At 45.1% G+C, this 144,179-nt stretch overlaps 3 protein-coding genes and 1 pseudogene across 10 annotated transcripts; all 4 read right to left on the bottom strand.

The window, feature by feature from the left end:
• Nucleotides 1-27,180: 27,180 nt before the first annotated feature.
• Nucleotides 27,181-35,879, bottom strand: SCGB2A1 (secretoglobin family 2A member 1). The gene is made up of 3 exons (XM_003828475.6): nucleotides 32,538-35,879; nucleotides 30,746-30,933; nucleotides 27,181-27,398 (listed from the first exon to the last, which is right to left on the bottom strand). Exons 1-3 carry the CDS (start codon nucleotides 32,590-32,592, stop codon nucleotides 27,354-27,356), a joined length of 288 nt encoding a protein of 95 aa, XP_003828523.4. The 5' UTR covers nucleotides 32,593-35,879; the 3' UTR covers nucleotides 27,181-27,353.
• An 11,924-nt stretch (nucleotides 35,880-47,803) lies between these two features.
• SCGB1D1 (secretoglobin family 1D member 1) lies at nucleotides 47,804-51,727 on the bottom strand. The gene is made up of 3 exons (XM_003828474.4): nucleotides 51,007-51,727; nucleotides 49,101-49,288; nucleotides 47,804-47,944 (listed from the first exon to the last, which is right to left on the bottom strand). The coding sequence occupies exons 1-3, from the start codon at nucleotides 51,059-51,061 to the stop codon at nucleotides 47,915-47,917; spliced, it is 273 nt and encodes a 90-aa protein (XP_003828522.1). The 5' UTR covers nucleotides 51,062-51,727; the 3' UTR covers nucleotides 47,804-47,914.
• Nucleotides 51,728-70,568: 18,841 nt separating this feature from the next.
• LOC100980016 (elongation factor 1-delta-like) lies at nucleotides 70,569-72,763 on the bottom strand (annotated as a pseudogene).
• A 14,522-nt stretch (nucleotides 72,764-87,285) lies between these two features.
• On the bottom strand, nucleotides 87,286-117,999 carry INCENP (inner centromere protein). 8 transcript variants are annotated; one of them, XM_008953887.5, is made up of 19 exons: nucleotides 117,839-117,999; nucleotides 113,731-113,881; nucleotides 113,147-113,260; nucleotides 111,440-112,248; nucleotides 104,119-104,170; nucleotides 103,232-103,289; nucleotides 102,997-103,114; nucleotides 101,717-101,768; nucleotides 101,179-101,296; nucleotides 100,956-101,087; nucleotides 100,489-100,500; nucleotides 96,905-97,014; nucleotides 96,707-96,827; nucleotides 96,234-96,368; nucleotides 95,110-95,339; nucleotides 93,462-93,540; nucleotides 93,170-93,277; nucleotides 91,807-91,957; nucleotides 87,286-90,252 (listed from the first exon to the last, which is right to left on the bottom strand). In XM_008953887.5, exons 2-19 carry the CDS (start codon nucleotides 113,868-113,870, stop codon nucleotides 90,038-90,040), a joined length of 2,754 nt encoding a protein of 917 aa, XP_008952135.1. In that variant the 5' UTR covers nucleotides 113,871-113,881; nucleotides 117,839-117,999; the 3' UTR covers nucleotides 87,286-90,037. The 8 variants fall into 8 exon arrangements, with proteins under 8 accessions (XP_008952135.1, XP_057155145.1, XP_034788673.1 ...); XM_057299162.2 differs by having other exon boundaries at nucleotides 96,246-96,368; XM_034932782.3 differs by lacking the exon at nucleotides 117,839-117,999 and adding an exon at nucleotides 116,940-117,338.
• Between the last annotated feature and the right edge of the window lie 26,180 nt (nucleotides 118,000-144,179).

The raw sequence follows: 144,179 nt of genomic DNA, 5'->3' as shown, positions 1-144,179 counted from the left end.
GGGTACGTGTGCACAACGTGCAGGTTAGCTACATATGTATACATGTGCCATGTTGGTGTGCTGCACCAATTAACTCATCATTTAACATTAGGTATATCTCCTAATGCTATCCCTCCCCCCTCCCCCCACCCCACAACAGTCCCTGGTGTGTGCTGTTCCCCTTCCTGTGTCCATGTGTTCTCATTGTTCAATTCCCACCTATGAGTGAGAACACGCGGTGTTTGTTTTTTTGTCCTTGCGATAGTTTGCTGAGAATGATGGTTTCCAGCTTCATCCATGTCCCTACAAAGGACATGAACTCATCATTTTTTATGGCTGCATAGTATTCCATGGTGTATATGTGCCACATTTTTTTAATCCAGTCTATCATTGTTGGACATTTGGGTTGGTTCCAAGACTTTGCTATTGTGAATAGTGCTGCAATAAACATACGTGTGCATGCGTCTTTATAGCAGCATGATTTATAATCCTTTGGGTATATACCCAGTAATGGGATTGCTGGGTCAAATGGTATTTCTAGTTCAAGGTCCCTGAGGAATCGCCACACTGACTTCCACAATGGTTGAACTAGTTTACATAATCATGTGATTTTTTCGTTGGTTCTGTTTATATGCTGGATTACATTTATTGATTCGCATATGTTGAACCAACTTTGCATCCCAGGGATGAAGCCCAATTGATCATGGTGGATAAGTTTAATGCCCACAAGAGAAAGCAGGAAAAATCTAAAATTGACACCCTAACATCACAATTAAAAGAACTAGAGAAGCAAGAGCAAACACATTCAAAAGCTAGCAGAAGGCATTGAATAACTAAGATCGGAGCAGAACTGAAGGAAATAGAGACACAAAAAACCCTTCAAAAAATCAACGAATCCAGGAGCTGGTTTTTTGAAAAGAGCAACAAAATTGATAGACCACTAGCAAGACTAATAAAGAAGAAAAGAGAGAAGAATCAAATAGACACAATAAAAAATGATAAAGGGGATATCACCACCGATCCCATAGAAATACAAACTACCGTCAGAGAATACTATAAACACCTCTATGCAAATAAACTAGAAAATCTAGAAGAAATGGATACATTCCTCGACACATACACGCTCCCAAGACTAAACCAGGAAGAAGTTGAATCTCTGAATAGACCAATAACAGGCTCTGAAATTGAGGCAATAATTAATAGCCTACCAACCAAAAAAAGTCCAGGACCAGATGGATTCACAGCCGAATTCTACCAGCGGTCCAAGGAGGAGCTGGTACCATTCCTTCTGAAACTATTCTAATCAATAGAAAAAGAGGGAATCCTCCCTAACTCAATTTATGAGGCCAGCACCATCCTGATACCAAAGCCTGGCAGAGACACAACAAAAAAAGAGAATTATAGACCAATATCCCTGATGAACATCGATGCAAAAATCCTCAATAAAATACTGGCAAACCGAATCCAGCAGCACATCGAGAAATTTCTCTCTTAAATGAACTTACATTTGAGAGGATTCACAGCCTAAGCCCGAGCTTTCCATTCGCAGCTGCGCAATCGAATCACTTGGAGCTTTTAAAATATACTGATTCCCCAGATTTCTCTCTCTGGGGATTTTGATTCAGTAGCGTTGGGTTGACTCCCTGATTCCCATACTGTTTAAACTGCTCTGGCATTTCTGATGGGCAGGAGGGCTGAAAACCACACAGAAAGACATGTATGTAAAGAGGGGACCTTATGGGCTGTGTCATCAGAGACAACTTGGCAGGTTTGTTTGAGCCCCAGCTGAGGGCAACAGTGGCTCTCACTTCCATCACACAGGATCATGAGGAAATCCCTGAGCCAGCTCTTCCGCCACCACCAAGGAGTGGGAGGGCCAGTGGTGAGGCTCACAGATACAAGGCTCACAGATACATCCTCATTTGTGGGCTCTTGGACCTTAAGAAAATTATTCGGCTTATGTAACCTCAGTTTTCCTATTTGTCAAAGTAGGCTAGTAATTGTGCCTACCTCATTGGGTTCATAGATGATCAAATGAGTGTGTTCATGGGGGTGTGTGTGTTTAAAATTTACTAAGTTCTGGTACATAGTAGTTCTCAATAAATTCTAACTCCCATTATCTTGTCCCACTTGTCATATATGTCATGGTTTGCCAGTAGTTCCTAGTTTAGAGCACAGCCAAAATCCACTAAATCACCTACTTTCAGAACTACATGGACACCTAGATACACCATTTCTCTCTGACATAAATGGAAAAAGAAATCCAGTTCATGATCTCTGAGTCTACAGACCTATGGACATGGGCTTCAGGACTGAGACCTCTTTCACAGCAGACAGGTCTGTGAGGCATTCATCCTAACTGTGGATCAGAGCTTGTCCTGGCACAGGCTTGGCATTTACCTTGTCAGCTCTATGGTCCACTGGGGAGGATGTGTATCTCTGAGAGAGGACTGTTTGCTTGTACTTTTATCATTCCTATTGCCCTTAACACCTGCACAGGGTTTTTTAGTTTTCATCATTGATATTTTTAATGGGTCCCTCCTCCTTACCTAGTTCATGCAATATTTCAGTTCATTCTTTCCACCCGCGGGCATTGTTGCCTGACCCCGATGCTTTGGTCAGTGTTGTCCTTTACAGACACTGCTGGAACCATGCACCTCTCATTTGCAGCAATTCCAAGGCTGTCATTTTACAAATGTGTAATCAGTTCATGGATACAAGTTTTCCTGGACTGTTAGCTCCATAGTCACAGGGCCAGTATCTGCTTTTGCTCATCTTGGCTCAGCACAGCGGCTGGCGTGGAGAAGGAGATCAGCAAATAATCTTTTAACAAATACATCAAAAAATTATGAATCAACAAACTGCTAAATGGGTGACATTCATGTTCAGTGTAAAAGAATGCTCATGGTGCCAGGCTTCCCTGTGGGCAGTTGAGGGTGAAAGATGAGTAGTGTGGTGGTGACTGTGAAAGAAACTCATAGGTTTTCCACATCCCTAGAGAGAACAGTGAAACGAGGATTTTGCCGCATCAACCACTCCAACTCCTAATCTTCTAGTGGAAGCCAAGACTTCTAAAACAATTTCAGGGAAATTTAATATCAACTCACCAAGCTCTATATTGACTAATAGGAGCTCCTGTTTAGTTTCTCTTCTAATTAGGAGGTTCAGAGCTTCTGAGTTCCCAGGGTCCCAGCAGCAAAGCTGCCCATGGGGACGACTCCTCTGCCCTTCCCCAGCCATGAGCAGAGTGCTCCAGGGAAACAGAGGGAGGCATGGAACGTTCTGGGTGAAGGCACTGAGACGTGTTGTTGGGAATATAAAGGAGCATATCTGAGTGCCGCTCAGGGACACATCAGATTTGATTCACACACACACATACACACACACATACACCCACACACAACACACACACACAGAGACACACACATATGCACACATACACACACAGACACACACATACACGCAAATACACACATACACACAGATACACATACACACACATACACACAGGCACACACACACACACAAACATACACACATACACACACATATGCACACAGACACACACATACATGCAAATGCACACATACACACATACACATACACACACACACACACAAAGTGTGGAAGAAGCCCAGGGAACAACATGAGAGAAATCGACAATGTATAAACCAAGTGGCTTGTGAGGGACACCAGGTAGCCAGGTGAACCTGAAACAGACAGGTGCACATGGTAAAACAGGGACGGGTTTGTGGCTGGAGAACAGGATGGGCCAAATGGAGGGGAGCTTCCACTTTCCTCTATGGCTTATGACAGCAGAATGGGTGTGAGAGGTGAGACACCTTCAGATTTTGCTACCCCACTGATTTTTTTGGTTTTCAAATCTCAGGTCAAAATAACATAGACTTTTCATACCCCTTAGGGTGCTATTATAAAACAGACCAACAAGCAAACTAATAAATTAGAATATAATATTGTAACAAGGATGTACAGAGGTAGCAATTCTTGTGCACACTTGGTGGGAATGTAAAATCTGCAGCTGCCATGGAAGAGTAGGGGGCCTCTCAAATTAAAATAGAAAATATCATAGGATCAAGGAATTTCTCCTTTGAGGATACATCCACAAAAACTGAAATCAGGATCTTGTAGAGATATTGCATACGCATGTCTTTAAGGACACTATTCACATCCATCAGGAAGGGGATCCAATCCATTGTTCATCCCCAGATAAATGGATGAAGCAAATCTGTGCATTCATGGAATAGAATCTTATTCAGACTCAAAAGGGAAGAAGATTCAGACACAGGCTGTAGAATTCTATATAGATGAACTAGAGTACATTATGCTATATGAAATAATCCAGTCACAAAAACAAACATAGTATGATTCCACTTATGCATGGTATTTACAGTAGCCAGATTCATAGAAACAGAAATTAGAATAGTGGTTTCCAGGGAAAAAGATATTGAGAGTTATCATTTAGTGATAGAGAGTTTCAGGTTTTTAAGAGAAAGTTTCTAGAGATTGGTTGCACAACAAATCTCTCTCATGAATGTACTTAATACCACTAAGGCGCACACTAAGAAATGCTTAAAATGGCACTTTTTACATTTTCATACCACAATGAAAAAAAATTAAATCACCTAAGCTTGAAATCAAAATTACACTTTCCAAGCACCTCAATTCTGAGCTACCTGCTTCTGTAAAGCCAAAGATTTACAGAAGGCCAAAAGAGCCTTGAGCACATTCTTTCCTAAGCCCTTTCTTTTTCTTGGCTCATTCATTCAGCAAACAAACCACTTTTTATTATTGATCACACAAACATTCACTTAACTTCGTAGAATAGAATGTTCCATGAAAATCCAGCCACCAAACCAACAGTGAGTTCACTCTATTTAGAAACAGGGAGGTCCTGCAAGTTGCAAAATCTTCTGTAGCTAATGAGAATAGTGGTAACAAAAAACGGTAGCAATAGTTTTCGGTTTGTATGTCCAAACCTGCAAAACACAATTTATCATAATCACGTCCTTGTCACAAAATTATAAGATATAAGCTATTACATTTCCAAAATTATAGTTGAGGCAACTTACTTGCAGAAAAAAGAAACCTGTCCACAGTTGCACAGTTTGAAAGCCTGAAGGTCTGGCTCTGGCATTGATGGTGTGTGAGTTGTCAAGTAACCAAGTGCTTCTCTCAGTCGTACATCTGGCAATGGTGACATGTGAGGTGGGATGAAGTTGGATACAGATTAATTTCAATCTCAGCTCCTCCTTGCATTTCACTTTTGGACTCAAATGAATTCTTCTAATGATGACTCATCCTAGCTCCTTCATTTAGTTGATTTCTTTTTTTATACTTTATTTTTTTTCCTTTTAAGCAAACATCCTATACTGACAACACCAAATGCTGGCGAGATGATGAGCAACAGGAACTCTCATTCATTGACTGGTGGGAATGCAAAATGGTACAACCATTTGGAAGACAACGTGGCAGTTTCTTACTAAAGTGAGCATATTCTCACCATAAATTCCAGTGAGTTTGCTCCTTGATATTGACCTAAATTAATTGCAATGTTATTTCTACACAAAAATGTGGACACAGATACTCATAGCAGCCTGATTGAAAATTGTCAAAACTGGGAAGCAACTGAGAAGTCCTTTAAGAGGTACAGGGATTATTAACCTTTGGAAGATGATTCGCCACCAAGAAGAAATGAGCTATTATGCCATGAAAAAACAAAGAGGACTCTCAAATGCATATGACTAAGTGAAAGAAGCCAATCTGAAAGGGTTACCTACTGTAGGATTCCAACAGTATGACATTCTGAAAAGCACATATGGAGACAAAGATCAGTGATTGGCAGAGGTTAGTGAGGAGGGGGCACAAAAAGGGAATGCACAGAGGATTTTTTAGGGCAAGGAAATGATTCTGAATTTTTAAAAAAATTTTTATTTCCACAGGTTTTTGGGGAACAGGTGGTATTTGGATACATGAGTAAGTTCTTTAGTGGTGATCTATGAGATAATGGTGCACCCATCATCCAAATAGTATACACTGAACCGAATTTGTAGTCTTTTATCCCTCACCCCCTTCCACTCTTTCTGCCAAGTCCCCAATGTCCATTGTATCTTTCTTATGCCTTTGCATCCCCATGGCTTAGCTCCCAATCATGAGTGAGAGCATACGATGTTTGGTCTTCCATTCCTGAGTGACTTCGCTTGGAATAATAGTCTCCGGTTCCATCCAGGTTGCTGCAAATGCCATTAATTCATTCCTTTTTATGGCTATTGTGTATATATATATATATATATATATATATATACCATAATTTCTTTGTCCACTCATTGACTTATGGGCATTTGGGCTGGTTCCACATTTTTGCAATAACAAATTGTGCTGCTATAAACATGTGTGTGCAAGTATCTTTTGCATATAATGTCTTCTTTTCCCCTGGGCAGATAACAAGTAGTGGGATTGCTGGAAGTTTTACTCTTAGTTATTTAAGGAACCTCCACACTCTTTTCCATAGTGGTTGTCCTAGCTTACATTCCCACCAACAGCGTAGACGTGTTTTCGTTTCACCACATCCATGCCAATATCTATTATTTTTTATTTTTTGATAATGGCCATTTTTGTGGGAGTAAGGAAGTATTTTATTGTGGTTTTGATTTGTGTTTCCCTGATTATTAGTGATGTTGAGCATTTTTTCATGTTTGTTGTCCATTTGTATATCTTCTTTTGAGAATTGTCTATTCATGTCCTTAGCCCACTTTTTGATGGGATTGTTTGTATTTTTCTTGTTAATTTGCTTGAGTTCCTGGTAGATTCTGCATAATAGTCTTTTGTTGGATGTATAGATTGTGAAGATTTTCTCCTACTCTGTGGGCTATTTACTCTGCTGTTTCTTTTGCTGTGCAGAAGCTTATTAGTTTAATTAAGTCCTGTCTATTTATGTTTGTTTTTGTTGCATTTGCTTTTGGGTTCTTGGTCATGAAGTCTTCGCCTAAGCTAATGTCTAGAAGGGGTTTTCCAATGTTATCTTTTAGAATTTTTATAGTTTCAGGTCTTAGATTTAAGTCCTTGATCCATCTTGAGTTGGTTTTTGTGAGAGATGAGGATACAGTTTAATTCTCCTAAAGGTGGCTTGCCAATCATACCAGCACCATTTATTGAATAGGGTGTCCATCCTATCATTTCATTTTAGTCACTTTGAGATTTGCATCTGGTTATGAAAGTTAAGGCCTCCCCCTAGTGACTGGTGGCATATTGCAAATGTTCAAGGAGACTCCAGATTTTACACAAATGTCACCACACTGAGGTTAACAGTTTACACTCACGGTCAATTTAAGGAAAGCTCATTATTCCAGTTCTGGTGCTAGACTTGGTGATTTAAAGATTAAAAAGACACTTTTTTGTAACCAAAGATTTCAAGCTCCTGGGATAGGCAGACCCACAAAGATATCCCTTGGTCACTATTGTACTGAATGCAACTGAACATCTGCAAAGGTCTTCTACGTAGGTGAGCTCAGTGCTTGGATGAAGCTGTGATCCAAGAATTACAAGAACATGGAAAACGGTTACCTAAACCAGGGGGGCACTCAGAGGAGGTCTTTGGAGGGTGTGAATGAAAAGAAATGAAGAAAGGATGTAGGCTGGAATAACAGTCAGCCTTCAGCAACTTCACACACAATGAAAACAGGAAGACTTGATCTCAGTGCATTCTCAGTACTGAGCAACATGGACTTCTGGGGTAGGAGAGAAACTATAGATTGGCACAAAAGTAATTGCAGTTTTTGCCACTAAAGGTAATTGCAAAACTGCAATTACTTTTGCACCAATCTAATACAAGTGGTTGAAACTAAGGTTGGTGAAACTGCCATTCCTTTAGTCTATGGAGCAGGATGCAGCCTCTGTGTGTGTGTGTAGGTAGGTGTGGTGAGGGGATTGACAATAACCAGGCATGAGGGAAATACTCCATGGATCCTAAGTTCCAGGGAGGAGTGAAGTTCTTGTGAAATCTCTGGATCTATTTGGAGAGGCAGACAGGACCTATCTTGTGAGTTAGGACAACATAGCAGTGATTTGAGGAGAAGTTTTTGGGGTGTGCTACAAGCTCATTGTGGACTAGAAATCTTGAGTGGTTTGGCATCTGGTTAATAAGAAGTCATCAGAAATTCCTGGAAGTCTGGCATCTGTGGTTTGCTCACCAGTGATAAAGGAGGGTGTTGTGAATCAGGAATCAATCACTGATTTTTCAGCTGACAGTGATTCACCAAGGAAGGGCATAGAATCTACTTTCCCCATCTCCACTGAGGAACAAAACAACCACTTGTCCTGTGTTTGTCAAAGTCCTGATGTCTCCTTCTGGCCATCATCAGCATATTCACCTTCTACCCACATGCAAACATAGCATTAGTGCCTGTCCTAGATTGCGGTAAAAGCAGGCCAAGGCCAGTTTTCGTGTCCTCAACTCCTGAGCACCTCCCACGCTAGGGACTGTGGATGGTGCCAGGGACTCCAGTGGATTGGGGAACAAAAACACCTCGCCCAAGACAGAGATAGACTTTCCTCTAAAGATTGAGGGCAAAGGAAAAAGGGTGAAAAAAATATACAGGAAATAGGGGGAAAAAAGAAAATGATAATTCTTCTCCACAATTTGGAGCAACTTTACACTTGTGAAAACAAAGGACAACAAACAATTTTTAAAAACCTCAAAACACCCACAGAAAAGACTTTTTAAATTTCTGTGGGAAATGGCAACTGTCACCCAATTTCAGGGATAACAGTGACAATGGTGAGGATATTCAATACCCAAAGAATAATGGATTCTGAGACAGGGACTGGCAGCATCGTATCTGCTGGTCCATAATCCCTATGAACCAAATCCTCATTCAGAGAGGTGGACTTCATCAGCGACTCAACTCTGCAGCCAACAAAGGACCCAATGTTATGCTTGCACACAGCAGGTGCGCACTAAATGCGAGATAAACATATTAATATGATTGGAGTTCATTTCAGTCTGTTTTGCTGGAGTCTAGATTCTAGTTTCTGAACTTAATTTGGGCTTCTAAGTTAGTTTCCCTACAAAGCTGTCCCAGTTTAATGAAGATCCATTTGTGAATTTTAATTTTTGTTGCAACTCCCTTTGAGGACTTATTCATAAATTATTTCCCAAGGCTGATGTCCAGAATGGTGTGTCTTAGGTTTTCTTCTAGGATTATCATAGTTGGAGGTATTACATTTAAATCTTTAATCCATCTTGATTTAACTTTTGTATATGGTGAAATGTAGGGGTCCAGTTTTAATCTGCATATAGCTAGACAGCTATCCCAGCACTATTTATTGACTATGGAGTCCTTTCCCCATTGCTTATTTTTTTGTTGACTTTGTCAAAGATCAGATGGCTGAAGGTGGATGGCTTTATTCCTGGGATGCATTGGTCTATGTGTCTATTTCAGTACATAACTCACAGACCCTATAAAACAACAACACAGTAGAAAATACAAAGGAACCAGCTAACAACTTCATGATAGGATCAAAACTACACATATCAATATCAACCTTGAATGTAAATGGTCTAAACATCCCACTTAAAATGCACAGAGTTGCAAGTTGGATTAAAAAAAAAGACCCATTCATCTGCTCTCTTCAAGAGCCCCATTTCACACATAAAGACACCCATAGCTTAAAGGGTTGTACAGAGATCTAGCATGGAAATGAACTCTTAACTTTGGATGGAAAGAAACCTAGGAATAAAAATGAAATAGAAGACAGGCCCTTCTGGCAGGGTGTGGTGATTCATGCCTCTAATCCTAGCACTTTGGGAGGCTGAGGCAGGTGGATCACCTGAGATCAGGAGTTCGAGACCAGCCTGGCCAACATGGTGAAACCCCGTGTCTACTAAAAATACAAAATTAGCCAGGTGTGGTGATGCATGCCTGTAATCCCAGCTACTTGGGAGGCTGAGGCAGGAGAATCACTTGAACTCGGGAGGCGGAGGTTGCAGTGAGCCAAGATCGTGCCATTGCACTCCATCCTGGGCAACTGAGCAAGACTATGTCACAAAAAAAAAAAAAAAAAAAAAAAAGAAAAGAAAAGAAAAGAAAAAGAAGACAGGCCCTTGTAAGAGAGTATAGCTCAATGCAAATGGGATGAGGAGATCACAGAGTGTAATGATTCCAGGCATCACAATGCAGCCACAGTTGCTTGTAAGAAGAAAATGTAAATAGAGGATGATGACGCTCTCTCAGGCCTCATAGTATGAGATTAATGCTGTGCTTCACAGTTTCTGGTCCTCTCAAAAAACCAGAGGCCCTCTAGGAAATGAAAGAGCATTGTCCCCAACCATCCCAGCAGGAGGCCAGAGTAGAGAAGGGCTTATCCACTGTTCTTGCCCGCCTATACCTGTCATCTCAGTGTTAGACAAAGATACTTAATACAAATTTCAGAAAGTATTTAATGACTCATTGATTGTTTAGTAGTCGGATGTTTAATTTCCAAGTTATTGGAGGATTTCTTGTTATCCTGTTCTTGATTTTAATTTGACTCAATTATGGTCACAGAACATGGTTTATATGATCTCAATTATTTTATTTGCTTTTATTTGTTTGTTTCTTTTGAGACAGGGTCTCACTCCATTGTCCATTCTGGAGCACAATGGCATGATTTCAGCTTACTGCAGCCTCAACCTCCCTGGCTCAGGTGATCCTCTTGCTTCAGCCTTCTGAGTAGCTGAGACTACAAACATGCACCACCATGCCCAGCTAATTTTTGTACTTTTTGTAGAGATGGGGTTTGCCATGTTGTCCAGGCTGGTCTGGAACTCCTGGGCTCACACGATCCACTCACCTCAGCCTCCCAAAGTGCTGGTATTACAGGCATTGTTAATGGTGGAGGGTGTCCAGGTTCTTGGCATCTTGAATGAAGAATTGGACAAAACGCACAAATAAAGGAAGCAAGGAATGAAGGGATTTATTGAAAATGAAAGTACGTTCCACAGCGTGGGAGTGGGCCCGAGCATAGGGGCTCAAAGGCCCCACTACAGAATTTTTGGGAGTTTAAATACCTGCTAGAGGATTCCATTGGTTACTTGGGGTAAGCCCTATGTAAATGGAGAGGATGAAGTAAAATGACAAAGTCATTGAGTTGGCCTACGCCCTATGGAGAGGATATTTCCTCTCATAGCTGAAGTGTGAATTGGCCTTATGTTCTCTGCCTCCAGAACCTATTTTTCTGCATCATTTCCCCCGTGAGGGATGTGATCTCCATAAGTCTTTATGGGAGGCAGAGGGACTGATGGTCTTTTTTCTGTAACTGCTTCATGTTGACTTGGGGACCATGGAACTCTCACCCTGTTCTGTCTAGTGGAGGTGGAGTAGCTTCTTGATGGCATTGGGGTGGTGTCTTCACCTGGAATTGGCTGGAACCTTTGTTGCGTGATCATCTGAAGCTTGAAGGTCTCTAGGCAAGAGGAAATGAATTTGGTTAAAAGATCTAATGGGAACTTCAGGGGGCAGATACCTCTGCTCTTAGAAATTTTCATTATAGAGATTTGCAGGAGAAAAAACAAAACCTGGTCTGTTCTAGAATCTATGTGTTTCCTTAAAGTCTTAGCACAAGCAACTCCATTTTGGTTTGGTTTGGTTTGTTGGGGCCTAGTGCATGACCTTAGTCCAAAACAATGACTGCCCCAGAATTTTGTTTTTAAAATTCCCCCTTTATGGACAAATTCTCACTTAGGTGAGAGTGTGACACAAACTTAGGGGCTTAACGCCACTCTCAGTTACCATTATTTTGGGTTTCTGGTCTCAGCACATCATTTATAGGTTACAGGGTCCTCATGGTTGCACATTTCTTTTAGCCCCTGTTATTCCAGTTGAAGGGAGACCATATGACATTCTAGAGATGGCTGAGTAAAAGTATTTAAAACCTTTGAGAGAATACAGTGCACCAGAGAGACTACTGGGAGGATAATACCAAGAGTTTGCACTATGCTCCTCACCCAAGTTCTCCATAAATAGATCAAAGAATGAGCTAGATAAAGTTTACTCTCTTGACTAAGCAATTTCTTCATCAATCCCCTACCACTGAATTTCTCTAATCTTCATTTGATGTAATTCCCCATAGGCCACAAGTGCCAGCAGCTGCACAGGTACTTTTCTGGTTAGCTAATTCTATTATTTAGCATAGCTTTCAGAAGAGAATTTAAAGTCTGTTGTGTAAGTGTGGACTATACAGTAAAGTTTGCTATGGAACCTATCATGAGGGATACATTTCTAATCATTGTCTCTTTTACTTTAAACCACATAAAAAGGACCAAACAAATGATACCCTTCTGGAAATGTGAAGGCCTCCTGGCAATGTTCTCTTTAACCCATGATATGGGTTAAGAGGAGTGAACCAAGGTTTTGTTTTTGATGATTGTGAGGCAACGTGTGTACCATTAAAGTTTCTTACCTACCTTGGCCATTCACCTTTTATCTATCAAAGTATAAGGTTACCCAGGTATAAGGCTGGCTGCAAACTCCTTCACAAATAAGAGTATACCCCATAAGGGTGCATAACAGACCCCTTTTCCATTTCTATTGTTCATAGAGGCATAAGCAAGAAAAAAAATTCAAAGATAAGAGTTTCATGATAGTAGAAGTCTCGATCTGTGAACTTGGGAAAAGCTGTTCACATCAAGGATGTCATCTTCTTCTTGGGAGAAGTTTCCGTGGTTAGTTTTTCCTCAAGGGTTCCAATGAATGCACAGTTCCAAAAGCGGGGAGGGACCCCTTCTCAGCTGTGAGACCATGAACCCAAATCCCAAGGCCCCAAAATTTTGTTGTAGTGTGGATGGCAAGGACAGTCTTTCTCTGACGTTTCCAGGAGATTCAAACCATAAAAAACTTTCTTTACCTGGTGAAAATACACTGTAGCATAATAATCTACTGTTAAAACATCATCCCTCTTGCATGGGAAAGCTTTTATACAACCAGAAAACATGCATTGAAAATTAAAATGGGATGAAATCCCTTTATAAAGTGTTTAAGTTGCCCACCAGGCGACCAAATGTACCTGAAGCTTTAATTGTTTTCCCAGGAATATGGGATCAAGCATCGGTTATAAATTATTTTAGTAATTTGTAAGCCACTTCACCAATGTATTCAATTGGGATCATTATATCTTTTCCATGATGAGTCATGGAATGCAGAAGTTTTAATAATAAAAGCTTTAAGGACTCAGGAAGGACAAGATGGCCATCCTGTTTCTCCATGAGTCCATGCTTAGTTAACATTAGACTTATATCCTCTTGGATACCAGTTGTTTATCCAAATTAGGCACATAACACTGGCAAGAAAATTTCATTATTTTTGTGGTTTACAATAACTTAACATAATAACCGTAATTATAATTGATAGCATATACTTAGACATTAGAATTTTAGAAATCCCATACAATTTAGGAATATATATTAGTATTATTCACAAAAATATAACCTAAAGAAGATTGAACATCATTTTGGCCCATGTACCTAAACATATCAAATAATCCTGTTTACCTCTTTTCTAGATGTTTTCAGGGGCCCTCTGATTCATCTAGAAAGCCAGGAATTAGGAAAGACAATTTTGAAACTGAAGTTTGATTTTGGAATTCCAGATTACCATAAATTATTTATTTTGCCAAAATGATGACTCAGAAATCTTTAAGATGTAAAAACCTTTTATAGCCTTTTACAAGGAAAAAAAAACACATTCTACTTACATATCTTGCATGTAAAACTGTTTCTAGTGGTCTTAATTTCATGTTATAATGAAGAATTTTAAGGTAAAACCTGGTCAATTACATTCTGATAAATTTTGACTATTTGCAGCATAACTAGGCTGTGGCCAGCTCCACATGTTCCCAAACCTTACCTAGCTGGAAAGCAGGTAAGTTAAACAATTTTCAAAAGCCAAAGAAACAGTTTATGACCTTACAGCATTTAGCAAACCTAATATTTGAACATAATTTAGACTACATGTTTACATTTTGAAGACATTTGTATTTTACCCATAATCTTTTTCTTTTTTTCTTTCTTTTTTTTTTTTTTTTGAGATGGAGTCTTGCTCTGTTGCCAGGCTGGAGCGCAGTAGTGCAATCTTGGCTCACTGCAACCTCCACCTCCCAGGTTCAAGTGATTCTCCTGCCTCAGCCTCCCGAGTAGCTGGGACTACAGGCATGCGCCACCATGCCTAGCTAATTTTTGTATTTTTAGTAGAGATGGGGTTTCAGCATGTTGGCAAGGATGGTCTCGATCTCTTGACCTCATGATCTGCCCACCTCGGCCTCCCAAAATGCTGGCATTCCAGGCATGACCCACCACTCCCAGCCACCCATAATCTTGAAAAAATCTTTATTTCTCAAAGATTGCTAAAGTCGCGTGAACTAAAAGGCATTACACCTTCTACTTTTCTGACAAAATATTTAATTTAAGGTTTTATTATTATTAAACCAACTAATTTAAAACTTCACAGAGGAGATTAACCAGTTTGCACAGAGAGAAAGAGGCCAGAGACTGCCTGGTAAGAAATTCTTACCCTTTGGCTGGCATGCCAGGTTTCTGGGTTCTCCCTCCCTGAGCGGCCCTGGCAGCCCTGCTTGACTGTATGCAAACAAACACATTGCCATGAATTAAAAATATTCATAGACAGTTTACAAATTTTGGAGAAACTAGGCAGAGAGGGAAATATGACTTAAATTCTATTTCTAAGTGTATACTCAACACACTTAAAGTATCAGGAAGCCTAAAATCCAAAAAGTTAGCTTAAGGATGAAAAGCTGGTGTGCTCCAGTAATTCCTGCACCCCAAAAAAGTTTGCTTAGGAATTCCAGATAAATGGAATGAATGATGCCTTGCTAGAAATGCATAGGAAACAAAATAACTATTGACAGAACCAAATAAAAGCCTTCCACTGGAAACTAAAAAGCATCATGGTTTTATATACATGCATACACAAGCAAAACCAGAGAAGAATAAAAAGCAAATGAATGAAAATAGAAGCCAAAACAAGTAAACAGGACACCAACCCTAAATTTTCCTACTTAATTTACTCTAGAGGCTACAGTGTAACCTAGGGCCCCCAAAAAACCAACATAATGAATACTTTCTTTCTTTCTTTCTTCTTCTTCTTTTTTTTTTTTTTTTGAGACAGGGTCTCACACCGTCACACAGGCTGGAATGCAATGGCACAATCTCGGCTCACTGCAACCTCCACCTCCACCTCCCAGGTTCAAGTGATTCTCCTGCCTCAGCCTCCCCCGTAGCTGGGATTACAGGTGCCCACCACCACACCTGGCTAATTTTTTGTATTGTTAGTAGAGACAGGGTTTCACTATGTTGACCAGCCTGATCCTTGAACTCCTGACCTCGTGATCCACCCACCTCGGCCTCCCAAAGTGCTGGGATTACAGGTGTGAGCCACTATGCCCAGCCTTGAATATTTTATTTCTGATATACAATTCAATATCTTAAGTTCACCAATATTATCATACATTCTGAGCAATCAAGAAATCCACTTTTAGCACATGGCCAATAAGTACTCCAACACTATCCATGCAAAACAGTAGACATAGTGTGAAGCAATGCAAGCATGTATGTGAAATTTGGCTCCACACTAAGTCCAGCTTCATGTTTAACTATATCAAAAAGAGAATTGCCAAACTGCTGATGCATTTTTGCAATACTTTTTATTTAACTTTAATTAAGACTAAGAGCTTTACTTATGAAAATGTTAATTAGCAAAATGTCTCCAATTCCCTATCAGGATTTGAAGAATGTTTTATTATTTAAACTTATTTCACATCTTTCTCCTCCACTTAATGATTTCTCACTACATTGTTTCATAAATAACCTTTTCAGTCTGTAATTTGAACTAACTTTTAGATAATTTCTGAATTGCACAAAATTACTCTTTTTTCCACTAATAACATAACCCTTTCTGGGCACATTTTGTATACACAATTACATGTTAACTAAAATGTTTATCCTTAGTAACCTAAAACTTTAGTGAAACCCTAAAAAGCAAGAAATCCTGAACTATCAGATATGGGCATTTATAGATAAGAATAATTCCACAACTTTAGAAACATATTTTCCCTATCACAACCCTTTCCTAATTGGAAAGACCCAGATATTAAATGAGCATCAGAAATAACTTTAAGATTTTAATTTACACAAAAAGTTTACCTAAAAAATTTATCCCAATCATTGTACTTAAATTTTACTTTTAACAAGAGAGACAGGAGATATTAATCAACATAGGTAAAATACATTGGTTTGGTCCAGAAAGGCAGGACAACTTGAGGCAGAGAAGGGGATTGGGGCCTTTCAGATCACAGGTGTGAGACAAATGGTTGCATTCTTTTGAGTTTCTGATTAGACTTTCCAAAGGAAGCAATTAGATATGCATTTATCTCAGTGAGACTTTGAATAGAATAGGAGGCAGGCTCTCCCCAAGCAGCTCCTAGCTTGAATTAACATTGACATTTAAAAATATCTAGCCAAGACAAACATAAAATTTAGACAGAATGTATGCTGACAACCCTGAAGGCATTTCTATTTTTATTCCACCAATAATTTTAAAGCTAGCTTGTTTAGTAAAGTCATACTTAGGTCATGTGAGCTTGAAAATTACTTAGACTTATTTACTCAATTTATGATGCCCTTATAAGCCAATTGGTAGACACAACATGTAACAATAAGTGTACATACAAATAAACACATCTGGACATGTATACACACACATAAATGAAGATTCAGTAGCTTGGAACCTTAGCCATGAGATAGCAATACAAGCTTGCCTGTTTTACTTTGCCCCAATAGATAATCCAAGGAAGGCTGTGAACCAAAATTTCAGGTAATGCAGTCTCCATGGCAGTTTGATTTTTAAATGCTAAATGTCCCAAGACTCCAAGAAGCACTGGGGCCAGACAGTACTGCTGGAAGTAAATGTTCAGTGTCACAAAGTGAAACTAGTACTCAGGAAAAAGTTTTTTCAGCAAGTCAATTTACTTCTGTAGAAGGGTGCTGTCTGTGTCAATTACAATCCCAAGAGCCCACTGAACAAAGGAGGGAAGAGGTTTTTATTTTTAACATGTGGTCCCTACCTCTGTGTCACTCTCCCATGGGCTAGGGTCCAACCGTACAATTTGAGCTGACCTGATTGGCTACGTGTGAATATTTTTCTCAAATAAGGAAGAGGGAAGGGGAAGGTGAGTTAAAGTGGTGGGATGTGTGGTTTTGGCAGGAGGAATGGGTGTAGAGTGAGTAACCAAGGAAACAGATGTGATGTATTGGTTAGCACTGATGGGAAGGTTGTTTACAGTAACTAGGGGCAAGGAGGCATGGAGAACGAGAAAGTTAGGTTCGAGAATAAAGAACAAGGAAGTTAACAGGCTGAAACTTTGAGGAGGAATTTTATTGTATCTTACAATTCCCCCCTTTTAATTTTTTACAGTCCTTCCTCTTTAAACCTTTTTAGCACATCTTGGCTTTGTTGTTTAACTTGATGTTTTAAAAGGAAAAGCTTATCTGAATAAGGTGGAGGAGCACTAAGGGAGGTTTTAGTAAGTGTTGTTTTTATAAGTCTTTGTACTAGTTCACAGATGTATGGTATGACACAACACCCAACAAGAATGAGTACACTTATTACGACTGTAAGAGAAGTGAGAATTGAGGCCATGATTCCTTTTTATTTACCAAACCATCTTTCTAGTCATTCTTGTTAGAAATCAGTTTTCAGTGTCACAAAGGAAATAGCACTTGAATATGAATTTTCCCAGTAAGGCAATTTTAATTTCTGCAGAAAGGGTGCTTCTTGGAAGCCTGATTGTCATGAGAGCACCCTGAACAAAGAAAAGCAGAGGTTTTTATCCCTGACACATTGGTTCCTTACTGCTGTGTCCTATCTCCATTGGCTGGAGCTGGACTGCACAATGTAGACTGATTCTGATTGGCTAAAAACTTACAACTTTCCTAAATAGGTAAATGTGAGATGGAGAACAAAGAAAGGAAGGAGGTTGCTTATGGGAAACTAGGAGAATAATAACATTTCCAAATAAGGAAGGGATGTAGGCTGTAAGCCAGGAAATGCCTGAGCATGTTGGGACATGTCTAAGCAGGATACATGCCAGAAAAAATAACTTAGTTAAAGTACAAGGACATAAAGTGTACTTATTCCCTCACTATATTTAACAGCTACATAGGGCTTAACAAAGAGTTATTAGCAAAAAGCAAGGAAGCTTGAAGAAAGTTAGCTTTTAAAAGAAACTGTTATTTCTAACACTTATTATTTACTCTTAACAAAAAGGGAAACTTTGAAGAGGAACTTTTTACTTTTCACATTCTGAGAAAGGGTTACTGACTCTAGAATTTTTAGCTAGTTTATTGGATAAAGCGGTAAGTCCTTGTAAGGCCTTTGTTATGTTTTCACCAGGGCCAGTATTGTTTGGGATGAAGATATAACATTGAGTTTTAATCATAAAACAAACTCCACCTTTTTCAGCTAACATCATGTCTAGGGCCATTTTGTTTTCTCAAGTCATTTTGCTAGTAGGCCCTAATCGTTTGGCTATTTTTTTGACAGTATCTCTAATGTAATTAATAAATTGCTGTTGGTTATAATAGATGTAACTTATCTAATCTACATTTTTATTAATAGTTACCTGTGGAAATAATGATTTAAATCCTGTAGTTATTTGGTCTCGGGATTTGAATTTATCAGGTACTCCCTGTGGGACTCCAGTTGCATCTAAATAAACTTCAGAGTCAAAAGATCCATAAGATGCTTCTCTTATTTTATGGCGTTGTGATTTTTCTTTCTCTGGCTGATGAAATGTTAGGGTGAAAAAGGGATAGCCAATTGGACAAGAGCGCAAGAGTCGCTCTAGTTACCTGGCAGCGTGTCTAGTAAGGGTCCGTCAGAATACCACCATACATCCACTCGAGGATGGCTGAGGGCAGACTCATGGGGAAGCTCCTGGAAGGGCTTAAGCTCACTGTATCCCATTAAGCTTTTAAGGAACGCCAAGTTTTCCCTTTGTCATGAGAGACACGAGGTGAAATTGACATTGGGAGATGGAAGTTGGATGGCCCTTGAGGGCTGACCCACAGGGTGTTGGACTTTGGGCTATCGCAGAGAGCTTGGCATGATTTATTGTCTCAAGTCATAGAATTCTAGAAGAGACCTACCATGTAACCCATGTCTGGTTGACTGGGAGACCATCCGAGTGGAAAGGGGACAATCTGGGCCTCTGGCCGGCCGTGTGCACAAGCATAACAATTGTTTTTGTTTAATGTGTGGACAGAATATTTGATCCATTTCAACCAGGCATTTATAGCTTGATATTCTATTTTAATTGTTAAAGTTCGTCTTAGATCATTTACTTTTACAATATTTTATATTGTAATATAATATAATATATAATACTTTAGTATTATCATTGTTTATTATTATATATTATTTATAATTGTTTATTATTATATATTACATATATAGTAATATAATGTATAATACTTTAGTATTATTGGGTATAGAAGAGATGGCAGTCTGATTAGAAGAAGCCTTAGAAGGAGAAGAGAGGCAATGGGGTGAAGAGGATGAGGGATTAATGAAATGCATTTTCAAAGACCCTATGAAGTCTGTGCCAGCTAAGTTGGCTTTTATGTCATAGAAGTGACTCAAAGTAGATCTAGGGTTGGTAGAGGTGGTGTCAATGAGACCTATTCTTGATATTTGGTTGTCCACAGGACATCATTTCAGCTATGGCAGATCTGTTTTTCTATATTTGTTAAGGGGCAAGAGTCTTGGTAGGGGGATCCTCTTATTTTAAAGGGGCAGAGATACTTTTCTGAGGCTGAGAGTTGTCTTTGACTTTGGAGATCTCTACAGGGTATGACTAAACAAGTATCAAAAGTAATAACTTGGGGTGAGTTTGATTTAGTTACATTGGTAACAAGGTGGTCAGTAACAGAATGGGAAAAGAAGAAGGATTAATAGAATAAATGGAAGAGAGTTAAACTTAACTTTGCTTTAGTTTGAGGGAGTTTTCTCCTGGGATAATGGCCCATGACTCTGGAGGTGGTGGTGTTTTCTTGACTTGGGTGAGATGGGTCTTTTTTCTGTTGTCAGGACTGTGGTTTCAGTGATTAGAAGCACCAGGTAAGTTCCTTCCCAGGCCAGCTGAAGTTTTTCTTTTTTTAAGTTTCTGACGAGGACATGATCTCCAACCTGATGTTGATGTACTGGGAACTCCAGGGGTGGCGTCTGTGTTAGGAGACTTTTGGTTTTAAGAAAAGAGAAAGTTGAGAAGAGACCAAGTATATAATTCTTGAAGAATTGGTCTTTTGTTTTAAATGTAGGAATGTCAGTAGTGCAGTTTAAATAAGGCAATCTGTAAAGCATTTCATAAGGATGAAGGCCTATATCTTTTAGAGGAGGAGTTCAGATTTTTTAACAAGGCAATAGGAAGATATTTTGTCCATGGCCACTGAGTCTCTAGAACCAATTTGGTTAAGTGGTTTTTTAAGATCTGATTTATCCTTTTTACTCTCTCTGATGAAGGTGGGTGTCAAGGAGTATGATATTTTCATTTAATGTCTAGGGCTTGGGATAGCTTTTTAATGATATGTGCTGTGAAATCGGTTTTATTGTCTGTCAATGTTTTTTATTAGTCTGAACCTGGGCACAATATTTTTAAATAATGTCTTAACTACATTATTGGCCATTGCATTTGAAAAGGAAATAGCTTTGACCCAGTGAATGAGATGATCTACTATTACTAATAAGTACTTTAGGCGACCAACTGGGGGCATTCCAGTGTAGTCAATTTCAACACCTTGGAATGGTCTTAGTCCTGGATCTCTCCCCACCAGGGGTGATTTTTTTTTTTATAACTTGTTTGTTGAGGTTTTTTTTACATGTTGAGCAATTGTCCACAACCTGTTTGGCTAGGGTATAAATTCTTATACACTTACAAAACCTGAGAACTGTATTACACATGGCTTGGGGTCTCCAACGAGTCTCTTGTTGTAGATGAGACAAGATATTTTTCATGAGGGGTTTGGATAGTATTTCTCTTTGATGTGGTAACACCCATTTTCTTTTTGAATTTTCTTTGGCTCCTATTTTTATTAATTTTTTCTCTCCTGCAGCAGAGAAGATAGGGGTTGTAACAGGTGGAGAAAGACAAGGAGTTAAGTGAAAGATAGGTGTTTTAGGTGAAACAGCAGTCTGTTTGGCTACTTTATCTGTAAGGTTATTTTCCTGACTTGTAAAGGAAAAGTCTTTCTGGTGTCCAGGGACATGTACAATGACTATTTCTTTTGGCAACTGGAGATTGTTTAAAACATGGACGATTAGCACTTTGTGGGCAAGATTTTGGCCTTTACTATTAATAGGAACTCGCTCAGCTCAAATTTTTGTAAATGTATGTGCTACTCCAGGTGTACTTAGAATCAGTATAAATAGCCCCTTCCTTGTTTCATAAGCATTTTAAAGTCTGGCTGAGTGTAAATAATTCACAAGCTTGAGTAGACCAACTGCTGGGCAACTTCTCTGACTCTAGTTCTTCAAGAGATTTTCCATCAATTACTGAATATCTATTATGTCTTTCTCCTTTAATTACTTGGGAGGAGCCATTTATAAATAAGTGTTGTCCTGTTGTGAAAGGAGTTTTTTCTAGATCTGGCCTGACCTTTCTTTGGTAGTCAATTAAATCTAGACGTAAGTGATCTCTTTTTAGATTTGGGTATTTTGTCAAGAAACCTGCCGGATTGAGTGACTTATCAGTAGTCAAGGTTAAATCATCTTTTTTTAGTAAAATGGCCTCATATTTTAAGATTCTGGAGTCAGCGAGTCACCTTCCTGCTTTTTGATTTAAAATTGTTTTAACTTGGTGGGGTGTGTTTACAGTCAATTTTTTTCTAAAAGTTAATTTTCTACTTTCTTTAACTAATATTGTTGTAGTTGTAACAGATTGAATGTATTGAGGCCATCTACAGGTAACTGGGTCTAAAACTTTTGATAGGAAGGCTACAGGCTGCTGGCAGCCACCGTGTTTTTAGGTAAGCACCCCCAAAGTTACTTCATTATTTACATTAACAAAAAGGTGGAATGGTTTTTCTAGGGAAGGTAAGGCTAGAGCAGGGGCGGTTATGAGCCTTTCTTTTAGCTCTTTAACCTGATCGACTTTCTCAGACGTCCACAGGAGATGATCATGTTTTTTTCTGGACAATTTTTTGTTATAGAAGTTTACTGTTTAGTGAGTCAATCCATAGGCCACAATATCCAACTAACCCTAAAAAATTGCTGAGTTCCTGTTTAGTTTAAGGTGAGGATAAGGACATGATGCCTTTAACTCGTTCAGGCCCTATCCATTGTTTACCTGTACTTATTAAGTGGCCTAAATATTTAACTTTGGGCTCTACATACTGAAGCTTTCCCTTTGAAACCCATAACCCCTTGAACTCCAGATGGTCAAGAATATGTGTGGAGAAGCCAGCTGTTTTCTCTATATTCTCACCAGATATGAAGAATATTATCCATGTACTGGAGTAGGCATATTTGCTTTGGGACAACCACTTTTTTCAACACTTGTTCTAAAATTTGACCAAAAATGTTTGGGGAATCTGTAAACCCTTGAGACAAAACTGCCCACTGATGCTGTTGTTTTTGTTCTGAATGGGGATCCTCTCACTCGAAAGTAAATATGTCTCGACTGTCTTCAGCCAAGGGGCATGTCCAGAAGTCATCTTTAAAATCTATTATTGTAAACCACTGATGATTATATGGAATTTTGTTGAGAATGGTGTATGGGTTGGGGACAACAGGATGGGTAGTCTGGAATATTTGATTGATGGCCCTAAGATCTTGTACCAGTCGGTATGACCCATCTGATTTCTTGGCAATATTGGAGTGTTATAAGGGGACATACAGGGTTCAAGAAGCCCAACCTTGATAAGACTTTCAATTATGGGCTTTAACCCTATTCTATCCTCTAGGGTAATGGGGTATTTTTTTTTACTACTTTCCTGGGGGTCTTTAGTTTGATGTGGATTGGAGGGATTTTGAGTTTCTCTCAGTTTTCTTTCCTTGACCAGACATAGGGGTTAATATATTTTTTATCTGCAGTGGTGAGTAGGTTTAATGAAGTAAGGACTCTTTTAAGGCTAACTTGTAGACCTATACCTAATTTTAGCATTAAGTCTCTTTTTAGTAGATTAGTTTCTGTTTCAGGGATTAAAAAATATTGGATGTTAGTCAATGAATCTTGGTATTTAACTTTTGTACTTTCTAAGATTTTTGTTTTAAATCCTTTTCTTTTTACCCCAGAGACTAAAAGTTCTTCCGAAGAGCAGGCAATGTTGGACGGAGGGAAACAAACAGAGGAGCGAGTCGTCCCTGAATTGACTGAAAATGTGATAAGCTCATGTTTGGGTCTCACCTCCAAATTTATCAAGGGCTCTTGGTGGGACTTGAGGTAAAAGAAACAGAGTCCCTGACCCCCCTTATTCTTCCTCAAAAGTCATGAGTGGAAGGGTTTTTTCCTCTTTTTTTAGTTTGGGACATTCTCTGTTGAAGTGGCCTGTCCTTTCACGTTTGTAGCACCTATCCTGTCTTTTTTTTCTCTCAGTTTTGGGATTTTGTCACTTTGTCCCCCCATATTTTTTGAGGTTCTGGTAGAAGAGGGCCTGAGTCCTCTAGGTGGAAGCTTGGGTCCTTTAATTGGGGATCTGAACCTTTTCTAGTTTTTGGCCCCGCGGAAGCTTTCTTTAGAAGCATGTGGGTTTGGAGCCACCTGTTGGAAAGTGGATGCCATACGTTTTGTCTTTTGTTTTTGTTTTTCTTTGTCTCTTCTCACATACACTTTTTGAGCTTTTCTGAGAAGTTCATTTAGAGGTCGGTTCTCCCAATTTTCTAATTTTTGTAACTTTCTGAAATATCTGGGCAACTTTTAGTGACAAAGTGGAGTTTTAACATTCCCTGTCCGAGGGGATCTTTTAAATTTAGGCCTGTATATTGTCTCATTTGATCCTTTAGTCTGTCTAGAAATTTCATAGGCCCTTCATCTTTTTCTTGTTGTATATCAAGTGTTTTAGAGAGGTTTTGGGTTTGGGGTACTGATTCTCTAATTTTATTTACTTTCATTTTTCTTAGGTCTTGTATATTTTCCCTGTGAGCTGTGCTATTATTGTCTTACCGGGCTGAAGGGGGCCAAACCCTCCACACCTGTGGGTATTTCTCATAGGTGGGATGAGAGACTGAGAAAAGAAATAAGACACGGAGACAAAGTATAGAGAAAGAACAGTGGGCCCAGGGGACTGGCACTCAGCATACGGAGGACCTGCACCAGCACCGTTCTCTGAGTTCCCTCATTATTTATTGATTACCATTTTCACTATCTCAGCAAGAGGAATGCGGTAGGAGAGCAGGGTGATAGTGGGGAGGTCAGCAAGAAAACATATGAGCAAAGGAATCTGTGTTACAAATAAGTTCAAGGGAAGGTACTATGCCTGGATGTGCACGTAGGCCAGATTTATGTTTCTCTCCACCCAAACATCTCAGTGGAGTAAAGAATAATAAAGCAGCACTGCTGCCAGCATGTCTCACCTCCCGCCACAGGGCGGTTTTTCCCTTTTTCTCCTATCTCAGAATTGAACAAATGTACAATCGGGTTTTATACTGAGACATTCAGTTCCGGGGCAGGCAGGAGACAGTGGCCTTTCTCTATCTCAACTGCAAAGGCTTTCCTCTTTTACTAATCCTCCTCAGAACAGACCCTTCCTGGGTGTCGGGCTGGGGGACAGTCAGGTCTTTGCCATCCCACGAGGCCATATTTCAGACTATCACGTGGGGAGAAACCTTGGATATACCTGGCTTTCCAGGACAGAGGTCCCTGTGGCTTTCCACAGTGCATTGTGCCCCTGGTTTATCAAGACTGGAGAATGGTGATGACTTCTACCAAGCATACTGCCTGCAAACATTTTGTTAACAAGGCACATCTTGCACAGCCCTAGATCCCTTAAACCTTGATTCCATACAACACATGTTTTTGTGAGCTCAAGGTTGGGGAAAATTACAGATTAACAGCATCTCAGGGCAAAGCAATTGTTCTGGGTACAGGTCAAAATGGAGTTTCTTATGTCTTCCCTTTCTACATAGACACAGTAACAGTCTGATCTCTTTCTTTTCCCTACCCCTGGGGTCTTGGGTGGAAAACTTTCGATCTGCATTAGGAATGTTTGACCGGGAGGATATTTACATTTTTAAATTGCCATAGCAGCCCTAGGGATCATGTTTTTTTCCTTCCCTGAAAAGAGGATGTCTAGGATGGACATTAACTCGACCCAAGTGTGTAACTGAGGTCTCAAAAACTGATCAACCTGATCTGTCACTCCGTAAGTGTCATATAACAATGGCTTAAGTTTCTTCTTCAAACTTTAGACCTCCGAACTGGTTAAGGGAGTATTTACAAAGTCAGTAGTACCATCTCCTTGTGGCACCTCTTTTAAGGGGAAGAGAGTTGGGGCTGACTCCTTAGGTGTGGAGGGAAATGGGAAATTTTGAATATCCTTTTTATATTGTTTTATCTAATGCTGGAGTCTTTTTAGGGAAGGATACATGGGCTGAGAAGAAATAGGCTACATGGGATGATGATTCCCAGGAATCTGGATTGTAAGGAGGAGGAATAATGTGAGCAAGGGAGGGATCTGGGGCAGGATCTGGGACAGAAGGGCTGTCTGAGGGGAAGGGTTAAGAGCATTCAGCAGGGGAAGATGGTCTAGGGGATCCCATGTGCTGGAGTCTTTAGGCATGAGAACTGGCTTTTCTGACTCTTTATTTTGGGGTTTTTGATTGAGTTTTTTCCTAATTGTCTTTCAGGGAAAAAGGAGAATAGGTCTCTGTCTCTAAAAAAGAATATAGTCCAGCTCTTCTTGAGAAACTAGATTTTTGTCATTTACATATTGAATTACAAGTTGACACATCACATCCTTATTTGACCTAAACTTTGGCCAGAAGATTGAGGGTTTGAGGATAGGTCTCTGAGTCCAAATAAAACAGCAATATTTTATCATCTGTTGCATGGCTTTTGTAGGTCACAGGTGTTACATTGCCTTCATAGGCCACTTCTTCATAAGAACATTTTAAACATACTTTACAACTGTATTGGTAAGATGAAGTATAGAATTCAGGCTAGATTCATTGGTATATGTTCATTAATATTACAATCACTTCAGGAAATTATTCTTTAAATTATAACATTTTCATACATCCCTATGTATATTGTGGGCCTGGATCCCTGCCCCTGCCTTGCCTGATGGAAGAGTCGGCCCTGGTGAAGTTGAGTTGTCCAGACACATAGACAGGGTCTTCCTGGGTGAGGGGATAGCCCCAGAAGGAAAAGGGACAGGCAATAACCTAACCCTGGTGACAGGAGTGCTGGGGACAGGACACGATGGAGACCCCGGTTCCATTTAAACATCCCCTTCTGTGCTGGGTCCCTGCATAGCACACTCACTCCCCTCAACCCTCATTGCCTTTGCAGCTCACTGTGGGGCAGGGGAGGATGAACCCACTGGCAGAGACCGGACTGAGAAAAGTTGCACAATTTAAGGTGTCGCTATGCTAGCAAACTCAGTCATCAGGGTAAGTAATATTTTCATGCAATATTTTAAAAGTTCAAAATTAATGCCAACATCCATGAACGACAAATAAAACTCAAAATTTAAAATCCAGACAGGATCCACCTTGCTTTGCAGGCCTCCCCTCCCTGGCTGGCTCTGGTCTGGGCCCTGCACACGTGGGGGAGGCCCAAAGACAACCCAGAGGAGCCTGGCATAACCAGCAGGGCTCAGCATGGATGGGACTGGGGTAAAATCAGGGCTTCTGAGCATGACTCCAAGAGTGTGAGGTCCCCAGAGAAAGTGGCTTAGGGAGGTAGTGGGATGTGGAGAGTGAAACACTCTTCAGAGAAAAATTAGCTAAGCAACAAGAGCTAATACTTTGTTCTGCAGAGAGAGAGAAGTCCAACTCTTGGGCTCGAGATGATGAGAAATAAAGTATTTCCCAGAAACCTCGGACCCTCACTCAACTCCTTCGAGGCTTGTCTCTGTCTGCAACCTACAGCCTGACTGTGCAGCCTGGAAAGCTTCTTTTTTTATAGAAGAACAAGAAAGAATTTTAGTGATTTGCAGTTAGTTTATTGAAATGGAAATGAATTTGAGGTTTCAACAGGTGTCTAGCAGTTTCCACATAAAAAGACAACACAAGAAAGAAAAGTGGTTTCTAGCAATCAACAGATGAGTTCTGGCCATAGTCTGTAATCCTCTGAGCCAAACGCCTTGGGTAAAGTTAATTATTCTTCATATTACACCAAATGCTGTCGTACACTGTATGCTGGAAAACAAAAGCAGGTCACTTAGGTTTGCAAATTTCACTTACTAAATCAAATATTAAAACTTGTCTTCTTGTTTTCTTGCATTTGTCCACAAACAGCTAACTCTCAGGAGGATTTGCAGTGGAAGCAAAGCCAGCATCCCCTCTCCATTTATTCTGTTATCTAGGAGACACTTCATAATGCCAAACAGGGGCCAGGGTTGTAGGATCTCTTCCCTACCAATGATCCATGTAATACTTTTTTTCTCCAAAAATTCTATCCTTAGAAATAACTTATCCAATAAATATGCTGCATATACTATTTGTTGAAGACCTGATCATTTGGACTGTTTCTGATACCGCTTTTACAACACAGAATTATTAAAAAATCTCAGCTCAGAGAGAAGAATGTGATGGTTTTGAGTTGCTGCACAGGCATAAAAGGTAGAAATGTTGTAACAGTCTGAGACTCTTCACCATTACCTTTGAGGCCTATGAAATATTGGAGCTTGGCTGGGTGGGATGGCTCATGCCCGTAATCCCAGCACTTTGGGAAGCCAAGGAGGGCAGATTGCTTGACCCCAGGAGTTTAAACCAGCCTGGACAATATGACAAAATGCCATCTCTACCAAAAAAAAATATATATATATATATGTGTATATATGTATATATGTGTATATATGTATATATATGTGTGCATATATGTATATATGTATATATATGTGTGCATATATGTATATATGTATATATGTGTGCATATATGTATATATGCATATATATGTCTGCATATATGTATACATGTATATATGTGCATATATGTAAATGTGTATATGTGTATATATGTGTACATATATGTGTATATATGTATATGTGTACATATGTGTATATATGTGTACGTATATGTGTACATATATGTATATATGTGTACGTATATGTGTACATATATGTGTATATATGTGTACATATATATGTGTATGCATACATATGTGTATATATGTACATATATGTGTATATATGTGTACATATGTGTATATATGTGTGTATATATGTATGTGTATATATATATGCCAGATGTGTTAGTGTGCACCTGTAGTCGCAGCTACTCAGGAGGCTGAAGCGGGAGGATCACTTGAGCCCAGGAGATGGAGGCTGCAGTGAGCTGTGATTGTACCACTGCACTCCAGCCTGGGCAAAAGAGCAAGACTCTGTCTCAAAAACAAAAACAAAAACAAAAAAACGGAAACAAGAAACATTGGAGTTTTACAATATGAATGATTAATCTGAGGGGTTTTTTTGGTTTGTTTAGGATTTTTGTTTGTTTGTTTGTTTTTGAGATGGAGTCTTACTCTGTTGCCCAGGCTGGAGTGCGGTGGCACTATCTTGGCTCACTGCAATCTCTGCCTCCTGGTTTCAAGTAATTCTTCTACCTCAGCCACCCAAGCAGCTGGAATTACAGGTGTGCGCCACCACGCCTAGCTAATTTTTGTATTTTTAGTAGAGACAGGGTTTCAGCATGTTGGCCAGGCTGGTCTTGAACTCCTGACCTCAAGTGATCTGCCCGCCTTGGCCTCCTAAAGTGCTGGGATTACAGGTATGAGGGATGCACCTGGCTAATCTGAGTTTTTAAAGAAAAAAATGATTCAACCATCCCAAATTGCAGTTAATATTTATTTTTATCCTTGAGCATTTGATATATCTTTACATTTTTTATTATGGAATGTTTTAAATAAAATTTTGGGGTATTAAATAAATTCTTAAAAAAAAAAAACGTAATCCCAGCACTTTGGGAGGCTGAAGCGGGCAGATCACCTGAGGTCAGGAGTTTGAGACCAGCCTGGCCAACATGGTGAAACCCCATCTCTACTTAAAATACAAAAATTAGCAGGCTGTGGTGTTGTGTGCCAGTAATTCCAGCTACTCCGAAGACTGAGGCAGGAGAATCACTTGAACTCAGGAGCCGGAGATTGTAGTGAGCCGAGATCGTGCCATTGCACTCCAGCCTGAGCAACAAGAGCTAAACTCCATCTCAAAAAAAACGAAAAACAAAAAACAAAACTCGTAACCAACACATCTTTATAAACAGACAGAAATACTCATTGTTATAACCATTGACTTTTGTTTTAAACAATTCTAGCACTCGTGCTGTTTCACACCCATAATCTGCACTTACCACTTCATGAGGCACTTAATTAAGTGGTGCATGATTTCCAGTCATGTATGCTAACAAATCTTGGTTGCTTGGACTTGCATTTTAAATTCTTTATTTTAGGCCGGGAGCAGTGGCTCACACCTGTAATCCCAGCACTTTGGGAGGCCGAGGCGGGCAGATCACCTGAGGTCAGGAGTTCAAGACCAGCCTGGCCAACATGGTAAAATCTCATCTCTACTAAAAATACAAAAATTAGCTGGGCATGGTGGTACATGCCTGTAGTCCCAGCTACCTGAGAGTCTGAGGCACAAGAATTGCTTGATCCCAGGAGGCAGAGGTTGCAGTGAACGAAGATCATGCCACTGCACTCCAGCCTGGGCAACAGAGTGAAACTCCATCTCAAAAAAATTTTTTTCTTTATTTTAGAAAATGCAGAATTTGCACAAATTGTATTTTCTGAGCTAGATAAAAAAAATAAGAATGTTTTGAATATTTGTTTTTGTGAAAGTAGGAAATTTCTTAGTAGATTGCTCCTACAAGTGTGTGATCTCTTGAGAACCAGATATTTTCTCTTGATAAAAATGTGCATGTTCTGGCTGGGTGCAGGGGCTCAGACCTGTAATCCCAGAACCTTAAGAGGCCAAGGGAGGCAGATCACTTGAGGTTAGGAGTTTGAGACCAGCCTGGCCAACATGGTGAAACTCCTTCTCTAGTTAAAATACAAAAATTAGCCCGGCATGGTGGCGCACACCTGTAATCCCAACTACTCGGGAGGTGGAGGCAGGCAAATCTCTTGAACCCGGGAGGTGGAGGTTGCAGTGAGCCGAGATTCACGCCACTACACTCCAGCCTGAGTGACAGAGCGAAACTCCGTCTCAAAAAAAAAAAAAAAAAAATGCCGATGCCTGTCCCCGTGTGTCTGTGTGTGTCTATACTTGTGTGCTTATGTGTGTCTGTGTCTGTGTGAGAAGGGACTGGTGAGGTCAGAGGTAGACGGGTGATCTCTAAGGCTTTCTTTTCTCCTTTTTGCCTTTTCCATTTATCACTCCCTAAAGATTCTCAGTGTGAAGTGGCAAAGCAGCCTGGAGACAAAGTTTAATGAATTGATATATAAAGAAAGTTTGTTCACCAGTTGCTTGGCATTCTTGGTGCCAAATTTAGAGCCCGCTGGTTCTGATCAGTGATTTTCAAAGGGTACATAAGAAGAAACCCAAATTACCATCATCAGTCCAAAGTTTTTCAGAGTTCTATGTGACTGGTTGAGGAAACACTGCTTGAATTTCCCCATAGCCTCTGCAGCGGCATCACTGTCTATGAACTCTTGAAGAAGCTCTTTGTATTCAGGTATAGATACGTCGGAATTGATGGTCTTTTCAACCATGTCCTCCAGGAGTTTGCAGCCAGAATCTGGAAAAAAAAAAAAAAAAGACACAAGAACATGGGCCATTACTAGAGGTGTGATTCATTCTACAGATGAATTGGGAAGCTGGCTATCTTCGTACCTCCAGGGACAGACCGAGGTTCAGAAAGATTTTGGTGCAGTATGCAGAGTTCTCAATTCTGGGAGTGTAAACTCAGGCTCTGCAAATTCTCTCTGACCTTCCAAACCCAGAGAAGCCCAACCCTGTGTATTCTTGGTGAAGAGGACCCTCGAGAAATGAGGTGCTCTGACTGGGGGGACATAGCAAACACTGCTTGGACTTTCTTGGTTCAAAGTCATGCAATGCTTCCCTGTTATCATGCCCAGCATCAGGTAGGGTTTCCAAGGATTTCAGATGAATGGGTCTAGGACATTGTCCATTAGTTCTGTTGACTCTACTGCAATAAAAGGGAATGTGTGGCCAGGTACGGTGGCTCACGCCTGCAATCCCAGCACTTAGGGAGGCCAAGGCAGGCGAATTGCTTGAGCTCAGGAGTTCAAGACCAGCCTGGACAACACAGGGAGACCTCATCTCTACAAAAAATTTAAAAATTAGCCAGGCATAGTGGTGTCCACCTGTAGTCCCAGCTACTCGGGAGGCTGAGGCAGGAGCATTACTTGAGCCTTCGAGGAAGAGGTTGCAGTGAGCTGAGACTGTGCCATTGCACACCAGTCCCAGTCCCAGCCTGGGTGACAGAGCAAGACCTTGTCTCAAACACACACACACACACACACACACACACACGAATGTGAAATAGAGCTTGTTCATGAGGGGATCTGAGGTCACCCCCAACTGTAAGGGAGAGGAACGAGCTCAGGACGTGGCTTCATGTGAGCTGGTTGTGCTCTGGACTTTGTGATTTTCCAGTTAGTTGACTGTGAGCTTGTCACCCTTCTACACATCTGCACCTACCTTGGATGCCAATACGGTAGTTTGGAATCCACCTTTGTGAACTGCACAAGGCAGGCTACCTATGGAAATATTAGCGCTGATTCCAGCAGCTGGGGCTTTTTCCTCCCACTGAAACTTTAGTGCTGGAAGGAGACTCCAGGGGTTGTGAGTTCTCACCTGTCTGCCTTGAGCCTGAAGCAACTGGGAGGGTAAGGGCATCCCAGAAGGACCCAGATCAACTCTGAGAACACAGAGTGAGCCACACAGGGTGAGAGACACTGGGTCACACTCTGCAGCCTGGGCCTTCTGTCCTGGGAGGTTTCCTATTTTGTTCCACGTTCAAGGAGACCCATGATTATTTCCTGATTTCTAGGTGTAGATGCCATCTCTCCCTTGCCCCACTGAAATAGTTCATTTCAATATTTAATCCTGAGACTCATCCTGGTTTCTATGGTCACCGTGACCATGGTGAGACGCTGAGTGCCATGATACACTGTGTACACCTCCAATGCAGGGGACAGCCCATGAGGACACTGCATGCTTGATTGTCGGGAACTCATGGGGATCCTAAGGCCTATCGCACCCAGGCCCTTCACACTGGGGCTCGTCTGTGCTGGGGATTAGAGGTTGGGAGTTCTTCTACAGGGGCCCAGGTGACAATTCCTAGCCCAGAAGCAGCCCTCTCTGCCCAGAACTCACCTGCATAGCAGTGCAGGAGGAGGGCCGCCAGCATGAGGACCATCAGCAGCTTCATGGTGAGGCGGCTGCTGTCTGTGTTCAGTCGTGCGTGGCAGGGATCAAGGAAGCTGCTGTGGAGGTGAGTACCCAGCCCTGCTCTATTTATTCCCCAGGGAGGCACCTTAGTCCCTCCCAGGAATGAGGCAATGTGTCAACCTGGCATGGGACCAGGACACAATAGTGTACACCAAGGGGAACACAGCCAGCCTGTGCTCTGCTTGTAGAAACCAAGAAGGCAGTAATATTTGGATCCCTGACAATCTGGGGACTACAATAATGATACATGGCTTTTAGTAAAATGGATGTGACAGTGTTTTCCAAAATATAAAGCAAAACCCAGTGGCGTGATCTTGTGGTCTCAACAATGTTGTTATTATTGTAGTTTTCTTCTAGTCCTCCTTCCCTTCTTCCTTCTCCTCCTTCTATTCTTTTTCTTCTACTCCTCTTGGTCTCCTCCTCTTCTCCTTATTCTTCAAGGTACAAACAGTTTCATAACTTGTGTATCTGCCGGTCCTGGAATCATCAAATATTTGGGCTACGTGCAATACCTGCATCTTCCTCTGGGAGGCAGACCTTCCTAATCCATAGACATTTCTTTTTCAGAAAAGCGGGTTTTTTTGTTTTTGTTTTTTGGGGTTTTGTTGCTGTTGTTGTTGTTGTTTTGAGACAGAGTCTCACTCTATTGCCCAGGCTGGAGTGCAGTGGTGCGATCTTGGCTCACTGCAGCCTCCGCCTCCCGGGTTCCAGAAATTCTCCTGCCTCAGCCTCCTGGGTAGCTGGGATTACAGGCATGCGCCAGGACACCTGGCTAATTTTTGTATTTTTAGTAGAGACAGGGTTTCACCATTTTGGCCAGGCTGGTCTCGAACTTCTGACCTCAGGAGATCCACCTCACTCAGCCTCCCAAAGTGCTGGGATTACAGGCGTGAGCCACCATGCCCAGCCCAGAAAAGTGCTTTAAGTTTTGGGGAAAACATTAATATCTAACCTCTACTGAAAGCTTCTTGTTATTCTTGTTAAGAATTACAACACTAAGTTAATTCAACTTTACAAATTTATTTTACAATATATTTATAATTTAATTTGTGCTTAGTTCTTTGTTAGCCTTTTACGGTTTTCTGTCCACTGACTGAGAGGAGGCTGTGAGTGAGTGGAGTAACTGACTGCTTGGGCAGGCAGTGCTAGGCAGTGGGTGGCAATGGGGTTGGGTGATGATGAGATTTAGGTGATAAGATTTGGGCAGGTGTGGGTGTGGATCCTGGAGGCCACACGTACTCATGCTGTGTCTTTGGGCAAATTACAATGCTGGTCCCTCTGGGCTTCCTTTCTGTCTTTGTGAAACGGGTATAAGTGATGCTGAATTTTTTTTTTTTTCGAGACAGAGTCTTGCCCTGTGGCCCAGGCTGGAGTTCAGTGGCACGATCTTGGCTCACTGCAACCTCCGCCTCCCGAGTTCAAGCGATTCTCCTGCCTCAACCTTCTGAGTAGCTGGGATTACAGGCATGTGGCACGACGCCCGGCTAATTTTCGTATTTTTAGTAGAGACGGGGTTTCTCCAAGTTGGCCAGGCTGGTCTCGAACTCCTGACCTCAGGTGATCCACCCACCTCGGCCTCCCAAAGTGCTGAGATTACAGGTGTGAGCCACCGTGCCCGCCTAGCCGTGAATTTTTGTAAAGATGAGAGATACTCTGTAAATTTTTTTTTTTTGAGATGGAGTCTCACTCTTATTGCCCAGGCTGGAGTGCAGTGGCGTGATCTCAACTCACTGCAACCTCAGCCTTCCCGGGTTCAAGCGATTATCCTGCCTCAGTCTCCTGAGTAGCTGGGATTACAGGTGTGCACCACCACGCCCAGCTAATTTTTATTTATTTATTTATTTATTTATTTTGTATTTTTAGTAGAGATGGGGGTTTCACCATGTTGGCCAGGCTGGTCTCAAACTCCTGACCTCGTGATCCACCCACCTTGGTCTCCCAAAGTGCTGGGATTATAGGTTTGAGCCACCGCTCCCGGCCGACGCTCTGTAAATTTTTATTCACGCAGCCAAGCATGAGATAATTCTGAATAAATGGCAGTTGCATTCATGCGTGGATCCCTTGTTGTACGCATCACTGTTTTGCTTCTCCTGTGAGCTGGGCCTTGTGCTAGATTCAGTTATAGAAACAGGTTAGACCAGGTGCTTGCTCCTGTGGACCTTATTTTCTAATGATGGGCACAAAGAACAAGACTAAAGATATATCAGAGGTATGAGAAAGTGGTCATTGCTGCAAAGAACAACAAAATATTCACAACAGCTGAATGCTGTCATAGATGGCCTGCCCAGGGGCAGTGGCCTGTAAGCCCCCCAAGGCAGCCTGTAGGAGCAGGTGCTGTTTCAGCTGAGACTTGGATGGGTGGATGGTGATGTCCAAGGACACATCTGGGGAAGAGAATTCCAGGGAGAGGGAACTGCAAGTACAGAAGCTTGAGGACAGATGGCACTGGCAAGGTAAGGAAGGGAAGGAACGTGGCCACATAGAATCAGGAAAAGGACGGGACAGCCTCACATGATAGAAAACCCATCCCTGTTTAATTAGGGGCACAGTGAAGGTCATAGGAACAAGAAAAACAAAGTTGGCTCAGGTAAAAAAAGAAAAAAGAAAAAAAAAGAAGTCGATGAAACAGCCAGAGGGATGAATCCATTGTTAATTCCCTGTGAATGCATTGTTTGCTCTCTGGATTACTTGTGACATGTTTCTTTCCACCATTCAGGTGGAGCCTCAGTGGCCAAGAACAAACCTAATTTTGGGGAGGACAGAAAGGAGAAATGTTGTTTACTTACCACTGTACACAGCTGACCCTGGCTGGTGGCCTTGTTTCCCAAGGGTAGTGAAGGACCTCGATCATGAAATGTGAGACTGTCTCCTTGGCCAGTACTTATTGGGGCTCTGCCTGGTGTCCCAGTCCTTATGGCCCTGCCCTGTCAGTCACCTGCTTACACAGAACAGAACTTCAGGAAAGGCCTCTGGTCTTGGAGCCATCTTGGTTGGTGGCAATATGCCTGTTGTTCAAGTCACCAAGGCCTCATCTGGACCCGGTGCCTCCCTCGCGCCCAAGCCTCATGCTGGGATTCCAAGTCTGAGTTGCTCAGTGTTCAATCCACCCCAGCACCCCCATATTCCAGCTCAGTGTCCCAAAATGTGTCAGAAGCTTGCAAAGACTGACCTCCCCCTGCGTGGGGGTGAATACATCTGGTGACACGGGGTTGGGATTGAGTGAAGGGAACAGGGTGAATCCTCTAAAGAGACCGCAAGCATCAGAAACGCTTTCTGGCCTCTCCTTTCTGAAATGGGGCTGAGGAAAGGAGAGGCTGTAGCTTCCATGGGGAGTCTACGGCAACCAAGGAAGAACCCCCTTCCCCTTACACACACACCCAAGATGCACGTGACAGTGGTGCGTTTTTCATACTCACTCAATTGTCAGAAGAGACCTGTGACCCTCTGTACCTCTGAGAGGCCTGGGGAGACACACACAGGAGACTATAAGCCCGCACGGGAAAGGAGAGGTGCAGAGAGAGATGGATGAAGGGCTCTGGAAGGCCAAAGGAGGGAGAGGGTGCTTTCCCTTAAGTGGGAGAAACATCCTCTGGCTCAGAGGATGAGGGGAGGCTGTGGGTAGGGAGAAGTAGGTTAAAGATGGATAAATTCAGAAGATGCCGGAGGTGACTTCCAGAGGAGTCAGATGATTGAAAGGTAAGGAAAGGATAAAATCCCTTATTCCATGGGGCAGTCCCATCCCAGCTGGACATTCCCAAGATTCCCAGGAAGGACCTGGGAAGGGAGGGCCTGAGAAGCTGCAGCTCTGCTGAGCGCCGCTGTGTTGCACTGCTGGGTCCCGTCTCTGCAGGTTCTGCAGCCCTTTCTCGTAAGGGTTGGATGGCAGGTGGGTGGTGAGTGAGGACTCGGAGCCTGACCACCACTTGTGTTCACATCACAGCTCCTCCATTTGCTGACTGCCACATTGGACAGGAGACTTAATGCTGTGTGTTCCCTTTAAAATGGGAACAGTCATAGAATTGCTGTGAGTCACAAGTAAAAAGTGGAAAGTCCTGAGAACAGTGCTTGGCACAAAGCAGGTGCTATCCAGATGTCAGCTGGCAGCCATTATTTTTGAATAATAAAAAAATGTATTTATGGTAAACTCCAAGGACCACTAGGACTGTTCGACACTATTGAAACTCGGCTTCCACATAACATTCTCTAAAATATTTGAGTAACTATTCAGATATAAGCTAAAACTTTTAAGTTTGAAAACAAAGTTCTGTGTTTTGATCCATGTGTATTCGATTTTTTTTCAGCGTTCCCCTTTCCTCAGAGTTTTTTTGGCTTTATGATTTTTTTTTTTTGGAACAGGGTCTTGCTCTGTCGCCCCAGCTGGAGTGCAGTGGTGCCATCTTGGCTCACTGCACCCTCTGCCTCCTGAGTTCAAGCGATCCTCCTGCCTCAGCCTTTCCAGTAGCCGAGATTACAGGCGCACACCACCATGCCAAGCTATATTTTTGTATTTTTGGTAGAGACAGAGTTTCGCCATGTTGCTCAGGCTGGTCTCGAACTCCTGGGCTCAAGTGATCCGCCCACCTTGGCCTCCCAAAGTGCTGGGATTACAGGCATGAACTACCACAACTGGCCTCAGAGTTTTATTGAAATAATTTACAAATAACTTCTCACCCAAGCATCTTCTACTTAGTATTACCATATTAATCTTCCCAGAAACCAGTTCCAATTTATTGAACATGTTTACATACATTTTTTAATTTTTTACCCAGCTTTACTAAGGCAAATTGACAAATAAAAATTATATTTATTTATGGTTTATATGTTTTGATGTATATATACATTCTGAAATGATTAATTCAAGCTAATTAACACATCATCATCTCACACACTTTTTTTTGTGATAAGAACATTTAAGATCTCATTGTTTAGCAACTTTCAGGAAATGTTCAATAAAATATGAATGAAAAACAATTCTATACCAGTTCCTAAATGACGGGCACTGTTGTAAGCCCCTTTGAATCTCACAGCCATCATCCTATGAGCAGGGTGACCATGCTATTGATTGTAAATGAGGGGCACTTTGGAGAATAAAAGGGAACCCTAAATGGGTGGGATGCCAGGATAACAATGTAAACCAGGCCTGTCCTGAGCAAACTGGATGTGTGATCACCACCCTGTGAAGTGGGCAGATCATTTCACCCCAGCTACCGGAGAAAGGACACAGAGATTCCATAGAACCTTTTGGGACACAGCTGGGAAGTGGCAGAAACAGGAAATGAAGCCAGGTGTTCTGCCTCCACAAGCTGCTGTCAACACTATTTCCCTCCTTGGCCGGACACTGAGAAGCCTGCACACCGTGGTTCAGGTGGATCCTGGTGACTCTGACACCCACTGCTGCCCTGTGGGAACTCCGTGTGGATTTCTGCACAAGACCCGCAGTTTTCTGCTTGAGAAATTATTGAAATAATTTACGTTTACTTTGCAATTTTACCTTACAGTAATTGAACAATTTTACTCTGCTCCCTGTGGTCTCCACTGCCTTGCCTTAGTCACTCTGGGTTGAAACGCTTCATTCATTCTGGAAGCCACATCAAAGCAGCTCACACCTTGTGTTCTTTGCTGGCCCCTCCAACTCCCTGGATCTCCCCCTTCCCAGGGACCTGTGGCTCTCCGTGGGCAGCTCCGACCTGACATCCCCTGAAGCTGACCTGTCCTCTCTGTTCATGCTCCTGGAGAACATGGCCTCTCTGCATGTCCTGCTTCTGTATGACAACATCACACAATAAGTGCTTAATCAATAATTTTGTAATTTATTTTCTGGGCCAAAATTTGGTGCTTTACAAGAGTTCACTGATGATATCTCTCATGTTTTAGTACCAGGTCTATCTAAAAAGAGGCACTCATTGACATTTGAATCTTTAGTAAAGGCAGGGATTACACACAACACTAACCACACATCTGGGAGACATCCTGGGCACTAACACTAATGTTGTACTTTCTTGGATGAGGGCTTTGGGGTCAGGGTGGGAGGAGACAGGTAAGGGAAGGAGGTAGTTGGAGGCTGTGCCAGCTTGGGGTGGGGCCACCTCAGTGTTCCTTTTTTTTTGAGACAGAGTCTCACTCTGTCACCCAGGCTGGAGTTCAGTGGCTCAATCTCCATCTCAGCTCACTGCAACCTCCGCCTCCTGGATTCAAGCGATTCTCATGCCTCAGCCAAGTAGCTGGGAATACAGGTGTGCACCACCACGGCCAGCTAATTTTTGTATTCTTAGTAGAGATGGGGTTTTGCCATGTTGGTCAGTCTGGTCTCGAACTCCTGACCTCAAGTGATCCACCCACCTCGGCCTCCCAAACTGCTGGGATTACAGGCATGAGCCACCACACCAGCCCAGTGATCTGTTTCTCAAAAAATGACGATTACCACGATATGATCTGACCTGGGTTCATCTAATGAGTTGGGAGATGGAGCTGGATTAGGAAGCAGAGCCGAGGTCAGGTGTCAGCCCCTGGCTAATTCTTCTTGGCTCCTTAACCAAAACTATGAACTTTACTTAACTTGACATTTCCCTATAATGTGTGGTGAAAAGCTTAATCCTGTACCCATGTAACAACTGATTTGGTTCATTAGATATTTACACTAACATCTTCTCCATTAAGTTCATGACTTTTTTTCTTTTCAATGCCCCATTCGTTTTTCTGGTAACTGTGGTGATCCCAAAGTTGTGAACCCCTGCCTTAGGGCCATTGCAAGAGTCACATAGGAGAACCGACATAAAGTTTTCCACTGTAGAGCAGCGATTGTCAACTAGGGCACACCTACTCCCATCTCCTCCCTATTCCCAAAGACATCAGTCTGGACAGTTTTGGGTGTCACAGCTGGATGGTGGTAAGGTACTATCAGCACCCAGGGGGCAGAGGCCAGGGGTACTGCTGAACCTCCTACAATGCAAAGGACAGATCCCACAGAAAAAGGATTACTTACCTTTGATGTCAGTACTGCCAAGTGCTAAAGAAATACCTGCACACATTTGCTCTTGTGATGAATGACCAGTAGCATTCGTGAGCCTCATACTCAGCAAACAGGGAGTGTAGCCCCAGCCTGGCAAGGTGCCAGCAGGAATGTGGGCACCTTTGTCCTCCAGGTGGCTGAGTCAGCCTCATGTCCATGCCTTTGCCCAGGCTGCTCCATGCACCTGGAGGCCCTGCTTCCCCTGCCTGTCATCCTTGTCTTCTAGGTGCTTCATGGTCCAACTCAGCCATCGCCTCTTCCACAAGCTTTCCTTTCTATATCCTTGGATTTCTATAGGTTTTTGATTTGCATAATAAGATCTCATCTCAGTGATATACATTGTAACTTTCTTCAGTTCTATATCGTGTCTTCCCATTCAACTTGCTGATTAATTCCTTAAGGAAATTTATGAATCCTTTCAACAAAATGTATCACCCTCCCCCATTTGGTGTGGTGTCGATTCTGCATTGACCTGAGACCTTCTTTCTCTACAGAAGGATTTCCATGTTCCAAATAATCTTTTATTACTGTTCTCTTGATTTATCCACTAACTCCTATTTTAATCGCTGTTTACCGAGTCCCATGTCTTTCTCTTTCTTGTTATACTTCTTTTTGCTGGGGTCTGTCCTCCAGTACCTTTTGGAGAAAAAGTTTATTGGTCATAAAATGTTTGAGGATCTTTATTTTATCTTTGTGTTTGAATGAGTAGGCTGATTACAGATTCATATTTGTATAGAATTAGAGGTTGACAATCCTCTGATTTTTTAGTATTTGTCCTCCATCCACCAGTTCTTGTGTTGGTTCCATTATTATTCCCCATCACTGTATGTGCCTCACTGTTTCTTTCTGGGAAAGAAAGACCTTTTCTTAAAGACAATGTTCCAGAATGTTAGCAAAATATTTTTTGGTATGGAAAACAGATGGATGTCTATGGATTTTTCAATACCGTATTTTTTTCTGGGAAATTTTTTGGTATTATTTCCTTGGTGACTTTTTTTTTCTGAGACAGAGTCTTGCTCTGTCACCCCAACTAGAGTGCAGTGACATGATCTCGGTTCACTGCAACTTCTGCCCCCTGGGCTCAAGTGATCCTCCCACTTCAGCCTCCCCAGTAGCTGGGACTACAGACACGTGCCATCATACCCGGCTAATTTTTGCAGAGATGGGCTTTCACTATGTTGCCCAGGCTGGTCTCAAACTCCTGGGCTCAAGTGGTCTGCCTGCCTTGGCCTCCCAAAGTGCTGGGATTACAAGCATGAGCCACCACAATTGGCCTTTTCGGTGACTTTCTTTCCACCATGATCTCTGTCATTCTGGAATTCTTTCAGTTGGACATAATGGATTCATCCTCCAACCTTCTTTTCTTTTCTCTCATATTTTTTATTTCTTTATCTTTTCCACTACATACATACTGCTTTTCATGACACTATTTTAATTTTTTCTTTCAATTCTATTAATTATTCCAGCTATCATGTTTTAATTTCTCTAAAGTTCTTTGTTGTTGTCTGAATACTTGTTAAACCATAAAACGAAGGAGAGATCTTACTAATCTGGACTTTATAAAGCACTCATGAAACTTACCCATGACATAAAACATCTGTCAGACCCAGAGAAACTGAATGAATTACAAAATAGTGTGTAAATTAAGAACTTTCTTATTTCCTTTTCTCTTCTCTTTTTCTAGCCCCTAAGCTGTTAGAAAACAGCTGAGAGAAAAAAAGTGAAAGAATAAGGATAGAAAGGAAAACACATATTTTTTAACAATGTGAAGCTTAGATTATTATACAGACTTGAATATTCCAATTTCTGAATTGAAATATTGAGCTTTATTTCATAAAAAAATGGAGATTCATTGAAGGTTCACTTTAATGAAGCTTATGACAAAATGAGAGCTTTGTGTTCAGAATATTGAGCTTGTCATAAAGTGTCAGATGGATCACAGGGAGAAGATATTTGAGGAAAAGAGCCTAGGCAGAGATTGATAATATTTGTGCAGGAGGCAAATTATGAGACTTTACTTAGCTCAGAGGTCATGGGAGAGGCTTTAAGGGATAAAGTCAACAGACCCTGCATGAGTGAACTCTATGTCCCTGGCAAACCTCAATCTCAGCTTTTTGAATGAGAGTTTCTTAAAAATTAGCAATATCTTCAACAAAGAAGACATCCAGCAGGTGAATCAATGAGAGCATGGACACCTAGAGAAGTGCTGACTTTGGAATGCTGACAGGTACAGGGGGTAAAACACAGGCCTAGCTCCCTTTTGCAGGTATCTTCCTGCTGCCCCTCAGGCAATGGCAGCCCTTGCAGTATTTTTTTGTATTGTGGTAAAATAAGCAAAAAATGTTTCAATTCAGCTATTTTTAAGTGTACAGTTCAGCAGCCTTAGGAGCATTTATGATGCCTTTGAAATATTCATTTTCATTGTCGTTATCCCAAACAGAAACTCTGTACCCCTTAAATAATGACTCTCAATACCCTCCCTCCCTGCCCCAGCCTGAGCAGTCTTGCTGGATCTCACTTCACACTCTTTTGTTTTTTGTGATTGTTATTGTTGTTGTTGAGACGGAGTCTCGCTCTGTCGCCAGGCTGGACTGCAATGGTGATCTCGGCTTACTGCAACCTCTGCCTCCCAGGTTCAAGCAATTCTCCTGCCTCAGCCTCCTGAGTAGCTGGGACTACAGGCGTGCGCCACCATGCCCAGCTAATTTTTGTAATTTTGGTAGAGACAGGGTTTCACCATGTTGGCCAGGATGGCCTCTTGACCTCGTGATCTGCCTGCCTCGGCCTCCCAAAGTGCTGGGATTACAAGCGTGAGCCACCGTGCCCGGCCTTCACACTCTTTTAACAGCAGCTCAGGAAGGAAACTTAACCTTACGTGACCCCCATGTGATTAGAGTGAGCACCTTGAAATCCCCAGGCTTTAAAGACTATGGAAGTAGCTAAGGGAAAGACCTCAAGGTAACAGCCGGGTGATGTCCGGAGTCCTGTGACTATCATGGGGGACTCCTGTCCCAGCTACTCCCTCCCCAGTTCACTGGATGCCTGCATCTATAAGAGCGGGAGGTCCAAGACCAGGGACTGCATGGACCCTATTTGCACACAAATAGACACGTGCACCCCGGATGGAGCCTGGACACTGATTGCTTTTGACAGCTTCCCAGTGAATTCTAAAACAGAGCCAGTGTTGAGGGGCACTGGGTAGAGCATTTGTCATTCTCAGGTTCATTAGTGGGAACAATCTCAGACCTTCTTGGGAACTAGTGAGGACTAAGTCATACAGAACTTGGAAGGCTTCTGGCAAAATGCATATAGATGCACCCTAATATTGCATCTATATAATTTCAATATATATGCATCTATATAATTTCAATAAATAGAAAGGTATTAATTGTAAGCATTATAGTAAAGATTGCTAAGATTTGTTGAATGCTTTCTAGTATTCAAGTAATATGTTCTTATCACAATGCTATGATATGTGTCCTGTATCACAGGAAGGAAAAGTGATCATAAAACAGGGATATCCATCAGAGTGAACAGGCAAATTTTTGCAATCTGGCCATCTGACGAAGGGCTAATATCCAGAATCTACAAAGAACTTAAACAAATTTACAAGAAAAAAAATCAAAAAGTGGGCAAAGAATATGAACAGACGCTTCGCAAAAGAAGACATTTATGCAGCCAACAAACATACGAAAAAAGCTCATCATCACTGGTTATTAGAGAAATGCAAATCAAAACCACAGTGAGATACCATCTCACGCCAGTTAGAATGGCAATCATTAAAAAGTCAGGAAACAACAGATGCTGGAGAGGATACAGAGAAAGAGGAATGCTTTTACACTGTTGATAGGAGTGTAAATTAGTTCAACTATTGTGGAAGACAGTGTGGTGATTCCTCAAGGATCTAGAACCAGAAATACCATTTGACCCAGCAATTGCATTACTGGGTATATACCCAAAGGATTATAAATCATTCTACTATAAAAGCACATGCACATGTATGTTTACTATGGCACTGTTCACAATAGCAAAGATTTGGAACCAACCCAAATGTCCATCAATAATAGACTGGATAAAGAAAATGTGGCACACATGCACCATGGAATACTATGCAGCCATAAAAAGGATGAGTTCATGTCCTTTGCAGGGACATGGATGAAGCTGGAAACCATCTTTCTCAGCAAACCAACACAAGAACAGAAAGCCGAACACCGCATGTTCTCACTCATAATTGGGAGTTGAACAATGAGAACACATGGACACAGAGAGGGGAACATCACACACCAGGGCCTGTCAGGGGTTGGGGGGCTACTGCAGGGATAACATTAGGAGAAATACCTAATGTAGATGACGGGTTGATGGGTGCAACAAACCACCATGGCACATGTATACCTACGTAACAAACCTGCACGTTATGCCATGTATCCCAGAACTTAAAGTATAATTTAAAAAAAAACAGATATCTATGCATGTGAATGCACTTGTGTGTAAAGATTTGATGTAATATGTGAGTATCCAAGAAAGCTTTACAGAGGAGAAGTGGATTCTAAAGATGGGGTTGTCAGATGTCATAGGAACAAAAAGCTAGAGAGGGAAAGGGAAACCCATATACCGTGGTGCAAGGGTGTGACTCACGTGAGGCCTAAGAAATGAAATATAAACAACAATGGCTGAGCATGGAGCACCTGGGAGAAAGGAGAGGAAGGGACAGGGGCTGGCAGGAAAAGGGCCTTGGAAGTCCTTGTGTGCAACATAAGGGTGTGGACTTGCTCCCCCGGCAGTGGTTCCTTCTAGGTGTCTCTGAGTGCTGGAAGAACTCCATGAATCCTTGTTTCCAGCACACATAGTGTGTAGTAGGCTGAATTGGTCATGAGTTTCACACATTATGTTCTACTTGTAAGTGTACATATTTCCTGATGTGATTAAAAATACAAATTTCCCTTAAGATCAATGCTTACCTAATAATAACTGTTATCGACCAGGCACAGTGGCTCATGCCTGTAATCCCAGCACTTTGGGAGGCCGAGATGGGCGGATCACCTAAGGTTGGGAGTTTGAGACCAGCCTGACCAACATGGAGAAACCCCGTCTCTACTAAAAAAACCCAAAAAATTAGCTGGTCGTGGTGGTGCATGGCTGTAATCCCAGCTACTTGGGGGGCTGAAGCAGGAGAATTGCTTGAACCTGGGAACCAGAGGTTACAGTGAGCTGAGATCGTGCCATTGCACTCCAGCCTGGGCGGCAAGAGCGAAACTCTGTCTCAAATAATAATAATAATAATAATAATTGTCATCTACTATTTTCTCCACTGTATAAAAATAACCACTATTTATGAAGGTATGTTTTCAGTATTGTGTTCCCTTACTTGAAACCCTTGAGAACAAGTGCCTTCTGGTCATGTAGGGTTGTTGAACAGATGATAGTGTCACATTTCAGTTTTAGGGGGCTCACTTTGGCGTGAATGAGGATGTATTACAGGAAGCGTTCTCGGAGGCTGCAAGACAATTTAGGGACTTAGTCTGAGCTGGGAAGGATGTGGACTGGGCTGTGATGTGACGTGTGATGGGAATGGAGCGACTCCTAGAGGTGATGCTGTGGCCATGGAGGGAATAGAATGTAGAGCACTGTTAGGGCGCAGGAGGGAGGGGAGCTGTGGTTGGCTGATTCTTGCCCCCATTCCCCCAAAGATATCTACTTCCTAATCCCTGGAATCTGTGAATGTTCCGTTACATGATCCAAAAACAGCACTTTGCAGATGTGATGAAGGTAAGGGTCATAAGATGGGAGGATTATTTTGAATATTCTGGTGGTGCCTAAACTCAAACCCTATATTTTGTAATTATAAGTCGCAGCGGGGAGCGTTAACCTGGAAGAAAAAGGAGATGGGAATGTATCATGGAGGCAGAGGTTGGAGTGATGTGGCCACAGGACCAGGACGGTCAGCAGCCCAGAAGCCAGAAGCAGCCCTTAGTGAACTCTCCCCGAGAGCCCCCAGCGCAAGTGGAGCCCTCCTGCCTCCAACCTCCTGAGCGTGATACTAATGTTGGGCTTCTGACCCCCAGACATGCAAGAGAATCAGTTGGTGTTTTGTTTTTTGAAGGGGTGGGTTGCCCCTCCACACCTGTGGGTGTTTCTCGTAAGGTGGAACGAGAGACTTAGGACAGAAAAAGACACAGAGACAAAGTATAGAGAAAGAAATAAGGGGACCCGGGGAACCAGCGTTCAGCATATGGAGGATCCCGCCAGCCTCTGAGTTCCCTTAGTATTTATTGATCATTCGTGGGTGTTTCTCCGAGAGGGGGATGTGTCAGGGTCACAAGACAATAGTGGGGAGAGGGTCAGCAGACAAACACGTGAACAAAGGTCTTTGCATCATAGACAAGGTAAAGGATTAAGTGCTGTGCTGTTAGATGTGCATTCACATAAACATCTCAATGCTTTACAAAGCAGTATTGCTGCCCGCATGTCCCACCTCCAGCCCTAAGGCGGTTTTTCCCTATCTCAGTAGATGGAACGTACCATCGGGTTTTATACCGAGACATTCCATTGCCCAGGGACGGGCAGGAGACAGATGCCTTCCTCTTGTCTCAACTGCAAGAGGCATGCCTTCCTCTTTTACTAATCCTCCTCAGCACAGACCCTTTACGGGTGTCGGGCTGGGGGACGGTCAGGTCTTTCCCTTCCCACGAGGCCATATTTCAGACTATCACATGGGGAGAAACCTTGGACAATACCTGGCTTTCCTAGGCAGAGGTCCCTGCGGCCTTCCGCAGTTTTTGTGTCCCTGGGTACTTGAGATTAGGGAGTGGTGATGACTCTTAAGGAGCGTGCTGCCTTCAAGCATCTGTTTAACAAAGCACATCTTGCACCGCCCTTAATCCATTTAACTCTGAGTTGACACAGCACATGTTTCAGAGAGCACGGGGTTGGGGGTAAGGTTATAGATTAACAGAATCTCAAGGCAGAAGAATTTTTCTTAGTACAGAACAAAATGGAGTCTCCTATGTCTATTTCTTTCTACACAGACACAGTAACAATCTGATCTCTCTTGCTTTTCCCCACAGTTTTTGTTTTGTTTTGTTTTCTTGAGACGGAGTCTCACTCTGTCGCCAGGCTGGAGTGCCGTGGCACGATCTCGGCTCACTGCAACCTCCGCCTCCCGGGTGCAAGTAATTCTCCTGCCTCAGCCCCCTGAGTAGCTGGGACCACAGTTTTGCGCCACCATGCCCAGCTAATTTTTGTATTTTTAGTAGAGACGGGGTTTCACCATGTTGGCCAGGATGGCCTCGATCTCTTGACCTTGTGATCTGCCTGCCTCGGACTCCCAAAGTGCTGGGATTACAGGTGTGAGCCACCCCGCCCAGCCGAATCAGTTGTTTTAAGTCACCAAGCTTGTGGAGGTTTCTTGCAGCAGTCACAGGACACCAAGCCAGGAACCTGTGGCGTCTCCCTGCGTCCTGGTCAGGGGACTTGCTGGGTGGGTGCCTTAGCCTGGATGGGCTCATGGAAGGGAGAGCAGGTTGAGGGCGGACCCTGTGCTCAGTTTTACATCCTGCTCCTGAAATGACTGTGGAATGTGCACTTGGAGCTGTCCAATTGGCAGGGGGTGCTGGTCTCTGGAGCTCTTGGGGTGGCTTGAGGGAGGAAGGAAGCATTCACCTCAGGTGCTGGTGAGTGATGCAGACGCTGAGGAGTCCTCTGAGTGTGGGGAGTGAACAAATGTGAAATCCAGATTGAAACCTGGAGATGTCCTCAAATTATGGTAAATGGAAAAGAAAGTATACTGGACAGGAGAGGGGAGATAAACCACAGTGCAGAGGTGGCACCAAGCAGGCTGACTGTGGGTCTGAGGGGACATCCACTAGGGTCCCTGCTAGGTGGGAACCCTGGGCCTGGACACTCAGGCAGGCTGGGGGTTCCCTCAGTACAAGACCAGCAGGAACATTGTAATTCCTGTGTCCTCATTACCATGGTTTTCATTTACGGCTGCAGGATGGAAAATCTGTAAGGAATGCAGGATTATTCCTACCAAATATTTCCCTCTGGGATGCCTGGACTCAGGCCCCATTGATAACGGGATGCTGGTTCTCTGGAGTTGATTGTCAGCCAAAGGCCGCTCCCCTATGGAAACCACTCTCAACTCAAGGCCCAAGACTGCAGGATAACACGACCAGTGGAGAAGTTCAGGGTAAGTGATTTATTAGAGCAAGACGTTGAAACCTTTACATTCTGCAGTGAAGATCAGGGTATCATTGAAAGATGGTGGAAACTAGCATTAAAAACTTTTTACATCTCAGCGATCACATTTCTCTGCTATTTTTCCCTGAAATAGAAAAGGAAAGAAAGGAAGGTGAGATCGGTCATGCGGCTCCTGGAGACAACAGGTTAACATCCAAGTGGCCGATGGAATTCTGCTCCCAAAGACAATTGGAAGGGTAGAGGCAGGAACCCAGTGTGTGTGGGAAACCAAGGCCTAGACCTAGACCAGCCTTTCCTTGCCAGGCCAATAGCCCTGGGGGGACACAAGCATAAGGCCCAGGGTCCTCATAGAGTGGGGACAGAGCAGAGCAGCAAGAGGTTATTGTCTGGGCTGTCCCAGGACTTGGAGTCTCCTGTTTCCTGCAATGAAAGACCCAGTGCTGAGAGGTTGGTCAGGGCTGGGAGGGCCTCTGGGAAGCTTGGCTTCCAGGAGACTCCAGCCTCCCCATGTGGGAATTCTGCCTCAGGGCCTGAGCACCTCAATCCTGAGCCTGCAGCTTCCATGAGCATTTGCAGCTAAACCTCAGGACAGCAACCCAGAGGCAGCCAGGCTGAGAGGCCCCTGGAAAACCTCTGATTTCTTGAGAAAGACAGAGTGAGAACATCCCGCTTCCAAGGCACTGCAGGAGGTAGAGTAGCGAGGGTCTTGGCCCACTGGCCGTGGTCAGGAGAGCATCGTGGGTGAGGAGGGGAGCGTGGAGTCTGAGGAGCTGGGAGAGGCTCCTTCCTGGTTCTGCAGAAGCTGCAGAGAAGTCCAGCCCTCCAGCGCAGCATCTGCAGGAGCCCCTGCTCTAGGTCCCTCCCTGCCTTCCTCTCCCTGTTCAAGGCTCCCACACTCCCCAGTACATTCCACAGTGACTGTGTGAGGGCCACTTGGCCTCAGGAAAGTCCCCAGGTGGAGAGACAGTTGTGCTTGGCCCTTCACCACCCCTGCCTGGACCCAGGCTCACTCCCCATGTCCTCAGCACACTCTGGGGACACGGCATCCAGGTAGGTGACCTGAGAAGGAGGAACATGCAGGAGGCTGTGTGCAGCTGAGTTGAATTCTGCAGATGAAATGGTAGCACCCACCCTGTGGCCCCAGGTGACCTTCTCAAGCGGTGACCAGCAAGGCAGGTGCCCCACCACCTGTGTCCCTCACAGAGCAGCAAGCAAGCTGACCTCGCTTCACACTGTGCCGCTGACCAGAAGCCTGGACACATGAAAGAGACAGAAATTACCAATGTTTTTGTAATTAGCACTCTTTTCTCATAGGCCATCGTATCCACGCATTTCTTCACTTCCATCTTGGCTGCAACAGCTTCCAGAGGTGCCTTAAATTTGGCAAGTTGGAACTTGAACACAGGTTTTCCAGCTAATAAGAAGCCTGTGATTTCAGAACCAAGAGCTTGGCAGACCACTGCATTTGCTGGAGCAAAAGAATAAAAATATAATTTGTGTAAGGAAATCAGTGTTTCTCCCATGCCTCCCTGATGTCAGACCAGACAGGAACCCCAGGGTTTTAGGCTTCTATTCAATAACTATGCCAATGACAATGTCAGACCCAGGAGGTTGTGACTTCCTTGAGGTCACACAGCAAAGGGTAGAGCTAGAACTGGAGAACCAACTTCCTGATCACTCATTCAGTCTTTGTTTTTTTTTTTAAAGCACACCCATTACTTTCCAAAGCTTCTCTGGATGGATGGCCAACGTTCTCTTTTCTAGATTTGAAAATAATCACTTTTCTATGCCAGTTAAGTGACACTTTATTAGTCTTGGACATTGGTGAAGAGGAGGCTTTGGGTAATCAAATTTTGAAGTGGAATGGTAGAGTCAGAATCCTATCAGAAATTAGAGAAATGAGTAAATCTGGAACAGAAGAAGTTAAAATTATTGAAATGTTGAAGGTGATGTTTTGAGAATAAGTTGTAGAATTTAGGCTTATGTGATTCAATACAGACAGAGCTAAAAGGTAAACAAATTAAAACAAAATAAAATAATGTGAATCAGTTTTAACACACATTAGAAGCTTATACAGGAAATTGTACTTGGCCCATATTCTGCAGCAGCATCTAGAATATTTGGAGAGGATGAGAGGAGGGAACTGAGGCTCATTCCTGCTCCCACTGGGAATTTTGGAAAGACCTGGAGTAATCATTTTGCTTGGTCTGGAATCTCCATTCACCTAAGTCTTTTGCAAACACCATGCATCCAGAAAGCGCCCCACCATGCTCAACATGACCCCTGACTACCCGACTTCAAACTGTGGGGAGAATTTGGAGAGGGTAGGATCAGGGGTGTCACAGGGAAACAGGGAGAGGTTCAGAAAAGAAGAGGAAAGAGAAAAATCAGAGTCTGGATCGGTCCTGACAGGGGAAAGGAAAGTACCCAAATGAACTGGGGAAAAAACAGCCAGAATTAATTTTAGAAAAATAGAAGTTCTGATGCTAACCATTGTAGTATTTCTACCACCATTACGGTAGGACCCCTAGAAGATATATTGAGTGCTGCTTATTCTAAGAATTCATTTGCAGGCTTCTTATTGAGAGAATCAGAAAGCACCATCTCTTCTTGGACTGAGAGTTCTCCAAGGATCCTTCGAGATGTAACATTTTATGAGTCTGAATTTACAATGTAAGAAGCTGTGAGCTCAATTGGCACCTAAAGGTCTGGGGACGAGAATGTCTGACAGTACAGTGATTGGCTTCACATCCACAGCTAGACCCTCGGCACAATAATTCCACTCCATTCCCATTGCCACTCCCGGCAGAAGCTCTAAACACCAGAGATAGGAGGAGGCGCGGGGAGGGTGAGCATCTTGCCCACGGTGAAAGGGCTGAGAAGTGGCTGAGCCCAGAGTCACCCCAGACCTCACATTACATCATCTGACACAGATCCCATCCAAGAGTGAAGCTCAGGCAGAATTCCTAACTTTCGCCTGCATTGATTTTCTGCAAAACTTCCTAGGTACTGGGGATTTGATGAAATGAGGCCCGAGCTTTATGAGCAGTTCCTTCAACAAGCACAGGATAAGGTTTGGAATTTTGGTTTGTTCCAGACCCCAACCTTAACCCTAATAGGTGACCTCGTGCTCAGAGAAGGGTGTGTCCCAAGGGCTGGTGCTGGACTCATGACTGATGTACTCACCCCGGTAGCAGCAAAGGGCCAGCGTGAGCAGCAGAAGACACACCGACAGCCTCATGGTGGCTTATTCTGCTGTGAGCTCGGCTTTAACCAATGATGAGTGATTTAGACTCAGCCCCAGGAGCCTGTGGAGCCGTGGAGCCCAGGGCTATTTGTACCTAGGGAGCCTGGCTGGTCCTGCCCACATGGGCATCTGGCAGGTGATGAGGCCTGGCTTCCAGCCCTCCCTTCCTAGCCAGGGCTGCTGCCATCCATCAGTGTCACATCCCCACACCTCCCTGCATCCTGAGTGGGGCGGAGCACAGGAGGGCAGCCCTGCAGAAACTCTGCTCTGTGCTCCAGGTGAGTGTCCAGGTGCCTCTGGCAATGTTCCCTGGAACCTCAGTTTGCTTTTGGGCTTTTGAGGATTATCTCTCTGTTCTTTATGTCAGTGCAAGGGCAAATGTGAGTTCTCATTTCAGGAGGACAGAAACCGGGGGTGCAGGAAGCTAGGGGCTGTGGTTTGGTTATAGGAGAGCAGGCACAGAAGAGACCCCACTTTGACCTCCACTGCATGTCTGACAATCAGCCACACGTGTTTCAGCTGCACATAGATCAAGTCTGAACCAGACCTATCCTCCCACTCAGCCCCTTCCATCCCACCATCTTCACCACATAGGTACCTAAAACATAGCTGAATACACCCCACCTTTGGAGGATTTCCTTGGGGAAAACAACCACTCCCCCGTCCTCTACTCTGTCTCACTCCAAGATCTGTGTCTTTATTTATGGGTGGAGTTGTCAACATAGCACAGGTTCAAATTTTCTGTCTACTAAAAGCAAGCCTCCAATGACCTCTAGCCACCCATATCTCCTCACAGGGCTGATGGGATGATTAAATTGCCCAACTTTTTTTACCCAAGGAGCTGCTGGGGTGTCTGGAGGCAAACGGGCATCAGAAATACTGGTCTTCGCTTCTAGGCAGGGACAATAATGGAAAGGAAGAGATGGATGAACAGGGTGGGTGGTCACTTCCCTCTAACCTCTGGGCTCAAGTTTTCCACTTCTAACCCAGCTCTGCTGCCTGGGTCATCTCATTGTTGATGGAAAGCGAAGGCCATCCCCAGCAAAAGCAATAGACACCCTTCTGCCCTTCCACTGCAGTGCCATCATTTGGTGAGTAGGAAATCACCAGAAATTTGGCTCTTAAGTGAACACACATTTGAGAAGAGTCACAGCCCAGGCCAGAGCTTTCCATTCTCTGCTCTGCAATCAAATCACTTGGGGCTCTTAAACTATACTGACTCCCCGCAGGCTTCCCTTTCTGGGGATTTTGATTCATTAGTTCTTTTATTTTATTTTTTATTTTTTATTTATTTTTTTTTTTTTTAATTTTTTTTTTAAAGTAGTCTTTTTTTTTTTTTTCTTTTTTATTGATCATTCTTGGGTGTTTCTCGCAGAGGGGGATTTGGCAGGGTCACAGGACAATAGTGGAGGGAAGGTCAGCAGATAAACAAGTGAACAAAGTTCTCTGGTTTTCCTAGGCAGAGGACCCTGCGGCCTTCCGCAGTGTTTGTGTCCCTGGGTACTTGAGATTAAGGAGTGGTGATGACTCTTAACGAACATGCTGCCTTCAAGCATCTGTTTAACAAAGCACATCTTGCACCGCCCTTAATCCATTCAACCCTGAGTGGATACAGCACATGTTTCAGAGAGCACAGGGTTGGGGGTAAGGTCACAGATCAACAGGATCCCAAGGCAGAAGAATTTTTCTTAGTACAGAACAAAATGAAAAGTCTCCCATGTCTACCTCTTTCTACACAGACACAGCAACCATCCGATTTCTCAATCTTTTCCCCACCTTTCCCCCCTTTCTATTCCACAAAACCGCCATTGTCTTCATGACTCAGCCAGACCTGCCAAGGTGTCTCTGATGACACAGACCATAAGGTCCGCTTCCTTCATAAAGGTCTTTCTGGGTGGTTCTCAGCCCTGCTGCCCATCAGACCCACCAGAGTAGTTTAAACAGAAGAGGACCTCGCCCTAGAACTAATGAATCAATGGAAGTGAGGAGCTCCTCTGCCCGGCCATTGATTCATTAGTTCTAGGGCGAGGTCCTCTTCTGTTTAAACTACTCTGGTGGGTCTGATGGGCAGCAGGGCTGAGAACCACCCAGAAAGACCTTTATGAAGGAAGCGGACCTTATGGTCTGTGTCATCAGAGACACCTTGGCAGGTCTGGCTGAGTCCCAGCTGAGGGCGACAATGCCTCTCACTTCCATCACCCAAAATGGTGGGGAAGCCCCTGATGCCACCTCTGCCTCCAACCCTAAGGAGTGGAAGGTCCAGTGGCAAAGCCCACGGCTAGGAGGGTTCAGATCCATGTCTATGGGCTATTGAACCCTCTGAAAATTAGTTTATGTAAACTCAGTTTTGTCGTTTGTAAAAGTAGGTTAAAAATGGTGCCTACATCATTGGGTTGATAGATGTTCAAATGAGTGTGTGTGTGTGTGTGTGTGTGTGTGTAAAATTTACCAGGTCTGGCCAGGCGCAGTGGCTCACACCTATAATCCCAGCACTTTGGGAGGCCGAGACGGGTGGATCACCTGAGGTCAGGAGTTTGAGACCAGTCTGGCCAACATGGTGAAACCCCGTCTCTACTAAAAATACAAAAAATTAGCTGGGTGTGGTGGCATGTGCCTATAGTCCCAGCTACTCAGGAGACTGAGGCAGGAGAATCTCTTGAACAAGGGAGGCAGAGTTGTGGTGAGCTGAGATGGCACCACTGCACTCCAGCCTGGGCAACAAGAGCAAAACTCCATCTCAAAAAAGAAAAAAAAATTAACAAGGTCTGACATGCAGTAAACGCTCAATAAATGTTGACTACTATTACCTTGTCCCACCTGTCATACATTTCATGGATCATTACCAGTTCCTAGTTTAAAGCACAGCCAACCCCTCAAAAAAAAAATCACTGATTTTCAGAACTACAATTCATGGGCCACATAAGGACATATTAGTTAACATCAGACCCCACATACAACAGGGGTCCCCTAAAATTATAATACTGTGTTTTTACTGCACCTTTTCTGTTTTGATATGTTTAAATACACAAATACTTGTCATTGTATTACAACTGCCTACAGTGTTCAGAACAGTAATATGCTGTACAGGTTTGTGGTCCAGGAGCAACAGGCTTACCTATTAATAGCTGAGGTGTGCAGTAGGCTATGCCATCTAGGTTTGTATAACTGCATTTTATGATGTTCACACAATGGCAATTGCCTATGCATTTCTCAGAATGTGTCCCAGTCACTAAGTGACACACAACTGTCTAAGGAAACCTGGATACAACCCCACTATCTGAAATAAATGGAGGAAACCCAGCTCATGGTCTCTGAGACCGCAGACCCAGGGACACGAATTTAGGTTCTTACAGATGACAGATGGGTGAGGAATTTTCCATAGCTGTTGAACAGAGCCTTCCTGATGTGGGCTTGGCCTTCATCTGTATATTCCATTAGGAAGGATGTGTATATCTGAAAGAGGATTGCTTCCCACATATTTTTATCATTCCTGTAGCTCTTAACATCTGCTCTGGGCTTTTTCTAGTTTTCATAGGTGGTACTTTTGATGACTGCTCTACTCCTTCCCTGGTTGGCTTAAGATCTTCTCATTTCGGCCGGGCGTGGTGGCTCACACCTGTAATCCCAGCGCTTTGGGAGGCCAAGGCAGGTGGATCATTTGAGGCCAGGAGTTCGAGACCAGCCTGGGCAACATACAAGACCTTGTCTCTATAAACAATTTTAAAAATTAGCCAGGCATGGTGGTGGGTGCCTGTATTCACAGCCACTCAAGAGGCTGAGGTGGGAGGATTGCATGAGCCCAGGAGTTTCAGGCTACAGTGAACCCTGATTATGCCACTGCACTCCAGCCTGGGCAACAGAGCAAGAATTTGTCTCTAAAAACATGAAATAAAATAAAATAAACGTTTTTAATGCAAAAAAAAGTATGTGAAGTGATGGATTTGTTAATTAATTTGATTGTATTTGATGTGTGTATTGTAAACATACATCAAAACATTATATTGTATGCCATAAAAATATACAATTTTAGGTCAGGCTCAGTGGCTCGTGCCTATAATCACAGCACTTTGGGAGACTGAGGTGGGCAGATTACCTGAGGTCAGGAGTTTGAGACCAGCCTGACCAACATAGCAAAACCTTGTCTCTACTAAAAATACAAAAATTAACTAGGTTTGGTGCTGGGTGTCTGTAATCCCAGCTGCTTGGGAGGCTGAGGCAAGAGAATGGCTTGAACCTGGGAGGCGGAGGTTGCAGTGAGCCAAGATCATACCACTGCACTCCAGCCTGGATGACAGAATGAGACTCTGTCTCAAAAAAAAATTAAAAAAAAATATATATACAATTATTATTTGTCAATTTAAAATAAAAAAATTGTATGGAGAGAAACATGATGTTAACAATATTCTCTTCAAACAAAGGGCAAAATTCATATAAAAGATGAATCCATGAACATAAATTGGTCATTATTTATAGATAGTTATTCAACTATCAGGGAAATTTAAGACAATCCACTAGAAAAACTGTCAATATTGATTTGCCACCACAGCTGCCAGCATGCATTCACATGAGCACAGATCCTGCTGCCACTGCTCTGATGAAGTGCTTTGGCAGGGTGTTGTTGCCAGCAGACTGGGAACACCTCCACCTCACCAGCACAGCAGGTGCTTAACCTCAAGGGGCCGGAGAACAAAGCAATGGGCCTGGTACCAGGCCTCCAGGGTTAGAGCAAGCAGCCCAGGAGTGCTGAACTGAGCTGAACCTTGGTCTTCTGAAATCTTCCAGAAACAAAGCCCAGTCAACTGAACCCAACTGATACCACAGTCAAACCCTCAAGGGCATCAAAGAATGCAAAAGAAAAAAACCGGGCTGGGTGCAGTGGCTCACACCTGTAATCCCAGCATTTTCGGAGGCCGAGGCAGGCGGATCACGAGGTCAAGAGATCAAGACCATCCTGGCTAACATGGTGAAACTTCGTCTCTAATAAAAATACAAAAATTAGCTGGGGGTGGTGGTGCATGCCTGTAGTCCCAGTTACTTTGGAGGCTGAGGCCCATCCAAGGGACAGCAACTTCAAAGATTAAAAGAACATCAGTCCACTCAGATGAGAAAGAATCAGCACAAAAACTCTGGCAACTCAAAAAGCCAGAGTGTCGTCTTACCTCCAAATGACCACACTAGTTCCCCAGCAATGGTTCTTAATCAGCTCTGTGGGAAAGAGAGTTTCTGGGATGCCAGATGAGTTGGTCTCCCCTGTGTGAGACACCCATGGGAAGCCATGGGTGGCCTTTGAGGAGAAAAGTCTCCTTATTGCCTTCATGTCTTTTTGCCCCTAAAGCATAACAGCTCAGCGGCATTCCAGAGGTTGCTTGGGGAGATAACACTCCCTTGAAGCAGTGGAGTATAATCAAACATCTTGGCTCCCCCTGAAACCCACTCTCACCCATTTCATTCCGGATAAGTTAAAGATCTTAAGTAGTTTAGACACACGCCTTTGCTCAAGGAAATTAACAGAAACCGCCACTGCTATACATCTTATTGAACGACGCACGAGTTCTCCTTCGTTGATTAATCCTTTTCCTCATCCCTTCCTACCCTTCCCATCTGCCCTAAGAACAAAGAACTTGTAAACCAATAAATTAGGTGGAGCCGAAGAGCTCTGGGCCCTGAGCAAGCCTCTGACGCTCCGGTCCCTTGGACCTGCCTTTTAAACTTTTATTCTGTCTCTTTCTAACTCCTTTGTCTCCGCTGGACTCGGGGTACCCGCCAGGTGGTGTGGGGCTGGTTTCCCCAACAAGCTCAAATGGCTGAAATGACAGACACAGAATTCACAATCTGAATAGGAACGAAGATCAATGATATTCAGGAGAAGGCCAAAATCCAATTCAAGGAATCTAAGGAATCCAATAAAATGAGACAAGAGCTGAAAGAGAAAACAGTCGTTTTAAGAAAGAACCAAACTGATCTGATAGAGCTGAAAAACTCACTACAAAAAATTGTGTAATACAATCGGAAGTATTAACAACAGAATACACCAAGCTGAGGAAAGAATCTCAGAGCTCAAAGAACGATTCTTCAAATCAACTCAGTCAGACAAAAATAAAGAAAAAGGAATAAAAAAGAATGAACAAAACCTCTAAGAAATATGGGATTATGTAAAAAGACCAAACGCACAGCTCACTGGCATCCCTGAAAGAAAGGGGGAGAGAGCAAGCAACTTGGAAAACATTTTTATTTTTTTGAGACAGAGTCTCACTCTGTTGTCCAGGCTGGAGTGCGATGGCATGATGTCAGCTCACTGCAACCTCTGCCTCCCAGGTTCAAGCGATTCTCCTGCCTTAGCCTCCCGAGTAGCTGGGATTACAGGCACTCACCACCACTCCTGGCTAATTTTTTTGTATTTTTAATAGAGACGGGGTTTTACCATGTTGGCCAGGCTGGTCTTGAACTCCTGACCTCAGGTGATCCACCCACCTCGGCCTCCCAAAGTGCTGGGATTATGGGCATGAGCCACCGTGCCTGGCCGGAAAACATATTTGAGGATATTCTCTGCAAAAATTTCTGCAACCTTGCTAAAGAGGTCAACATTGAAATTCAGGAAATGCAGGGAACCCCTGTTAGATGATAGTATACAAGGTGACCATCCTCAAGACTCATAATTGTCAGATTAACCAAGGTTAACATGGAAGAAAAAAAGGCAGCTAGAGAGAAGGGGCAGGTCATCAACAAAGGGAACCTCGTCAAGCTAACTGTACCTTTCAGCAAAAACTCTACAAGCCAGAAAAGACTGGCAACCTATATTCAGAATTCTTAAAGAAAATAAATCCCAACCAAGAATTTCATATCCAGCCAAACTAAGGTTCATAAGTGAAGGAGAAATAAGATTCTTTTCAGACAAGCAACTGCTAAGGAAATTTAGTACCACGAGACCTGCCTTACAAGAAGTCCTTAACAGAATGCCAAACATGGAAATGAAAAACCACTACTGGCCACCACAAAAACACACTTAAGTACATGACCATTGACACTATAAAACAATGACACAATCAAGTCTATATAACAACCAGCTAATAACACAATGACAATCAAATCTGCACATATCAATATTAACTTTGAACATAAACAGGCTAAATACTCCAGTTAAAAGGCACAGACTGGCAAGTTGGATAAAGAAGAAAGACCCAACTGTATGCTGTCTTCAAGAAACTCATCTCATAGACATGATACCTATAGGCTCAAAGAAATGGAAAAAATCTACCAAGCAAACAGAAAACATAAAAGAGCAGGCATTGCTATTCTAATTTTAGACAAAAAAGGCTTTAAACCAACAATGATCAAAAAAAGACAAAGAAAGCCAGGCACAGTGGCTCACACCTGTAATCCTAGCACTTTGGGAGGCCAAGGCAGGCAGATCATTTGAGGCTAGGAGCTCGAGACTAGCCTGGCCAACATGGCAAAACCCCATCTCTACTAAAAAAAAAAAAATACAAAAATTAGGCCAGGAGCAATAGCCCATGCCTGTAATCTCAGCACTTTGGGAGGCTGAGGTGGGCAGATCACCTGAGGTCAGGAGTTTGAGACCAGCCTGGCCAACATGGTAAAACCCCATCTCTACTAAAAATACAAAAAATTAGCCATGCGTGATGGTGCACACCTGTAATCCCAGCTACTCAGGAGGCTGAAGCATGAAAATCACTTGAACCCTGGAGGTGGCGGTCGCAGTGAGCCAAGATTGTGCCACTGTACCCCAGCCTGAGTGACAGAGTGAGGCTCTGCCTAAAAAAAAATACAAAAATTAGCTCGGTGTGGTGGCACACGCCTGTAATCCCAGCTACTTAGTAGGCTGAGGCAGGAGACTCACTTGAGGCAGAGGTCACAGTGAGCCAAGATTGCACCACTGCACTCCAGCCTGGGTAGCAGAGTGAGACTCTGTCTCAAAAAAAAAGACAAAGAAGGGCATTACGTAATGATAAAGGGTTCAATTCAACAGGAAGACTTAACTGTCCTACTTATATATGCACCCAACACTGGAGCACCTATTTATACAACAAGTTTTCAGAGACTCACAAAGAGACTTACATAACCACATAATAATAGTGGGAGACTTCAACACCCTACTGACAGTATTAGACAGGTCATCGAAGCAGAAAACTAACAGTGATATTCAGGACCAGAACTCAACACTTGATCAAATAGACCTAACAGACATCTGCAGAACACTCCACCAGAAAACAACAGAATATACATTCTTCTCATCTGCACATGACACATACTCTAAAATTGACCACATGATTGGCCACAAAACAATTCCCAGCAAATTCAAACCAAGTGAAATCGTACTAGCCACACCCTTGAACGACAGAGCAATAAAAATAGAAATCAACACCAAGATCTCTCAACACCATACAATTACATGGAAAGTAAACAACATGCTCCTGAATGACTTTTGGGTAAACAATTAAATGAAGGCAGAAATCAAGAAATTCTTTGAAACTAGTGAAAATGGATAAAACATACCAGAATCTCTGGAACAGAAGTGTTAAGTAAAGAAGTGTTAAAAGGAAAGCTTATAGTGCTAAATGCCCACATCGAAAAGTTAGAAAGATCTCAAATAAAACCTAACGTGATCCCCAGAAGAACTATAAAAACAACAGCAAACCAACCCCAAAGCTGGCAGAAGAAAAGAAATAACCAAATTCAGAGCTGAACTGAATGAAACTGATATGTGAAAAACCACACAAAAGCTCAATGAAACCAAAATTTCGTTATTTGAAAGAATAAATAAGATTGATAGACTGCTAGCTAGACTAATAAAGAAAAAAGAGAGAAGATCCAAATAAATACAATCGGAAATGACAAAGGGACATTACCACCGACCCCCCCCCCGACCCCAACAAAATACAAAAACCCTCAGAGAGTATTACACACCTCTATGCACACAAACTAGAAAACCAAGAAGAAATGGATAAATTCCTGGAAGCATACAACCTCTCAAGATTGAACCAGGAAGAAATTGAAACTCTGAACAGACCAATAACAAGTTCTAGGAGAACTTGTAATAAAAAGCCTACCAACCAGAAAAAGCCCTGGAAAAGATGGATTCACAGCCTAATTCTATTACACATATAGAGTTGCACCAATCCTATAGAAACTATTCCGAAAAATTGAGGGGAGGGACTCCTCCCCAACTCATTCTATAAGGCCAGAATCATTCCGATACCAAAACCTCGCAGAGACACAATGAAAAAAAGGAAACTTCAGGTCAATATTCCTGATGAACATAGATGCAAAATCCTCAACAAAATACTAGCAAACCAAATCCAGCAGCACATCAAAAAACTAACCCACCATGATCAAGTAGGTATTTCCAGGATGCAAGTTTGGTTGAACATATGTAAATCAATACATGTGATTTATCACATAAACAGAACTAAAAACAAAAGCCACATAATGACCTCAAAAGAGGCAGAAAATGCTTCTGATAAAAACCCTCAACAAACTAGGCTTTAAAGGAACATACCTCAAAATAATAACAGCCATCTGTAACAAACCCACAGACAACATACTGAATGGGCAAACACTGTAAGCATTCCCCTTGAGAACCAGAACAAGACAAGGATGCCCACTCTCACCACTCCTATTTAACGTAGTACTAGAAGTCCTAGCCAGAGCAATCAGGCAAGAGAAAGAAACTGCATCCAAATAGGAAAAGAGGAAGTCAAACTACCCCTGTTTGCAGATGATTTGATTCTGTACCTATAAAACTGCATAGTCTCTGCCCAAAAGCTCCAATTGCTATTAAACAACTTCAGGAAAGTTTCAGGATACAAAATCAGTGTACAAAAATCAGTAGCATATCTATACACCAATATCGTCCAAGATGAGAGCTAACTCAAAAACACAATCTCGTTCACAATAGCCATCCATAAAAATAAAATACCTAGGAATACAGCTAACCAGGGAGGTAAAATATCTCTACAATGAGAATTATAAAACACCACTGAAGGAAATCAGAGACAACACAAACATATGGAAAAACATTCCATATTCCATATTCATGGATGGAAAGGCTCAATATTGTTAAAATGGCCATACACCCAAAGCAATTTACAGATTCAATGCTATTCCTAGCAAACCACCAATAACATCTTTCACAGAATTGGAAAAAGTTATTCTAAAATTCATATGGAACCAAAAAAGAGTCTGACTAGCCAAAGCAATCCTAAGCAAAAAGAACAAAGCTGGAGACATAACATTACCTACTTCAAACAAGGCTACAGTAACCAAAACAGTCTGGCACTGGTACAAAAACAGACACATAGACCAGTGGAACAGAATGGAGAACTCAGAAATAAAGTCACACACCTACAACCATCGAATCTTAGACAAGGTTGATAAAAACAAGCAAGGAAAAAAGGACTCCCTATTCAATTAATCATGCTGGGATAACTGGTTAGCTATATGCAGAAGATTGAAACGAGACCCTTCCTTTCACCATATGCAAAAGTCAACTCAAAATATATTAAAGACTTAACTGTAAAACCTGAAACTATAAAAACTCTAAAAGAAAACCTAGGAAATACGATTCTAGACATAGGCCCTACCGAAGGTTTCGTGATGAAGATGGCAAAAGTAATTGCAAAAAAAAAAAAATTGACACATGGGACCTAGTTAAACTAAAGAGCTTCTGCACAACGAAATAAACTATCATCAGAGTAAACAGACAATCTACAAAATGGAAGAAAATATTTGCACACTACGCATCCAACAAAGGTCTACCCAGAATCTAAAAGGAACTTAAACAAATTAAAAAGCAAAAAACAAACAATCCCATTAAAAAGTTGGCAAAGGCCAGGCACAGTGGCTCATGCCTGTAATCCCCAGCAGTTTGAGAGGCCGACGTGGGAGGATCGCTTAAGCCTGGGAGGCTGAGGTTGCAGTTTGGAGCCATGACTGCAATTTGGAGCCATGACTGTGCCACTGCACTCCAGCCTGGGCAACAGGGCAAGACCCTGCCTAAAAACAAACAAACAAACAAACAAACAAAAACACAAAAAAAAGTTGGCAAAAGACATGAACAGACACTTCTCAAAAGAAGACATGCTTGTGGCCAACAAGCATACAAAAAATGCCCAACATCACTAATCATTAGAGAAATGCAAATCAAAGCCACAATGTGATACCGTCTTACACCAGTCAGAACGGCTATTACTAACAGATGCAGACAAGTTTGCAGAGAAATAGGAATGTTTGTACGCTGCTGGTGGGAATGTAAATTAGTTCAGCCATTGTGGAAAGCAGTTTGGAAATTTCTCAAAGAACTTAAAGCAGAACTACCATTCGACCCAGCAATCTCATTACTGGATATATACCCAAAGGAATATAAATTATTCTGCCCTAAAGACATATGCATGCATATGTTCATTGCCACACTATTCACAATAGCAAAGGCCTGGAATTAACCTAGACGCCCATCAGCGGTCGACTGGGTAAAGAAAACGTGGTACATATAGACCGTGGAATACTATACATCCGTAAAAAAGAATGAGATCATGTTTTTTTGCAGCAATGAAGTTAGAGGCCATTATCCTAAACAAATTAACATTGAAACAGAAAATGAAATATTGCATGTTCTCACTTACAAGTGGGGGCTAAACATTGAATACACATGGACACAAAGAAGGGAACAAGAGATACCAGGGCCTACCTGAGGGTGGAGAGTGGGAGGAGGGTGAAGATTGAAAAAATACCTATTGGGTACTACGCTTATTACCTGATGATGAAATAATCTGTACACGAAACCCCCACGCCATGCAATTTACCCATATAGCAAACCTGGACATGTACCCTCTGAACCTAAAAAAAACAAAGTTGGAAAGAAAAAAAAAAAGCCATCTATCATGGCTTTTAAATATTTCAACTGGAAACTTAGGGAGTACAGTAATAGATGCTGAATGAATTCCATCATCCATCGTTCTGGTATCTGATAATTTTGTATTTTATTTTCCTTAAGAAAAAAATTACATAATATTAATTAGAAAATAAATAAATAATGAAACTGATGAGTTTATCAAGTTAGCTGAATAACGATCACAATTTGGAAATGAATCACTTTCCTGTAAGCAGCTATTGCATTACATAACAGGAAAAAAATTATACCATTGACAATAGTAACGACAGCAGCAACAAAAATATGCTGAAACATATGTATTGGAAATATACAAACTTTTAACAATAAAATCATGAAATTTTACGTGAAATTTACACAAAGATAAAAGGGAATCTAAATAAATGGAGACACACACCTTGTTCTGAAGCAAATTTTGGAAACTTTTAAGATGTCAACTATTCTCAATTATTCTACAAATTCAGGCAGCCCCCATCAGAATCCGAATAGGGTAGCTGTATGCTTTGTTTTGAATTCTGAAGTGGTGTTTGGAATATGAATTGTTCTCTGGATATATACCCAACTTGTGAGTTTTTCAGCTCGTTGCTTAGCCTTGCAGCCACAGTTTCCTCATCTGTAAAATAAGGTGATAAAAAAAGCGTCTACCTCATAGGATTTGTATAAAGAATAAATGAATTAGTAAAGGAAAAGTACCCAGTACAGTGCCTCGCAGTAAATGTCAATGATTACAATTATGTAACAACAAGGGGAGAGAAAGTCAAATAAAATAAATCACCTCAATCCCAAAGTAAAATATCAAACTAAATCTGAGTCTATTAATAAGGAATGTTTATTTATCCTATGCTACCAATGTGTGCTTCAGAATCTGGCTTTGGTTTCATTGACATTTCTCACAGTTAAGATAATTACTCACATATGGTCAAGTCCAAGTGAATATCATTGTGCTGTTAATATCCTTAATGAATCTTGGACCAAAGGACATAGAAGGGTCGGAAGTTGGGTAAATATTACCAATCCCCAAGACACACAGAGTCTCTGGACTCCCGTCCTCAGCAGGATGTGCTGGTCGCAAGTGTCCTTTTGGCTGAGGTTATCATCCAAGGATATTCTAGGGATGCAGTGTTCAAATTGATGAACACACACTTGGGGGATGGAGACTTTTAAGGGATCACTTTGAGATCCTCACATCATATAGGCTTTTACTATTTATGGATCATGTGGTCACATTGGTTCTCCTTCCTACCTCCCTTCCATAATCACTCTCGTTCCATTTCACTAAAGACAGAAGGCATATGCATCCTTCATCAGAATCTTAACACAGAGCATGGACTCTGCAGGTAGAAATCTCTAGATTTCAAAGAAACTATTTAAAGTATTGTTTTGTGATAACAACATTTTTTCCATATCAAGTGGTATCTAATTTATCGTTTTTAATAAACTCAAAGGAGGTCTTAATTTAGCAGTGGCTGATAAATCATTAAAAATAATGTTTAAAATAGGCAAAAGACCTTAATAGACCTAAGACTTAATAGACCTTAATAGACTGATTAGAGAAGTGCAAATCAAAACCACAATTAGGTCATACCTGTTAGAATGGCTATTACAAGTATTATCGAGGATGTGGAGAAAAGAAAACCTTTTACCCACTATTGGTGGAAATATAAATTAGTACGGTCATGAAAAACAGTATGGAGTTTCCTCAAAAAATTAAAAATAAAACAACCATATGATCCAGCAATCCTACCACAGAGTATACAATCATTCTTCTCTATACTCAGGGGATTGGTTCCAGGCACTCATCCCTTACATATATCAAAAACTGCACAAACTCATGTCCTGCATTCGGCCCTGTGGAACCCCTATATTCAAAAGGTCAGCCCTCCATATACACAAGTTTCACATGCCTCAAACACTGTATTTTCAACTGACATTTGGTTGAAAAAAGCGGTGTGTAAGTGGACCTGCACAGTTCAAACCCATGTTGCTCAAGGGTCAACCTTGTATGCAAAGGAAACAAAATCAGTATGTTCAAGAGACATCTACAATCCCATGCTTATTGCAGAACTATTTACAATAGCTAAGATATGGAATCAACCTCAGTGTTGAAAAGCAAATAAATGGATTTTTTAATGTGGTATATGTACACAAAGAAATACTATTGGGTCATAAAAAAAGAATGAAATACTGTCATTTGTGACAACATGGATGACCCTGAAGAACATTATGTAAAGTGAAAAAAGCCAGACACAGTAGATAAATAACACATGTTCTCACTCATAAGTGGAATCTAAAGTTTTTGATCTGGCCGGGCACAGTGGCTCACGCCTGTAATCCCAGCACTTCGGGAGGCCAAGGTGGGTGGATCACTTGAGGCTAGGAGTTCGAGACCAGCCTGGCCAACATGGTGAGACCCTGTTTCTACTAAAAATACAAAACTTAGCCGGGCTTGGTGACACGTGCCTGTAATCCCAGCTACTCGGGAGGCTGAGGCAGGAGAATCGCTTGAACCCAGGAGGCGGAGGTTGCAGTGAGCCCAGATTGCCCCACTGCACTCCAGCCTGGGCAACAGAGCAAGACTTCATTTCAAAAAAATTTAAAAATAAATAAATAAATAAAATAAAAACATTGATCTCATAGAAGTAGAGAGTAGAACAGTGGTTACCAGATACTGGAGAGGGTACGGAATGGAAGAGAGAGGATGGAGAGAGGTTGGTCAACAGGTACAAAGTTACAATTAGGAAAAATGAGCTCTGATGTCCTATCACTCAGTGGGCGACTGTAGTTAATAATAACATATTGGGTATCTTAAAATAGCCAGAAGAGAAGATTTTGAATGTTCTCACCACAAAGAAATGATAAATGTTTGAGATGATGGATATGTTAATTACCCTGATTGATCATTATGCAATGTATACATTTATTAAAACATCACATTTTTGTATTAGGTGTCAATTAAAAATTAAAAAAAATAATTTTGAGTGATAAATCACTATGTTATCTTTAGCCTATAGCTCAGAGGAATTCAGAGAACCAAGTGGTATCACTATCGCAATAGTCATTCTTTTCCCATCTGCCCATTTATGTAACAAGTATTTACAGATTTTACATCTTTGAAGATGAGAAACATGAATAAAATTGTCTCATTTTAGCAATAAAAAATATAATCCATGAATATACAAAATCAAAAAGGGCTTCATTAAGCCCTCAGCTTATTAAGAGATATATTAACATGTTACTTCATTTATTTAATGATTATCAAAAATTGAAATACATATGTCAGGTCATTAGTCAAAGCTTCAAGAATCTCTGCTGGTACCCAGGTCACCAATGTATCACATGTCACAAACTCCTTGCAGACCTCATACATACTCAGAATTCCTGCTGCAAGTTCTGAGTTGTAAGTCCCACAATATGGAAAAGGACCTCTGAAGTCGTTTCCTTCACTTTATTCACCAAATCTTGCCGTGATCAACTGGTCCTGTGCTGTCTAAATCCTTTAGCTGTGTCATACCCTAGGAAGAAGAATAAAGGAAAGAAATCAGAAATTCTTAGTTTGGGGCCAGGTGCAGTAGTTCATGCCTGTAATCCCAATTCTTTGGGAGGTTGAAGGGGGCAGATCGCTTAAGCCCAAGAGTTTGAGACCAGCCTGGGCAATATGGCAAGACCCTGTCTCTGCAAAAACAAACAAACAAAAAGCTTTAACTTAGGTGTGGTGGCACATGCCTGTAGGCCCATCTACTCAGGAGGCTGAGGTGGGAGAGTTGCTTGAGCCCAGGAGTTCAAGGATGCACTGAGGTACGATCATGCTGCTGCACTCCAGCCCAGGCAACAGAGCAAGAGTCCGTCTCAAAAAAAAAAGAAAAAAGAAAGAAAAGGAAAAGATTCTTAGTTTGTTCTTGAATTTTCCAAAATAATATTTTCTCACTGTATGCACTACCCTATTTGTTTTGTTTATTTGTTTGTTTGTTTGTTTTTGAGACAGAGTCTTACTCTGTTGCCCAGGCTGGAGTGCAGTGGCGCGATCTCAATCTCGGCTCACTGCAACCTCCACCTCCCGGGTTTGAGCAATTCTCGTGCCTCAGCCTCCCAAGTAGCTGGGATTACAGGCACACGCCACCACGCCAGGCTAATTTTTGTATTTTTAGTAGCGATCGGTTTTTACCATATTGGGCAGGCTCGTCTCGAACTCCTGACCTCAAGCAATCCACCCACCTCAGCCTCCTAAAGTGCTGGGATTACAGGCGTGAGCCACCATGCCCAGCTGCACTACCCTACTTGTGCTGTTCATAATGCTGCAAACCAGTGCAGATACCATTTGGGACACCACCTAGAGTTTGGGGACCCTTCTTCATCCACCTTTAAATTGACTTCATACATCATCTCCCATTAGTGGAGTACATCCATAACCCAGATCTAAAGTGTACGTTCTCTGGATGGCCTGAAGCTTCTGGAAAGCAGGCACTTTTTAATCGTGATACCTTTTACCTCAGTAATACAATACAATTCCATAACTTTGTATTTGGAATTAACTTCAAACTCCAATCGATGTTGCAATGATATGTCTGTATAGCTTTACCCAATTCCATTTATTGTTGAGGGCTTATTCCATTTGCTTTAGTAATACAGTCTCCTTGGGGCAATTCTATTCAACAAAGACTCAGAACAAGGGTCTCATTTTACGGAATTTTCCAACGGGTATGCAAAGCCTCAGACATCAAATTACAACCATATATCCCACACCCTCCCCAGAGCTCTGACAAGGCTATATACAAATTCAGTGGCAAAACAGAGGTGACATAAACTATAGCGAACAGACTTTATGTGGCCTAAAACCCTCCTAATGTCTTGATGAACATGCAGGATGTGTTCAAATCAGCTGTGGGGCTCTGCTCCTGTGAAATCATCATGGCCCCAGGAGAGGTCCAGCAATTTTCCTCTGCAATAGAGCAGATTCTTGAAAGTCAAGGAGTTTTGGCCGGGCATGGTGGCTCATGCCTGCAATCCTAGCACTTTGGGAGGCCAAGGCGGGTGGATCACGAGGTCAGGAGTTTGAGACCAGCCTGGCCAACATAGTGAAACCCCGTCTCTACTATAAACACAAAAAAATTATCTGGGTGGGGTAGCAGGCGCCTGTAATCCTAGCTACTCGGGAAGCTGAGGCACGAGAATCGCTTGAACCCGGGAGGCAGAGGTTGCAGTGAGCTGAGATCGCGCCACTGCACTTCAGCCTGGGCAACAGAGTGATTCTTTGTCTCAAAATAAAAAAAGAAAGAAAGAAAGAGAGAGAGAAGAAGGAAGGAAGGAAGGAAGTCAGTCAGTCAGTCAGTCCGTCAAGGAGTCTCCTTCCATCCTAAGTTCCTGTCAAGGCTGACACCAACGTGAGGCTCTCTTCCAATACATCTCTTCTACCTGGGGAACTGATCTTACCTAAAGGAATGTCAGAGAAAGAACTGCCTGGCAGCGAAGTAAGCCAGGCCCTAACACCCTATCTTGACCATCCCCGCAGTTAGTAAGTCGTGCTGGACCTTGCTTGAGATACCTGCATCTCATGGTAAGTCTGTCCCACCTTGAAAACCAGAGACTTAAGAACGTCAAGTACAACCACATCAAAGTTACCACCCAAAGAAGGGGAGTCTGAGACCACCCAAAAGAGGCAGTTGGTATCCTCTGCAAAAACAGGTGCCACTTAGGATGATGAAAATCAGATTTTTTTTCATATTTAGCCTAGAAGGAAAAGGGGTTACCCCTTTGGCACCCATAATGAGTTGATGGCTTTTTTTTTTTAACAGAATTCTAGAAGAACTGCACAGAGAAGCAGACTGAATAACCCCAAGACTTGTAATGGACCAGCAAACTTCTGAACTCATACTCACCTAGGATCCTTGAAAGCAATTATTTTTGCTTAATCTCACGGTTTTCTGCTACCCACTGGGAAGACCTTTCTTCCCCAATAGTCCTTTGCACTGAAGGGAACAATAAAAACATTATGTGAAAAAAAACATATATTGCAGAAGAACAGAGCAAAGTGGTGTGAGGTCGCTGTCCACATCTCATTGTGTATTTCAACTCTCATCCTGCCTGTATTCAATTTCAATAATTATCCAAGACCTATCTTAAACCTAATTTCCTCTTTCTTTCCAAAAGCTCCTCTATCTGAAGGTTTTTTCTCCAGCACATGTTTGAACTTCAGTTTCCTCTCATCTTATTTCTCTGTAGATTTCATCCTATCTGCTCTCCATCCATCAGAAAAGCTTAAATATTTCTCATCAAATATTGTCACTTGCTTGTTTCCACTATACTGTAGAGTTTGCCACTTTGTTCTTTTGTTGTCATTTTAAGTTGTTATTTTTTCAGATTTCTAAAGAGGATGGACAAGGATTAAACTCATGCTCATCCTGTGTTCTTTATCCGGTCTCAAGTGATGCATTTTATTTGTTGACTTCCATTACGGTCAAGTGCTTGACTGACAGATAACTGTGATGATCATGGGCTTGTGATGGCAAAGGGCAGGGTTTTTTTTTTTTTTAAGCAACTGTAACTCCCTCTAAATCTCCTTTTGACATTTGCTTCTGTAATAGAAATGCTAATCTTTCTAGATGTGTGGTAGTGACAAAGAGGAAAATAATCCAGGGAAGGGAATTGGAGCAACAGCAGGGAAAGAAGTTCCAGTATTATTTCTTGTTTTGTTTTGTTTTCAGACAGAGTCTTGCTCTGTTGCCAGGCTGCAGTGCAGTGGCGTGATTTTGGCTCACTGCAATCTCCGCCTCCCAGGCTCAACCGATTCCCCTGCCTCAGTCTCCCGAGTAGCTGGGACTACAGGCAGGCGCCATCGTGCCCAGCTAATTTATTTTTTGTATTTTAGAAGAGACGGGGTTTCACCATGCTGGCCAGGATGGTCTCGATCTCCTGACCTCATGATCTGCCTGCCTCAGCCTCCCAAAGTGCTAGGATTACAGGCATGAGCCACCACGCCCGGCCCCAGTATTGTTTAAGTAAGAAAGCTAATCCAGCTTTTCGTAATCCAGGGTAAAATTTGTCTATCTGTGGGACACCACTAACAGGATGCCCTGATGCCTCCCCAGGTTCAACAGGGAAGAGGCGGGCAGGCAGAGAAGTAAAATTAAGGACTTGGGGTCCAGATATATTTTCCCATCTCTGGGTTATATGGACTGTGTGAGCTTGGAAAAGCCATTTAATCTTTTTAAGTCTCAGTAAATAAAGACTACACTTTCTTTACGTGAAAGTCAGTAGAATTAAATAATAGTACGTGTGAAAAACCCTCAGCTGTGCTGAGATGATCCCTTTAACATGAACCATCCAGTCAGTCTCATCCCGCTCCAAATAAGGCACTTTGGAGTCATCTTCACTTCCCTTCTAGTTTTATCCTTCAAATCTTCCTTTTCATCCCACACACCACAAACACAGTCGCAGCTACCCCCTTCTTTCCCTCTGTCCTTGATAGACAACCCCTAATCTCATTTCTTCTCAGCTTCTGTCTCCTTGGTAAGAAATCTGACGAGATAAATAGTATATACACCTGCTAGGATAACGCACAGTCCTCTCAAGAAGAAACGACCCTGTCAGTTGTTTTGACCTTAGGCAAACACGAGTGAAACTTGTATTTCATTGTGTTCACTTGAGAACGGCATCCAGGAACGGAACGCAAGGGCTCCTGCTAGTGACCGATGGTCTATTTCAAGTGTTCAGAGATTCCAGACTCTACATGAAATGGCGCCACCTTGAGGCTCAAACCTTATTGTTGGCGTTCAATTTAAGAAAAACTCATCAGACATCTCCTACTACAGGCCAGGCTTTGGTAATTAAAAGAATAAAACGGGCCGGGCGCTGTGGCTCACGCCTGTCATCCCAGCACTTTGGGAGGCCGAGGCGGGTGGATCACCGAGGTCAGGAGTTCGAGACCAGCCTGACCAACATGGTGAAACCCTGTCTCTACTAAAAATACAAAAATTAGCCAGGCCTGATGGCGCGCGCCTATAATCCTAGCTACTCTGGAGGCTGAGGCAGGAGAATCGCTTGAGCCTGGGAGGCAGAGGTTGCAGTGAGACGAGATTGCACCACTGCACTCCAGCCTGGGTGATAGAGCCAGACCCCGTCTCAAAAAACAAACAAACAAAAAATACAAAACAAAAGAAAGAAAGAAAAAAAAATGGCCACGTAAACCAACCTATACATAGGAGGCTTTTTGGAGGACATGATGAGAGATAAAGAAAGAAAGTACCTAGGCTGAAGGAACAGTCTAACCTCCAGCTACCTGGCATAGAGTCAGTGCAGAAGAAGACCTGATGGGAACTCAGCAGAGTGGACTCCTAGGAAGAGGGTGAGAACTGCAACCAGGTGAACCAAGACTAGGGAAACTGCTTCTGATTTTGCACAGGGGATAAGATCCAGCCCCTGGGGAGCGGTGGTTAACAACAAGTACACATCATGTAAGTGCCCCGGGCACCCCTTAGTGCAAGGGGAGCTATAATTCTACCAGAACACTCTGGATGTATACATATGTTCACACAAGACCTTCCTTGTGGATTAAGACAATATAACAGCAATTTGAGAAAGAAGGTGGCTCAGGGGACACTATCCCACACAGTGCAGACAGGAAATTCTGAGCGGTTTATCATTTGGTCAGTAGGAAGTCATCAGAAAGTCATGAAAGTCTAGAATCAGTGGCTTGCTCACCAGCTGTAAAGGAGACAGTCATGAGTTAGGGATCAATAATTGGTAATTATCAGAGATCAATAATTAGTAATTTGACAGAGATTTACCAGGGAGGAATCAAAATTCCCCACCTCTGAAGGGTGACGGGGGGGATATTTTTACTGTGTCTCAAGATCCTGCTGGCTCCTTTAAGCCATATGTGACATATTAATCATCTTTCCACATACAAACATACACTTGAATAACCCCTCTAGAGTCATTTAAGGACAGGCTAGGGCCATTTTTAATATGCTAAAGAACAGAGCACTTTCCCAGGCTTAGGGACTGTGGATGGTCCCAGAGACTCCAATGGTCCAGGAAGTGGAAAGTCCTCACCCATGACACTTACTTTCCTCCCAGGACTGGAGGGCAAAAGAGGAAAACAAGAAAAATATGGAGAAAATATGAAGAAAAAACAAAAGAATGTGACAATTCTTGTTCCCAATTTTGAAACAACTTCACATATTCCTTAAAACAAAGATGACAACATAAAACTATAAAAAGGTATCAAAAACCTCACAATAAGGCTTTTCTAATTACTGGGGGAAATGGCAGCCATTCCTCCCGCAGCTGTGCTGCCTCCTCCTCATTGTTGCTGCCAAAAAGGTCAATGTCATTGCCCTTGTCATCCTCTGCTGGTGTGGTTGGCTTCTTGGCCGGGGCTCCACTTGGCACATGGGAGACACGTGCTGGGTCTGACGGACTGTGGCCCGGTGGCCAGCAGAGCTCTTCTCCAGCACGTTCAGCTGGGCCTCCAGCTTGGACATGGCCTGCTGCAGCTCCTGCACCACGCTGCTCAGGCTCTGGTTCTCCACTTCCAGACTGGCGATCAGGACAACAAGCTCGCTGTGTTCTCCGTTGGGGCCGCTGGAGACCCTGGGGCCTGAGCTTCTGGCCAGGGATTTCTGGATGTTCTCTCTGGCTCTCGCAATGTCATGGAGGATCACACTGGCGCCATTCTCCTGGCGGGAGGTGCTGGCCACAGGCCCATTCATTTGCTCGTAGAATCTCCTTTCTGCAATGTCATATTTGAACTTGTCAAACCAGATCTTCTCATATACTGAGAAGTTTGTAGCCATTTTTCTGATGCCAGCCAAGGACTCAGCAACGAGGGAGGAGGAATCGGTGGACGTGGGACGCCTGAGGCAAGAGAACAGAAGACTTAATGTTGTTAAGATGTCAATACTACCCAAAGATTCAATGCAATCCCTATCAAAATCCCAAAAATGGTTTTTCCAGAAATAGAAAAAACAATTATAAAATCCATATGGAATATCAAGGAACCCCAAATAGTGAAAGCAATCTTGAAAAGATGGAACAAAGCTGGAGAACTTACTACAAAGTGACAGTAATCAAAACAATGTGGTACTGGCATAAAGACAGCCATGTAGACCAATGGAATAAAATAGAAAGGCCAGAAATAGAGTAAAAATAGAGTTACCACATGATCCAGCAATTCCCCTTCAGGGTATACACAAAATAATTGAAAGCAGAGCCTCAAAAAAAGATTTGTACATCCATGTTCACAGCAGCATTATTCACAATAAAACACAGAAGCAACCCAAGTGTCCATCAACAGACACATGAATAATCAAAATACAGTACATACATACAAGGGAATATTATCTAGCCTTAAAAAGGAAGGAAAACTACATGCTACAACATGAATAAATCTTGAAGACATGTTAAGTGCAATAAGTCAGTTACATAAAAGAAGACAAATAATGTATGATTCCACTTATATGTATGTAAAATAGTCAAAATCATAGAAACAGAGAGTAGAATGGTGATTGCCAGGGGACGGGGGAGGGAGGAATAGGAAATTATTGTTTAATGGCTATAACTTCAGTTTTGCAAGATGAAAAGCACTCTGGAGATAGATGGCAGTAATGGTTGCACAAAATTACAAAATGTATTTAATACCACTGATGTATACATTTTAAAATTATTTAAAAAAAGATTAAGATGGAAATTTTCATGTTTTGTGTATTTTACTGCAATAAAAGAATTGAACAAAGTAATGGCAATATTTTTTTCATGTGACAGCTTTTCACTTAGAGGGCAGGGCTTTTCCAAACAAATTAAAGTTATTAGGCAAGGCTGTGTGTCTTGGAGACTTTATTATTTTGTTTGTTTTAATAAATACAGACAGGGTCTTGTTATGTCACTCAGGCTGGTCTCAAACTGTGCCTGCCATTCTTTAGAAATTTTGGGAAATACAGGGTTGGGTGCAATGGCTCATGCCTGTAATCCCAGCACTTTGGGAAGCTGAGGCAGGGGGATCACTTGAGCCCAGGGGTTGGAGACCAGCCTCAGTGACATAGTGAGACCTCATCTCTACAAAAAATCAAAAAAAATGAGGCAGGAAGATTGCTTGAGCCTGGGAGGTTGAGGCCACAATGAGCCGTGATCATGCCCCTGCATTCCCGCCTGGGCAACTGAAGTGAAACCCTGTCTCTAAATAAATAAATAAAATAAATTTGGGGAAATAAAGAAAAGCCCATAGAAGTCACCCATATACAACCAGTGTTAACTTGCTGGGCTCATGGGGTCAAGTCTTTTCCCATCCATCCAGACACAGATACCTGGATATCAGCATCTTGCTGCACAGGTGGGCTCATGCTCTGTGTGCATTGTTCCCTGGACAAGGCACGATGGCCATTCCCCCATCATGATAAATGTGCCTAACTCTTTTCTTCCCACCTCCATGTGCAAAAAGGTAGTTGAGTCAAGCAAAGCTTCTTTGAGGGCTCCAGAGCTGACTTCCCAGCTGCTACTGGTCCTTTTGGGTCCTCTCCCAGTGTTGAGACTCCTGATTTCAAGGACCCTGATTTCAAGGGTGCTGATTTTGAGGGTCTGAAGAAGTTCAAAGAGGAGGTGGATATCCAGCCAGCTAAGCAGAAAACAGCAACAGTCAATGGTAGTGAGCCCCTCTCTGCCCTTCTCTCTAACAGTGACATCCTGAGTCAGGGCTCAGTCCTGGGCAGACCGAGAGTCCTGGGCAGTTCCCAAGAGGAACTGGCCTGGAGGCCCAAAGGGCGGGATATCCACTTCACTGTGCCTTATCAATGTGCAGCTCAGGTATGAGAATCTGGTCATTAGGGCCTGACCAGTAAAGTTCCCAATATCCAAAGTTACAGAGCCCCGAAAGTCCCCCAGCTGCCTAGAGGTGCTTAGCAAAAAGTAAAAATAATACAACTCTGTGTTTGACCCTCATGTACTCTACAGCTCCTTTGGCCACTCCCTTTCTCTGCCAAACCCCAGGACCCTGTGTACCCCTGCTGTTCTCCCTGTCCCACCAGATCTCCCCTGGCCTCACAGGAACCTGACAAAAGGGAAGTGAGACAGGACAGATATGAAGAAAATGTGAAGTGATGGTTATTTTACACCTAGGCATCAAGAGACACAGTTGTTTGCTCAGTAGGTGGGATTTCTCCCCGTAGGCGGCAAGGAGAAACAATGCCGGGGTCCAGCATCAGAGAGACAAAGCTGGCAGAATTCACCTGCCCAGACCCCTCCTGCCTCCTGTTTCCCATTGGCCAAAGTTCACCCCATGAACTTCAATTCCCTGCACTTCTGGGACATGTCATCTGTACAGCTCCATCAGTGATACCAGATCCCACGTCCTGCGGCCAGGGACCAGAAACCCCGGGTGGGAAATAGCAGTCTGGGAGAGGGCCCTACTTTGCCAGGGCAAGGACTGGGAAGTCCCCACTGGCATCAGAAAAGTCTGGGTGCTTTTGGCCAACAAGAGGCAATGGAGGGAAGCCTCTTAACATTTCTGATGTCTTGACATGCGTTGTAGCAGGCTTGCCTTAGAGCAACACCTTCGAAGTCCAGCGGAGCTTCCTGCCCGACTGCACACTCCACACAACCTTGGGCTTGAGGTTGCTTTAACTCTTTGAGTCTCACTTTCCAGAGACTTAAAATGAAGATGAAGATAATATCACCCCTCAACTCAGCAAATGCGATTGAAGGTTATGGCCAACGCAACTCAACTGGCCCAGTGCCTCACACACAGTAGGCACTTGGCGATTAAAGGTTGTCATCCATATTCCCAGACTATTCCCCAGGAAGTGGTTAGACAGAGCTGGACAACAAACCCCATCTCCTTGGCCCTGACACAGGGAGTGGCAAAAGGAGCTGTAGAGTCCACATCAGGGCCAAACACAGATTTTTATTATTTTTATTTTTTGCTAAGTGACTCCAGGCAGGTGGCGGACAATTAGGGGAGGTCCCTGTTGTAATTCCCAGCCCTGCCCTCCTACCCGAGGAATGAGAGAGGATTCCCTGCATTGCAGTCTGCATGTTGACCTCATGTAGACTAACACGCCTTAGTCTACTGGAGGGAGACAGAGAACACCCTGCATTCTCTGCCCAAGTCACTCTCCTCAATCTGCTTCAGTAGAACGTGAGACACGACTGTTGAAGGCCAGCAGCCCCTGGTCCCGAGCGCGGCAGTGCCACAGTGGATGCTCTCCCACCTGAGCCCTCAGACTGGGCCTCAGTGGGTCCTGCTCCCACAAGTGTCACTGTCTCAATCCGGAGAGTGGCGCTCGTAGGAACAGGACCTCATTGCCACATTTTCTTGGCCCCTTTCATTAAAAACACTGCAATCACCTTCATGGTAAGGCTCCTCCCTGCGGAGGTCTCCTACAGAAGTAGGTGAGGACTGGTTGCTGGGATTGAAGAGAGTGGCATGGTAGCTGAGGATAATAAGGGGTACTGGGGTAAGACGGAGAAATTTGGGGGCCACACAAGTTGTCCATCTAAGGAACGTAGAGGTCACCCAGATCAAGCCAGTGTTGCCCAAGTAGCAAAAAAAAAGAAAAAAGAAAAAAATAGTCTGGTCTTTTTTAGCCCCGAGAGGTGTCTTTGATGAAATTCTGACCAGATGAAGCCACCATCACTGCCCTGGGCTTGCACATTACCTACATATCCTAAATCAATCACTGTCTGTTTTCTGTCTTTCTCTAAGCCATAGAGCCTGCTCTCTATCTGTTAAGTCTAGGGCCATCACAAACATGCAAACAATGACACTGTAAGATAACTTGGGCCAGGCGCAGTCACTCAAGCCTGTAATCCCAGCACTTTGGGAGGCGGAGGATAGGTGGATCACCTGAGGTCAGGAGTTCGAGACCAGCCTGGCCGACAAACATGGAGAAACCCCATCTCTACTGAAAACACAAAAATTAGCCAGGCATGGTGGCGGGTGCCTGTAAGCCCAGCTACTCGGGAGGCTGAGGCAGGAGAATAGCTTGAACTCAGGAGGCAGAGGTTGCAGTGAGCCGAGATCATGCCACTGCACTCCAGCCTGGGTGACAGAGCGAGACTCCTTCTCAAAAAACAAACAAACAAACAAACAAACAAAACAAAACAAAACAAAACAAAAAACACCACATAACTGGGGCAGAAGGCCTCTAGCCCCTAGCCCCTTTCCCTACCATTCCCGCAGTAGTGGCTGCACCCCTCCAGTCCTTTCTGCTGCACCCCCAGCACCTCTGGGGCACTTTCTGAGTTAAATAATTAGTTATAGGAGTCCTCACTGGGGATAATCCATACTTGTCTTATTACAGTGTCCCAGGGGCAAGTAGGACAGGAGCCCTGCAGAGGGCTCCTGCCTCTGTTATTTTCAAATCACAACTCAAAGACACTAAACACATTCGTCAAGATCCCTTACTCCAATTCTCAAGGACCAATTCCCCACTCAACCAATCCTGCCAGGCCAGGGGCAGAGCTGGCAGGAAGAATAGAGATCAAAAAAAAAAAAAAAAAAAAAAAACCGTCATAGCTCTCATGGGTTATTAGCTCCTATTCTTTTATGGGTAGAACAGTTCACCTGAAATTAATCTGATACTATCAACTTTCCTATATCTTAATAGCAGAGGAATGGGCATATTTAAAGTGCAAAGTAATACAGGTAGGGGTATGTGTGTGTGTATCTGTGGGCAAGTAAGATTAAAGCTACATGGATCAGGCAACCAAACCTGAGTCAAAGTATCCATCTTCATGTCAGCTGTTTCAGGCTTAATAAACTGCAATAAAAGCAAATACCCCCACAAAGGAATGACTACTTAAAAGGCACTTTAAAAGCCCCCCTGGCCGGGTGTGGTGGCTCACACCTGTAATCCCAGCACTTTGGGAGGCCGAGGTGGGTGGATCACCTGAGGTCGCGAGTTCGAGACCAGTCGGGCCAACATGGTGAAACCCCATCTCTACTAAAAATACAAAATTATCCAGGCATGGTGGTGTGTGCCTGTAATCCCAGCTACTAGGGAAGCTGAGACAGGAGAATCACTTGAACTGGGGAGGCGGAGGTTGCAGTGAGCTGAGATTGCACCATTGCACTCCAGTCTGGGCAACAAGAGTGAAACTCTGTCTCAGAAAGGACAAAACAAAAAAACAAAAAAGAACTTCCCTTTGCAAGCTGTAGTTTACTTCCTCCTTCCAGCATGCAGGGTAGATCTCTTTGGTTGAGAACATTCAAAATTACTGGACAGGAGTGGGGATGTGGTTGGGGTTGGCCATGTAAGTTACTTTCTACTTTGCTGGCTCAGAGCAGTGAGCACTGTAAGGAGTACAGAGCAGGTGCTTCAGGCATCAGGTAACTCAGCTTAGCTCTGAGTGCTGCTACCCAGGTTTCTATAGATGTCCAAGGAAGCCTCAGAATCAAGCTCCAAGAGGTTCAGATAGGAGAATAACCTGCGATCTGCATTGTTTGCAATCCCTTGGAATACAGGTTACAGCCCACTTTCCTTCTCATGCCTGCCCTTTCTTCTTTCCTAAACCTGGAGGAATGTTTGCACCATGGAAGCCCAGAGGGAAGAGAGGCTGCTATGGGTCTTGCCCCAGCAGAACTCAGCCAGCAGCCACAGTTGCTCAGTAGCAAGTGGTACCCACAGTTCAAGGCCCCAGATCCCACTGCAACACGTGGACTAGGCATGTGCTGTGAAAAGCCCAGATGGAGCCAGAAAAAAAGCTGTGGCTTAGTTTACTTAAGGGAGACAGGAAAAGCCTCACATGGCAGGTAGCTAGCAGGTACTTGACAAGAGGAAATGTGCCAGGCATGCAACGGGGTGGGCTACAGTGAAGGGTGGGGTTAGCATCCATAAATGCGTCCTACCGAAGCAAGAAAGCCTGGATGATCCCAGGTTTTCTCATCTTCATCCTAACCAAGTGGTGAGGATCGAGCCCCGTTCTATTCCTGAGAATATGGCAGGATGGGCTATTTGTACCATCCCACCCCGGGGCAGAATGAAAGACGCTGAGTAACAGTAACTTTTAAAGAGCAAAAGTTTCTAATTTTGATGAAGTCCAATTGACTTTTGCTTTTATAGTTCACACTTTTCGTGTCATATGTAAAAAACCTGTGCCAAACACAAAGACACTAGGATTTTCTCCTGTTTTCTTATTTACTTATTATACTTTAAATTCTGAGGTACAGGTGCAGAATGTGCAGTTTTGTTACATAGGCATACATGTGCCATGGTGGTTTGCTGCACCCATCAACTCGTCACCTACATTAGGTATTTCTTTTAATGCTATCCCTCCCCTAGCCTCTCACCTGCCGACAGGCCCCAGTGTGTGATGTTCCCCTCACTGTGTCCATGTGTTCTCCTTGTTCATCTCCCACTTATGAGTGAGAACGTGCAGTGTTTGGTTTTCTGTTCCTGTGTTAGTTTGCTGAGGATGATGGTTTCCAGCTTCATTCATGTCCCTGCAAAGGACATTAACTCGTCCTTTCTTATGGCTGCAAAGTATTCCATGGTGTATATGTGCAACATTTTCTTTATCCAATCTATCATTGATGGACATTTAGGTTGGTTCCAAGTCTTTGCTGTTGTGAATAGTGCCGCAATAAACATACATGTGCATGTGTCTTTACGGTAGAATGATTTAAAATCCTTTGGGTATATACCCACTAATGGGATTGCTGGATAGAATGGTATTTCTAGTTCTAGATCCCTGAGGAATCGCCACACTGTCTTCCACAATGGTTGAACTAATTTACACTCCCACTGATAGTAAAAGTGTTCCTATTTCTCCACATCCTCACCAGCACCTGTTATTTCCTGACTTTAATAATTGCCATTCTAACTGGTGTGAGATGGTATCTAATTGTGGTTTTGATTTGCATTTCTCTAATGACCAGTGATGATGAGCTTTTTTTCATGTTTGTTGGCTGCATAAATGTCTTCTTTTGAGAAGTGTTTGTTCATATCCTCTGCCCACTTTTTAATGGGGTTGTTTGTTTCTTTCTTGTAAATTTGTTTAAGTTCTTTGTAGATTCTGGATATCAGCCCTTTGGCAGATGGATAAATTGCAATTTTCTCCCATTCTGCAGATTGCCTGTTCACTCTGATGATAGTTTCTTTTGCTGTGCAGAAGATTTTTAGTTTAATTATATCCCATTTGTCAATTTTGACTTTTGTTGCCATTGCTTTTGGTGTTTTAGACATGAACTCTTTGCCCATACCTATGTCTTGAATGGTATTGCCTAAGATTCTTCTATCATTTTTATGGTTTTAGGTCTTACATTTAAGTTTTTAATCCATCTTGAGTTAATTTTTGTATAAGCTGTAAGGAAGGGGTCCAGTTTCAGTTTTCTGAATATGGCTACCAGTTTTCCCAACACCATTTATTAAATAGGGAATCCTTTCCCCATTGTTTGTTTTTGTCAGGGTTGTCAAAGATCAGATGGTTGTAGATGTGTGGTGTTATTTCTGAGGCCTCTGTTCTGTTCCATTGGTCTATATATCTGTTTTGGTACCAGTACCATGCTGTTTTGGTTACCGTAGCCTTGTAGTATAGTTTGAAGTCAGGTAGTGTGATGGCTCCAGCTTTGTTCTTTTTGCTTAGGATTGTCTTGGCTATGCGGGCTCTTTCTTGGTTCCATATGAGATTTAAAGTAGTTTTTTCCAATTCTGTGAAGAAAGTCAACGGCGGCTTGATGGGGATAGCATTGAATCTATAAATTACTTTGGGCAGTATGGCAATTTTCATGATATTGATTCTTTCTATCCATGAGCATGGAATGTTTTTCTATTTATTTGTGTCCTCTCTTATTTCCTTGAGCAGTGGTTTGTAGTTCTCCTTGAAAAGATCCTTCACATCCCTTGTAAGTTGTATTCCTAGGTATTTTATTCTCTTTGTAGCAATTGTGAACAGGAGTTCACTCATGACTTGGCTCTCTGTTTGTTTATTATTGGTGTATAGGAATGCTTGTGATTTTTGCACATTGATTTTGTATCCTGAGACTTTGCTGAAGTTGCTTATCAGCTTAAGGAGATTTTGGGCTGAGATGGTGGAGTTTTCTAAATATACAATCATGTCATCTGCAAACAGAGACAATTTGACTTCCTCTTTTCATATTTGAATACACTTTATTTCTTTCCTTTGCCTGATTGGCCTGGCCAGAACTTCCAATACTATGTTGAATAGGAGTGGTGAGAGAGGGCATCCTTGTCTTGTGGTGGTTTTCAAAAGGAATGCTTTCAATTTTTGCCCATTCAGTATGATATTGGCTGTGGGTTTGTCATAAATAGCTCTTATTATTTTGAGATACGTTCCATCAATACCTAGTTTATTGAGAGTTTTTAGCATGAAGGGTGTTGAATTTTGTCGAAGGCCTTTACTCCATCTATTGAGATAATCATGTGGTTTTTGTCATTGGTTCTGTTTATGTGATGAATTACCTTGATTGATTTGCTTATGTTGAACCAGCCTTGCATCCCAGGGATGAAGCCAACTTGATCATGGTGGATAAGCTTTCTGATGTGCTTCTGGATTCGGTTTGCCAGTATTTTATTGAAGATTTTCACATCAATGTTCATCAGGAATATTGGCCTGAAATTTTCTATTTTTGTTGTGTCTCTGCCAGGTTTTGGTATCAGGATAATGCTGGCCTCATAAAATGAATCAGGGAGGATTCCCTCTTTTTCTATTGTTTGGAATACTTTCAGAAGGAATGGTACCTTCTACCAGAATTCGGCTGTGTACCTCTGGTAGAATTTGGCTGTGAATCCATCTGGTCCTGAACTTTTTTTGGTTGGTAGGCTATTAATTGCTGCCTCAATTTCAGAACTTGTTATTGGTCTATTTAGGGATTCGACTTCTTCCTGGTTTAGACTTGGGAGGGTGTATGTGTCCAGGAATTTATCCATTTCTTCTGGATTTTCTAGTTTATTTGGGTAGAGGTATTTATAGTATTCTCTGATGGTAGTTTGTATTTCTGTAGGATCCTCTTTATCATTTTTTATTGCGTCTATTTGATTCTTCTCTCTTTTCTTCTTTATTAGTCTGGCTAGTCGTCTATCTATTCTGTTGATCTTTTCACAAAACCAACTCTGGATTCATTGATTTTTTTCAAAGGGTTTTTCGTGTCTCTGTCTCCTTCAGTTCTGCTCTGATCTTAGTTATGTCTTGTCTTCTGCTAGCTTTTGATTTGTTTGCTCTTGCTTCTCTAGTTCTTTTAATTGTGATGTTTCAGTGTCGATATTAGATCTTTCCTGCTTTCTCTTGTGGGCATTTAGTTCTATAAATTTCCTTCTACACACTGCTTTAAATGTATCCCAGAGATTCTGGTACATTGTGTCATTCTCATTGGTTTCAAAGAACATCTTTATTTCTGCCTTCATTTCATTACTCAGTAGTCTTTCAGGAGCAGGTTGTTCAGTTTCCATGTAGTTGTGCAGTTTTTAGTGAGTTTTTTAAATCTGAGTTCTAATTTGATTGCACTGTGGTCTGAGAGACTGTTATGATTTCCATTCTTTTGCATTTGCTGAGGAGTGTTTTACTTCCAATTATGTGATCAGTTTTAGTATAAGTGTGATGAGGTGCTGAGAAAAGTGTATATTCTGTTGATTTGGGGTGGAGAGTTCTGTAGATGTCTATAAGGTCTGCTTGGTCCAGAGCTGAGTTCAAGTCCTGAATATCCTTGTTAATTTTCTTCTCATTGATCTATCTAATATTGACAGTGGGGTGCTAAAGTCTCCCATTCTTATTGTGTGGGAGTCTAAGTCTCTCTGTATGTCTCTAAGAACTTGCTTTATGAATCTGAGTGTTCCTGTATTGGGTGCATTTATATTTAGGGTAGTTAGCACTTCTTGTTGCATTGATCCCTTTACCATTATGTAATGCCCTTGTCTCTTTTGATCTTTGTTGGTTTAAAGTCTGTTTTATCAGAGACTAGGATTGCAACCCCTGCTTTTTTTTGCTTAGCATTTGCTTGGTAAATATTCCTCCATCCCTTTATTTTGAGCCTATGTGTGTCTTTGCACGTTAAATGGGTCTCCTGAATACAGCACACCGATGGATCTTGACTCTTTATCCAATTTGCCAGTCTGTGTCTTTTAATTGGGGCATTCAGCCCATTTACATTTAAGGTTAATATTGTTATGTGTGAATTTGATCCTGTCAAATTTGATGCTAGCTGGTTATTTTGCCTGTTAGTTGTGAATTTTCTTCATAGTGTTGATGGTCTTTACAATTTGGTATGTTTTTGCAGTGGCTGGTACCAGTTGTACCTTTCAGTGTTTAGTGCTTCCTTCAGGAGCTCTTGTAAAGCAGGCCTGGTGGGGACAAAATCTCTCTGCATTTGCTTGTCTGTAAAGGATTTTATTTCTTCTTCTCTTATGAAACTTAGTTTGGCTGGATATGAAATTCTGGGTTGAAAATTCTTTTAAGAATGTTGAATATTGGCCCCCCACTCTCTTCTGGCCTGTAGGGTTTCTGCAGAGAGATCCACTGTTAGTCTGATGGGCCTCCCTTTGTGGGTAACCTGACCTTTCTCTCTGGCTGCCCTTAACATTTTTTCCTTCATTTCCACCTTGGTGAATCTGACGATTATGTGTCTTGGGGTTGCTCTTCTCAAGGAGTATCTTTGTGGTATTCTCTGTATTTCTTGAATTTGAATGTTGGCCTGTCTTGCTAAGTTGGGGAAGTTCTTCTGGATAATATCCTGAAGAGTGTTTTCCAACTTGGTTCCATTCTCCCTGACACTTTCATGTTCACCAATGCTCTGTGGTGGCTGGGACCCACCAAGCCAAACCACTTGGCTCCCTGGCTTCAGCCCCTTTCCAGGGCAGTAATGGTTCTGTCTCACTGGCGTTCCAGGCACCACTGGGTTATGGGAAAAAAAAATTCCTGCTGCTAGCTCAGTGTCTGCCCAAATGGTCACCCAGTTTTGTGCTTGAAACCCAGGGCCCTGATGGCGTAGGATTGGAGGGGATCTCCTGTTCTGCAGGTTACAAAGACATTGGGAAAAGTGCAGTATCTGGGCTGGAGTGCACTGTTCCTCAGGCACAGTCCCTCACGGCTTCCCTTGGGTAGGGAGAGAATTCCGACCCCTTGCACTTCCCAGGTGAGGCAACGCCCCACCCTGCTTTGGCTCGCCCTCTGTGGGCTGCACCCACTGTCCAACCAGTCCCAGTGAGGTGAACCGGGTACCTCAGTTGGAAATGCAGAGATCACCTGCCTTATGCCTCAATCTCACTGGGAGCTGCAGACTAGGGAGGTTCCTGTTTGGCCATCTTCCCAGCAATCCCTGTTTTTTTTCTAGGAGTGTTGTATTTTTAGCTCTTACATTTAGGCCTATGATCCATTAGGAATTAAACCTGATATATGGTGTTAAGAAGGGCTGGAGCTTTTTAAAAACGTATCCAGTTGTTCCACGACAATTTGTTGAAAAAATTATGCTGCCCCCATTGAATTGCCTTTCCACCTTTGCCAAAACCAAGTGATTATATATGTGTAGTTCTATTTCTGGATTCCATAAAAGTTCATGTATCTATGACTACCTTTATACCAATATACTATCCTGATTCTTGTAGCTTTGAGAACTAGGCAGCCGCTTGGGCTGACACTGGATCCATCACTGAAGGGGGTCCACCGAACCACAAGCATGTAGCCACAAGGGCAATCCCAGATGAGCCCCCAAATTTGTAACTGCCCAAGGGATTCACCTTGCCCGCTGCCTAGACAGAGCCTATTCATCAAGACAGGGGAATCAAAATAAAGAAAGAGTAATTCATGCAGAGCCAGCTGTGCGGGAGATCGGAGTTTTATTATTACTCAAATCAATCTCCTCCTGTAGCTTTGAAGTGAGCCTTGTATGTAGTGTGACCTCTCCAAATTTGTTATTTTTAAGTTGTTTTAGCTATTGTAGGTCCTATGCTGTTAAATACAATTTTTGAGACAGGGTCTTGCTGTGTCACCCAGGCCGGAGCGCAGTGACACAATCACTGCTTATTGCAGTCTTGACTTCCCAGGCTCACGTGATCCTCCCATCTCAGTCTCCTGAGTAGCTGGGACTACAGATACATGCTCAGCTACTTTTTGTATTTTTTGTAGAGGCAGGGATTTACGATGTTGCCCAGGCTGGTCTCAGACTCCTGGGCTCAAGCCATCCACCCACCTCAGACTCCCAATGTCCTAGGATTATAGGTGTGAGCCACTGTACCCAGCATAAATATAAATTGTAAAACCAAATTTTTTCATAAACTTCTATCCAAAAAAAAAAAAAAAAAAAAATGCCATTTGGGGCTGGGTGCAGTGGCTCATGCCTGTAATTCCAGCAATTTGGGAGGCCAAGACAGGTGTATCACTAGAGTGAGACCAGCCTGACCAACATAGCAAACCCCATCTCTACTAGAAATACAAAAATTAGCCAGGCATGATGGCACACACCTGTAGTCCCAGCTACTTGGGAGGCTGAGGCACAAGAATCACTTGAACTCGGGAGGCAGAGATCATGCCACTACACTCCAGCCTAGGCGACAGAGTGACACTCTCCAAAATAAATAAATAAATAAAGGGCCATTTGGAATTGGTTAAGACTGGGCTAAATCTTTTAGGGGGAAACTGACATCTTCAGTACACTGAGTTTCTGATCCATGAACACAATATATATCCCACTTAAGTCTTCATTGATTTCTCTCAGCAACCTTTTGAAGTTCTCACTGTATTGCATAGGTCTTCCTGATCTTTTGTCAGACTTATTCCTTAGATTTTGATAATTTTGGACATTATAAACTGTATTCCTTAAATTTCAATTCCTGGTTGCACATGGCTAGTACATAGAAATACAATAGATTTTTGTATATTAACCTTGTATGCCAAGCCCATATTAATCCTAATAGCTTTTAGGTAGATACTATCAGATTTTCTACAAGTTGTCTCTGGCAGGTTTTAATTCTTCCTTCCCAATGCCTTTTTCTTTTTGCCTTACTGTGCTGGCCAGAACTACCATAAAATGTTCAGAAGGAATGAGAGTGGGCATCCTTGTACTTGACTTGGTAGCAGGAGGAATGCATCTAGACATTCACTAGGAAGTGTTTGCTGGAGTTTTGTAGAAGTGCCCTATCAAACTGAGGAAATTCCCTTTAAATCTTAAAGCTTTTATCTTAAATTACTAGTGTGGAATCATCAAATAATTGAATTTCTGCATCTATTAATTTAATCATATGATTTTCCTCCTCTATAATTAATAGTGAATTACATTAACTTCCAAATGTTAAACCTACCTTGCATTCCTAAGATAAACTCTGTTTGGTCAAGATGCATTATCCTGGCCGGGCATAGTGGCTCACACCTGTAATCTCAGCACTTTGGGAGGACAAGGTAGGTGGGTCACTCGAGGCCAGGAGTTTGAGACCAGCCTGGCCAACATGGCAAAACCCCATCTCTACTGAAAATACAAAAATTAGCTGGGCTGGTGGTGCATACCCGTAATCCCAGCTACTCAGGAGGCCAAGGCACAAGAGTTTCTTAAACCCAGGAGGCAGAGGTTGCAGCAAGCCGAGATCCCACCACTGCACTCCAGCCTGGGCAACAGAGTGAGACCCTGCCTCCAACAACAACAACAACAAAAAGTGTAATCCTTTTTATTTAACTTGTTGGACTTGATAAAACTCTAAGAATTCTTGTGTTGATGTTCATGAGGGATAATTGTCTTCTTTTCTTGCAATGTCTGATTTGGGGATCAAAGCAATGCTGGCCTCAGAGACAGAACTGAGTATTCTTTCCTCTTATATTTCTTGTGAGAGGTTGTGCAGAATTAGTATTATTTCCTTAAATACGTGGCAACATTTACCACTAAAGCTACCTATGTCTACCATTTTCTTTGTGATAACACATCTTTCATAGAGCTATGTAGGTTTTCCACTTCTTCCTAAGTAAACTAATTTGTATCTTTTAAGGAATCTGCATGGGTTCATCTAAATTGTCAAATGTATTCCTAGAAGTTATTCATAATAGTCTCTTATTATTGTTGTAATATCTGTAGAATCTGTAGTGAAGCTACCTAATTTCTGACATTGGTAATCTATCTTTTCTCCTGATCAGTCTAAATAGAATTTTCTTGAGCTTCTCAAAGAACCAGCTTTTGGTTAATTAATTTTCTATATTTTCTCTTCCTAATGTCTAATTTCTGTTTTACTTGCATGATTTCCCCTTTTCTGTGTACACTTTTAATTTGGTCTTTTTTTTCTAGTTTCTTAAAGTGGAAGCTGAGGTCACTGATTTGAGATCTTTTTTTCTAACACAGGCATTGAGCCCTATAAATTCCCCTCAGTACTGCTTTACTTGCATCACGGGATACAAAGCCGACACAAAAGCCAACTGTATTTCTATACACCAGCAATGAACAAGTAGAAACCAAAAATCAGAAAAACAATACCATTTACAACAGCTCCAAGAAAATAAATAGTTATAAATCTAAGAAAATATGTACAAGATCTGTATGCTAAAACTATAAAATGCTGAAGAAAGAAATTAAACATGCAAATAAATGGAGAGACACGTCATGTTCACGGATTAAAAGGCAATCATAAATATGTTAATTCTCCCCAAACTTATCTATAGATTTAATGCAATTCTAATCAAAATCCCAGCAGGACTTTTGTAGCTAAGCTAATCCTAAAATTTAAATGGAAAGGTAACACTGATACAATAGTCAAAATAATTTTAAAAGAAAAATAAAATTGGAAGAATTATATTACCAGATTTTAATACTTATTACAAAGCTATAGTCATCTTGACTTATGTGGTATTGGCAAAAGGAGAGATGTACAGATCAATGGGAGAAAATAAAAAGTCTAGAAATAGACCCATACCAATATGGCTAATACCTGACAAAGATATAAAAGAAATTCAGCAGAGAAAGGATAGTCTTTCCAACAAATGGTGCTGGAACAACTAGACATCCATCCATATGCTCCTAAACACAAACAAAAAACATAAACCTCATACTTAAAAACTTAACTCAAAATAGATCATAAATCTAAACGTTAACATGTAAAATAATAAAACATTTAGAAGAAAACAAAGGAGAATTAGGACCTAGGACTAGACAATAGTTTCTTAGACATGACAAAAAAATCACACTCTATTTTAAAAATTTAATTAATTGGACTTCATCAAATTAAAATTTTTGTTCTCTGAAAAACACTGGTAAGTAAACAAAAAGACAAGCTGGGCTAGGCATGGCGGCTCATGCCTACAATCTCAGCATTTTGGGAGGCCAAGGCAGAAGGATCACTTCAGGCCAGGAGTTCGAGACCAGCCTGGCCAACGTAGCAAGATCCCATCTCTAAAAAAAAAAAATTTTTTTTAAAGACAAGCTACAGACTGGGAGAAAATGCTGCAAAGCACATATCTGACAACATATTTGTATCCATAATATGTAGATTCTTAAACCCAACGGTAATATAACAATCCAATTTTAAGATGAACAAAAGATTTGAAGACTCTTCACCAAAGACATACAGATGACAGAAATGCACATGAAAAGATGTTCACCATCAGCCATTAGGGAAATTCAAATTAAAGCCATGATTAGATATCAGTACACACCTATCAGAATGGCTAAAATAAGAAACAGACAATACCAAGTGCTGATAAATATGCAGACCAATTGGAATTACCTTTCTGCTGAATAACAACTTTTTCTTAAACACACTATGTAAAGATGCTTTAAGTGATATTCTGATATTGTGGTTTTAGACAGACACACTCGCCAATTGACTCAGTACAAGTGTCTAGTCAGAGAATATAGGGAAAAAAATTTGAATTGCACAACATATGTGAACAAAACATAAAATGCTTTTCTTGGCATGGGTAGAAACTTCCAGACTTCCGTCTATTGTGTTCACTATTTCCTCATTTTTAAAAGTGTTCTTGGATTTAGGCTTTATTTTGTCCTTAAGCAGAACTTCTGAAAAAGTTCAAATAGTAAACATACTCAGCTTTGCATGGAGGGGCCTCTGCTGCACAACTTAACACTGCCCTCGGAGCAGAGCAACTGGAGACAACAATGGAAATGGGCATTTCCATTGCTTGTGTTTCGATAAAACTTTAAAGAACCGACTGTGGCTGGATTTGGCCCACAGGCCATAGTTTGACAACCCGGGGCTACAGTAGCAGATATATGCATTCAGAAGGCAGCAGTAGGCAGCTCACAGGCAGGACCACAGCCAGCTTTCATTGGTTCTAAGCATTTAATTAGCAGCTGCCTGGTTTTGCTAGGGAAATATCTCGCTGCTTGCAAGCACTGGTCCCAAGGTGGTCTCAAGGGATACCCCTTTTCTACTCAGACCTCATGCTTCACCAGCACATAGATGTTCTCAAGTCCATTTGCACCTGAGCAGCACGGGTGGAGCCTGGGGAATGGAGAGGGTAGGGGACTAAGTGGCAGGGCCGTGTCAAGACCCAGGTCTTTCCCAATGAACAAACTCCCCTTTACAAACAGGGAGCACCCCAAAAAATAGGAAGGAGCTCCACCTGCCCCATCGTGACAGTAACTGACGTGTTCCTCACGGGTTATCCAGGCAGTGGAACCACTCACTGCAGCAGCATCTCCGAGGGTGGGGGCCTGCACCTGGTGATCCTGAGGCACACCGCAGGTGATGGAACAGTACCTTCGTCCTGCAGGCCACTGGTGGCCCAAGACACACAGCTACAGGGCTGGGACTGAGGCGCCCAGTCTTCATGGTATCAACAGCAGGCTTGAAGGAATATACTTTATTAATCTACCTCCCAAACGCTAAAATGCCAAAGACTAAAATGCTAACATTCAGCTAAATTAAAACAACTATTTACAGAGCACTGTCTGCAGGCCATGTGGGGCTGGGCCCATTTCTTCCCCACCCACCCACCCAGCCCATCCTCCAAACAGGCCTGGGGCCACCTGCCACCTGCAGCAGAAACACCCAGCACAGAGGACGTTTATATACACCTGGCCAAGCCCTCCACAATGGCATGCCAAGAAGGAGGGCAACAGACCAAGACAGAGACCAACAGACAGACAGATAGACATGGACAGGAGGCGAGGCTGCCAAGAAGGCCGCAGGCCAGCCTCAGTGCTTCTTCAGGCTGTAGGCCAGGCTGCTGGGGACCCTGGCGCCCTGCAGGGGCGGTGAGTTCCAGACAGCAGAGCTGGTGCGCTTGTGATAGCGGGGCTTGCTCTTCTTGAAGATATCCTCCAAGTCCAGTGGGAGAATGGTTCCAAAGAGCTCCAGAAGGTTCGGTGGGTGGTAGTACTGGTGAATGATAGCCTGGCTGAGCGGGGTGCCTGCAGGAGACCACAGACCAGACACTGCCTTGGGGCTCTCCATGAACCTCCCCATCCCCTGCCCACCACAGAGCCCTGTCACCCTCTCCAACCTCCCTACAGAGAGCTCTGTCACCCTCTTCAGCCCTGTCCCTGCCTGTACCACCATCAAACCCAGAGAACGCCCTTGTGTCACATCCTTCCAACCTTCCTCTGGCAGCTTAGCCTTACAAAGTCCTTGAGAGCTCGCATGAGCCAGGCACTCCTTGAACCTGTCCCGACCACCACCTGGGAGGCAGGTTCTGTATTCTCCCATTCAGCAGATTTGCCCAAAGGCATACAGCTAATAATGGCAGAGCCTGTGTTTGAAGACAAGCCCAGTTCCAGAGCTTAAGCATAGGATGCCATCCTTGACCACCTTGGCCAGCTGCTTCTCACAGACCCCACAGGCCCTGGTGCAGTGCTGAGGGGGCCTCTGGGCCGTGGATGTGGGAGATCACAGTCCTGACAACGGGGCTGAGGAAGACCCAGGGGATCAGGAGGCCAGACATGCACCAGCACTTGCTCAGCACCAGGTGCGGCTCTAAGGGCCAGCCGTGAGCTCACTCATGTCACTCTCAATAGAACTCCTCAGCTGGGTCTTGTCTTCACCCCCCTTTCACGGATAAGGAAACTATTTAAGTAAGCTGTTCAAAGTCACCTCCGATTAGATGGCTTTGCAAGCGAGCTGGCTCCTGCTCACTGCCATCTCCCAAATGACTTGACACTAGTAGTTAAGAGGCTTAAAGCACATGCCAGTTACTGTAGGGTTCAGATGAGGTGAAACTCACAAAACCAAGTTTCTGTAGTGTGCCTACCAGCTATGGGATTCCAGGCCCTTCCCTCTGGGGCGTCTGCACCCCTCCCTGACTTCCAGCTCAGCAACCGCTGCAAGGCACCCATGGTACCCACGGGCCCCATCCACTCTGGCAGCACCCACTTCTAGCACCTACCCTGCTCACTCAAGCTGGCCTTGCACTCAGGCCTGAGACATTGCAGTCACGCTCACCCACATTCTGGTTTAATGCTGGGGCCTGTAAACTCCAGGTCAGATCCTGCTCAAGTGCCTCATGCACTCCTCAGGGACTTTCCTGCCTCCCCGAGCTGGCCGGAAGCCCCAGGCTCCAGCTTGGTGTTCTGCCTAAACCCTTCCCCATTCTAGCTCTGCCTCTGCCCCAGGTGGCTTACTTAGGTCCAAGTCTCTTCAGCCCTGCTGGATGGGACTCTAAGGAAGGGCCTAGTCCAAGTCAGGACACCCAGCAGCATATGCCATGCCCAAGCCCAGCACAATTTCATATATTTGTTGAGAACAAAGGAACCCAACCTCATAGGTCTGGTCCTCAGGAAAGCACAATGACCACAGGGTGCCCCACACTCCCCAGGGCACATGCATACCCAAGGCTAGAGCCTCGAGCTGCCAACTGAAGCACACGGCAGCCTCCCAACACTGCAGCAGCCAACCCACTACTTCCAGGGCCCTCAAGATGAGGACCAGGGAGGGCCTGAGTCTCCCAGGGAGCTGTGGGCTTTGCTTACCTCGGGCCCAGGTGGGGATGGGCTTCCGGGGATGGGCCTCATCATCGGTGGAGTCGTCGCTATTCAGATCCATCCCATAGTTATCTGGGTTGATCTTGGGAGGGGCCCTGTGCCCTTGCGGAGTCATCTGATATGAGGTACAAGCTGGAGACTGGAAAAACAAATGTGGCCGTCAGTTCCCTCCATGGCATTCCCATCTCTCACCACCGAGGAGTGCTGGGGCACTGCTCACCTCCTCCCATTTCACAGGAGAAACAAAAGGTGCAGGATCACTTTTTCTTTTTTTTTGAGACAGAATCTCACTGTCGCCCAGGCTGGAGTGTAGTGGTGTGATCTCGGCTCACTGCAACCTCCGCCTCCCAGGTTCAAGAGATTCTCATGCCTCAGCTTTCCCAAGTAGCTGGATTACAGGTGTGCACCACCACACCCGGCTAATTTTTTGTATGTTTAGTAGAGACTGGGTTTCACTATGTTGACCAGGCTGGTCTCGAACTCCTGACCTCAAGTAATCTGTCCCCTTGGCCTCCCAATATGCTGGGATTACAGGCGAGAACCACTGCACCAGGCCTACTTTTTAATTTTAAAAAGTCACAGAACACACACTACTCTGTATCTCCTTTTTTGATGCTAAGGTGTATTGCAAACTTTCTTCCAGGTCAGTGTGTCTAGAATCCTCCCGGGAACCACTAAGGAGACTCCAGGATTTGCAACGTAACCATCCATCATTGACAAATACCATACTAACTTCCAAGTTTTCCACATCTTAACAATGCTGCAATGAAAACATTGTTTTGTTTGGTAACAGCAGTGAAGTGAAAATAGATCAAATGCTCATCAAGAGGAGCTGGCTGAATTCCAGCATAATTAAGGTACACAGTCATCAAAACTAAGAAATTGACCTGTGTTGAAATAGACAGATGTCTATAATATACTAAGTGAAAAAAAACCATGGGGGTTGGGAGCCTGGAAATCAAGCCACCAAATGGTATGTGCCCATTTTAAATATGTATGTGTATGGGTGAAAGAGAGAGAGAGAGAGAGAGAGGATATCTGTATGTGTGTTAAAACGGTTACATAAGTAAAAATCTAGAAGGATATACAACGCGCTTAGTAGAGTTTTCCTGAGGGTCCCTTTTTTTAAAACTGTATACTCTTCTATAAAGTTTAGTTCCTTTTTATCCCCCACCTCAACAAATTCTACTTTTAGAATAACAAAGAATATAAAAAGTAGTAAAAACAATTGGGCCAAGTGTATCTGTCCTTTTCCTTAGAGGCCTAACACAGCCTGTGCCTCTAGCTACTGGGAAGAGAATAGAGTGGGCCCCTCCACCTGAGAGCCTCTCCACTGGGGCCCAGGCTGCACCTGCACGTCCACAGTCACATTCAGGGCCTTGCTGGCCCCTGCTGCCTCCTTGGCTTTCTTCTCTTGCTCCTCCTGCAGCTGCCGCTCAGCCAGACGCTGCTGCTCTTCCTGGAACCCAGGTGGCAATGGGGTGTTAGGGAGCTGTGCAGGTGCCCTTCCCTCCCCTCCCCTTCCCTCCGCTCCATTCTCCTCCCTTTCCCTCCCCTCCCTAGGCAGCCCCTGCTGCAGGAGTCCAGACCCGCCCACAGCTCAGCGCAGACCCCAGAGGAGCCCGCAACCCAGCTCCCCTCACCTTCTTCTTCTTCTCCTCCAGTTCCCTCTGCAGCTGCTCCTTCTGCAGCCGCAGGGCCTTCTCCCGCTCCTGCAGCTCCCTGAGGACCCAGCAAGAGCCTGTTAGGACAGGAAGTGGAGCCCCAGCCCAAGCCCTGTTCCCATCCCTGCTGGGGAAACCAGGCCCAGCCAGTAGGACACACCTTAGAAAGTGGGATTGCTGAATGGGCAACCAGTTTAGAGCCAAGAGCTGCGCTTTTGCCCCGGGGCTAGAAGTGTGCACACCTGAGGGTGCAGGGAACACAAGCTGGAGCCCAACATTTGGCCCCCACTTTTCCTTGTAACTTAGGTCTCTGAGCCTCATAACACTTTTATACAATGGAGACCATAACACATTTCCTCCAGGGTCAACATGAGAATCAAATGGGATAATCCACAATACCCCTTTTTATCCTAACCTTCAGGGCAGACACTGGCTCCAAGCATGAACAAGAGGCTGTGGATGAGTTCTGGAGTCACCTCCACAACACACTGGCTCATGACTTTGAACATGTCATTTAACCTCTCTGGACCTGTTCCCCCCTGTGTGAAGTGGAGCTGATGGCTCCCATGCCACCATGGGCTTCAACTGAGGACTAAACAAGGAAACAGGTGTAAAGCATGCAGCTCGGGTACCCACCAAAGCTGCCGACACTATGACTATCACACCGCCACCCTCAAAGCCCCCTGTCCTGCCCAGCACCCTGCACATTAGCTACACCCTACGCCTTCTCGCCTTCCCAGACTCTGCCCAGAGGACCAAGGACAGCTTTGTCCCCATCAAGCAGCCCTGACTCAGTGCAGCCCTCTGGCTGTGACTCTTCACTTATCTGATAAACCTGAAGCCACCCACGAAGATGGACACGGAAAAAAAGTGCTGCCCGATGTTTCCCAGGAGGTAGAGCGGGAGAGGGAACAGCTACGGGGCCTGCGTGTCTCATGCGGGCCTTGTGCTCTACTTCTGTGCACACAGACACAGGATCCCATGTATCTCCTGACCAACAGTGAGTGTGGCTTTTCCTCCTTGGCATCCCCACGACTCTCAGAACAACCAGGCACAGGGTAGGCCAGGGACAAATGCCTGTAAAACTAAACATGGAACTCTTGTCTATTGTACAGAGACCACTGCATCTGCACAGCTGGAAAATCCCAGGGCTCCTGGGTCCACGGTTCCCAAGGCAGGGGAACAGCCTGAAAATATCGGTAGGGGGCAATCTGAGTTATCGTCCTCATCAGGGGAGATGCATTTAGTGGGGACAGGGGCCAAGGATGCCAAACATCCTGCAATGTAACACAAAGATCTTTCCTGCCCAAAATGCCCATGGTGGCCCTGCTGAGAAATATCAGCTCATCCTCTGAGCACCACACCCCTGACAGTTACAAAAAGACACCTAAGAGGTCAGCACATGCAGCTGGAGGCAGAACCAAGCCAAGCCCTAAGCAAGCCCACCTACCACTCCTTGGATCTCCCATAGCCAATGGGCAGTGTATTCAGGTGGGCCTCTGGGTTTGGTGCCAAGGAAAGCACCTGCAAACCGTCACGTGCAGGTGGGGCTGTGTCCAGGCAAGGTTCACACCGTCTCTCTTCCACACACATGGAAGGCAGGCAGGCGGGCCAGCAGGTCCCTCACCTCTCGGCCTGGAGCCGCTCCTGCTCCCGCCGACGCTCCTGCTCTGCCAGCTGTCGCTCCTGCTCGCGCCGCTCCTGCTCCCGCCGCTCCTGCTCGCGCCGCTCCTGCTCCCGCCGCTCCTGCTCCCGCTGCTCTGCCAGCCGCTTAGCCTCGGCCGCCTTCCGCAGCCGCTCCTGCTCCTCTTCCTTCTTCTTCTGCAGCAGCTCTTGGTGCCGCCGCTCTTCCTCCTCCTGAAACGGAGAGCAAGGTCAGGTGCTGTGGCCAGGCCCAGGCCAGAGAGGCAGGACAGCAGCCCTACTCCCCCGAAGCCCAGGTGCCCCTCATATCAGCCACCACCACGGACAACCCAGGAATGGCGCCGTGGGACATCCCGAGCAAGGCTCTGCCAGAACCACCAGCAGCAGCCTGAAAAGGCATCTTGTGACAGCTGCTGCTGCTGTAGATTTAGCAGAAAGGAACCTTGGAGCCAAACTCGCTAGCTATGAAACAATGGGCAAGCATTTAAACCCTCTGGCCTGTTTCCTCGTCTATAAAATGGAGACTGCAGTTATTCCTACACTTCATGGGGTTGCTGGGTTGATATGCACAACACACAGCAGGGCCTAGCACATAGTAAATAACTGACCTTGGTGACTAGTCACATAACCCCTAATGATGGATTTGCCTTCTCTAGAGTCCTAAGACTGGCTGGGAAGAGGTGGGCCCTTACTCTTATAGGCAGAACAGTCAGGGGGTGGACCATAACAGCAATTGTATAGAACTCTTAGCAGGCATCAGACACTACTGAGCATTTTACAGACATTAACACATTTAACCCTCACTGCTACTTGAAGACATGGAAGCAGAGAGGTCAAGCAGCCTGTAGAAAGTCACACAGCTAATAAATGGCAGAGCTGAGATAGGCAGTCTGGCTCCAAGTACAAGCACTTAACCCTCAAATTACTGCTGCTACAGGAGAGGCAGGTTCTGGTCACCATCCCCGCCCTGGAGACTTCTGGGAAACCTCCTTCTTAGCATGAAGCAACAAGACGGTCTGGGTCAACCCCAAAAGGTGGGGTGCACCCAGTAGGGCCCCATGGTGCTGAGACAGCTCCCACCCCGCCCACCTCCTCCCTGAGGCCCACCTGCGCTCGCACCTGCTGCAGCCACCTGAGCCTACGCGCCTCCTCCTCCTGCTTCCTGCGCGCTTCCACCTCCTCCATCTTCTTGGCTGCCGCCTTTTTCTTGGCCTTCTCCTCTGCCAGCCGCTCCTCCTTGGCCTGCAGAGCCCACCCACACATGCCCATTGGAGCACCCACATTCAATCCTGCAGAGTGGAGCCCAGAACTGTGTGTGGCAGGCCCCACCTGCCCCTGCACACCTGGCTTGTTCCCACCGCCCAGGGAGAGGACACCAGAAGCCGGTCCTGCCTGAGTGTCAGACCCCACTCACAAAGGGCTGCCAGGGAAACCCAGAGCTGAGTGGACTCCAGGGCCCATGGGGCAGACAGGAGATGGGTACAGGGGTACAGTGACAAATCTGCAATTTCCTGAGGGGTCCAGTCCTAACCCTTGGCCCAAGTCTGAATTGCCTGGGCCTCCACAGCCCAGGCTCCCACCTTCTCAGTCTTCTCGTCAATCTGAGCAAACTTCTGCTCAATCTGCTTCTTCTTCTCCTCCTTCATCTGCTCCACCCGCTCGCGGGCCTGCAGCACCTTGCGGAGGCGTTCCTCACGCTTCCTGCGGGGCATAGGATAGTCATGGGGAGCCCCACCAAGGCTGGGATGGGCCACAGTCCAGGAAGCCAGGCCACTTACAGCTTCACCTCCTCCAGCCGCCGCCGCTTGTCCTCCTCCACCTTCTGCCTGCGCAGCTGCTCGGCCTCCTCCTTCCGCCGCAGATTCTCCAGGCGCTGCCGCTCCTTCTCCTGGGGTGGCGGGGAGCGAGGGAGATGGGACATGAGCAAGGACGACCCCCCACCCAGCCCCAAAAGCTGCCCACAGTCCCCAGCAGCCTGCAGCCACGTGGGTGGCAGCATCAGAATGCTTCTTAGGCAGAGGTATCCCCAACGTGGCCCCAACAGCACCCAAGCCAAGGCCCGCAGCTCCCGCCTTTCCTCCCAGGAGCACTCAGCTACCTCGCAAGGGCCTGAGCCACAGTGCCCTCCATTGAGCCCTGCCAAGTTTTGGGCAACACAAAAGTCAGGCTCCAAATAGGATTTATGTGCTAATGACAACTACATAAACTGTGCATTGAAAAAGAAAATGAAGGATGAGCTTGGAAGGGTGAGGAGCAGAAAGGCAGCTCTTCCAATCATGGTGAATGTTCTAGTAAGGGGGTGGTGCAGATGCAAGGCTTAACTTACTACTGTCATGCTTTATAATATCCATACTATATGTATACATATATTCTATTGTGTATATCAACTATTTCATAATAGTTGAAAAAAATAAAAGGAAATATTGACAAATGCTAACAGTCTAGTGAGATGGATTAGGGATGGTATTAATTTTCTTTTATTTTCCAAACTTCCTGTGACATGGCTATGCACTTTTTTCTTTTTTTTTTTTTTTTGTGTGTGGAGACAGAGTCTGCTCTGTCACCCAGGCTGGAGTGCAATGGCGCGATCTCGGCTCACTGCACCCTCCACCTCCCAGGTTCAAGCAATTCTCGTGCCTCAGCCTCGCGAGTAGCTGGAGCTACAGGCATGTGCCACCACACCCAGCTAATTTTTGTATTTCTAGTAGAGGTGGGGTTTCACTATGTTGGCCAGGCTGGTGCTGAACTCCTGACCTCAAGGGATCCGCCCGCCTTGGCCTTCCAAAGTGCTAGGATTACAGGTGTGAGCCACCACGCCCAGCTGGCTATGTTCATTTTTAAGGCAACTTTTAAAAAGTACTAGTTGGCTGAAAAGCTGATTGATGCTGGCACCCCCTCCTGGGCAGACACAGAAAGTCCCAGGGGCACAGCCACAGCAATGGGCAGCCAGCAGGGATGGGCAGGGGCTCTAAGCCCTCCCTGGCCAAGGACAAGGCTAGTGCTTTCCCCTTGAACAGTCTGGGGCTGGGTGGAGGCTGGGACCCAGAGGGAAGCCCCACACCCATCACCCGAACCTGGCTCCCAGTAGACTCCCACCTTTAGGCACAGTGTCCAATAGCTTCCCCCTCTTCCTGTACTGGTTACTATCGATTTCTCCTTGGCTTCTGAGCCTAACTGGAGGAGCACTCTCGCCTAGAAATCTGGCTCCAAGGTAATACCATCTTCCCAAAGACGGAGAGAAGGGGTCCCGGGAACGGGTAAGATGGAGTAGACATACTCCACCTCTCTCTCCCACTGAATGCAGCTACAAAACCTGGACAGAATGCAAGGAGCGGCTACTTGAGGCCTCTGAAAACTAAAGAGGAGCAGGCAGATAGGGAAGAAGACCAGACTTGGAAGCACCAGCCAACCAGCAGTGAGTTCTCCATTGTTTTTCTCCAGCCTAACTCAACACAGCCTGGAACTCCAAAGGAGTCACTGGGGCACGGACAGAAAGAATTCCAGGACAAGCCCTCTAGTCCTGACTCAAGCAGCAGAAAGGGAGTATCTAATGCTCAGAGAAGGCAGAAATCCCATTTTTGTTTGTTCTCTTTTCTTCTTTGCCTTGTGCCCCAGCCCACAAGCAGTCCTATGGCAACCAGGGGCAGCAGCAGTTGAAGAAAAGCTGCCAAGTCAAAATTCGAGGGAGGAGCTGTGATCCCAAAAGTGTGGGCCAAACCCTGTGTGTTGCTCTTCTGTCTGTCCCCCTGCCAGGTGACCCTGGACAGAGAAAGCTGCCAAGTCAAAACTCAGAGGAGGAGCTGTGATCCCAAAAGTGTGGGCCAAATCCTATGTGTTGTTCTTTCCCTGTCCCCCTGGCAGGTGGCCCTGGACACAGTCGTAGAAGCACACAAAGCAGAACAAGGTAACTGAAGCCCCAGCTTCCCGGCTGGAGGACAGAAAAGGGAGCCCCAGAGGAGATCGGGAAAATGATGCTGCAGGTTATTGACGAACGCCCAGGCTCAGCTCTAAGCTGCAGATGCTAGGATCTGATCCTAATTACCACACCGAAGGCTGAGAACTAAACTAACAGACCACCTGCCAAGTCCCAGGCTGACTGCGGACTGGCACACACCTGGGAAAAGTCCAAACAGCACTGCCATCTTCAAAATCGGGACTAACATTGGAACCAGAGTCCACAGAAGGCAGATGGGAACCTGCAGCCTAAACCTAACCAGGTCAATTGCTACTAAACTGCAATGCTGAGAAAATATCAACATTGTCCATAGATTTAAACAAGACCCAGAGACTCATAGCAGAATGTTCAGGATGCAGTCCAAAATGACTCCGTAGCCCCTTGGTCTCCTAACTATGGACTGTCCCCACCCACTAGATGCCCTGTGCAGGGACCTGGGATCCCCAAAGCAGGAAAGGGGACCACTTCCTGGTCTTCTCTATCACCCTGTGAGACCTGCAGGGCTCTAATCGGCACAGGTGGTAAGGCCACTGGAAGGTATACTGTCAGTCACCCTCTCCAACAAGAGGGGAACAGGCCTCCATGAGGAGAAGCCAGCTCAGGGCCCACCTGGCCAGCTGCTGGGAAGCCCCTCTCACCTGCCGAGGCCCTCAACTGGAGGCAGAAGCCCTCCTGGCTGTCACAGGTGTCCCTGTGTGGCTGCAGAGGACCCTTCAGAAGGCTTGCAGGAACTAAAGGAATGAGGTGACTGTGGCCTTGGCAAATGGCACGGGGAGCTGGGGCTGCGGGCTAAGCATGTCCCCATCTGAGGGTCCTTGCTCAGGGCCAGCCTGGCTCAGCCCAGCTCTGAGGTGTCTGAGAAGAGAACAGCTTCTGCGACTTGTTTCTAGACGCTACCACCCACTGTTCTACTGTCACCCAGCACAGCAAGACCCAGCACTTCCACCTCAGTTCAGACCCACACTTGCGCTCCCCCATCACCCCACTGCCTCAAGGCTACTGCTCAGGTCTGTGAACCAATAAATCTCAGTAGCTCTGGGGACCACAGACAACCTGTCTGTTCTCTTCAAAGACCCACAGACCCTGACGGGGCCTGGTGCAGGGGAGGAGGGAGGGAAGGTGGCTGTGGAGAACACATCAAGCTGTAGCCCTGGTGAAAAGCCACACCCCCTTGCTTCCTCCTAGGAGCAGAGTCAAGGGCAGGGAGGGCAGAGAAGGACGCTGGGGCCCAGAACTGCTGGGCGCCTCCAGCCAGTGCACCCTTCACCGTCCCACTCTCTTCCTAAGGCTCCCCTTCCGCTTACAATGTTAGTGCATCTACAGGTGCTGTCAGCTACGCAGGGAAGGGGCTACAGCGGGTGAGTGCTAGGTGGGGCGAGGTTACCGGCAGGAAAAGGCTTTACTTACGACGAAGCTGCACTGTGGAGGAGACAAGGGAAAAGGCAAGAGTTAATGCCAGGCCGGGGAGCATCCTGCCAGGCAGGCCACATGCCCAGCTGTGCCAGCAAGCCTGCGTGGGGCCTGCCCTCCCGCCAGCAGCACCCCCACCGCCTCTCCTGTCACCCAACCCTCACCCCAGTGGTGGAGGTGTCCACAAGTACCTCTCACCTTAACTACACAGATCCCCAGGGCTCACACTGAGCCGGCCAAGCCTCCAGGCTGTAGTCCAGAGCCCACAAGGTCAAGTGCAGGACAGTGCCCTCAGAGGTCAAGACAGCCGGTGGCCACAGAGGTTTCAACCGGCCCCTAACAGTGCCAGGCCACACTTGCCTCCGCCCAGGCTCACACTACTCCCAGTATCTTACAGGACAGACTGGACCTTCAGCCACACTGCCCAGCTCCCACAAAGCCCGGCCTGGGCACAGGCCCCTCACCTTGGGGTCCATGCGCAGGGGAGTGTTGCGCTTAATAAAGGACTTCATGACGCTGCGTGGGGCTGAGGTCGGGGTCATGAGCATCTGGTTCCTCTGCACTGTGTGCAGAAAGGTCCGGAGGGGCCGCACCACCTGCAGACGAGGACCAGGGTCAGAAGTGGGCAGGCGGGGCAGGGTACTGAAGGGGGTCAGGGCTCCAGGAGGGGGCAGGTGCCTGGCTCACCTTGCTGGCTGGGCAGGGTGAGGAAGGGGTCTTGCTCCTGGGGGGCTGCAGCTCCTCATCCTCCAGGTGCTGCTCCTCGTCCAGCTCACTCACGGCCTGCTTGTAGCTGCGCTTCCTCCTGCCAAGGCGCGGGCGGTGGCATCACAGGGCAGCCCGCCACAGCCCAGCCACACCCCATCAAAAGTCACCCCGGTGAACAATACCGGGCCCAGGCCACAGGCCTCTAGACTGAAAGAGGCTGCAGAGCCTAAGCAACCCTCTGCTGCCCACTCAGAGGAAGGGAGGTGAACAGTCCAAGGTCACATGGCCAGGAGACCACACTAAGACGGGGTCAACAATCGGGTCGCCCTATTCCCAGGCTTGCGCTCATCCACAGCATGGAGCCGCCTCCTTGGTTAAGTCACAACACCAGGCCACACCCCAGCAGAGAGGCTCTGAAGCCCCTGAGCACACATCCACCTTCCCTGAACAAGGAGACACAAGGCCACATCCTCCAGGGCCCTCAGAGTTACCCACAAACCCCTTCCCGGATGCAAACCTGGCACTCTGCGGTGGCTCTCTGGGTCCATCTGCTTGGTCCGTCTTGGCCTCTGTGAAGACAGCAATTTCAGCAAGGCTGCAGAAACGATGGCAGCGGCAGGGTGGGAATGGGGGTGTAGGGGGAAGGGGTCCCTGGGCAGCAGCCTTGGCAGTGGGCAAGGCTCCCTTCCTGGCAGCTCCGGGGTGGCCAAACGCAGACATATCAGCCTTAACCCTGACTAGCCTTGAGGAATCTACAAGCACTTTGGGAGGCCAAGGTGGGCAGATCCTTGAGGTCAGGAGTTCAGCACCAGCCTGGCCAACATAGTGAAACCCCGCCTCTACTAAAAATACAGATCTACAGATGCCAGGGCCTGGCTGCCCCCAGCTCATGAACACCTCCCCGCGAGTGCCTGGCTCTATGGTAGGCAAGGCAGGGCGGGACGGTCCTGTCGAGGCGGCAGCCCCAGACGTGCCCCACCCACCTCTGACACTAAGAACAGTGTGTGGACACCTTGTAGAAGCAGGAGCTCCAAGCCCCTTGCACAGCTTCTAAATCCCACCCCTCCTGGGCCATGCAGCTGGTGTGGCCATGACAGCAGGAGGGGGCAGCTCCCGCTGCAGGGTCAACATGGAGGGTGTAGGGTCAGTATTGTTTCGTTTCACTGCTAGGAGAAGGTGCACCTTACTCCAAAAGTTCCTCGCAGCAGCCCTTGGGGCTGCAGGGCTGGCATGACCATTGTCCCTGACCACGTCGTAAAGAGGAGGAGGCCGTGTTCAAGATCTCACAGCTACAGTGCACTTTCCACCAGAGAGAGGCACCCTTCTCAGGGAGATGTGAGCAGGACCCTGGGACACTCCCAAACCCACTGCTCTCCAGCCCTCTTTAGACAAGGATGGACATACAAAGGTCAGAAAGGAGCTGGCGGGGGAGGCAAAACAGGAGGCCAGGTGGGGTGTTCAATCCCCAGCCCACAGCTCTTCCCACTGGCCCCTGCAGTCAAGGTCAAGGCCTTGACCTGGCCTCTTCATATCCATACCCCGATGCAGCCCCTTCCTCTGCTTCCTGTCCCAACCAGCCACAGCCCCCCATGCTGCACTCAGTGACAGCTCCAGCCCAACGGTGGGAGGTGAAGTCTACAGACTCAATAGGGATCTCTGCACCCCCAGGTTTAATTTCTCTTTAGCCTACTGGCCCAGAAAATGGGGCTTCCTTATCCCCAGAGAGAAGGTCAGGCCGAGGCTGCCAAGGCCCACTGTGGCTCCGGGCACTGCACACGGCAGGTCAGGAAGCCTCACCTTGCTGCCCTGCAGAGGGTGTTTCCGGGCTGCTGGCTGCAGGCTTCGGGTTGGGTGTGCTGTTGGCAATCTCCGTGTCATTGTGGGGCCACGAGTTATTTCCGTTGTTCTCAGGGACCTGTGGAAAGAACCAAGGCTTTAGGGGTCTTGACCTGGAACCCAAGGCCCAGGATGGCCGCAGTGCAGAGCGGGAGCCCCAGAGGTGAGTCCTCCCTTCCCCAGGCAGCCGTCTTACCTCTGGCTCAGCTGCCGCCACAGGCTCAGCCTCCTCGGGGGGTTCCTTCTGCTCAGAACTGAAAACAGAAGAGGGACTCTGAGGGGACTGCCCAGCTAGTCCAAGCCCTCCCCCTAGGGAGTCCCTCTACCATTCCAGGGATGGGGACCCAAGAGGTCAACACAAGGTGCCCTGGCCAGGGCCACGAACCCACAGCCCCCTGTGGGATAGGAGGATGGCAGCTCCCGGCAATGGCTCCATGGACAGACGAGGGATGTCAGCTTCAGAATGTGGCTTCATCTCCCTGGCACCCCACCACAGAGCTGGCTCAGGATGTGAGCCCTGTCCTCAGCTCCGCCTCCACCTCTTGGGCCCAGGTGAGCTGCGTCTCTTTTGTGGTCTGTTCTCTATTCACCATGGGGCTGGCAAGGCCAGCAGGTCTGCCCAGTCACCCTGTTTCCCCGTCCCAAGAACAAACCCTCTGCTCTGCAGCAAGGAGGGAGGGGGCTGGTTTTAGTGATGGCAGGACACGGCCTTCAGGAAAAGGAGTCTGTGTCCTGGCCAGAAGCAGCACTGGGTGTAATCCTGGAGCACTCCTATCCTACCCCAGCCAGTTTGAATGTAGCTCTTCCTGGCAGCCCTGCCTCACCCCCAACCTCTGGAGCCCATGCCCCAGGGTCAGGTCTAGCCAGGCAACCAGCAACGCTGACGGGCGCTGCAAGGAGACCAGGCGGCCAACACCCACATCACTCACTGCCTGGTCAGACAGGGAAAACGGGGCAGCTCCTGGGCGGTCAAGGCTCAGTGGGGAAGACTCAGCCCAGGAATTGCTTCCAGCCCTGGTGCTCACCTTGGCTCCCTGTCCCGGTGTGCCCTGCCTACCTCCGAGGCTCTGGAACTGAACTCACCCAACTTTCTGGGGCACCTCAACATTCAGGAGCCTCTCCAGGTAACTGTGACCTGAGGGGGAAAAGAAAGGCACAAAAGATCTCATCAGAGACTACACAGGTCCCACTCTAAGGGGTCCAGGGGACCGGGTTCCAGCAAGGGCCTGGCCACTGCTCCCATCACTAGCCGTGGAGCCCCCACCATGCCCAGGACCCTCCCCTCAGCACTCATCCTAGTGTCCTTATCGGAGCTGCTGGCTTCATGTCCCCGGCTGCTTCCCAGATGGTCTTCCCATGCCCATCTGAGAGCACGGCTGGGCACCTTCACTGGGCTGGGAATATCTTGAGAAGAGGGACAATGTTTGCTGCAGCTCCAGGCCCCAAACTCCCAGCATGGGGCCCAACACAAAGCAGCTTATTCTGTCAACAAATATTCATCAAGTGTCTACAGTGTACTGGGACCTGGGCCAGGCCCCAGGACCCCAATGGTGAGCAAAACAGAACCACCATCTGGTCTAGATAACAATCATCAAATAGTCCTATCAACAACACCAGCATGGGCAATGATGGAACAGAGCAGAGAAATTTTTTTTCTTTTTTTTGAGACGGAGTCTTGCTCTGTTGCCCAGGCTGGTGTGTAGTGGAACAATCTCAGCTCACTGCAACCACTGCCTCCTGGGTTCAAGCGACTTCCGGCTAATTTTTGTATTTTTAGTAGAGACAGGGTTTCACCATGTTGGCCAGTCTGGTCTCGAACTCCTGACCTCAAGTGATCCACCCGCCTCGGCCTCCCAAAGTGCTGGGATTACAGGCGTGAGCCACCGCACCTGGTCCAGAGCAGAGAATTTTAAAAGCCTATGATGGGGGGACCTGAGCTGGCCTGGAGGAGTTTACAAAGGAGGAGGATGTCCAGGCCAGTGGTTCTCAGCTTGCATCCTCTGACCCTTGGACGTCCTTGAGACCCATGGGGGATCCACGAGGTCATAACTAATCATGATACTAAAATTATGATACTAAAATGTTACTTTCCCTTTCACTATGTTGACATTTGCCCTGATGGCACAAAAGCAATGAGGAACTAGCTGCTGAAGCCTCAGCCCCAGTCAAGGCCAGAGCATCAAACACTATCCTCGGACCACACACTCACGGGAAGGAGAGATGTCCAGTTTCACTGAGGAATGTCCTTGATGAAGGTGTAAAAAGTACTAATTTTTTTTCTTTTTTTGAGACAGACTCTCACTCTGTCACTCAGGCTGAATGCAGTGGCGCAATCTCAGCTCACTGCAACCTCCACCTCATGGGTTCAAGGGATTCTGGTGCCTCAGCCTCCCAAGTAGCTGGAATTACAGGCACGTACCACCACACCCAGCTAATTTTTTATATTTTTAGTAGAGATAGGGTTTCGCTATGTTGGCCAAGCTGGTCTTGAACTCGTCCTCAAGTGAACCACCTGCCTCAGCCTCCCAAAGTGCTGGGATTACAGGCGTGAGCCACTGCGCCTGCAAAAGTCCTAATTTTACTAAATCTAAACTCAAGTACATGCCATTCTACTCTTCTGTGTGCTGAGGTGGGAAGTGTGCACAATGCCTGTTGCTGCAAACCCAACTCTCTGTGAAAAGCGCTCGTCTCTAAGCTGCCAGCTGCACTAGCCACTTTTTCACCTGAACCACTATTATTAATTAAAAGAACGACTGACAATGGTTATTCAGTCTTGGGTATCTGGAAGACATTTTCTCACAAGTCAATGAAGTGAATCCATCACAAAAATAAAACACCATGTGCTGACAATAATTTAAAAATTGGGCCAAGGCTGGGTGCGGTGGCTCACGCCTGTAATCCCAGCACTTTGGGAGGCCGAGGCGGGCGGATCACTAGGTCAGGAGATCGAGACCACGGTGAAACCCCGTCTCTACTAAAAATACAAAAAATTAGCCAGGCGTAGTGGTGGGCGCCTGTAGTCCCAGCTACTCGGGAGGCTGAGGCAGGAGAATGGCGTGAACCCGGGAGGCGGAGCTTGCAGTGAGCTGAGATTGTGCCACTGCACTCCAGCCTGGGCAACAGAGCAAGACTCCATCTCAAAAAGAAAAAAAAATTGAGCCAAAACGAATCCAAGAGTAGAATTTTGAAAAGCGCGTATCCACCACCAGCAGGGTCACAGCATCCTAATATCTAAGGACTTTTCTGATGAGGTCAGAAAACAAATGTGCTTTTTTAGGATATTATATAATGAAGGGTGTCAACAGTTGGAAGATGTGCATAACTTGGTGAAACAATATTTTCGAAATGATCGATGTATGTGGTTATGAAATCACATACATCTAAAAGATCCATTCAAAGTGTGGCCAGTTGTGGTGGCTCACGCCTGTAATCCCAGCACTTTGGGAAGCCGAGGCGGACGGATGATTTGAGGTCAGGAGTTTGAGACCAGCCTGGCAATATGGTGAAACCCCGTCTCTACTGAAAAGACAAAAATTATCCGGGCGTCGGTGGGCACCTGTAATCCCAGCTACTCGGGAGGCTGAGGCAAGAGAATCACTTGAACCGGGAGGCAGATGTTGCAGTGAGCTGAGATCGCACCACTGCACTCCAGCCTGGGCGACAGAGTGAGATTTCATCTCAAAAACAAAACAAAACAAAACAAAACAAAACAAAACAAAACAAAAAAAACCAAAACAAAGTGCAAGGTAGACCTGTGTGGAATCAGCAACATGGTTTCAGATTCCACACCACAACAAACCTTTAAGAACTACCACTTCTTGCGCTGGTCCTGATAACAAAGAATATGCATAATTATCTGAAAAAGCTATGAAGATACTCCTCCCTTTCCCAACTACACGTCTATGTGAGGCCAGATGTTCTTCAGCTACTTTTTTTTTGAGACAGAGTCTCACTCTATCACCCAGGCTGGAGTGAAGTGGCGTGAATTCAGCTCACTGCAACCTCCACCTCCCGGTTTCAAGCAATCCTCCTGCCTCAGCTTCCTGAGTAGCTGGGACTACAGGCACGTGCCACCACGCCCAGATAATTTTTTGTATTTTCAGTAGAGACAGGGTTTCACCATGTTGGCCAAGACGGTCTCAATCTCTTAACCTCATGATCCGCCCACCTTGGCCTCCCAATGTGCTAGGATTACAGGTGTGAGCCACCTCGCCCGTCCAGTTCTTCAGTTACTTTAACCCAAACAACACAATGCAACAACAGATCAAACGCAGAATGTGGCTTATTTAAAGTCATACAATAAAGAGATTTGCAAAATGTAGAATAATGCCAGTCTCTTCAGTACATTTTTGTTTTGGAAAAGTTATTTTTTCATAAAAAGTCTTAATGTAAACAGGTGATAGGCTTGGTACTTGCATTTTATAATGTTAAAATATTAAACAATATTTTTAAATCTTTAAAGTACTAAATATTCATATAAAAATATTAATATTTAAAATACTTTTAAACTCCTCAGTTTTAATTTTTAATACAGTAACGATCAATAGATATAACCTCATAATCAAAGCTTTTTTTTTTTTTTTTTTAACAGAGTCTCACTCTGTCACCTAGGCTGGAGTGCAGTGGCACAATCTCAGCTCAGTGCAGCCTCGACCTCCTGGGTTCAAGCAATCCTCCCACCTCAGCCTCCTGAGTAGCTGGGACTACAGGCACATGCCACCATACCTGGCTAATTTTTTCCATTTTGGTAGAGATAGGGTCTGGCCATGTTGTCCAGGCTGTCAAAAGCTTTTTGAGGCTGAGGCTTAATCATTAAAAACAGGAAGCCCAGGTCCCTCACCCTCAGCACTCACCCTGGTATCCTCACCACAGCTGCTAGCTTTATGTCCCCAGCTTCTTCCTAGCTGGGAGCATGCCTGTTCCCAGTGCCACTGGTCTAGGGAGAAGGAGGGCCAAGGCCACGAGGCAGGAAAAAAAGAGGCTTTTTTGGGGAACAGAGAGAAGGTAGCTGAGCTGGCGCATCCTGAGCCATGGGGGCTTGGTCAGAGTTCAGGCTGGGAGGTGGCCAGCGGGAGGTTGGGGTGCACAGGGTCTCAGGAAAAGAGGGAAGACAACAGGCCAGGCACAGAGAAGGGAAGCCAGGACCCTTCCTGGGTATAGCAGCCAGGTTTGGGGAGGTGGTGGGAGCAGCTGCAGCGCCGGGCTGACAGTCATGGGTGGTGATGACCCCCATTTAAGGGGTTTATACCCAGAAGATACATCCTCCTCATCTCCCCATGCTGTGTCATCCCAGCTCACGTGCTCCCTGATGAAGACGCCCATGTGACTACATGGCTCTCCCACCAGCACAAGCATTCTCTGGAATGCTAAGTGCCATCTGCACGCCATTCAGGCCTCAGAGCTGGTCTGGTGGTAGGGAGGTGGCCTAAGCACTGGCAGAGGGACGGAAGGACTGTTCTCCAATGCAGAGGTGGCTCGAACGCCCCAAGGTGGAGTCCTGAGGCAGTGGGCCTGTCCCTTCCTATCCACTTCAGAACTGCTGCCCGATGGGCCCCGCAGGCAGGTGCGCACCAGGCCAGGAGGCAGGGGATTCCTGCTGACACACAGCAGTTCCACGCCCCGGGGCCACACTCTGGCTTCCAGAAGCCCCCTCCACCCACGCTGACTGCTGGCTTTTTTTCCTATCTCATTTTTCCATTCCTCTGGTGCAGGTGTTTCCTTCCCATCCCGAATTTAATTTTTGGGAAATTAAATTTGTTAATTTCCCAAAAATTAACAAATTGAACTCAAATCCTTGTGTCAAGGGCTGCTCGTGGGGAACACCCAAACCAAGACCCCACCTTGGAGCTGCCCGAGAGCCTCTCCCAGAGCCTGGTATCAGGAAGACCCCCAGGAAGCCTCCTCCCCTGTCACCGCCCCACTCCCTGACACCCTTGCAGCTCCTCACTAGGGGTCGGCCTTGTCGCACCCAAACTGAGCATCAGCCATTGGTGAGTTTTCTCAAATAAGATGTACTGAGTATCCACTACACTCAAGCACTAAGATGAGTTATCTATTCACATTCAAAGCAAGTGTTATCACCATTTCACAGAAAAGCTGAGGTTGAGAGAAGGGGTGTGCCCAAGGTCACCCAGGGTCTGTGTGACTCCAGATCCTAGATCCTGTATCCTCCTCTCTCTCCTCCACCCCCTCAAGAGGAGAGATGATGCTGGGCTGGGAGTCAGACAGACCCAGGTAACATGCACCAGTCAAATCAGAAGCCCATTCATGGGCAGGGAAAGGGTAGACAGAGAGGGAAGAGTGATGGAAGGGCATGAGAGCTGCAGATCTGGATGTCTGCTCCAAAGGTCTCCAGAGATTCTCTGCAACCCTGCCTGGCCCTCCCTCTACAGGCCCAGGCTCACCTGCCCCCTTGAAGCCCCTTCCCAAGATCAGATCCAGGCCTGAGAAAATCTCCAAAACAGATCAGAACCATTTAGATCCTTCTGAGAATCCAGAAATAGACAGTGTGGCAGACTGCACATCTGCACACGCCCCAGAGTATGTCACCCCAAACCCTGGAGCAGGCCCGTCCCCAGGCAGTGTGACTCAGGCAGAGAGAAAGCTGCCAAGGTGAGGTGCCCTCCCCTGCCTGACAGGCCCTGCCCTGCGGCCTTGCACAAAGCCTCTTCTGCAAGCACCTGACTTTCTGGACAGAATGAAACACACAGCGCTCAAGCCCCAGCTTCCCGATTTACAGACTCCATGGCCTCCTTAAGCCTCAGTTTCCTCCTCTGTAAAGTGAAAAATTCCTCACAAGCTAACAATGCTGCTGTAAGGACCAAATGAAATAACCTTTCCTTTTATAAATCTTAAAGTGCCAGGCAGATGCCAGCTACTATTTAATATGCATTGAGATAAAACCTGGGCTGGGCGCAGTAGCTCACACTTGTAATCCCGGCACTTTGGGAGGCTGAGGCGGGTGAATCACTTGAGGTCAGGAGTTCGAAACCAGCCTGGCCAACATGGTGAAACCCCATCTCTACTAAAAAACAAAAACACAAAAATTAGCCTGGTGTGGTGGCGGGCGCTTGTAATCCCTGCTACTCGGGAGACTGAGGCAGGAGAATTGCTTGAACCTGAGAGGCATGCAGAGGTTGCAGTGAGCCGAGATCGTGCCATTGCACTCCAGCCTGGGCAACAGAGCGAGACTCTGTATCAAAAAAAAAAAAGATAAATCCTGGCCTATCCTCGCCACCAATCCGCTGCTTCGCCCGTCCTCTGCCTGCATCCTTACAGCAGCCTCCTATCTGGTCTCCCTGTTTCCCTCACTTTCCCATCATCAAGCCACTTCTTTTGCTTCAGTGGGGTCAAGTTCAAGCTCTTGTGTGAGCATGAGCCCCAGACACCCATCACTTGTTGCTTTAGGCATCAGGGTCTTCGTACAAGCTGTTCCCTCTGCCAATAACACATATCCCCGCATTTTTTTTTCCACTCAGCAAAAGCGCAGCCATCCTTCAGAACCCTCCCAGCTCAGATTCACCTCCTCATGCAGCCAGCCTGCCCCTCCAGACACCTGCTCCAGTGGGCAATGGCCCCCTAAGCTGAGATCTGAGACAGCAGCTAACGTTACCGAGTCCTTCCTATATGCCAGGCACCCTTCTAAACTCCCTGTGTGGGGTGACCAAAGAAAACCTCACAACGACCCTTTGAAGTGACGCGATTAGCCCCAGTTGACAGGCAAGGAGTGGAGGCCCGTGAAGTTTCCAGGACCTGCCCCAGGCTGCAGGGTGGGTGAATGGCTGAGTCGGCACTCAGACCCAGGCCGGCCAGCTCCAGAGTCAGCTTGGTTCCCCCTCCTGGCTCCCATCAGATGCCCAGTCATCTGATCTCCCAGAAGGAGCCTGCTGCCATAATTCCCTCCTCCAGATCAAACACAGTGTCGCCAATAGGCGGCGCGCAAACCCGGTGAATTTAAGTGGCCTCTGCAGCATAGGGTTGGGAGGAATGAGCTGGCCCTGCGGAAGAGGCCCAGGCTCCAGCCTCAACATGGCCAGTAACCACAGCCACACGGTGGCCGACCTTCCCGAAGCTCAGTTTCCTCACTTGTAAAGCAAGTAGGTTGGGTCAGACCTGCACCATCCAACGTGGAAGCCACTAGCTACATGTAACTATTTAAATCTAAAAGAAGTAGAATGCAATACAATTTAAAATTCAGTTCCTCAATCACACTAGCCACATTTTGAGGACACAATCGCCAGATGAGGCCAGCTAGCGGCCACCATCCCAGGACAGCACAGATGTGTAACATCTACCTCACTGCAGAAAGCTCTCTGGACAGCTCCTTGCTAGATGATCCCTCAGAAAGCCTCCATCTGAGCCTGGCACCAAGGACCACCCGCCACTGCCAAGCCCCCAGACTCACAGATGATGCGGCCAGAGGCAGCTGGCTCTTCGGCAGTCTTCTTGGCAAGCCTTCTGCTCGCCCTGCGGACAACACTTTCCTGTTTGGCCACCAGAGAGTACTTCTGGGCTAAGACTTGGGGACTCGGGGAAGACGGGGCGATCGGGCTGTGCCGCACCGATTGAGAGTCCATGTGAGAGCCCGTGGGCGTGGAGAAGTTATCCGGCAGGATGGGAGCCAGCACCCGCTCCCGCCATGGAGAGTCTGGAAAGGCTGGCGAGTCCCGTGGGCCAGGGGAGACCTGTGCAATCCTGAGCTTAGACGCAGACCGCCCCGTCCCGACCCCTTGACCTTTGGGGTCCTGGGGTGTAGCCATCAGGGAGCTCACTGTGATGGACTCCAGTATCCTGGCCTTTGACTTCTTAGGTGTTGATTCCTCATCCGATGTCGGGATGCCCTGGGAGGTTGGAGCTGTGGCTGAAGCCGGAGTCGGGGACAGAGTGCGGGGCAGAGGCTCGGTGGACATGAGCTGGGTGACATGCTGCTCAGCATTCTGGCGCTCACTGATGCCGATCTCCACCACAGGCACCAGCTGGCACTGGGTGTGGTTATCCTCCGGCTTCTTAGTCAGCATCGTGGGAGACTCAGGGGTGGGTGAAGAAGGTGCAGCCAATGCCATGGTAGCCGCGGCAGCCGCAGCCGCAGCACGGGTCACACGCCGCAGGACGGAGCCGTTCTCCCCCACCATTGTAGCCAGCTTCTCTACACTGTCCTTGCTGCGGAGGCGTCGGGAGCTCAGCTGGCTGCTCCGAGACTTTCTGCGGGATAACCTGGCAGGGGCAGCAGGGCAGAGGCTGAGACGGGCAGCAGGACAGGGTGGCACCCAGTCTCTCCAAGAGCCACCAGCTTGGATACAGTATGATAAGAGAATGTGAAGGCAAAAGATCTGGGTTCCAGGCCAGATTCTGCCACCTCTAGCCATGAGGCCCCAGGCCATTCTTGTCTGAGCCGCAGTCTTCCTAACTGTAAATTGGGGATCATGCCACAATCCGCACAGAACTGGCTAGGAAGATTATATTCATCCAAACCTCCGGCTGACTGAAGTTACACCACACCGAGCCCCTGCTGAAAGCCTTACACACGCTCTGCCTTAATCCAGAGCACGCCCTTGAGAGGCAGAGACCACTATCCCCATTTTAGGGATGAGGAACGGAGGCTCAGAGAGGCAGAAATTCAATTCAAAGCCGTACTGCTCTGCTAAGGGGCAGAGCTGGGGTTCACACCCAAGCCTAACCCCAAGACCCAGCCTCCTTCCCTAGCATTCTGCAGCCCCAATCATTCCTGAGGGGGACTAAAACAAGCATGACAATATGACGGCTGGGACAAGGCACGTGGTCTACACCCCTGGTCACACTCACCTAACAGAAGGACGGCTTCTCTTTTTCATCCCACCTACGGAAATCTTTCCCATTCTCCAGGGCCCAGATCAAACACCCCCACCCCCAACACACAGCCACAGATTTGGACTCCAGTGTCTTGGGTCAAGCTATAGTTCCCTGTGGCATCCCAACCCCTCTCAGCATGGCCCACGCAGTACCCGCGGTGGTACCCACCACCCCTCCTACAGGCTGCTACTTCCAAATCAACACCTTCAGAATCAAACTCCCAGATGGCACCAAGCCTCCGCAGAGCCCACTGCTCAGCTCACTCTCCCCCAACCCCTCCTACCTTCTCCTGATGGGATCTCTGTTTTCATCCTGAACATAAGAAATCCGTCTCTTCTTCCGTCGGTTCTTCTGAGAAGGTGTTTTGGGCATCAGCTCTGGCTCTTTGCTGAATTCTCTGTTTGGCACAAGGAGGGTGTCACTCGAGGCTGCCTGGGAACCACTGGTCCCCTCTCCCACCCAGCCTGGCCCCTGCCCATTTCCTGGCAGCGACAGGTCAAGCTGGGGTGTCCAGCACCAAGTGAGCTCTCCAAGGCCATGTGCAAGTCACCTGCGGGCACTCAGGGCTTCCTCCTGGAGACACGGCAGGGAAGAAAGCTCCCAGGCGCACGTCCATTGCCACATACCCTGAGAGGCCCAGCCAGCAACGATGGCGAATAGGCAAGGGACTGGATCTCTCCTGCTGCCTCTTCCCATGACACTAGGTCAGGCCCCCAGCACACTGCACACACAGTATACAGCAGGGAGCCCTGACAGGCTGTCTGTTTTGCCAGGTAGGCGGGGACGAGGGGCTGTTGTGTCCCCAAGACCAAAGCAGCCCAGACAGGCCCTGGTGTTCCCAGCCTCTCACTGTGCCCCTGTCTTCACCTGGTGAACATGCGCTCGGCCTCCTCTTGGATCTCCTCAAGCCACACCAAGTCCTTATTATCCATGTTGCAGAGAAACTCCATGAGCTTCTGGTCACATAGCTCCAGCAGGTGAATGGGCCCTGGGGCCGTCGTCCCCATGGTGGCTCTGTCTGGTGAAGGCAGGGACAAGAGGCACAAGTTAGGGGCCCAGGGTACGGGTCTGGGGCTTTCTCCAAGCTGCAATACTCATCCGACCCACAACCACCACAAACACCCAGTGCCCGAACCAGGGCCCCTCTCTGCTCACAGCCACTCCCCAGAGCTGCAGAATTCCAAACACTCATCCCCTAGCCTCATCTCTACAAAGAGAAGCCCTTCTACTCACACTCTTCAAATACCTCCCTGTCCCCACCCCCCCGCCAGCATGACTGTCCCCATAAGTCCACAGTTCCCAACCAATTCTGACATTGACAGTCCTCCTTATAAATGGCCTTTTCTGGGCTTAAGACGACAGGGCACTGCCATCTGTCTTCCTGGCCACCCCAGGGCCCCTCACTCCCTGCCCAAACACAGTCCTGTTCTCACTCTCCAGTAGGCCCTCATCTTACTACTCATGGTTAAGTAAGGGCTAAGACACAGCCACCCTGCACTACATACAAGCTGACTCCAGACATCAGGCCAAAGAACATCAAACCCAACTGCCTCTTTAAGAGGCCAGTGAGCAGAAGAGATTCTGTGTTCCAAAGGAATGAGTGAGAAAGTAGTGATCCAGAGATATGCCCTCAAGGGGCCTCCCACACCCCTCTCCCTTGAGCTGAAATGCCCTCCAAATGGAGCATAAATAGAACAAGGAGGGAACAGTAAGCAATATCTTGCTTTTAAGAAAACTTGCCTACAAGCATTGAGCAAGAGAAAACACAACAACAGTTTTTTCTCACTTTCTTATAAAACTAGCAGCTCAGGTATCCTCCTTAAAACTTGATAACCAGCCGGGCGCAGTGGTTCACACCCGTAATCCCAGCGCTTTGGGAGGCCGAGGCAGGTAGATCACATGAGGTCAGGAGTTCAAAACCAGCCTGGCCAATGTGGTGAAACCCCAACTCTACTAGAAATACAAAAACAATTAGCCGGTCATGGTGGTGTGCGCCTGTAATCCCAGCTACTTGGGAGGCTGAGCCTGGAGAATCACTTGAACTAAGGAAGTGGAGGTTGCAGTGAGCCAAGATCACGCCATTGCACCCCAGCCTGGGCGTCGCAGCGAGACTGTCTCAAAAAAAAAAAAACAAAACAAAAAACTTGATAGCCATTACAAAAACCTCAAGCAAGGAAGAAGTACAATCAGCCCTCCATACCTGTGAGTTCCACATCCATGGATGCAATCAACCACCAGTGGAAAATATTTGAAAAAGAGCTGCATCTGTACTGAACATGTATAGACTCTTTTCCCTTGTCATTATTCCCTAATAATACAGTATAACAACTACTTGCATAGCTTTTACATCATATTAGGTGTTATAAGTAATATAGAGATATAAAGTATACAGGAGGATGTGTGTAGGTTATATGCAAATACTGTCATTTTATATCAGGGACTTGAACATCTGTGGATTTTGGTATCCAAAGGAGGTCCTGGAACCAATCCCCTGAAGATTCCAAGAGACAACCATATTCTACTACATCACAACAGGGGCTCATTAAATATCCCAACAGGTGAATGAGTGAAAGAACAAATGAATGGGTGGTGGTCATAAGCCATAACAACAGACTGCATGCCTCAAGTCAATGGCAGTGATCCACCATCCTGACTTACCTCTTTAAAACCAAGAACTGGCCGGGCACGGTGGCTCACACCTGTAATCCCAGCACTTTAGAGGGCCGAAGTGGGCAGATCACGAGGTCAGGAGTTCAAGACCAGCCTGGCCAACGTGGTGAAACCCAGTCTCTACTAAAGATACAAAAAAATTAGCCGTGTGTGGTGGTGCACGCCTATAATCCCAGCTACTCAGGAGGCTGACGCAGGAGAATCGCTTGAACCTAGGAGGCAGAGGCTGCAATGAGCCAAGATCACACCACTGCACTCCAGCCTAGGCGACAGAGGGAGACTCTGTCTCAAAAAAAAAAAAACCATGCACAGCTCAGCCTCCCACCTACAATGGAAGGTCTTGTAAGGAAGGGATAAATTGCTGACCCCTTGATCCCTCACAGGGCGTAGCACCAGGTCAGGTTTCAGTCTCATGGGACTTCCTCAGGCTTGATTCAAGGACACAGTAGTCTTTGTTCCTCAACAAGCTCTGCCCTGCGTCTGGAACATTGTCTCGCATTTTGTATGGCTCACTCCTCATGGCTTGGATCTCAGATCCTCAGGAAAACCTGAAAACCAATCTAAAGTAGCCCCAGCCATGATCCCATTCATTGATTGTAATTCTCTGCAGAGCACTTGCGTGCTTATCTGTTGCTTACTGCCTGTCCCTGCCCACTAAACAATTGCTCTCTGAGGGCAAACCCCTGTCTGTCTTGCTCATCGTTGAATGCCCAGAGCACAGCAGTGCCTGGCAACAAGGACTATTTGTTAAATGAATTAATCCACCCATCAACTCTACACCTAGAAATAAACATCCTATAGGGGCTCATCCCACCACACAAAGGGCACCAAATAAACTTAATCTGCACAGGTTAGAACTGACCAACACCTGTTCAAAACCCCTGTTCCCAGATGCCAAGGGCAGCAATAATCAGGGCAGGGCCAAATGGGCAGGATCGTACAGGCTTTGGGCTGAAACCTCGGCTCTGCAGCCAGCCAATCATGGGCAAGCCCTTTTCACTGTCATCCTTCACCTTCCCCTAACCCTTCTGCACCCAGACCACAGCCCTGGCAAAGCGCAGGACCTCAGGCCAGAAAAGAGAAAACTGTTTAAGGAAGCCAAAGGTTTGCAGAGAAAAGCAACAACTGGCTAACTTTTTAAAAAGTATTTGTTCAAATGGGCAACGTGGATGAGAGCTTCTTTCACAAAGTCCATGAAAGCAATTGGACTTCTTTCACGGGGAGGTTTGCTTCTAGCAGACCTTAGCGCAACCATTTAAAAAGGGTTACCGTAAGTTAAAACAGAGGTGACCCTGAAAAAGAAGGAATCAGTGTACCAAGAATCAGGCTCCTGGAAGAGCAGCAAAAATCTCTTCTTCAACCCATGTAAGCACCTGCACACAGATAAAGAGCACTCAACACCTCACCGAGGGAGACACTCTCCAGTCTTCCTCCTCTCCAACACTTCTTCCACACCATACACCAGACTGAAGGCCCCATCGTCCTCCTCTATGACTCCTGTCCTTTTCAGGGTGCTGTAAGTTGGGCGCCTACCACACCTCTGTGCAGAAAGCGCATAGCAGCTGCTCCCATTTACTGAGTCATACTCCATGCCCGAGTCAGACATCATCTCATTTAATTCTCACCACAACCTTGAGGATACGCATGGGCAGATGAGGAAATTGAGGCAAAGAGAAGTCAAAATCAGCCGGTAAATCAGGGGCATAAATAGAACCGTGCCCTTAACCACGGGCTATACCGCCTTCTAGATATCAACTTCTGAAAGGCAGGCGCCCAGTCTTGGCTCTGGGCAACCCCGCGAGCAACCCATGTTAGCTGAATGAAACTGAACCGCTGACAGCGAACAGGCTTGGGGAGTGACAAGGGGCGGCCCAGCCTCCGGAAATGGTCAGTTTAAAATGCTGCTCAGCTGGGGGCGGGGGCGTTGAGAGAGGGGTTTAACTGCACAGAGATGCCATCTGGCATCATTCCGCCAAACAACCGGGTTGGTTTCGGGCTTCCTGCGCGTCCAAGTCAACACTAATCCTCACAGGCACAAAACAAAGTGCCAAGCAGCCGGGAGCGGAGGGAACGGGGCTATGCTCTAGGAAGCTGAGGGCCTAGGTGGAAAGGGTGGGAGGCCTCTCGGGCCCGAGAACCAAGGCAGGCGACCTCGCCACTTGGAAGAGGTGACCCTCATATGCCCAGGTAGCCAGGGGCTGGGGTGGGGAGTCACGACCCTGGTCCGGAGTCGACAGGGACGGAGCAGAGGACCGGGGAAAAAATCGCGAACCACCCCCCAATCCCCACGCCCACGCGCACTCACTCGACTGCGCCACGTCCCCTGAAGGCTGCTCCGATCCAAGTCCGGTGGTATCCCTAGGTAAGGCCCCGCTTGCCCAGACCCACTTGGCTCCGGGCCTTCGGGACTCACCGCACGGGAGGAGCAACCAGGCGGCGCAGCGCGGGCGAAATCTATGATTTTCAAAACTGAAGGCTCAGCCAATCCTCGGCAAGTTTGTCCGGGCGGTTGCAAAATTTTAAGCCAATCAAGTAACAGGAAGTATCAGTCAGCCCTCCTATTGGCCACGTCGACTAGCAATCTGCGGGACTAAGAGGCGGGGAAAGGAAGCGAAAGACTTTACGCCCCCTCAGCTTCCGGGTGCTCCGGCCGCGGCCGAGAGAGGAAGTAGATCCCCGCCTGGGAGGAGCCCGCAGACCTGGAACTACGAGTCCCGGCGAGCACTGCGAAGGCCACGCGCGGCTTTCTTTCTTCTCCAAGCACGGTGGCAGTCTTCTGATCTCTGCTGCTTTTTTTCCTCATAAAAACATGTATGTATATACTTACATTGCTGAAAGAGCAGCTTTTTAATGTAACAAATTATCTAGGTACAGAAGTCATAGGTTCCTCTTCCCATGAGAAAAACATTCCTCAAAATACAAACCAAACAGCATCCCAGAGGGAGTAAAATTTCATTGTACTGAAACATATACAAATTAAGGCTACCTTGGTATATAAACAATTTAGAAATTATGATGGAATAGTTCCACCAAATCATTTACGTATAAGAATTCATGCCATTTTTTAAAGAATTGGTAGTGGGGCTCAATTCAAACAATATTATGCATCCTTACATTCAACTTAATACACTTAGAAGCTATAAGGAGTGTAACTGTAACCCCACTTCCTGAAATCTCAGGAGTAATGTTAAAAATCCAAACCCATCAAAGGCCAGGGTGTTACGGTATTTGGCTCATGAATCGAAAAGCCTAATCATTTCAATTTAATCTTTACAAGTAGAACAAGATCCAAACATGGGATGTTTTCTTATTTTTCTTTGCTTTTGTGGTTGTAATGCCCTTTTGGTTTTCTGAGCAAGCTGAATACATCTGATAAATACTACCATTGGACAAAGGATCTAAACATTGAGATGTTTTACTAAATCAAGGTTTCAAGTTGGCACAATGTTTTTACTAAGTCATATTTCAATTAGTTCATCTTTCCAATATGGGGGGTGGTGGGGAAGACAAGGACTAATATGTCCTATAAAGAATCTCTGGCCGGGCGCGGTGGCTCACGCCTGCAATCCTAGCACTTTGGAAGGCCGAGGCGGGTGGATTGCCTGAGCTCAGGAGTTCAAGACCAGCCTGGGCAACACAGTGGAACCCTGTCTCTACTAAAATACAAAAAAAAATTAGCCGGGCGTGGTGGCTTGCACCTGTAATCCCAGCTACTCGGGAGGCTGAGACAGGAGAATCGCTTGAACCCGGGAGGCAGAGGTTGCAGTGGGCCGAGATCGCGCCATTGCACTCCAGCCTGGGCCACAAAAAGCAAAAAACTCCGTCTCAAAAAAAAATCTCTGCCGCTTTTGAGAAGTAAAAACAAAACGCCTTGTGAATGGCAACGGAGTGTGCGTTTATCTAGAGCCTTCTGTCATCTCTTGGGCGACAGAATCCTTGGTCACCTACCCTGGTACTGGACGTTTCTTGAGAGAAGTGGTTCTCATGCAGAGGAGGTTTTATCCCACCTCCGCCCCCCACATTTGGCAGTGCGTGAATTCATTTGGGTTTGGGAGAAGGGGTTAGTGGTATTTGGTGGGTAAAGGCCAGGGATGCTGCTAAACACCATCTAGTGCATAAGACAGTCCCCACAGCAAGGAATTACCCGGCCCCAGATACCAGAATTGCTGCTGTTGAGAAACTGCTTTAGACAAAGTCACTTTACTCTGTGAGTCAAGGTTGCTGTTACCTGTAAAATAAGGCAGTTCAATCTTGAAGAGATTTGTACATCCACGATCAGCTACCAACAGATAGTTTACCCTGTTCCCAGGTCGTCTGTAGTATTTTTCCTCTCCCTTTCTTCCCTCTCTTTATCAATTCTGTTTTTGCCTTTGTTATTTTACTCAGTTTACCAACTGACTCCATCATATGTGAGTAAATAATTTGTGAGCAAATTAACTAAACATTTCTGAGTTATTCTTTGAAGAATGTAGATAATTGGAAATCAGCTGAATCGTAAAAGGATATGTTACCCAATCGTTAATCATTCTGTTTATTAATTCTGACATGAGTGTCTCAAATTGTTTATTTGATTGTTACCTCGGAGAGTTTTCTACCCTGTGCAGTGCACTTTAGCAAGTTTCCAAGGGGATTAAGGTCCGTCTTTCTCAAGAGAGAGAAGAGCAACTATAAAAGGGGCTGAGGGGGCTGGGCGTGGTGGCTCACGCCTGTAATCCCAGTACTTTGGGAGGCCAAGGTGGGTGGATCACCTGAGGTCAGGAGTTCAAGACCAGCCTGACCAACATGGAGAAACCCTGTCTCTACTAAAAATACAAAATTAACTGGGCATGGTGGCATATGCCTGTGATCCCAGCTACTTGGGAGGCTGAGGCAGGAGAATCGCTTGAACCTGAAAGGTGGAGGTTGCGGTGAGCCGATATCGTGCCATTTTACTCCAGCCTGGGCAACAAGAGTGAAACTCCGTCTCAAAAAAATAAAAAAGAAAAGAAAAAAAGGAGGGGGGCTGAGGGAAAGGAAAACTAGTTTACTCCAGCCTGGGCAACAAGAGTGAAACTCCATCTCAAAAAAATAAAAAAGAAAAGAAAAAAAGGAGGGGGGCTGAGGGAAAGGAAAACTAGCTAATGGCAGGTACATTCACAAGCAGATAAAAGAAGTACAGTGCAGGCTGGGCACGGTGGCTCATGCCTGTAATCCCAGCACTTTGGGAGGCTGAGGTGGGCGGATCACTCGAGGTCAGGAGTTCGAGACTAGCCTGGCCAACATGATGAAACCCCATTTCTACTGAAAATACAAAAAAAAAAAAAAAAAAAATCTGGGTGTGGCGGCGTGTGCCTGTAATCCCAGCTACTCGGGAGGCTGAGGCAGGAGAATTGCTTGTACTCAGGAGGTGGAGGTTGCAGTGAGCCGAGATTGTGCCATTGCACTCTAGCCTGGGCGATAAGAGTGAAACTCCATCTCAAAAAAAAAAAAAAGAAAAGAAAAGAAAAAGTGCATACAGGACACACCTAAGAGAATATGAAATTGACTCCCTTAAAACTCTCCTTTTATTTTCCCCAAAGTCTTCTTTCTACCCCCAGTGGGGGACATGTTTCTTGATTTGCAGACCAGTGGACTGTATGCAACATTCCCCTGAGGGCCTCTGGGGTAAAAGCTACAAAGGTTCACCACAGTCAAAGCTTTTGTCTGACCACTGAGCCGAGAATAGCCCTGAGCAAGCACATAAGCCCAAGTAAGACCAGAAGACCAGGATATAATTGTGTCCGCCTCCCTCTGGGCTTGGTTAAACTGTCTATGGCACCTGGCTGAAGGATACAGACTTCCAGGACCAGAAAGAATACGTAGGTAATGTGTAACCAGACTCTTGGAATGTGGGCCATGGAGCCACCCCACCTTTAAGCTAGAGAGTCCCCAGCACAGCCTATGGACTTAGAATGTCCCATCAATATTATAGTCATGGGCCAGGCACAACGGCTCACGCCTGTAATCCCAACACTTTGGTAGGCTGAGGAGGGTGGATCACTTGAGCCCAGCAGTTTCAGACCAGCATGGGCAACATGGTGAAACCTTCTCTCTACAAAAAATACAAAAAATTAGCCAGGCATGGTGGCATGTGTCTGTAGTACCAGCTACTCATGAGGCCGAGGTGGGAGAACCACTTGAGCTGAAGAGGCAGAGGTTGCAGTGAGCCAAGGTTGCTGTGAGCAGAGATTGCGCCACTGCACTCCAGCCCGGGTGACAGAGCTAGACACGGGTTAAAAAAAGAACAAAAAAAACTTTTATAAAGAAAGAACTGTAGATTCTTTCTGTGCTGCTTCAATATGTAAATAATTTTAAAAGCCTTTTGTCTGTTTTACAACCTAGGAATGTCTTTCTCAAAAACATGGGTGCCTGGTGTGAGATGTCAACCCAGCAATGCCATTGCTGGGTATATACCCAAAGGAATATAAATCATTCTACTGTAAAGACGCATGCACCCATATGTTCATCACAACACTATTCACAATAGCAAAAACCTGGAATCAACCTAAATGCCCATCAACAGTAGACTGGGTAAAGAAAATGTGGTACATGTACACCACGGAATACTATGCTGCCATAAAAAAGAACAAAATCGTGCCCTTTGTAGCAATATAGATGGAGCTGGAGACCATTATCCTAAGAAAACTAACACAGGTGCAGAAAACCAAATACCGCATGTTCTTACTTATAAGTGAGAACTAAACATTGAGAACACATGGACACAAAGAAGAGAACAATAGATACCAGGACCCACTTGAGACTGGAGTGTGGGAGGAGGGAGAGAATCAAAAAACTACCTATCAGGTACTATGCTTATTACCTGAGTGATGAAATAATCTGTACACCAAACTCCTATGACATGCGATTTACTTATATAACAAACCTGCACATGTACCACTGAACCTAAAAGTTAAGATTTTTTTTTAAAAAATGGGTACCATCTCTTTGAAATATAACCATCAAGAAAGATAGCACCCCTATCTCCCAGAGTCTGGAAGGACCCCTATCTCACTTCAATGGGTGCTGATTAACAAACACAGATGGCCTAATCACAGAGAAAAACCTTTGCAAAGTGTGGAATAACTCAATGCAATTCACACATCCCATTGATCAACCTCCCTCCTCATATGCTCCAGAACTTTTCTATTAGCTTACTCCAGCACTTAAAAACCCAACTGGGCACAGTGGCTCTTGCCTGTGATCCCAGCACTTCGGGAGGCTGAGGCTGGTGGATCACTTGAGGTCAGGAGTTCGAGACCAACCTGGCCAACATAGTGAAACCCCATCTCTACTAAAAATACAAAATTTAGCCGAGCATGGTGGTAGGTGCCTGTGATCCCAGCTACTCAGGAGGCTGAGGCAGGAAAATCACTTGAACCCAGGAGGCAGAGGTTCCAGTGAGCCAAGATCATGTCACTGCACTCCAGCCTGGGTGACAGAGTGAGACTCCATCTCAAAAAAACAAAAACAAACAAAAAACCCTATGTACAATATATAGCAGCATTGCACTCCCACCTTTTGGTTAGTGGAGTTGAGCTCAGACTGTATTTAAGAGGTGACTGGGTCATGAGTGGGCTTTACCCCTGTGAATGGATTAATCCATTCATGTATGCATGGATCAATGGGTTAATGGATTAATGGGTTATCATGGGAGTAGGATTGGTGGTTTTATAAGAGAAAGAGAGACTTCAGCTATTGTGCTAAGCCCCCTTGCCGTATGATACCCGGTGCCACCTTGGGACTCTGCAGATAGTCCCCATCAGCAAGAAGGCCCTCACCAGATGCAGGTCCTTGACCTTGGACTTCTCAGTCTCTATAATGTCAAGAAATAAATTCCTTTTCTTTATAAATTACCCTCTTTCAGGTATTCTGTCATAAGCAACAGAAAAGAGGCTAAGACACTGACACATTTCTTTTCCTAGTTTAGATCTTAAACCAGGGGCCAACAAATTAGAGCAGTTAGGTCAAATCTGGCTTACCATGTTTTTGTATAGCCCATAAGCTGAGAATGATTTTCACATTTTTCAATGGTTGAAAAAAAAATCAAAACAAGAATATTTTGTGACAGATGAAAACTTTAAGCATCCATAAATAAAGTTTTACTGGAACACAGCCAACATTAGACAATGCTGTACTACCTATGGCTGCTTTTGAGTAGGTGCAGTAAAGACCATTTCTGGTATTCATCATTTAGAACTGCTGCTTGGTGCACTACAAATTGCAGTGGCATAGTTATAATTCAACAGCATTTCAAGTGCCACACATATTACCATACCACGGGAGGTTTTTTTGTTTATTTTTATTTTTATTTTTCTCCAAGACAGTCTTGCTCTGTCACCTAGGCTGGAGTGCAGTGACACGATCTCGGCTCACTGCAACCTCCGCCTCCCGGGTTCAAGCAATTCTCTTGCCTCAGCCTTCCAAGCAGCTGGGATTACAGGCACTCACCACCACGCCCAGCAAATTTTTGTATTTTTAGTAGAGAGGGGGTTTCACCATGTTGAGCAGGCTGATCTCGAACTCCTGACCTCGTGATCCATCCACCTCGGCCTCCCAAAGTGCTGGGATTACAGGCGTGAGCCACTGCATCCAGCCATACTACAGTATTTTAAAATTACCAGTGCAAACCTATCAACCTAAACAAGCAAAAAAATGGATTTAGAATGTTGTGCTATTAAGGAACAGTGGAGTGTGGATTATTTTATCTAATTGGATGGCAAAGCAGTGTGTTTATTAGGCAATGATAGTAAGCTGTGCTAAAGGAATATGATATATAGCAGCATTATCAGACTAAGCACTTGTAATATTCCCAACTCACAGGAAAGCAATGTTCAAAAAATTATAAAATATAAAACATTATATCTCATCACAGTAGAATTTCTTCACAGAAATAAAAAATGAAAATTTGACTGCAACCAAAGTAAGTTTCCTAGTGCCTCATTTGTTAACCAAGCAAGGAAAACTGTTTTCTGCAGGTAATTTGATTAAATTGTGTTTGATTGCAGCAGCCAAGTAATGTGTCCACAGAAAATAAACTCTTAGCCTAGGCCAGGCAAGATGGCTCACACTTGTAATCCCAGCACTTTGGAAGGCCAAGGTGGGAGGATCACCTGAAGCCAGGAGTTTGAGACCAGCCTGGGCAACAAAGTGAGACCTCCATCTCTACAAAAAATAAAACTGATCATGGTAAAATTAGCTGAGCATGGTAGTACACACCTGTAGTCCCAGCTACATGAGAGACTGAGACAGGAGGATCACTTGGGCCCAGGAGGCTGTGGTCAGCTATGATCATGCCACTGCACTCCAGCCTTGGTGACAGAGCAAGACCTTGCCTCTAAAAAAATAAAACTATTAGCCTTTCAGTGAGAACAGTTGCTCAGAGAGTTGAGGACATTGGGAGCAATATCAATAGTTGTGGTGGGCCAAAGAAAAGCCATCAAAAATATATATTCATGTCAAATTCATCCACTTCAAATCCCTGGAAACTGTGAATGTGACCTTATTTGGAAAAAGGACCCTTGCAGATGTAATTAAGTTAAGGATCATGAGATGAGATCATCCTGGATAACCTCAGTAAGTCCTAAATCCAATGACAAGTTTTCTTGTAGGAGACATAGACAAGAAGAGAAGATGATATGAAAATGGAGGCAAAGATTGGAGTGATGTGGCCACAAGCCAAGGAAACCAGCAACCACCAGAAGCTGAAAGAGGCAAAGAAGAATTCTGCCTCCCAGCCTCCAGAGGGAGCGTGACCCTGCTAACACCATGATTCAGACTTCTGGCCTCCAGAAGAATGTCATTTTAAGCTACCACGTTTGTGGCAATTTGTTATAGCAGCCCTGGGAAACTAATACAGTAGTTAATTAAAAAAACAAGTCAAGTGATTTTAGGTAGTTTTTCTTGGCTCTTCATGAATTGACAGATGTTACTGATACTTCTCAGTTGTTTTTTACTTGAGTCAGTGCTGAGGCTGGCATGACTGCAGAGTTAGCCTCTATGAATAGACTGCATGGAATAACTATAGGAGGGAATATTTTCATAGAAGTTGAGGAAACACTAATTCAGTATAACCTGTAGTGGAATCTGCTAGGATGTGTTACAATTGATGGTAGTAAAAATGTATAGAGCAGATAAAAGGTTAATTGGACAAATTTACAAAACTTGTGACAGTGTAAGGTGTTAAAAACCTATGATTATTCATCATATTGTATATCAGTAGATACTTTCCTGAAAATATTTGAATCTGTCATGTGTTATTGAACCTGTAGTTTCAACAGGAAATTTAATTCACTCTCGTGCCATAGCCATCTTCAGCTCCATGAATTTTTGTCCAAAATAGAAACTGAATCTCTTTGCTTGCCCTATTACACAGCAGTTCAAGGGATTCACAGTAGTAAAGATTTACTGTGATTGTTTAAGCTCAGAGCTGAATTTTTTCTGAATAGGAACTGCCCTCAACCCTTATTAAGGAACACTGAATGGCTTTGGAAATTAGCTTTTGCTATAGACTTGGTAATATTTCTTAATGAATTCAACCTAAAATTAGCAGTCAAAACAGCACTAATATGCAAAACTTATACTGCAGTAAAGTCATTTTTATGATGGCTACACTGTTTGAATCACAAGTAAAGTCAAACTGCTTTACATGTTTCTTATGATGTCAAAAGTCAAAACAAGAATCAAAATCTGCATTCCCACACAAATTCGCAGCAGATAATTTTTCAAATTTAAGCTACAGTTCCAGTCAACTGTGCAACTGAGGAGCTTCTAATGCAGGGCAGGCTTAGCCTGGGAGAGTTCTTGGCTTTGCCTAGGAAACAAATCAAGGGCCAGCCAGAGGTTTTATTGAAGCGGCAGTGTGCAGAGCAGGGCTACCCCATAAACAGTACACCCAGAGTAGCAGCTCAGAGGCAGTTCTGCGGTCATACTTACAGCCACTTTTGTTTATATGCAAATTAAGGGGCAGATTATGCAGAAATTTCTAGAAATAAGGTGGTAACTTCCCAGTTGTCTCGCTGCCAAGGAAAAGGGCAGGAACTTTGGGGTGTTGCCATGGCAATGGTCAACTGGCATGGCACACTGGTGGGCATGTCTTTTTATTTTAATTTTATGAGTAAATGTGCAGGATGTGCAGGTTTGTTACATAGGTAAATGTGTGTCATGGGGTTTTGTTGTTAATATAGTTTGGCTCTGTGTCCCCACCCATGTCTCATCTCGAATTGTAATCCCCCCGTATTGAGGGAGGGACCTGTAATCCCCTTGTGTCGAGCGAGGGAGGTGATTGGATCATGGGGGAGGTTTCCCCCATGTTGTTCTCATGATAGTGAGTGAGTTCTCACCTGATCTAATGGTTTTATAAGTGTTTGGAAGTTCCTCCTTCGCTCTTCTGTCTTCTGCCACCTTGTGAAGAAGCTACTTGATTCCCCTTCACTTTCTGTCATGATTGTAAGTTTCTTGAGGCCTCCCCAGCCATGTGGAACTCTTTCCTTTATAAATTACCCAGTGTTGGGTATTTCTTTATAGCAGTCTGAAAACAGACTAATACAGATGTACAGATTATTTCATTACCCAGGAATTAAGCCTAATATCTATTAGATATTTTTCCTGATCCTTTCCCTCCTCCCACCCACCGTCCTCTGGTAGGCCCCAGTGTGAGTTGTTCCCCTCCATGTGTCTATGTGTTCTTATCATTTAGCTCCCACTTACAAGTGAGAATATGCAGTATTTGGTTGTCTGTTCCTGGGTTAGTTTGCTAAGGATAATGGCCTCCAGCTCCATCCATGTCCCTGCAAAGGACATGACCTTGTTCCTTTTTATGGCTACAGAGTATTCCATGGTGTATATGTACTGCATTTTCTTTAGTCTATTATTGATGAGCATTTAGGTTGATTCCATGTCTGCTGTTGTGAAAAGTGCTGCAGTGAACATACATGTGCATGTGTTTTTGTAACAGAATGATTTATGTTCCTTTGGGTATATATCCAGTAATGGGATTGCTGGGTCAGATGGTAATTCTGTCTCTAGGTCTTTGAGGAATTGCCACACCCACACTGTCTTCCACAATGGTTGAACTAATTTACACTCTCACCAACAGTGTAAAAACGTTCCTTTTTCTCCACAACCTCACCAGCATCGGTTATTTTTTCACTTTTTAATAATAGCCATTCTGACTGGTGTGAGAATGGCTCATCATGGTTTTCATTTGCGTTTCACTAATGATCAGTGATATTCAGCTTTTTTTCATGATTTTTGGCCATAGGTATGTCTTCTTTTGAGAAGTGTCTGTTCATGTCCTTTGCTGGTGGGTGTGTCTTATGGGGTGGTGCTTTTGCCCCACGCCTGTTTTAACTAGTCCTCAATTAGGTCTGGTGTCCAAGCCCCACCTCTGGAGTTCCACTTCCTACCGCACTTCCACCTAACCTTCTATTGGCAGTGATTAATCTGCAATATGATGACCTGCAAAAAGGCAACTATCAAGAGAAGAATCAAATAGAATTCTGTAAATGCCTCCCTCCTATCCTGGCGATGAATATGATCAATTGAAGTCATATGCTGGGGGCCCCATACCAGTTTTTGGCAGTAAAGGACATTTCAAAAATGAAGTGGGTAAAATCTCACAGTAAATCTGTATTAACAGATGAACATTGCAATCAATTTGTGTTTTAGAGCCAGAGAACACTAACTTTGAGCCACTATTAAGGAAAATATTATCCTCCATATCCCACTCCCAAAAAAGAATTCCATACTTCTCATTAGTAGGCCTATACTAAAAATATATGTACTCTATTATAATATTTTTAATTTCATCAATTTAAAACATTGTGGCAGTTTTGTTTTTCTCTCTTAAATGTCCTGGATTTTGTCTCTTGGCCTACAAAATCTAAAATAGTTACTATCTCACCCTTTACAGAGGTCTGCTAACCCCAGCGCTAGAACACTTCTAGAACTGGCAGGGTGCGGTGGCTCACGCCTGTAATCCCAGCACTCTGGGAGGCCAAGGCCGTCAAATCACTTGAGGCTAGGAGTTCGAGACCAGCCCGACCAACATGGCAAAAGTCTCTACTAAAAATACAAAAATTAGCCAGGTGTGGTGGCACACCTGTAATTCCAGCTAGTCAGGAGGCTGAGGCAGGGGAATCCCTTGAACCCAGGAGGAGGAGGCTGCAGTGAACCGAGATTGCACCACTGCACTCCATCCTGGGTGACAGTGGGAGAATACGTCTAAAGAAAAAAAAGGGGGCCGGGCATGGTGGCTCATGCCTGTAATCCCAGCACTTTGGGAAGCCGAGGTGGGCAGATCACGAGGTCAAGAGATTGAGACCATCCTGGCCAACATGGTGAAACCCCGTCTCTACTAAAAATACAGAAATTAGCCGGGAGTGGTGGCGCGCGCCTGTAATCCCAGATACTCATACTCGGGAGGCTGAGACAGGAGAATGGCTTGGACCCGGGAGGCGGAGGTTGCAGTGAGCCGAGATCGCGCCATTGCATTTCGGCCTGGCGACAGAGCAAGACTCCGTCTCGGGAAAAAAAAAAAAAAAAAGCAAGAAAAGAAAAAAGAAAAAAAGGAACATTTCTAGAACTGAACATAGTTGCCCCTTTAGGAACCTGCAACGCAGTCCAAGGGACACAGGACTGAAGTCCCAACCCCACAGCCAGCCTCTCTTTAAACTCCAGCTACCGTTACAGCTCCTGCGGGGCAGAGGGCGCATGCGCAGCCGAGTCGTCCGCGCAGGCGCAGACGGTCCGAGGCTACTGAGTTTGCCAGGGGAGTGCGGGAAGAGGGGGGTGCAGAGCTGGATGGTGTCCATCCCGGGCTGTTTGTGCCCAGGGGATTTGTACCCACCCTCGTGGACTCTGGGGCCTGCAGCCGTCGTTCTGGGAGTCTGGTGACCCGCGAGGCCGCTCACCCGGCCTGAGGAGGGGGTCGGGCTGCAGATGGTGATGTGCCTGGGAGTGGGTCCTGGCTTCTCTCGGACACCCTCAGCTTATCCCGAATGAAGTTTTCTTTTTATTAAAAAAAAAAAAAAATCCATTTGTATTGCGAAATATAGAACACATCTTTTAAAAAGTGCACAAAACAGTTAAGCAGCCTATTACTTTATCAAAAACATTCCTGAAAAACCACCTCCCAGGACAAGTAATAAAGCTCCATAGCCTCCCAGAGGCCTCCTGAGCCCTCCCGATACCCGCCCTCCGTAAATTAAAAATATGGTAATCATATTATTGCATTACCATCCAAGCAGCATCCCTAAGCATTATAGTTTAGTTTGCTTTTAAAATAATGCTTATGGCCGGGTGCAGTGGCTCACGCCTGTAATCCCAGCACTTTGGGAGGCCTAGGAGGGTGGATCACCTGAGATCAGGAGTTGGAGACCAGCTTGGCCAACTTAGCGAAACCCGGTCCCCACTAAAAATACAAAAATTAGCCGGGCGTGGTGGCGGGCGCGCCTGTAGTCCAAGTTACTTGGGAGGCTGAGGCAGGAGAATCTCTTGAACCTAGGAGGCAGAGGTTGCAGTGAGCCGAGATTGCACCACTGCACTCCAGCCTGGGGAACAGAGTGAGACTCCGTCTCAAAATATAATAATAATAGGCCGGGCGCAGTGGCTCACGCCTGTAATCCCAGCACTTTGGGAGGCCGAGGCGGGCGGATCACCTGAGTTCAGGAGTTCAAGACTAGCTTGGCCAACATGGTGAAACCCCATCTCTACTAAAAATACAAAAATTAGCTGGGCATGGTGGCAGGCGCCTGTAATCCCAGCTACTCAGGAGGCTGAGGCAGGAGAATTGCTTGAACCTGGGAGGCGGAGGTTGCAGTGAGTCGAGATCGCACCACTGCACTCCAGCCTGGGCGACAGAGTGAAACTCCATATCAAAATAATAATAATAATAATAATGATACTTATAATAATGTAGCCTACCGTCTGCTCTTGCGTCTGGCATCTTTCGCCTCCTCAGCTCCACAGGACTTTTTTTTTATTTTTCTGAGAAGGAGTCTCCCTACCTCAGCCTCAGCCTCCCAGCTGGGATTGCAGGTGCCCGCCACCACACGGGACTAATTTTTGTGCTTTTAGTAGAGGCAGGGTTTCACCACGTTGGCCAAGCTGGTCTCAAACCCCATTCTTTCCAGAATTACACTCTTTCTCTTCCTGTGATCCAGTGCCTGGAAGAGTTGCCTCATATTTTTTGTCTAGTTTTTCTGTTGTTTATGGTGGGAAGGCTAATTCTGTACCGGTTCCTCCATCATAGATGATAACAGAAGTCACCCATGTTGTGTTTTATTTGAGGGCCTGTGTGTTGAAGTCTCAAAGCCTCCCTCTTGTTAGTTGTTGCCCTATGATGATGATGATGGCTGAGAGGCTCATTTACACTAACTAAAAAATGTGCAGACAGAAGGTTAATAAAAGAGTGCCTTTTGCCGGGCGCGGTGGCTCACGCCTGTAATCCCAGCACTTTGGGAGGCCGAGGCGGGTGGATCACGAGGTCAGGAGATCAAGACCATCCTGGCTAACGCGGTGAAACTCCATCTCTACTAAAAATACAAAATATTAGCCGGGAATAGTGGTGGGCGCCTGTAGTCCCAGCTCCTCGGGAGGCTGAGGCAGGAGAATGGCGTGAACCCGGGAGGCGGAGCTTGCAGTGAGCCAAGATCGTGCCACTGCTCTCCAGCCTGGGCGACAGAGCAAGACTCCGTCTCAAAAAAAAAATAAAAAAATAAAAATAAAAATAAAAAACAATAAAAGAGTGCCTTTTATCAACTTGCAGTAAAGAATAAAATTTCATCAGACTAGAATGTTTGTGTGCATATTATTGTTCAGTCTCTTTCATAAGCAGAGCACATGAGGAAAATAATAATCAGCCCTTTTTTTTTTTTCCAGAGAGAGGATCTCAATCTGGCACCCAGGCTGGAGTGCAGTGGCATTATCATAGCTCACTGCAGCCTCAACCTCTGGAGCTCAAGCAGTCCTCTGCCTCAGCCTCCCAAGTAGCTGGAACTACAGGCACATGCTATCACACACAGGTAATATTTTACTTTTTTGTAGAGATGTGGTCTCACCATGTTGCCCAGGCTGGTCTCAAACTACTGGCCTCAAGTAATCCTCCTGCCTTGGCCCACCAAAGTGCTGGGATTTTAGGCGTGAACCACTGCACCTGGCCAGAGGCTTTTATTGAGGGTTTAGTATGAAGAATTATTGTCATGAGTAGCCAGTTAACCTGGGGGCAATCCAGTGTGTTCTCTCTCTAAGGCACAACGGAAGCCACGGATAATCTGAAGGTTGTCAGTACTCACGGAGTTAGCATGGGGTTGCTAATAGTTTAGAGGAATATTTACCAATTAGAGGAATGATTAATGGCATCAAACTATGGAGGATGCCTCAGACACAGCCAAGGACCTAGTAAGGCACACAGGGAGAACGCCATGTGATCATGAAGGAAGAAGGCCAATTCGAGGAATGGTTAATGGCATCAAACTGTGACAGCTTAGTGCATTCCACTTATATCAGAGAGAGTCTTGCCGATGGAATCAGAAATACATGAAGTCCTCCAGCCATAACTCCCTGCATCTATCTCCATCTAAAAGGAGAACCTGTCCTTTAGAACAGGAGATTCTTCAGGTTTGGTGACTGAAACTCATTCTCCCTTATACAGCGCTTGGATAGGAAATGCCAACATTTGCTTCTCTGACTTTCCTTTTCCTTTGCTCAGGTGACCTTGCGTGTCTCTTTTCTGATCCCTTATAAGTGATCTCAGAGTTGAGCTCCCAGGTGACAATTTTGTTTTCCGTTTTCCTCATTTCCAGCTTCATCAGGAGCACCTCTCTGAAGCTCCAAGTATTGAAGGTAGTCGAGCACATTAATTCTTCATTGCATTCTAAGCCTAACTTCTATTACAGAATAGTTTGTCTGGCTGTGGGCAGTCCAGCTTTCTCTGTTTCTTTGTCATACTTTCTTTGTAAGGGCACAACACCCTTTTTTACCCTGGCTGACAAAGACATTGTATAAGGAATTCCTGCTCAGGATGAGTCACTGGACTGGAGATTCGAAGTTCACATATCCTTACAATTTGAAGTTTTCCAGTCGTTGGCTGCTTTGGGGAAGTCAACTTAATTTGGTTCAGCAAAATCAAAGTAACCACTGAAAAGTGTTTGACGGATAAATCTCTGCAAAATCTGTATTCACTTGCTAGAGCTGCTGCAACAGAGTCACAAACGGAGCAGCTTAGACCGCAGAAATGTGTAATCCCACGATTGTGGAAGTCAGAAGTCTGAGATCAGGGTGTTGGTTGGGTCAGCCCCTTCTGAGAGCCATGAGGGTGAATCTGTTTGGTGCAGCTGTCGTGGCTTCTGGTGTTTTGTTGTTGTTATTGTGTTTTTTTTTTTTTTTTTTTGAGATGGAGTTTCACTCTTGTCGCCCAGGCTGGAGTGCAATGGCGCGATCTTCAGCTCACTGCAACCTCCACCTCCTGGGTTCAAATGATTCGCCTGCCTCAGCCTCCCAAGTAGCTGGGATTACAGGCACCGCCACCATACCCAGCTAATGTTTGTATTTTTAGTACATGGGGTTTCACCATGTTGGTCAGGCTAGTCTTGAACTCCTGACTTCAGGTGATCCACCAGCCTCCGCCTCCCAGAGTGCTGGGGTTATAGGCGTGAGCCACCACACTGGCCTGGCTCTGGTGTTTTGCTGAAAATCTGCCTTCATGATCACATGGCGTTCTCCCTGTGTGCCTTACTAGGTCACGTAGCTGTGTCAGAGGTGTCCTCCACAGCAAAAGTCGCAGTGGGAGGCAAACCAAACATGAGGTGGTATCTTGCTTTCCCTGCCACAGAAGGACGGGTCATGGTAGTTCCCCAGCAACTCCAGAAATAGCTGGAGCTCGTGCAGCCTAATGAAACTGTGGTGCAGTGGTGTGGGCCCCGGACTTGGAACAAAAAGCCCTGGGGCACCTACGTGACTTAGAGGACCAGTGTCCCCATCTGCAGAATGAGGGCATTAAAACATGTTAAAACATAAAAATGAAGGTGGCTTCTTAAGGTCCCTCCACCACCAAAGATGAATTCTTTCAGCAACAGGGCAGTCAAGCTTTAATCTGAATTTATAAATGAGCACCATACTGTAAATCCACTAGGGGGCAGTAACTGTTCGCATTTGGATCCACTGATCCGCAGGCCTTGAAATACCATGACACCTTTATTAGGAAAGCAAGAGGCAGGTGGGTGGGATAAGGAATCTGGTTTTCCCCTCCATACCAAGCTACAATAAAGCCTTATGAATCGTGGCCATTTGGGGCAATAAAAAAATGAGTATTTTGTTGTTTTCTGCATCAGCTTGAATTTCCCTGGATTTTACCCTTTACCCATGAGGATGGATCTTTTTCTTTTTCTTTTTTCTTTCAGACAGTTTCACTCTGTCACCCAGGCTGGAGTGCAGTGGTGCAATCTCACCTCACTGCAACTGTCGCCTCCCAGGTTCAAGCGATTCTCCTGCCTCAGCCTCCCAAGTAGCTGGAATTACTGGCATGTGCCACCACGCCCGACTACTTTTTGTATTTTTAGTAGAGACGAGGTTTCACCATGTTGGCCAGGCTGTTCTGGAACTCCTGACCTCAAGCGATCCGCCTGCCTCAGCCTCCCAAAGTGCTGGGATTACAGGCGTGAGCCACCGTGCCCGGTCTCATCTCTTTTTCTTAATATGTTACTTGTTAAGTTTCAGAATTTCAGACCTGAAGGGACCCTTTGCAGTTGTGGTGAGTAGCTAGCTCAAGGCAATGGCAAGTAAATGGCAGGACCAGGAATACAAACCATCAAGTCTATTTTCTCAGCTGTATAATGAGACGTGATCTCTGAAGTTCCTTTAGGTCTAAGAGTCTGGCTCTCTGGTCTTCATTATCCAGACTGATTTCTGCTTCTCTGTGGTGGATCTAAGCATTAAATTGGGCTGGTAGGTTGACTTTTCTGAATATGGAGAGCTGGATTATCTAAAACTTTCTCATCAGAATGGAATTTAATTAAATCTTATTAAATCCATTGTATCACATTAAATCTCAAGTTGCATTCATTAAAATGGTAGTTCTCTGGACTTTTGGATTTCACAGAGTAGCAAAATTTGCAAATACGTTTAAGCATTGAGTTAATTTTATTAAGTAAATATGTATGGGTTTTTTTTAACACCTATCTCTTATTATCCTACTATTATAAAAGACATTTAAACTCAAAAAGAAGAGGGCATGCAATCTCAGAATACATCAAAGTGACACAAATAAATTCCTTTATGAGGCCAGGCATGGTGGTTCACACCTGTAATCCCAGCACTTTGGGAGGCCGAGGCAGGCGGATCACCTGACATCAGGAATTAGAGACCAGCCTGGCCAACATGGTGAAACCCTATCAATACTAAAAATACAAAAAGTAGCTAGGCATGGTGGTGGGCACCCATAATCCCAGCTACTCAGGAGGCTGAGGCAGGAGAATCACTTGAACCCAGGAGGTAGAGTTTGCAGTGAGCCAAGATTGCACCACTGCACTCCAGCCTGGGCGACAAGAGTGAAACTCCATCTCAAAAAAAAAAAAAAAAAAAAATTCCTTTATGAAAAACTCATTGCATTGTTCTTATTTTTCTCATTTTGTACAAATCAGTAAAATCCTTGTCAGCCACTGGATCCAGCCTACAGATCAGCCTTGAGAACGTCTGCTTAAAGCAACTGACAATGTTATAAAAGTTCCTCCACAAAAGAGCTCTGCTGCCTGTGAATGCCTCCTTGAAGAGATAATGAAGGCAGAACACTTATCCAAGCTGGGCAAAAGAAAACAGTGGGGGTCAAAAAGTATGTCTTTAAAGCTGCACTTCCAAAGAACTTCCTGAGAGATTTGTAATTTCTATTTCTGTATGATAAAACACTATTGGTGAGGCATGGTTGCTCATGCCTGTAATCCCAGCATTTTGAGAGGCCAAGGTGGGCGGATCACCTGAGGTCAGGAGTTCAAAACAAGTCTGGCCAACATGGTGAAACCCCGTCTCTACTAAAAATTAAAAAAAAAATTAAAAAAAAAAATTAGCCAGGCATGGTGGTGCGTGCCTGTATTCCTAGCTACGTGGGAGGCTGAGGCAGGAGAATCGCTTGAACCCGGGACAGGGAGGTTGCAGTGAGCCGAGATCATGCCACTGCATTCCAGCCTGGGTTATGGAGCAAGACTCCCGTCTCATAGGAAAAAAAAACAAACAAAAAACCCTACATTCTTAAGGCCTAAAATGTACTAAAAATAAAACAGGAAAACAAAAATGGGGGTAGGGTTCCTTCTGTGAATGCAAACATGCTTGACCAGTGAGATGTAGTTGAAAACCTAGACCACTGGTACAGACTGAATTGTGTGGACTCTCCATACTCACATACAGCAGATGCAGAGAAGGGCACAGAGGGAGGGAGTGATAAATCTGAAGATAAATGGAGAATTCAGAATTCTCGCTTTCATGTACTCAGTGGCTATTTGGCAAACTGTCTAATCCCAGTCTGCAGTTTTAAAGAACACGCTATAATTGTTAGCAGCACCCACTCAGATAATGCTGGAACTTGTTTGTAAATAAAGTTCCAGCTTTGACAAACCACATGCTCCTCACAGCCATTTATGCACTTTGCTTCATCTGTCTCTTATACTATCTGAGAAAAAAATAGAGATGGGGGGGTCTCACTATGTTGCTTAGGCTGGACCCGAACTCCTGGACTCAAGCCCATCCACCTGTCACAGGGTGAACCCCCACATTGGAGTTCAGCCCAGGAGGCGACGTGAGTTCTTGGCTTTGCACAGGAAGGAATTCAAGAGTTAACAGAGTAAAGTGAAAGCAAGTTTATTTTAAAAGTAAAGGAGTAAGAGTGGCTATGCCATCGGAAGAGCAGCCGTGAGAGTTGCAGGTTGCTATTTTTATGTTTGTTTCTTGCTCATATGCTAAACAAGGGTGGCTTATTCATGAATTTTCCAGGAAAAAGTCAGGGAATTCCCAGAAATGAGAGTTCCTCCCCTTTTTAGACCATATAGGGTAACTTCCGGATGTTGGCATGGCGTATGTAAGCTGTCGTGGTTCTGGTGGGAGTTTCCTTCACCATGGACAAATCATGGATTATGATTAGTGTATAATGAGCAGTGAGAGGACCAGGGGTCGTTTTCATCACCATCTTGGTTTTGGGGGGTTTTGGCTGGCTCCTTTACCACATCCTGTTTTATCAGGGGGGTCCTTGTGACCTATGTCTTGGGAAACAAGTCCTGCCAAACTCCTATCACACCCCCACCTCAGCATCCCAATAGCACAGAGTGCCCTTGTCTGCATTTGCCACATGTGAGTAGTCACCTGTATTAGTTCATTCCCACACTGCTATGAAGAAATACCTGAGACTGGGTAACTTACATAAAGGAAAGAGGTGTTTTGTTGTTGTTGCTGCTGGTGGTTTTTGTTTGTTTGTTTTTGAGATGGAATCTCCCTCTCTTACCCAGGCTGGAGTGCAGTGGTACGATCTCGGCTCACTGCAACCTCTGCCTCCCAGGTTCAAGCAATTCTCCTGCCTCAGCCTCCCAGGTAGCCTGGATTATAGGCACCTGCCACCATGCTTGGCTAATTTTTTTGTATTTTTAGTAGAGACAGAGTTTTGCCATGTTGGCCAGGCTGGTTTTGAACTCCTGACCTCAAGTGATCCATCTGCCTCGGCCCCCATGCCTGGCCTAAAGGAAAGAGGTTTAATCGACTCACAGTTCCACAGGGCTGGGGAGGCCTCATGAAACTTATAGTCACTGCAGAAGGGGAAGCAAACACATCCTTCTTCACATGGCGGCAGGAAGGAGAAGAATGAGAGTGAGGGGGTGGGAGGGAAGCCCCTCATAAAACCATCAGAGCTCGTGAGAACTCACTATTGTGAGAACAGCATGAGGGTAACCACCACCAGGATTAAATTATCTCCCACCAGGTCCCTCCCATGACATGTGGGGATTGTGGAAACTACAATTCAAGATGAAATTTGGGTGGGGACACAGCCACATCATACCATCACTAGGAAGATCAAGACGTGATTAAAGGGTTAAAGCTTTCAGTTCCACCCCATGACTTTCAAGGGAGGGAGAGGGGCTGGAGATGTAGTGAATCACTCACGATCAGTGTTTTCCTTAATCATGCCTATGTAATGAAGCTGCCATAAAAACCCTAAATGATGGAGATGGGGTTCAAAGAGCTTCCAGGTTGGTGAATGCATCCACGAACCAGGAGGTTGACACACCCCAAACTCCACAGGGACAAACACTCCTGCATTTGGGACCCTTCCAGAGACCTCTGCCCTGTGTATCTCTTCATCTCACCGTTCATTTGTATCCTTTATAATAAACAGGTAAACATAAGTAAAGTGTTTCCCTGAGTTGTCTGAGCTGTTATAGCAAATTATTGAACATGAAGGGGGCTTAGGGGAACCCTTGATTTATAGCCATGTCAGACGGAACTGTGGGTCACCTGGGGACCCACTACTTGTGTCATCATCTGAAGGGGGAACAGTCTTGTGGGAAGTAAGCTCCTAACCTGTGGGGTCTCCCCTAACTCTGGGTAGTGTCAAATTGAATTACATTGTGGGAGACCCAGTTGTTGTATGCAGAGTGTTAACAGAAAAACCAAACACTAAAATATTAAAAGAGGTTTATTCTGAGCCAATACGAGTGACCATGGCTTGGGGAACAGTCTCAAAAAGTCCTGAGAATGTGCCCAAGGTTGTTGGGTTATGGTTTGGTTTTATAAATTTTAGGGAGACAGGAATTTTAGGTAAAATCATAAATCAGTGTATACAGACTAAAGAGGTGGGATGTCTTGAAGTGGGGACTCTATTATAGGTCATTGGTAGGTTCAAAGATTTTCTGATTGGCAATTGGTTGAAAGAGCTAAGCTTTGTCTCAGTAGAAAGAAATGCTTGCAATAAGATAAGGTGGGTTGTGGAGACCAAGATTCTTGTTATGTAGATGAAGCCTCCTAGGTAGCAGCCCTCAGATAGAATAGATGGTGACTGTCTCTTTACAGATCTTAAAGGTGTCAAGACCCTAATTTAGTCTTTCCTAGGTCCAGAAAAAGCCTAGAAAGGGAAGGCCTGGCTGCATTGATGAAAATTCTCTGCAGATGCAAATCCCACCCCCACCCCAAAAGACAGCTTTGTAGGGCCATTACAAAATATTCAAAGACATCTATTTTGGACTAAAATATTTTTATTTCCTTCATGGTTTGCCATCTGTCATGTCATGCTATGCCAGTCAGCTTGGAATTTGGCATCTCACTGCCATAGTTTGTTTACTCAGTCTTATAATCTTTATTTTAATGTTCATGCTGGTCAGCTGGGCCTAAACTCCAAAAGGGAGAAGGTATCATGAAGTGTATCTGACCTCCCTTCCCGTCATGGCTGGGAATTCCATTTTTCAGGTTTCTCTGGGGTCCTTTTGGCCAAGAGGGGATCTATTCAGTTGGATAGGGGGCTTAGAATTTTATTTTTGGTTTACAAGAGAGTTGGAGAATGACTTGGTGTAGGAAACTCACACAGTTGATGTCAGAAGTGTTGTAAGAGTAGAAGGAATGTCTTTTTCTTTATATGGATTTCCTACCAGTGCAATGTTTTCTAATTTATAATTATTCCAATTTGAAAAGATCCCATTAGTATTAAAAATGCTGGGCCAGGTGTGGTGGCTCATGCCTGTAATCCCTGCACTTTGGGAGGCCGGGGCAGGCAGATAACTGGAGGTCAGGAGTTTGAGACCAGCCTCCAACATTGCAAAACCTCCTCTCTACAAAAATACAAAAAAAAAAAATTAGCCAGGTCTGGTGGCGGGCGCCTGTAATGCCAGCTACTGAGGAGGCTGAGACAGGAGAATTGCTTGAACCTGGGAGGCGGAAGTTGCAGTGAGCCGAGATCGCACCACTGCACTCCAGCCTGGGCAACGAGCGAAAACTCCATCTCATTAAAAAAAAAAAGTGCTGGCCGGGCATGGTGGCTCATGTTGGTAATCCCACCACTTTGCAGGACAAGATGGGAATATCACTTGGGAGTTTGAGACCAGCCTAGGCAACATAGCAAGACCCCATCTCCACAAAAATAATTTTAAAGTTAGTCAGTCATGGTGGCACACACCTGTAGTCTCAGCTACTCAGGAGGCTGAGGTGGGAGGCTCTCTTGAGCCCCAGGACTTTGAGGCTACAGTAAGCTATGATCACACTGTTGAACTCCAGCCTGGGTGACAGAATGAAACCTTGCCCCTACAAAATTAACATTTTTAAAAAGAAACACCGTGTGAGGACTCCCAAGCTCAAATAATTTAGTAAAGTCTTTGATACTAAATATAAAACACGGTCCTTTTTACATTTTGTCAGGGAGCACACTAGTAAGCCTGTGAAACCCTTCATAGCTCAGCTTCTTAGCCACCATTGTAGGTTTTTACACGAATTTTTCAGACCTTCCTAACTGTACTGTCAGAAGGATGCATAAATTGAGCTACTTAAATTAAATATTTATGGATTGAATTTTAAGCTTTTAAGCTTGGATTTGATCATACTAGCAGATCTTTCTCCTTATTCATCAAAAATGACAAGCCCAGAAATAGCCCTGGTTGGAGATCAGTATTATTGTGCTCATAAGTTTGGTTTGAGGATAAATTGAGGCCTTGCATAAATAATCTCTCTTCATTATAGCATTGACCATCTTAGCTATATTTTACAGATTCTTCAGATGGCCACAGTGAATGGTTTGGTCATGAGAGTCTTCTTTGGGAAATAAACATACAGCTGGAGATCCCTATTAGGCTGAGGACATAAATAAATCAATGTTTTCTAGTTTGCACTGTAGCTCCAACATGTTAAAAGAAGAGGAGGAGGTGGAGGAGAAGGAGGGAGGGAAAGAGGGACGGGAGGAAAGAAATACACAGAAGAAAATATTCAAATCATAAAAGAAAGTTTAACCCAAAATATATGTGGATTGGAAAGTATTATGGATAAACCCTAAATATAGTTCTTAAAACTGGAAATTTGGCCTGGCATGGGGGCTCACACCTGTAATCCCAGCACTTTGGGAGGTTGAGGCAGGCGGATCACCTGAGGCCAGGAGTTTGAGACCAGCCTACCAACATGGCAAAACCTCATCTCTATAAAAAACACAAAAATTAGCCGGGCATGGTGGTGCATGCTTGTAGTCTCAGCTACTTGGGCTGCTGGGGTGGGAGAACCGCTTGAGCCTGGGAGGCGTAGGTTGCAGTGAGCTGAGATCGCACCACTGCACTCCAACCTGGGTGATAGAGTGAGACTCCATCTCAAAAAAAAAAAAAAAAAAAAGCTGGCAATTAGTAGGGGCATTCAGAGTGCTCCCTAGACACTGTGTGTGCCCGATAAAACCAGGAGCCCGGGGGTATTTCTGCCTCTAAGCAAACAGGAAACAATAACTGCTTGGGATGTAGAGGGCTTCTTGCCATGACGTGTCCCCTGAACTTGAAGTTATGCCCAAAGGTCTCATTTCCTCAGAAGAGATGAAAAAAAAATTGTAGATGGCTGAACGAGGCAGAGAGGGAAGTTGATATAAGAAGAAAAATTGTTTAGGATTGTCAACCTAAAGGAAAAAACAGAGGCACAAAATATAATTTTAAAGAGTTTCCTTGGGCAGAGATAAGGACGGCTGCCCGGAAGACTCAAACCCAAGTAATCTTGATATGAGCTCTCGCTGGTTTTTGTGTGTGTGTGTGTTTTTGTTTTGTTTTGTTGTGTTGTGTTGTGGTGTGTTTTTTGAGACAGACTCTCACTCTGTCACCCAGGCTGGAGTTCAGTGGCGCCATCTCAGCTCACTGCAACCTCTGCCTCCCGAGTTCAAGCGATTATTCTGCCTCGGCCCCCTGAGTAGCTGGGACTACAGGCACATGCCACCATGCCCGGCTAATTTTTGTATTTTTAGTAGAGACGGGGTTTCACCATATTGGCCAGGCTGGTCTCGAACTCCTGACCTTGTGATCTGCCCACCTCGGCTTCCCAAAGTGCTGGAATTACAGGCATGAGCCACCAGGCCCGGCCCTCTGGTTGGTTTTTAAAGGCAAAAAGAGGCACAAGGAGTGGGTTGATAGCAAAGTTGTTTATTAGGAATTCTCATTGATTTACAGAAATAACATTGATTGATGATTGGCTATTCATTTTTGAACTACAGGGTATGAGTTATGGTGTCCAGTGTGCAGCATTGTTTGATTAATTTATAGCTACTTGTGGCGGCAGTCAGTCTAGAGTCCACATAACAAGCAGCTTGAAGAAATGGTTACCTAGCTCAAGGCGGGAGTCCCCAGCACTGTGGGAGGCCAAAGAGGGCGGATCACCAGGTCAGGAATTCAAGACCAGCCTGGCCAACATGGTGAAACCCTGTCTCTACTAAAACTACAAAAATTAGCTGGGCATGGTGGCTTGTGCTTGTAATTCCAGGTACCCGGGAGACTGAGGTGGGAGAATTGCTTGAACCGAAACCCGGGAGGCAGAGGTCACAGTGAGCCACGATAGCGCTACTGCACTCCAGCCTGGGCAACAGAGACCAGGCTGCACTCCAGCCTGGGCGACAGAGTGAGACCTGACAAGATCTTGGCTCACTGCAACCTCTGCCTCCCCTGTTCAAGTGACTCTCATGCCTCAGCCTCCCAAGTAGGGGATTACAGGCTGTGCCACCACACCGTGCTAACTTTCTGTAGTTTTAGTAGAGATGGGGGTTTCACCATGTTGGCCAGACTGGCCTCGAACTCCTGGCCTCAAGTGATCCACCTGCCTCAGCCTCCCTAAGTGCTGGGATTACAGGCATGAGCCACCATGCCCAGCTGTGGCCAAATATCTTAAGGGACACTGCCCTACACTTTAGCAGCGCTGGGGTTGGTAAGCAACACCTGATATAGCTCCTCCCAACAGGATAGGAGGGAATCTTCTATTTGATGCTGATTCCAATAAACAAAATCTCCAGGTTGGAGGCCATAATCTCTTACGTCTTCATCTCCAGGGAGCTTACTGCTAAAATAACCTTTAATTAATCTAGAATTTTTAGTGAGAGGCTTTATAAGGCCTTGGCAATAATGAAGAAAATCAGCTGGGCACAATGGCTCATGCCTATAATCTCAGCACTTTGGGATGCCAAGGCAGGAGGAACACTTGAGCCCAGGACCTCAAGACCAGCCTGGGCAACACAGTGAGACCCCATTTTCTACAAAGAATTTTTTAAAAAGTTAGCCGGGCATGGTGGCACACACCTGTAGTCCCAGCTACTTGGGAGGCTGAGGTGAGAGGATGCCTTGAGCTCAGGAGGTAGAGGCTGCAGTGAGCCCAGATAGTGCCACTCCACTCCAGCCTGGGAGACAGAGCAATACCATGTGTCAAAAATAAAATAAAATAAAATAAAGAAAATCACCCTTAAGGAAAGCTAGTTTGTAGGCTTCTTCACTCAGGCGCATGGGTGAAGTAGAAAATTCCTGTACATTTTGCCAATTGATTTTTATTACCCTCTGTGCATTCCACCAGTTCAGAAGACCTAGGGTGGTACGCACAATGGAAATGCTGGAAAATCAGCCATGTGAACAAATAGACCAAAATAGACCAAATTATTTGACCAGTGAAATGGGTTCCTCAGTTGCTGTGAAGCACAGAAGGAACTCCCCAAGAAGGAAAAGGACAACACTTAAAATGGCCATGGTTAAAGATGCCAATGATGAAGGAATTTGGTCAATTTGGTCATTTTCTTTTCTTTCTTTTTTTCTTTTGCAGTTTACTCAAAAGTTTTTTTTTGGTTATATACATATATATATATACACATCACCCTAGGTCTTCTGAACTGGTGGAATGCACAGAGGGTAATAAAAATCAATTGGCAAAATGTACAGGGATTTTCTACTTCACCCATGCGCCTGAGTGAAGAAGCCTACAAACTAGCTTTCCTTAAGGGTGATTTTCTTTATTTTATTTTTGACACAGGGTATTGCTCTGTCTCCCAGGCTGGAGTGGAGTGGCACTATCTGGGCTCACTGCAGCCTCTACCTCCTGAGCTCAAGGCATCCTCTCACCTCAGCCTCCCAAGTAGCTGGGACTACAGGTGCGTGCCACCATGCCCGGCTAACTTTTTAAAAAATTCTTTGTAGAAAATGGGGTCTCACTGTGTTGCCCAGGCTGGTCTTGAGGTCCTGGGCTCAAGTGTTCTTCCTGCCTTGGCATCCTAAAGTGCTGAGATTACAGGCATGAGCCATTGTGCCCAGCTGATTTTCTTCATTATTGCCAAGGCCTTATAAAGCCTCTCACTAAAAATTCTAGATTAATTAAAGGTTATTTTAGCAGTAAGCTCCCTGGAGATGAAGACATAAAAGATTATGGCCTCCAACCTGAAGATTTTGTTTATTACAATCACCATCAAATAGAAGATTCCCTCCAATCCTGTTGGGAGGGACTATATCAGGTGTTGCTTACCAACCCCCGTGCTGCTAAACTGAAGGGCAGTGTCTCTTAAGATATTTGGTCACAGCTGGATGTGGTGGCTTATGCCTGTAATCCCAGCACTTGGGGAGGCTGAGGCAGGTGGATCACTTGAGGCCAGGAGTTCGAGACCAGTCTGGCCAACATGGTGAAACCCCCAT

Source organism: Pan paniscus, chromosome 9 (assembly GCF_029289425.2).
Source record: "Pan paniscus chromosome 9, NHGRI_mPanPan1-v2.0_pri, whole genome shotgun sequence".
NCBI classification, from domain to species: domain Eukaryota; kingdom Metazoa; phylum Chordata; class Mammalia; order Primates; family Hominidae; genus Pan; species Pan paniscus.
The sequence above is the reverse complement of the archived record's forward strand: the minus strand, read 5'-3'. Positions and strand labels throughout refer to the sequence as shown.

Bases quoted from the DNA above. Each gene is read 5' to 3' on its own strand.
- INCENP (XM_034932782.3), bottom strand. From the start codon at position 117,012: ATGGGGCCTTCAGTCTGGTGTATGGTGTGGAAGAAGTGTTGGAGAGGA. The intron at 113,261-113,730 runs GTGAAGACAGGG...TGTGCCAAACAG, and splicing joins GCCGAGCGCATGTTCACCAG to AGAATTCAGCAAAGAGCCAG. The intron at 96,369-96,706 runs GTGGGAGCCTGG...TGGGCTCTGCAG, and splicing joins TTGACGAGAAGACTGAGAAG to GCCAAGGAGGAGCGGCTGGC.
- SCGB1D1 (XM_003828474.4), bottom strand. From the start codon at position 51,061: ATGAGGCTGTCGGTGTGTCTTCTGCTGCTCACGCTGGCCCTTTGCTGC. The intron at 49,289-51,006 runs GTGAGTACATCA...CTTTTGCTCCAG, and splicing joins GGCCCTTTGCTGCTACCGGG to CAAATGCAGTGGTCTGCCAA. The intron at 47,945-49,100 runs GTAATTTCTGTC...TTTCTATTTCAG, and splicing joins TGCTAATTACAAAAACATTG to GGAAAAATAGCAGAGAAATG.
- SCGB2A1 (XM_003828475.6), bottom strand. From the start codon at position 32,592: ATGAAGCTGCTGATGGTCCTCATGCTGGCGGCCCTCCTCCTGCACTGC. The intron at 30,934-32,537 runs GTGAGTTCTGGG...TTTTTTTTCCAG, and splicing joins CCTCCTGCACTGCTATGCAG to ATTCTGGCTGCAAACTCCTG. The intron at 27,399-30,745 runs GTAATTTGGGTT...TTTGTTTTCCAG, and splicing joins AAAACTTTGGACTGATGATG to CATACAGTGTACGACAGCAT.